We start from the raw sequence: 144,179 nt of genomic DNA, 5'->3' as shown, positions 1-144,179 counted from the left end.
GTTTGTGTTTAATAAACCCTGCAAAATACAAATTAAGCAGAACACAGAGTCAGATGCTGAAAATGCAATACGGATTTATACAGACGGCTCAAAAACAAAGAAGGCTCAGGATGTGGAGTGTACTCCAGATCACTTAGCCTACAAATTAGGTGGGGAATGGGAAGAAATACCAGCATGGTCCAAACAGAACTGGCTGGTATCTCAATCGCCACAAAAGAAATAACCAAGAAAGAAATTTCTGGCAAAAACATAACAATCTGCACTGATAGCAGACAAGCACTATTAGCCTTGAACAGTCAGCGTGTTACCTCAGAGGTAGTACTACAGTGTCACCAAGATTTAGCAAAAGACTCGGTCTACCGAGGCTATAATAACATTATCCTGAGGTGGGTTAAAGGGCACGACAGGAGTGAATGTAATCGCTTTGCCGACTCTTTTACCAAGGAAGCGGCTGGACTAAGAATTTTAGGACCCAGTGGCATCCACGGCCTGATGACTTCGATAATTGCGGAACTAGTCAAATGTTATACCCATGCTCAATCCATAAAGAGATGGGATGAAATCAAAGGATGTAATCTTGCCAGGATCACCGTGGGCGACCCTGGGAAGCTGGCGCCGGAGAAATATCTGGCGATGACCAGGAAAAATCTACGCCTTACAGTAGGATTTCTGACTGGCCACTGTCAACTAAGGAAACACTCCATAATATGGGGCTAGTATGCACACCTCTATGCAAGATGTGTGAACAGGAAGATGAAAACTGTCAGGTATGTCCTGTGCAAGTGCCCATGAAACTCTGAGTGATTATTATGAACAAAACTGATAAGGGAGAGAGAGGAAGACACTGCCCCAGCCTCGCAATGCCTCGTGTACACCAACCAAAAAGTGTGTACTCCGGTGTACTTCGTGGAAGGGAAGGAAAGAGTGGAAGAAAGGAGGAAACGATTACATATCGGCATTTGAATTGAGGACTCCATCATCAATCAGGATGGGGGATGGTGGACGACAATCTTCGATGAGGATTGTGGATGGTGGAGGTCTATCCTCGAATTCCTCGGACTCATCGTCAGCATCATCGTCATCACTATCTCCGGGCAGTAGGTCATTTTACTGCTGTTCATTTTTACTGTTTGTATCGAATGATATGTTTGAACAAAGCAATAAATTCTATTCAACATGTGATACATAGGTTACCTAGTCATTAAATGCATTTATATTTCATGAGTAAATTCGTTGCTAGTGATAGTTTCAATAATATAATTGAAAGGACTTGAATAATATAATGAAATGCATTATTCATCAGCAGAATGGAACAAATTCAGTCACAAATTTCAATAATTAGTTTTTGGAAAATCTGTCAATTAGAAATACCGAATATTTTAGGCTATTCATAGTTGAAAACTTCCTGAAAGTATTATCTCCAATCTGGAGTGTTTTCGATTGTTAATGAAAGTTAACTGATACCACTCAATGAAATTCACTTTTGGAACTACTTCGTTCTGTATCTCATTAAAAAATATGTGAATTATTCATATTCTTCAAATAGGCATGACGAAAATTCTCAAGTAACCAACTCTATGTAAGAAGACAGTACAGGTGTTGGAGAATGAGAATCATGCAAGAGCTCCCAAGAAAGCAATGAACTTTCAGGTGAATGACATGTGACATTCTGAAATAGAGTTTCCTTTACTCACAATTTTTTTACTGAAGGCTCCTGTGAAAGGAAAGGAGTTATTAATGTATGAGTATGACTCATCCATACTGTAAGTAACAGACTATTCTCCTCAAAAAGTGAAACTCGAACCTCTGCCGTAAAATGAATCAGAAAGAAGTACTTTTCGCAATCAACAAAAATGCAGTACTCTTCTCGACATGAGTTCTTCTAGCAGGGTATTTTTTCACTTTCAATTTTCGATACACATCAATCGTTTCGGGTAGCAATTTGTAGAAAATTTGCCCGCAAAAGTTCTGGCAAATTTCAACAGTGTGATTCAAAAAAAGGAATAGACTGAGCCGTATGGAATGGAACCTTTATCACTGTTAATAGTTCTCAAGCTACACTTCGCTATTCATAGAGTTTCAGACAGTTTTCATTTATTCTATGGCCGTTTTCCAAGGCCTGTTGAGCGACACTTGTCTTCGACATCGGATATGGGCTTCCTGTTTTTTGAAACGAACTTATTTCATTTATCCCCGACTTTTCGTTTTGAACATTTTGTCTTCAAAGTTACCTAACATCTGTTGAAGTGAGCAAGAAATTTTGAACGCTTCTTTCACATGAAATTTCTTGAAAATACGATTCAATACGTTAGTATATCTGGCTTCATAAAACTTTGTAGCTATATATTGTCGGAAAGTCGAAGATTCACGTTTTCTGTTTATCTCATCTATAATATTCAAAAATACCTGTTGCTTCCAGCTATGTCCCTGATAACATTTTTTCCAATACTTCACCTTCCTCTAATTTAGAAAGACCCAACAAGCCCATGGAAAAAAAGTTCAATAGAGTGTGAGCTATCAAGAATTCATCTGAAAGTACCGGTATTATCACTGTAGACATCAGATTCTAGACCTTGGTAACTTCTAATCAATAAGACATACAACTTGATGGTTCGTACTGAAACCCCTGGTGTAGAATAGATCTATTGAAAACACTTTCCCAACACCAGAACAAAATTACGGTTGCTCAACGCGCGTTCTGCTAATCAAGTTAGCGTCCTCAGGAGATCATTATGACTAAATTTCACTACCATGTTAGCGTTTTAGTATACTAGTGGTTCAACTACTATCTGGTAGTAGTACCTTACTACTAAACCTACTTGTTTTTTCAATACCTTTAATTTGTCATTTATTTTCTCCATGTTAGTAACTATCTGTTTTTCTATTTAGCATTGTCACGTATAGAACCAAGCAAATAGCTGTTTAAAATAGGACCTTTGTCGTTTTTTATAGAACTCATTCCATACTTTTCAATATCCAAGCTATCGAACGCAACCAGAAATCTATTGTCATGTACCGATTTTAACAATTCTGAACATTTCTCACTCATTCTATAGTCATTCTCTATGACATGTTGAGCAACACTAGATTTTTTCGGTCCATGAAACCAAATATGCGAAACATATTAGTAGTAGCAAGCGTATTTCTTGTCACAATCCTCGCAGCTTAATTCGTAAATCTCGGATTTTTTTCCATTGTCATGTCTTTTGGACTACCCAACACTTGTCGAATTGTACGTACAGTTTCTAAAGCCACACTTAAATTCAATTTTTTTATTGTACGGACCAAACCGTTGGTGTTTTTGTAAAAATAAAACAAATTGGAGGTATTGAAAAAACAGGTAGTTTAGCATAGAAACAATAACAGGTAGGGTTAAGGAATACTTACCGGTAGTATTTAGATACTACCAACAAGTAGTAGCATATAAAAACACTAACAAAGAAGTAACATTTTATCCTAATGATCTCGTTAGGACGTATTGGTTAGCGAAATTCATATCGAGAAGCCGTGATTTTGTTCTTGTGTTGGAAGTTTTTTCAAAACATCCAAAACGATATCCGAGAAAGAGCAGGGTCGTACTGAACTTGCCTGAGCTCGTGTAACCCGTGCTGAAAACCTTACGCTGTCAATACAACGATGGAATGAGAGTGAGGAATATTACTGGGGTACAGTAAGAGCAGCTCGCCTGAATCTGACTTCTACTTCCAGAGTGAACATTTCTTTTGATGGCATTGGTGCCTCTTCCAAAATAAGGCAATTCCATTTATCGTTATCTCTCAAACAGCGATAACGCCACCGCTAACACTGATAAGCTACTTCTGTTCTGGAATCCGCCTCGCTCATCTACTTCTGTCATCACTCTCAGATCGTTTAGTGAACCAAACTGCAAAGGTTCATGAGAACAGAGCTTCTCAAAATGTCGAGAATTATTCAAGAATTACTAATTTTTGTAATAATCATATAGGGTTAATCTTCAGCGACGGACAGAACGCAACGAGGGATTTCAACGTCGACACAAGATCACCTAGAGTCATTCAGTGAGACATTACTCTCGACTTTGGATTGAAGAGTTCAACGATGGAGCACTTCACCAAAAGTTTACACTACATCGGCGACGTTCAACAACACCAAGTGTCATCGAATAAATGCAGTGATAGTTAGAGAGACAGCTCAGCTGCACTTTTATACAGTTGAGGCGTGTGATGCATGACGAAGTGAAGCGAGGATTGTCACCACGAATATATAGCAGGGCGAGTGTCTACTGTACCAGGAAAATAACGGCGAAACCGATTCCGGATACCAAGTGCTCGATGCGCCCGGATGGATACCCTAAGAGGTCTCCAAGTGGGCACAAGAGGGCCTTCTGTTCACAGAAATGATTTAACTGGAGACCTAGTGGATAAACTAAGGGATGGTGGTGGGCTGAGGGAAAGTCTTGAAACCACTGAAGATTTTGAGACACCTTCATGGAAAATAACACAATGTTCACGACCATAAAGCCAAGCTGAAACAGCCGCAAATTACAACCAGAAGGAAGCTGTACACCAAAATCCAGATGTTCAGGCCTGGAAAGTCAGCAGGCTTCAGCAATCACAACGAGTTGTGAAATGGAGCAACATCTCAGTGCCAGTCAACCCACCGCAACCTTCGATGCGATATTATGATATGATATTGTCAGGTTTCAAAATGACTGCAGCTCAAATTTGCGAAACAGAAAGATTATCAACCGTGCCTCCATCATCATTATTTCAAGAATCATCATCTGTTAAAATGATCGATTCGTATGATTCAATATGAGAATCGACCTTTGCATCATCATTATAAACCGTTTCGAGGGATTCGTGCAGTGAAGAAAAAACACAAAGTATAAGTCAGATGCATTTTATGTTCATCTAGAAGCATATCGTTACCAAACAGTAATATTCACCAACATGTTCTCAGTGAGTCAAAATGTTATATTTTTACACATGTTATATTTTGTCGCTAGCAGGGAAAAATGAGGAATCAAAAAGTAGGCATTGACTCATAAATCAGAAATTAAAATCCAAAACAATAACTTACAATGGAAATGTATTCAATGACAGCCATCCAATGACTCACATCAGGTCCAGATGTATTCAATGTATTTGAAATAAGAAAGCTCAGCAGGAAACATTACATGACATAGTATACGTAAGATTGAGTTCCGGAAACATCATTATATTCTATGAGGTTTGTTCAACAATTTATTTTTTCCACCTGCAATGGTTTTTTCTAAAGCCCCTTGAAAAAAACGATAGATTCATTAACTCATTACTCAACTTAATTCAAAATCAGATATTCCATTTGTGAGAACTCAAGCTGAAATATTTTGTACAAATAGTTCAATGTGGATTATAAAATATTCAAATCCCGAATCCGTTAACAGAATAAAGCTATCACCGTTCAATCTGGAAATAAATTGTTATCGGATTCAAGGGCTGCCACTGACTATACCAAGAATAAGATGGAAATAGAGAAATGAGAGTTATCCAGCACAGAATGCTCTCAAACGATAAATTTCTGCCCTTACTTCAACTCCATCGAACAACGTTCATAAAAGTTCAGTAAACTTCTCCAGGAGATACGTTAGGTGCATATTTTATGTTTTTGAAAGCTCCCTAGATCAGGAAAACCACAAAGGTCGCTGGCCGCAGTCCGTTGAAATGTTTCCTCAGAGAAATATATGTTGCGGCATGAAGTTTATTTTTGGTGGAACATTTCTCTAAAATAACTGAGATTTCAGTGTGCAGATATTTGCTAAATGAAAATCAATAGCTTTGATGCGAAACCACAAATGGAAAATGTGGTGAAAAGTAGGGAATTGTGATTAACTATGAGAGTCCGGATAGTACTCCTTCACGTATATCTGAACTGAAAAATCAATTATTTATTTTTCTAAGGTCTGCAGGCATTAGTTTTTGATTATAACACAATAAAAAGTCATGAATTTGAAAGTAGTTCTCGATACATTGAAATAATTAAATCATCTCTTATGACCATAAAAATTATGGTTTGTAATATATTTTATGGAAATTTCCCGCTTGCACACATGATATTTCTGAAAACGTTCAAGGTGTAGTCCAATACAGTTTCACATACATTATTGCCACTGAAGTTTGAGTTACAATAAGTTGGGGGTTCAACGGCTTGAAATTATAGGACAGCAAATTGAGCTGAAGAAATAAGTCAGTTAGTTCAACTGTAAGCAATTAATTTGAAATTGGGTCAGTACTATCAAAAACACCAGTGTTTTATCAGCATTAACATCTATAGAGCACATATACACGTATGTGTATAGTCGATCTCTACGTCTCTTCCAGGAAGGTGGATCGAAGTAACTACGTTTTATGGAGGTGTACTAATAAGACGAGTCAGATATAGAAAGGTTTCTGTTTTTGCTGGTGATGATAATGTTAATTTATTGAACATGGGTGAAAAGCTACTACATCTGAGGAGACCGGAAAAAGTTTATAGAGTCTGAAGACATGTCAACTGATTAGAATCATACATATTGAATTCAGTTCAGTGGTGAAATATATCATTGATATTATTTGTACATACTATAAACTCACAGACGTTGACGTTACCTGTAGTGTATTAGGTAAAACTATAGAATATGCTCCTTCTCCGTCAGGTAAGAAAAGGCTCTCGAGTCCGAATGTATCGCAGACCGAACATATTTGCACAGAGTAATGAAAGAATAACAGCATCAAACACTTGTTTAATTATAACCTAAAATCATAACAATTGGCGACGGGAATTCGAAAAACCGAAGTAAAAAAAGAAAAATACTGACCAAGATTCACTATACAACATTGATAAATTCAATTACAAAGTGTCCAACTTTACAGATTGGGCATATTATGGATAGAAACGGGTTGAGAACCTCTGAAGAAAAGACGCAGGCCATAAAAAGGCAAACATTCCAATAAAGGTCACTGAGTTAAAATTGTTTTTGGAAATGGTTAATTTTTATTGTAAATTCATTCCGAATGCATCAGATGTGATGCATATGAATTATGAAAAAGAACTGGTCAAAAAAGTGTCAGAAAAGTTTTGAAAATATAAAGGAAATATTAGTGTCGCCCAGTGATCATTTTGATCCCGATAAAACAATAAAATTTTTGTTTGTGTAATTATAAAACAACGATAAAAATTGAAACAACAATAACAATGAATTGGCACTACGGGGCGACTTCACGAAATGGAATGTGACAGTGAGCCATCAATTCACCACCAATATGAGGAATGGACTTTATATCACTGATCAAAATTAATACTGTTTCAGTGAGGGCTTTATCTGTCATCGTCAGGAATCACGAGTGTTAGTATGAATGTCTTGGCTATCTGGACATTTGAAATTTTGTAAGTAATTCGCGACAATGCTTGATCTATTCGCGGGCAGATGGCGCTATACGTAACTTCCCTGATATAATTCGAACTCACTTTACATGTATTTCTTCATTCGAAAAAAGTGTAACCTTCCTTTGCGCGCCTGCTGCCTTGGGCTTGGTAGCTGATTTTCAGGCTCCCTCTCCGGAATCGGATATTATCAATGGTAATTTTTCCCAACAATATACGACTGATAGATCCCAAAGTTCAGATAAAATTAATATAGTTTTAAAAGACCAAAAAAACACGCTTTTATAGCATACGAAAATGAAAAATAAATATAGTTTAAGAAACTAAAAAACACGCTTTTAAAGAACATCGAACTGAAAAGTTGAAAATAATGTTTTTCAAATAAGCTTGAAATCATAACGAACGAAAAATACTAGTATCATTGTGAAAAAAGCGTGAACACCTTATTCCATATTTTTTGTAAATCAAGGCCCGTCGCTTTTTTCACAATAATACTAATATTTTTCGTTCGATATTGTTTTAAGTTTATTTTTTTTCATTTTCAACTTTTTAGTTCGATGTTCTTTGAAAGCGTGTTTTTTAGTTTTTCAAACTATATTTATGTTCACGAAATTAGTTCATTCCATTACAATTTTCAAAGACATTAGTATGAGCAGGAGTGTTAGATCTTCATGTATTTTCATGAGAGTCATTCCATATTTGAATGAAAATACTGTAGTTGAATGAAAATTCTGCAGTTCTGAAATTTTATTTATTTTTTTATTTCAAGTTTTATTAAAACAACGATAAAAATAAAAAAAAAACAACAATAAAATTAATTGGCGCTCCGGGGCGACTTCATTGATTCCAGTGGCGCATTTGCTTTTTCAGCTGCAGGAAAACCCGGAAAAACCTGCAGCACCACATCATCTGAAGATCTTGATCTAACAATGTCCTCTCTCTTATAAAACAAAATGTAGGGTGTCTCCAGAGGCTCCAATAAATTCAATGCATCGCCAGAACACTTCGTGACACGACTATCGTCAAACTTAAACCAGTCCATTTCTTCTTTGACCAAGGCGTAATAATGACCAAATTCAACGCCAGAACCACAGTGAACAATGACTGCATGAATATTATAACAGTGGTCTGCTAGGTTGAAATGTTCATCTATCGAACCTTCTAAAGAGTTTCTTGCTTCCGTTAGAGGTTGAGTCTTGTTTGAAAATCATCAGTGTTATTATTAGATTGACTGGTGCCTCAGCTATACTTGTTTCCTTATAACAGTCAGTTAGTTTGGCGCATGTTTGACAATACAGTCGATCATCACCTGTTAAAAATTTCATTTTCAGATGATTTAACAATAAGCTTTGCACGGACTGGTAATTTGTCGTATTAGGAAAAGCTAGATGAAGTTTCAGAAATTCACATAAGTTTTCAGTACTTCTTGAACATTCACCACAAAGTAAACAAGTGAGGATTTTTCCAGCAAAAGATTCACAAACACAAGACGAAGACACGAAGAGTATTCAACAAGAACCCCAAGAGTTGGAACGATCCTCTTGTTGTACTAACGAGTACCTAGTGGACTTCAAAGACTCCAGGAAATCGGTTGGAGGGAAAGATGGTACCTTCTTACGGAACTGCAGCTGCATGAACAGTTGTTTGAGTTTGATGAATAAGCAGGAAACATTCCCGTTCTCGTTCATCATTAAAACTTCGTTCTTGAAATTCTTCGTCACGAACAACACTTGTAAAATGCTATTCATGTAGCAAGTGATTCCTGAATTATTCAATCCAATTTTCTTCTCTAGATTTTCAGGACAACTCTCTACTTGTGTTTGCGGTAGTATAGTTGACGACAAAGGTACACATGGTTTGAGTTGCAGGAGAAGTGCAGGGCGTATATCTCGACATCACCAAGTGAACGACATATAGAAACGAGCTATGTTGTCAGCGTGTGTTCCTGCAATTCTGGAAACCTTAGGTACCAGTCGAGATGATGGTAAACGACCAGATAGCATGTCTCTCATACCATGAAAATACGGTAAACCTGTGGTATGGGACTTTACTTGCGTTGACACGGTCGCGGCTTCCCATCTAGCGGAAAGTTCCAAGTCTGCTGGAACTGCAGCATTGTCTGGCGAGAAATTGAAAAGAAAAAACACCAAAATCTTGGAAACAACTATCTGTTTCATCCAGTAGCGGTTGGAAATTTTGGTGTTTAAGGCCCGGAGTCTCTGTTATTCGCTCATGAACTCGGAAGGAGAATACGCCAAGCAACGAAAGATCACCGTTCCACCTCTTTTTTGATAGAAAGAATTAGTATTGCTATTCAACGTGGCAATGCTGCTTCAGTACTTGAAACTATTCCTCCTTCACATAATTTTGATGAGATCATACATTGCCCTAATTTCAGTACGGAACTGAAACCTCTTCGAAACAAGCCGAGATATGTGGATATTTATCAGTCTCCTATCAAGGTTAATTCACAAGTGATTGATCCACCTTCTTCTTTTTCAGTGCGGTCAGTGGACTCAGGTCATTCTTGGCCCCAAAAATTGAGTTGCAGTCCTCGTAGAACTGGTACCCTTTCAGTGGAAGAGCTTCTTGAAGCAAGAGCCGAATCGATCCCTCTACGAAACCCTTCTTAACTTGGAAGGATCGATCGCAGCTTGACAAATGGTTCTTATGGAGATTCTGTGAAACGTGTTCTTCCTTACGAATCTGAAAATTATATTTCTAGAAACATTTCATGTCTAGGTGTTTTATTATATTTCCACATAAAGTATTGTAACAAGTCGGTATATTGTTTTCTTCTGATTTTTTCCTGGAGTATCATCACAAAAAAATGGTCTATCATTTTTTTTGTGATACCAGAAATATTCTTCATTGATTTTCTTGTGATAGTGGTAATGTATTTCGAAATAGAAGAAATTCATTTCCGGTGTGGTTTTTTGGTTTATATTGTTGTATAATTTTCATTATTATTTTTAATTTGCTCTCGACAAATAATTTTCATTCAAAAAATAAATTAAAAAATGGTTACTTTCGTTCAATCATCATCCTTCTACTGAACTTACATAATTTTTTCAGATTTCCGCTCGTATTTAAATTTGATACGAACTCTGATTTTGTTCTTCACATTTCGAATTAATAGTTTAGGAATGGAAAACGATTACATTTACTGTCAATGATTTAATTTCAGGAATTTTTTGATTGGAGGGATGAGACATTCTCAAATTATTCCTTTTGTTGAAAAAAAAAAAAAAAAACACTAGTGAGATGAATACCAAGTCTTCGTCGTTAATGAACTGTGATATATCTAAAGACACCTGAATATATTGGCTGGCACCTATGACCAATAGTCAAAAGACAGTTTATATACAGGATGTCAATTTGAAAACTTCCCACTTCCAATATCTTTCTTTCAGTTAACAATATGAGTAATCAAAAAAACAGGTCTATTTTATTATCAATGGGGACACTTTCAAGGACTATTCGTAGCCCTCGCGGTTCAACCCGCTAGAAGGGATAGATATTACCCTTAGAATTTCACATGCAATGGAGGGTCGAGTGGCCCATCATTCTGATTAGCATTCAATTATGCTCCCAATGGTATCCTGACTTATCATTTTTTGATGAGCATTCTTCGAAAAATAGCTTTCTAAACTAACAGAAGTAATTATTAGTACCTACACTCATACTGAGATGCAAGGTTTAACCAGGTGGTACCGTTTCAACCCTTTATTGGAATAGAATAGAATAGAAATTCATTGATACTGTACAACAAACAGAATGGTTTTCACTTACATTATGCACATTTTTTTTTTGAGTTTATTACATAAAGTATGCATTGAGTACCATTGATACAGTTAAAATCTATATAAAATATAACAATATAAAACAATCAATAATAAAATGACCGTAGAAAAATTCAGACACATTTGAGCATTCAAAGGAGTTGTCCCTCTGTAATACTGAATATATCTAATTCACAGTTTCTCAGCATTTTGTTAACGGTTTCGAGACATTGTTGAAGAGGAGACAAATTGTTTGAAACACGAAATAGATTGTCTCTTCTTCTCAGTCTTACTTCAGATACAATAACATTAATAATATAGAGAATTTCAGTTACTCTCAGTTTTCCAAGAATGATAACAAAAATCACTTCCTAGGACTCACGGAAGTCTTTCAATGGTTGCATATTCAATTCTTGTAATTGGCTAGAATACGATATAAATGAAGGCCAGACATTGTGTTTTCTGAAAAAGATTGTTCTTAATAATCATTTCTGGACTTTTTCTACAGTATCAAAATATAAAAACAACCATATTCCAGCTAGAACGAACACTGGAGTTGAAGAGTGACAAACAAGTATCGCGATTAAATTCATGGCTCGATCTTAAGACAAGGCTCATTTTTCTATAACATTCAGATACTACGTATTCAACCGAGAGAAACTGAACACACCAGTAAAAATGATCCCGAGATCTTTCATCTCATCGATTCTCTGTAAATTGGTGTGATTGATGAAACAGTTCTTGACAGTGAGTGACTTCCTTCGTGTGAAACTCATTATTTTGCATTTAGCTCCGTTAAGAGATATGTCAGATACTGAAAAGTTAGTAGATAGAATATTGAGATCATCTTGAGGCATATCAGAATCTTTTTTGCTTTCCATTCTTCTAAAAAGCTTGAGATCATTGGCATATAGGAGAAATTGAGAATGCCCGATATACCGAGAAACGTCATTAACAAATGACACGAAAATGAGAGTTCCCAAAATCGAGCACTGCGGAACTCCCGAAGTAGCGGTGAATTCAAACGAAGATACGTTGTTGAACTGTGCGAACTGTATTCTGTTGGATAGATAGCAGTAAAAGATATCAAGTGTGTTGTTTGTGAAACCGAATGCTTTTAATTTCAGGATCAAAACCTCATGGTTAACTCTATCGAATGCCTTGGCCAAGTCAGTGTATATAACGTCTATTTGATAGCTATTTTTCATTCCATCCGTAACGAAGGTACTAAATGCGCATAAATTGGTAATGGTAGACTTCTGTTTGAAAAAAATCTGTTTTTCCGTTAATCAGAAGTTGAGAAACTTGTGTGAGCTAAGGACTAACGAGGTCTTACTTTTCAACGTGTGATTCCTAACACGAATAAAGCCATGCCGCTGGTCGATTATTACTGAGTCCATGTGATTGTATACTCAATTATATATTACTTGTACAAATATCTTCGACAAAGCTGATACGAGTGTTGTGGGTCTGTAGTTTCTTACATTGTTCTTATTGCCGCTTTTGTGTATGGGGGTAACTCTGCCAATTTCAGGAAAGCTTGGAGAACAGGATTGAATATCAATGTCAGTGGTTGCTTCAACAAGTCACAGTAAGCCTTGAAAAAGTAGAATTGAATGCCATCGATTTCAATTGCTGTAAGGGGTAACATTATCCATTAGCTCCAATAAATTCACATCAAAAAATAGTCTAATAAATAGTATAACGTAGATGGTAGTAATGAAGTTGTGTTTACTGAGCGGTGAATTTATAATTCTCATCGCGGGAAGTATACCGATTGATGTCTTTTTTTTGCAATCAAACGATTCAGATTGAAAAAAAATTATAAAATCAGTGTCTCAACAGAAACTTCTTAGTTTAATCAAAATATGATGCAGAGATGAACAAAATTTTTATGATATATCCAATCTTGTGAATCGCGATAGCTCGGTGAGTGTTTTTCATACAAATATTCAATGTATATCTAACAAAATTGAGACACTTCAAACGCTCTTGTTCGATTGTCAGTTTGATATAGTATGTATTTTGGAACATTGGCAGAGTCAGCAAAATCTCAAAAGTATAAACCTTGAGGGATATCTTCTCGCAAATTCCTCTTGCAGAAAACTATTACATAATAGAGGATGTGCTATTTTCATTAAAGAATCAATTAAAACGGAGCCTTCAGAAGTTCAACAATTCAATAGTGAATTAAATTCTGAATTTTGTGGCATAGAATTATTGAATACAAAATTTATTTTTATAGCTGTATACAGATCTGGAAGAGGGAATTTTAATACGTTTTTACAATATTTAGAGAACCTCTTAAATCATGTGGTTAATCCCAATAGTAAAGTGGTAATTACTGGCGAGTTTTTGAGCCTTGCTTGTCCTATCATAGTGCTTCGTATATTATAATTGAGGAACCACCAGTATGCACAAATGAAAAAACGATTTCTCGAAAACTAACCCAAGAGTTATTGATGACGCTGAAAGAAGCTCTACCAAATATAGAGTGGGGTTTCAACAAAACAATTATTGATGTTGAAATTATATCTCTCCACCTTATAAATACTTATAGTGATTTGATCAAAAAAATATTTCCGATGAAACATATATTACATTGAACGGATGTGCACCAGGTATGTGGTATGATGAATCCCTAAAAAGTATGAGGAATTCTTTGTCAAATTCGAAACTTGTAGCCGATATAACTGAAGAACAAGATTATATAACATACAGAACTTTGAAGAAAAATTATATTGCCCAGCTTAAACATTATAAGAAATTAGCTTATGACAATTATATTCATTCGGCGGGAAATAAACCGAAAGCATGTTGGCAAATAATTAATTTTGAGAGAAACAAAAACAACAATAATATAAATCATTCTGATATATCTCCTGACCATTTCAATGCCTTTTTTGTTAATACTGCTGACAATATCATTGAATCTCTACCAACGGTATGCACAGAGGGTTTACTAAATTTCAGAAATTTTCCAGCCCCTTGCAGCTCTTTTTTTCTGGACCCAGTGAACGGTGAAAACGTTCAAAGTACAATTAGCTCACTCAAAAATTCCAACTGCTTAGACGCCTATGAACTAAATAGTGATATCATTAATGAGACCTCCCAGATATTGTGGCAGCCTCTTTCTGAATTGATAAATGTGATATTCACAAGCGTTATTTTTTCTGATGCATTCAAGCTAACAAAAGTTATTCCTTTGTTCAAAAACGGAGACATTTCCCTTGTTAACAATTATTGTCCCATTTCAATAATATTCATTTTCAGCAAAATAATTGAGAAGATTATTAAACAACTTCTTCACGCATATTTTGTAAAATATAAATTTTTCAACGAATCTCAGTTTGGTTTTCGTAAGTACCGCTCTACAGCAGAGGCAGTTCTCAATTAGACCGTGCTTTTGGGCTCTGTAATACGAAGGAAGGTCTCGAGAATGAACTAAACATCATCAAAAATGATCTTGAACGGAATGGCTACTCCAAAGCGATGGTAGAAAAGACTTTGGCTATAAGACAGCAGGAGCCTCGCAAGGAAGAAAAGCCGTCACAACCAGTGCTTGCACTTCCCCACATCAGAGGATTATCGGAGAGGATAAGAAGAATTGGTACCAATTACAACATCAGAACCTATTTCAGATCCGGTGACACTATCCGTAGCAGCCTCACGAAAACCAGGCCACCAAACGCGGACTGCGATTCCAAGAATTGCTTTTACCGGATAACCCTGTGAGTGCGGGAAATCCTATATTGGTGAAACTAAGAGGCCATTGAATGTTCGCATTGCCGAACACAAGAAGAACACACAGCTAGGGGAAACCAGCAAATCAGAAATAGCAGACCATGTTTGCACCCATCGACACAACATCGAGTGTTCCCAAGCTGAGATCTTGCACAGAGAGGAACATTGGTTTAGGAGAAAATTCAAGGAAGCCGCATACATGTTGTCCAACAACGTATTCAGCCAGGCCAGCGTAGAAATACGCAACATATGGAAACCCATCATCAAGCGAAAAATGGCCAACTCCCACCAAAACGGTCATCTCCCACGGAACCAGTGAAGCGGAAATACTAACAATCGAAACCTCGTGAACTAACGTGACTTGGAATCTCTACACTTTTCATTTTTATTTTCTTTTTTCATTCCTTTATTTTTATTTTGTTTTTATTTATTCAATTGTTATATTTTTACTTGTAGTTCATTTTACTATTATTTCATTTCAGGTTTATTTTGCTTAATATAATTGTTATTTTCAGCAATTCATTTTTGATTATTCTTTTTCAGTTGTTACAGGGATTTCAAATCATTTTATATAGTAGACAATGGAAGTCCGAACTAGTGAAATTCATCACGAAACATTGTCAATCACCTTCATATAATAATAATTTACGTGAATGACATTAGTAACTTCATGCATCCATGTGAATCTGTTTTGTTTACCGATGACATTACGTTTATTTACTCTGACAAAAATTCTATTGAACTATCTAGAATATCAAAGGAAGTCGATGAGAAGGCAGAAAGTTGGTTCGTGACAAATCGACTCAAACTGAATACAGACAAAACGCAACAGTTACAGTTTTCAGCAAGCTCTGCCGCTACATCAAGTGCAAACAGTGTTAAATTACTTGGGTTAGTTGTCGATAGTACTCTCACTTGGACCTGTTATATTGACTAATGGAGTTAGAAATCATCTAGAATTTTTTTTATTGCTAGTTGAGAAATATAACTAGTTTCGATACACTGAGGCTAAAATATTTCTCCTTCTTCCATTCTCACATTAGCTATGGTATTATACTCTGGGGCAACTCAACTGGGGCTATAAAAATTTTTAAATTGCAGAAAAAAGCTCTCAGAATAATTACCAATTCTGGTAATCGGGATCATTGTCTACTTCTGTTTTTGAAATTGAGAATAATGCCATTACCACATTATTTTTGTTCCACGTTCTCATAGAAATTCATAAAAAATCAATTTCATCAATCAAGCAATCAGACCTTCATGACTATGATACCAGACATTGTAACAAATTTCGGACAAACCGCCATTGTTTGAGTTAATCACAAAAAAACACACTGAATTTCAACCTATACAACTATCTTCCCGATAGTTTGCTACTATTGTGTCGAAGAATACGTGAATGATTTTGAATATTTATAATGTCAACATACTTACTCAATTTTGTTCTTATATTTTGTATTTGTGTTTCTCGTTTGTTTCTATAATATTTTGATTGCTATCAAATTACTTTCAAATAATTTTTTGACTTTTGACTCAAGACTTGGTTAGTTGTACCTGTTGGGCTGTTCAGTGATTATTTCAATATGTGTCTGAAAGGGTAAAAACTGTTTACATTCTCCAAGACAGAATTGAAATGACAGTAATTTATGGAAAATGGCGGCTTGTCTTTTCAACGAAAGACATCCAAGTTGTAATGTAAGTCACCGGTAGGTGCCTCAGAGGTGGCTCAGAGTACTGAATGAAACAGCTCAAATTGAAGTTTTGGCAACATTTGCCGCAGAGCACACGAGCTCCTTACAATTGGTATCAGAACAGACGAGAATGTCACACGAGACTGTAAGGAAAGCATTGGAAATGCATAAATTCCGTTATTATGAAATACAGATTCTTCAAGAGTTCCGCGAGGATGATTATGATAAAAGAATAGAGTTTTGTGAAATCATGTCTCATCGAATCAATACTAATCCTTATCGTCTGTTAAACATCTGTTTCAGCGATGAGTGTTAATTTTTTCTGAATGGCAAGGTTAATAGACAAAATTGGAGAGACGATATTGGAGTGACGAAAACCCACATATTTTTTGGGAAGAACATACCCAACACTCACGAGAAGTTAATGTTTGAGCTGGTATTCTTGGAAATACCATTATTGATCCATTGCTTCTGGAAGAAAATTTGACTGTCAATCTGTACCTAAAATGTTCGAAAACATTATCGATCTCCTCACAACTCACGAGCTAAAAACTCGAATGGATTCAAAAGATAATACTCTGTTCTGTTACTTTTTAGCCCGACGGTGCTCCACCTCATTATTTTCTTTTCATCCTACAGTGGTTAAACGAGATATTTCCGAATAGATGGATCGGCAACATGAGAACAGTCGAATGACCTACGTGATCACCGGATTCAGAACCCTTAGACTCCTTCTCTTGGGGGCACCTTGAATCCGTTGTTTGTAAAACACAACCTTCTGATATTGAAGAACTGAAAAGACGATTTATAGCAGCATGCCAGTCAAATCCTAGTGAAGTTTTCCGTTATGTTAGAGAGGAGTTCGAAAACAGACTTCATTACTGTTTAGAGCAGAATGGACGACATTTCGAACAGTTTATAAGATAATGATTGAAATGTCTTTCTGGTAAATTGAATTTTATTTTATAAAAGGACAATAACCAACAAATAAAAAAATCTCACGCTTAATACCTTTATTCATGTCATTCAAGGGTTGGAACCTAACCATTTTTATTGAAATGAAACTGCTCATCAACAATTGAAACGTCAGGGTATCATAAGAAGCAAAACAGAACGCCATCACCAATCAAAATGATGTGCCACTTGACGCCCCTTTCCATTTGAGATTCTAAGACTGACATCTACCTTGGGGGTTGAACAACGAAGGCCACAAATATTCTTTGAACGTGTCTCCATCGACTATAAAATTGGCCTGTTTTTTTATTCCTCATATTATTTAGATGTTAAATGTGGGAAGTTCTCAAACTTACACCCTGTATGCAGCAATAGATGTTTTCGAAATACTTTCTTTTACTGAAAGTTCATATTTCAATACAAATTTTCATGTTCAAGATGAAAGGTCTTCAATTCATACGGTAGTTAGGAAGTCAGTCGATAGCATCGGAGAATCCACTTTCAAATTATGAAATCTTCGAGTCACATCAAGAATGCCAATAGATTAATCCATAACTTATCATACAATGAGATATTCTTTCCTATACAACTATTTGAAACATTCCGGGGTAGAAACTGAAATGGACCAGAATGAGGTTAATGTTCATGACACAAAAAATGATAATTGACAAAATGAACATCCTTGAAAATATTTTACCTTATAATGCATGAACTTTTTCTGAAAGTATGATAATTTATTTGAAAAAAAAACTGAAATCTCTGGCATATGATTCATCCGAATCCAATCAATTCATCAGGAAATGAACTATACTGATTTCTTAGTCTAGTGTCAATATGCAACAATCTCTGTAAGAAAGTCTAGAAATTGGTAGACTTCAGAACTCAGCTTGGTCCAACAGTTTCGAAATATGAATGAAAGGGAAGCGTGAAGACTGAAAATATGTGACTTATTTAGCTAAAAATGAATTCCTGAAAAATTTTGAAAATTAGGGTCCGATGTGTGAGCAATTCAGTTGATAAAAAATAGAGCATACAACGAGTATAATAAATTGAGGTATAAGTACGCTTATTAGTGAAGAAAATCAATCAGTGTGTCTCGAAATGAAAAAAATGAATAATTGGGGCTAGAAGAATAAGTGTAAACAACAGGTATAATGTCGATAATATACAAAACGGAATGGAAAATATGAAAATAAAGAAATCAAAGTATAGAAAAGAAGAAAGAAGAGTGGAAGATCTCAAACCAAAATCCATCACAATAAAAAATGAACCTTCAGGAAAATGAGACTTGAATTCAAAAAAGTTATCTTGTTTTTATATATTCAATAGAGATCACCTCAAAATATTATTCAATTGAAACTTTCTGTAACCTTCTGATTGAATTAGAATTGAAAAACTTGAGTTAGATTGGTGCAGGTCAGTCTCAAAATTTTTGCATATTACAAAAAAATATGGAAAATGGATAAGTTCTCAATCAATTTTTGGAAAAGAAAGTTTTTGGCTTTCTACTACTCCATCTTGATACAAAAAAAGAAGGATGAGGGAGTCTTCCAAAGAAAGGAAGGAAGTAACTCTATACATGGATGTGTAGATCATGCAAAGAAGTAACTTTCAGACACAAACTGAAAGAAAGTCCTCCTGAAACAGCTACTTTCATATAAACATTGAATGATACGAAAGAAATAATTCTTTCGAAACAAATACTTCTATATCAAAGAAAGAACAATTTCTGATGATACAACTACCAACGCAAATATACTTATTTCCCTGTTAAATACACAATGAAAATTATGAATTCATACTAGATAATGTTCGAAATGAGAGAAGAAGAACATGGGAGAATATGGAAATCGAATCATTTGGTGTTTGGTGTCAAGTTTTTTCCAGAGGCATTGCATTTCTTGGATGAAACATCACAAGATGAACAAGGAGTTGCATTTTTGTTCAATGGTATCTCTGTCATAAGAATACATTGTAATATAGATAATTGAAGCAACTGTGAAATTTCAAAGAATTTATTAGATTTATTTTTTTTTCAGAAATCACAAATCAGTTTTGATCGAATTTAGCATTCGAAGTTATATCCACTACATTGAGATACTCAGGAAGAACATGAATTCAATATGAACCATTCAAAAAATTTGTAAACATCCATTATTGCCAGTTCACTTACATTATAGAAAATATCAATGAACACGTACACTGTGTGTGATTAAGTGAATATTTTCGAATTTTACTTCATTATTGTGAGATTAGGCTCTGCTTGGCGAGAAATGGATTCTAAAAATATTTCTAGTTTTTTGAAAAAAAAAGTTTGTCTCGACAATGAAAAAAAAAACCGTTTTGGTATTTTTAATTTGATCACGGTATGTCAAATATTACTGGGAAAAAATTTTCAAAATGTGGAAATATGTTTTTATACAGATTCTTGATGTTTTTATTGTACGAAATCAATTACATTTACTTGGAAATAAAATTTACAGGACGTGATAATCTGCGAAGCATTTTATGTTTAAATTCGAAAAAATTTGTGGAAAATGAAAGTAGCTGAATCCTATTCAAATTTTGTATAGTGCCATAGTATCTCAGGCTGGAAAAGTTTTTTCAGTGAAATTTTGACTTATCAAGAACAAAAAAGTTACACAACTTGGAGAGAAAATAACTAACTTTATCGTCAAGGCTGATTTGTTTTTCAAAGACTTAATATTTTCTTAGGATCCATTTCTCACACAGCAGAGCTCAAATTCTTGATCCCAGTATGAAATGCAAAATGTTTGGTTTATCGCTGATCTTGTTAAATCAATTCAGGAACATACTCTTTTTTATATCACCCGACTACATTCAATTGGGAGGAATGAAACTTTTATCAAACCTGACCTGGACAAAATGAATCAAGATTATTTGAAAAAAAATTCTAATACTATTATTTCATATAATAACAAAAGCTTATCTTTTGAATGAAATTTTATGTAGAAAATATTTCAATCAACGAAGGATAAAATAGATATTCTTTTCACGAAGGTTTGTCGTACATGTAGAAAAAAATATTTTATTTCGTTTTTGTATCTGAAAGAAATATTTGCATGTGATCTTCCTTCTTCCAGAAGTTTTAATGTATTTATGATGACAGCTGATTAACGGAAAACAGATTTCAGATTTCAGATTTATGATGAAATGAAAAGGCTGATGATTAGGTCTTCTCAGAAATAATTTTGTGAGCAATTTCTCTTTTCAATGGGATTTGCAATGATCATTTATTATCAAAACGTTTTCCATCATTTCAGAAATCAATTCACCATAAAATCATTTCATACTTCCAACTATTGAGAATGAAATACATTCTATTCATTATTAGAATTTCTTCTTTGACAAAAAAGTACGCAGTCGTTAGTCTCAGTTTGTCGAGAGCAGGTAACTATGAGGATAAGTTGCTGGCACTTTACGTCTACTGAAAGAAAGGGGCTTCAAACGCCATTTGTCAAGGGTAAAACCCTCTTGGCTGATTCACACCTTCATGCATAACAACTTCAGAGTTGACCTACTTCCTGGTTTATTATAGAGAACTTCAAAAGTTCCTACACTTTGTTGTAGTTCGACGTTGAGCGAATCAAATTTATGTTGGAGTTATTATATGGAACATTATCAAATAATTTTGCTCAAAGTGGAAATTTCAAAAGAATATAAGAACATGCGTTTGTTTGAAGGTGGTTGACAATGTTTCGTGGTGCATTTATTAGTTCAGTTTTTTTGCTTAACATAATTGTTATTTTTTAGCTTATCTTCTTAATTTTTCACAGATTTTTCAAGGATATCAAATCAATTTAATGAAATAAGAAAATGAGCTTTCATGGTCGAAGAGAACTTGAATTTGGCAATACAGAAACTAATCAAGAAATAAATACGAATCAGTTCTCGTTCTCGTTTCTGCAATGAATAATGGATGAAAATAGTCATGAATCGATTTATGACTTGTTTTTGAAGTAACTGGTACCTCAAAACAGAATTAATTTTTTGAATTAACTTATTCGATATGAACCAACATAAAATTCGTAAGGAACTTTTGAAAATAAACATTGTTCTTATGACGACTTCATGAAAAAAAAAACAGATACTATTACTCAACTTGAAAGAGTAACAGTGATGATATTCGAAGATTTTTCAATTTTATCAATCAAGTTAGTCTTGAAGCAAAGTAAAGGTCATGAACATAAGTCATGTTGCATATGAAACTGGAAAGATGTGGATTCAGGCAAACCAGATCAAAGAAAACACTGAAATGTATTGAGTTTAATGAACGGCTCTGTAGAAGCTAGTGTTTTTGGAACTGAACATCTTCGACAGTCACCAAGAAAAGTCAATAGATTTAAAATAGAGCAGTAATGTTCAATATGCGGTCAACAAAAAAGAAATGAAAATTTCTGCGGCGGAAGATATTTTTAACACCGCTCGAAATAAAAGAGACGAATTTTATACAAGAATTAGAACACGCTAACAATCAGCTATGCTATGAATGTTGTTATCATGATTATCTTCCACTACCAAGAAGTTCAACAAATCCAGCAAGTAGACCTTCAAATAAAATACTGCATGACTTGCTCATAAAGGCATTTGGAAAGCTGATTTATGAAATCCTACATCTATTTAAAAGTCATCATTTCAGGGTATCTCAGATAATTTAGTCAAGGCCATTACTGTCATCTATTAAATAAACAAAAGACTCAATCCACGAATATCAAGAATGCAGGGGGTTTTCAATGTTGTATGTTACAAAGCCAAACAGTGACTTCCACCGCAAAATGTGATTTGTCATCTGTCTTTCACCAGAAGAAAACTAGATGAGCTCATTCAACATCAGGCAGCGTTGTTCCAAGCCAAACGGCTTGGACCTGTAGTGCTGCACTGAACTACTCAACTTCCTATCATAGGACAAGTCTGGAAGTGACGGCGATAGCGTTTCCTCTCACGAAGACTCCATCTATGGAATCAACAGAAAACTCAATCTATGAATATCTAGAGTAATTGAGGCTCCTAGAAGCGGTATGTTGCAAAACCAAGCTTGATTGTCGGACGAGATTCGGCCTTTGTTTCGTTACAGCTTTCACAAGGCAAATAGATGTGCAACGTTGTTTCGACTTGGCAAGGTATCATCAGTGGTGCTACATTAAACTAGTCAACTTTTCTATTGACAGACAACTCTGAAAGTGGAAACGATAATGTCTCGTGTCATGGAGATATCGTCTATGACATCGACAAGATAATCTTTCCAGGAATATCAAGGATGAGTGTAGACTGTTACGACGGTCAAGTTACGTATGCCTCGTATGGCAAGAGAACATCGTCTTCACTGTTGGCTTTGAAACGTTTCGCTTCAGGTACCCCCGTTCATCTTTGATATTCATCGAAAAATTCTTCTGCCTATCCCATAAATGAAGTCTTCGGAAGATGAGACGTCATCGCTTTCATATTCAGGCTTGTTTCCCAACAGAAATGTGTAATATTTCAGAGTAGTAACACCGATGAAACCTTTGTGTGTCGAAATAACGCAACATGAATCTTGTTCGTCGATCAATGTCGAAGCTTGGCTTTACAATATACCGCTCTGGTGGCCTCGTTCATTCTAGAGTAGATTGAATCTAATGTCCAGGCTATAGATGTCGTCTCAGTTATGGGAGATATAATTCCCTTCATTTTTTCTCCAATATGAAAGTTGAGTGTTTCAGCCTAGCAAAACCGATGGGTCCTTACTGTTTCGTCTCACCTGAGTGTTTTGCGATGACATACATAGAACAAATTTCTTTCTGAGATGGATGTAGCAGCTTTGTTTTGCTACAGACCGCATCGAGAGCCACGTGCATCTTTGACATCAATGGATTGTCCCTTCTGTCTATCTCATGAAAGGCGTCTATGTAAGGTAAGATGTCATCGCCATCTACTTTCAATTCGACCGCAAAATGACTTTTAACATTTCATTATATTCATTTCTTCATGCAATTTCTTCCATATGGCAATGAAAAAGAGATGTTTCAAACAAAACTTGTTTGTATCACAAAGTTTGATTTCGTTGCTATACTTGTTTGCACTATTCGGTATTTCAAATAGTATATTTAGGAATATGTGAAGTAATTTATTGAATATTCCTTTCTGGGCGAAGGAAATTTTTTGAAAATGAATGTAACCGAAAATGTCAAACTGGTTATTCATTTTAGAAATACCTGGTGAGAGATATTTGAATGTAATATTTCCTAGAGTAAATGGTTCAGCTGTTGATAAACTTGTGGTTTTACATACCAAAAAAATTACTCTTGTTAGATACGTCTTTGTTTCATTTCAAACGTTCCAATTATTTTGAAATCCATGATAACATTGGAATATTGAAATGAGTTTATCAGCTGCTTATAGTTATCACCATATTCTATCATTGATCAGTGCGAGAAATTGGAATCTATACACAAAAATTGCAATTATTGAAATTTTTTCTTTCGCTATCCCATTATTAGATACATTATTATTCGCATCATCCAAACTTATCATCAGCACCTGTAATTTGTGAAGTTTCATCAAGTTCTTCGACTTCTATATTAATACAGATTACTCTGATAGTTGTCTATCATCAGATATACAGACCACCTCATCTTCAGCGTTTTCCCAATATCTTAATGTTTCCATAACCAGCTTAGCGTTGTGAATATTGTCGAAAAGTAAAACGTGGTGGTAAATTGTGTTTGGTTTCGACGATTTACTATCTGCCTAATTTTCTGCTATTGAAGAACACTGTAGAAAATGGTATATAATGTTTTGGTGAATGCTCTAGACAGCCAATTCGTAAATCTTCATTTCAACATTGTTGTTTTGAGACCTATTGAATAGAGCATCTTTCCTGAACTGATTATATATTATATTATTTGAAAGAGTCGAAACATTTAGTTGACATATCATACCAAACTGACCACCAAAAGAAATCAAATTGAAATAGAGATATATATCTAACTGAAAATATCAAAAGAGACAAAATTAAGTTTCTATCGGATCATATTAAAGCTTCTGCGATTTTTTTGATGAATCTCCAAATATATATAACTCGAGGAGGGCTGACTGACCGACATAGTGATCTATCAACGCACAGCCCAAACCACTGGACGGATCGGGCTAAAATTTGACATGCAGGTAGATGTTATGACGTGAACATTCGCTAAAAAAAAATTTTGATCAATTCCACTCCCAAGGGGATAAAATAGGAGATGAAAATTTGTATGAAACTTTGTCAATTTTGAACCGATCGGGCTGATACCTTACATGCATAAAACTACTATGACGTAGGCATCCTTTAAGGAAGGATTTCGATAAATTCCACCCCTAAGGGGATAAAATAAGGGATGATGGAGGATGTAAATGTATTAGTTTGAACCTATCAGTACCTCATGGAACGAATAAATTGAAACGAACAAAATGATTTTCAGTTCTAAATGTTGACAATAGATGGCGTTAGTAATATTTTAAAACGCGCTACCGTTGTGTTTTCACTGAGTTACATATACCCGATGGTGAGTGGCCGCCGTATCTAATAGTACATACTATACCTAAATAATTCTAGAGGATTATATTTGACGATTTTGGCTGTTCTTTTCTTGACATATTTTGGATTGCATTTGCTTTGTTTCGGTTTAGTAGTTTTGGTTATAGACTCTGGTTTGTATTTGGCATTTGTTTTGTTTTCGTTTGGTTTAAGTAAAGGTTTTGTCGGTTAGACTTTTTCAAAATGACTGAAGAAAATCTGAACGTTAATGGAGAAGTTGAAGAATGTACTGTCTTCCCTATTGTTGGTGACGGTGTATGTTTGTTTCGTGCTCTCTCTTATTTAATGTACGGAACACAAGATAGAGCGATGAAGGTGCGTTTAGAAATTGTCAGATATGTGGTTAATGACTGGAGCAAATTTTCAATTATGACCCACGACAGGAATGGTGATAACTACGTAACACCTGACGAATATTCTGCTAATATGATGAAAAATACTACTTATGGCGGATTTTGTGAGTTGATAGCAGCACGATTAATATTCCCATTTAAGTTTGAAGTTCATAGAAACGATCTCATATATTCGGAATCTGGATCTAATGACTATCCAATAAGGCGATTGAGATTCAGCAAAGGTTTGTCCAGTGGGCATTTTGATACCATAGCAACACAGAAAATTACTCGGCGTCGTATGGAGGTAGCTGAGGAAGAACATGATTTTGGAATTGATACCCCTTCGCAAGATGTATCAATGAAGGGTTGTCAGGAGGTATCTATTTTAGAGCGTGAACATTCACCTATATTTTATCTTCAATAAATTATGATGAAAATTAAATTAGAAGTTTATTGTCCCTATCTGAGTCTGTGACATTAATAGAAAAAAAACGAACGTAGGTCAAAGTTAACTAATTACACACGGAAAAATCAAATGAAAAAGGCACAAAAAATATGGATAGACTCTACCTGAATCCCACCGTAAAGCTGTGTCTGAATATAAAAAAACCCTGATGTACAGAGGCAAACTGTCACCACTTACCAGACTGCACACCCTGAAAAACCCAGGCAAGCTGTCGCCACCTACCAGGCTGCACACCCTGAAAAACACAGGCAATCTGCCGCCACCTACCAGGCTGCAAACACTGAAAAACATAGGCAATCTGCTGCACTATATCAGGCCAGGAATACCGATGTGCATAGAGTGATTCAGTCACGGTATAAAGAAAATACATTTCAGCGTTTATGGAGAAGCAAGTTACTTTCGGGTTTGGCGTGTGACCCAGATATTCCTTATGGAACTGACACAGAGGTGTAACGCCTTGAAGTTGTAAGATAAGACATGTGGCATGTGTTGTAGCGTTGGTAAAGTACAACTTGAGCCGTTCAAACAACTGCCTGAACCACTTTACAGTTTGGTTAATGATTTACACCCAAATCATGAATACATCATGGATACTATCCGAAAATATAATGACTGTTTCCAAATGACTTCCTTTGGTGGAAAACAAATAAAATAAGGCGATTTATCACCAACTTTTAAAGTTCAAGGGGAAGTCTAACATTTAATTGGAAGGATATTACCGGAACCTGGACAGGATGCACAGTTTCTGTGAATTTATTCCGTCGGTAAAGATGATAGAGAATCTAATAATCAATGTTTTGAATTTTCTGATTTGAGACCAAATTCAATCAAATAATTGCAGCTTGCTTATGTTACATGGGGAGAACTCATACATAAAATATCTAAAAATAGCCATTAATAAAATATCGCCTACAGAGTCATTCAAGGTCGTAATGCATGCAGATAAAAAACCACAAAGAGAACACAGAGGCAGATTCAATGCACCAACGGAAAATTAAGTGGCTGTTATATTGGTAGATCAGCATTTTGACCGAATATACATCATCCTCGTGTCACCTCACAAACCACAAGAGGAGACTAAATCATCTGTCGGTAACAAATAAGACAGATGGGTATCCGCGGCTAAGCTAAACAGTGGAGACGGGAGTGGATTAAACAACTTAGCAAATTTCAAATAGATCTTAATGGGCGCCAGGTAAATTTAATCCTCCAGATACCCTAAGTAACTCACAATATCAATAACTTACCAATTAATATTGGAAATAAAAGATAAAGATCCCCAATATGATTTATTCAGTAATCCTAACTTACATGGATTAACCAACAACGCTTCTAAGACAACAATGCAATATTCACACTACTACGCGATGTTCAAATGTCAATACAAGAGTGCGGTGTATATACCACGAATTCAATCAGCCATAAATTACGGTAGTAACGACGCTCAAAAAACTACAATACGTCGAGTAAAACTACCACGAAAATTGAGTAGGTGAAACCGTAAATACTAGTATCGGATGGTAAGACAAACTCGTTTGCGTCGCGTGAGCTCAGGCGTAGGCGCATCGGTGTCAATCAGCAATCGTGAAAGGAAGAATGTACCTCAATTTCCGTTTCACAAATATCTATATCAATCAGGTATCAATAAACAACTCTTAATCAATAAACGATAAACAACACTATATCAACAGGTATCAATAAACATAAAGGCAAACAATTATTCAAATATCTCAGTATAGCACAAATTTTCAAATAAATCAATTATAACTTGCGTGCTCCTTTTGGGCCACCCGGTATATGGTGTTAGGCTACCCCGTAGTTCGACGGAAGTGGATCACCCTGTAGTACTGCTGAGATGGATCACCCCTGGCCAAGGGGTTTTCTATACGATTCTTCGTGTGCGGTGTTCTGCACGGAAGTCCTACTGGGACTTGATGAGTGACTGAGGGCCTTCTGTTTCTTATGAATCTAATTTCGGAAATCCTCCCACCTGGCACGAGTTCGGTAACCACCACAAATCCTCAAAAGAGCTTAAGTTTCAGACTGCAAATATCCACACCAAAATGACCAATCAGTCTTCCACTATACAATCCTGACTTGTAGAAATAATCCCCGTGAAGGATGGCACAAATACAACCAAATATATCCTACAATCAGTCTGATGGTACCCTTTGAACTCCGAACCAAGCTCACCGAAGGCTAACTTCCAAATACTAAGCGACTGCCACATCTGACAGCTAACCAGTTGTTGCCACAGTGCATCCAATCTACACTACAAGCACCAAGGGGGCGCTGTGCACAACATCATAAATCTAACAATTCCTCCACAGCCACTTGATACATCATCAACAAGTCCATGACCCATCAAAACTCCTTCTCAAAGCAATGCAACCCTAAAACAACCCTTGACAACTTGAGTAACCGATAAATCCTCCACCCGTGAACAACTGTAGAACTAGTTCGGTGTAAGTCGACGGAACGATACTACGAAAGTTCGGCAGATGTCAACCAACAGCTGTCTCTTAACCTTGTTTACGAATATTTACAAAATATATTGTTCCAACCTATTTTCAACTATTTACCAATCCTTATTCATGCGATGGAATAGAAACATATAAGGTAAGTCGCCATAACCTTCCCTTTCAGTACAAATATTAGAGCATTCATATTATGCAGAATATTTACCGAAAATATCGAACAGTATTCAGAAACCAGAGCTAACTAATATTGTTTTTCAGGCGATATGGCTCTAATATGTCAGTAATCCTTCTGGAAGTAATGAATAACGATCTATGCAAGAAATAATCTTGGAAAGATATAGGGAATAAGGCAGACAACGGCAAAAAAAATGATAGGTGAAGAAAACTGAGAAACAAACAATAACAACTATTTCAACCTAGCGAGGAATTTCGGATCTCCAACGTCGATTGGCAATAGGAGAATGCGTAAGTACTGGTCAAAGCAGTTAGTCAGGGAGCATACATTTATTCTTATACATTTCAGGTATGGTTTTCTATGGAACGGAAGATTCCCATTACTATGATGTTAAATGAATAAAATGAACTTGTAACTGAATTACATTGTTAATATCCTCTGAATAAAGATCTTAAAAGGTAAGGTAGTGTTTTGAAAGGTCACATAAGAGCAGTTTGATCTAGTGCTAAATTGAAACGTAACACTCGAAAGCCGAAGTTACTCACTTCAGCGTATCAGTGAGATACATTGAAATTATGACGCGCTGTAGTACCCGTTGATGTTTTGATGGGGGGATGATGACTATTCAATCAACATACCAGAATGCGATCCGACAACTAAGTTGCCCTTGAAAAAAAAGTCTCTGCTGTAAGTTTTTATTCATACAGAATAATGACCAAAGAAGGAAAAGATAACTTTTTAGTTGAATATCGCGCTCTATTCAGTCAATATTTGGTAGATGAATACACAAAAATAGAAACTGAAAGACTAAACTGAATAACAAAACACCAAGCCAAATTGTGCTCAGATAATTATATTCACTTGAAAGATGCAATTGGATGGCAAGATACTAAAGTAAATCAGCTGGAACAAATGGTAGTACTTCCATCATCTTTCACTGGTGGACCAAGATACATGCACGAAAAACCGCAACACGCCATGACCTATGTTAGACTGACACCTATCAGAAAACAACTACTCCCCTGGCTAATACCACGAAGGGCGTTGGACTATATCCGACCCATTAACCTACTGTGTAGGGTGTTGAGACTGGCCTGAACGAATTGTTCTTTTAGATGATTTGATTTATAGCCAGTCTTCAAGTATGCCCACTGACTATACGTGAAAGATTTCTTTCCTTTTACGAGGAATTGGGCAAATTTGGATATGCAGTTGGTTACCTCGTTCACAGGCAGATGGAGCAAAGACAAACCTGTTGTTTGTTGTAGTCTTCAGCTTAGTTCGAGGAATGATACTCTGACGGAATTCGATTTTCAATTATCGGAAATCATCGACTTCATGTTGATGATATACACTACCTTGCACTGACGAGTGGCCAAACAGCCCGAAACCGGTCTGCAAGTGTGTTCCAATAATTGAAAATCTATTGCGGCAGTTGTATCGCCAACAGCATATGCAGGAATAACTTCAGTGAAGAATCCTGCACTGACACCTGTCGGATATAATCCAACGCCCTTCGTGGTATTAGCCAGGGGAGTAGTTGTTTTCTGATAGGTGTCAGTCCATTAACCTACTGTGTAGGGTGTTGAGACTGGCCTGAACGAATTGTTCTTTTAGATGATTTGATTTATAGCCAGTCTTCAAGTATGCCCACTGACTATACGTGAAAAATGAAAGGAAAATTTGGTGAGGCGGTCTTGTTGGATTTGGGAGATAAAGTATCATTTCTACCCCACCGAGTGACGGAGGCGTATCGTCCTCACTTAGAAGAATTTTCATAAGGAAAATACGCTATTGTGTTCAAAGGGTTAATGGACATTGGGAAACCGAATCTTGTCGTTTCATTTGAGATTGTACAAAATTAAGGTTAGTATTGTTTCCAATTTTTTCTTTGTTTTATAGGCAAAGAGTGTTTGGGTGTATACAATATTTTTCATTCGGGTCAAAAATTCTTATTCACAGATATGATCCGCATAAAATAGTGTTTTCATACAATATATTTCCTTCACTTAGTACGTGCAGAATATGTGTTTTAAATTCATTATTTTGAATGACACTTGATTATTTAATTTTCATTATAAGTGTAGCAATTACTTCATGAAAGACATTACCCTCTCTTTTGCCAGAAAATTTTTTAGTGTATGTTTTTATTAAAAAATCGAATTTATTTCAGTGTATGTTTTTATTGAAAAATCGAATTTATTTCAGAATAATACATCAACGTGTGCAGTATCAGTCAGAATCATATCAAAAACATTCAGAACCGCCGCAGTAACCTTTCCAGAACGAGTTTAAATCTCATCAGTTTCCATTTTTTTCAGTCTATAGTTGAACATTATGAGGCTATAGTTCGTCGATATTCAGGGATTTGTTGGACAGACTGCGTCTATTCAATATATATTCAATATACACAACCGTAGTGAATTTGGAAGACTTTGAAGATTCATGGTGGCGTATTCCAAAATTCAAGAATAACACGCCGTTCTGTATGGGTCATTCCAAAGGAAATTTGTTCAGCTGCAGTTTCAATAACTTTGATATTTTATATAAATGGCTTCATAATATACTACCAAAATAAATAAAATACATATCACACATCTTTTTTTGAAAATGAAAACTTATACAGGGAAAGTTGTCAAAAATATGCAATAACATAAAATTATATACCAGATTTTATAGTGATGAATGAACATCATATTGAAAGATACAAGGTTGATAAAAACAGGACATTTTAGAAATAAAGAAAATAAGTTAGTCTGTCATTTCAAATTCTGATTCGTTGGGTCGATATAACAAAAAGTGGCATTTTATATCTTGAATTTTATTTAGGACATTATTATAGTCCGTCCGGTATCTATATCAAAGGATGCTATTTTGAATGGGAATTTCGAAAAAACTACAATACGAAATGAATTTCCAAATATCAAAATTGAAATTTAATGTCAAATGTCAATCATCTATGATAATGTCCTAAATAAAATTCAAGGTATAAAATGCCACTTTTTGTTATATCGACCCAACGAATCAGAATTTAAAATGACAGACAAACTTATTTTCTTTATTTCTAAAATGTCCTGTTTTTGTCAACCTTGTATCTTTCAATATGATGTTTATTCATCACTATAAAATCTGGTATATAATTTAATGTTATTGCATATTTTCGACAACACTCTTTGCCTATAAAACAAAGAAAAAATTGGAAACAATACTAACCTTAATTTTGTACAATCTCAAATGAAACGACAAGATTCGGTTTCCCAATGTCCATTAACCCTTTGAACACAATAGCGTATTTTCCTTATGAAAATCCTTCTAAGTGAGGACGATACGCCTCCGTCACTCGGTGGGGTAGAAATGATACTTTATCTCCCAAATCCAACAAGACCGCCTCTGCGGTATCTCCACAGGCAAATCTGCTACTTTGATACTTAGCTTTCTCTTCACGATCGAAGTTGCATTCAACTTTTGTAAATCCATCTGCGATAAATAAAAAATGAAAACTTTATGTTTTGATTCACAATATATGCGAATACTATCTCAAACAAACCACGACATGTGAAACATTCGACTGAAATCATTCAACATATATATATATATATATATATATATATATATATATATATATATATATATATATATATATCGAGAAAAATTTTGGAAATCAAAGGATTCAACAATTCTCAACAACTTTCAATTAAATTACATTTGAACAAATTCATCTGGGGTAAAAGTCAAACTCAAAACACTCACTTTCAAATAGAAATCGGTGCACTGGTATCACTTTCAACGGATGCAACTAACTCATTTCGCCATGCATAACGTATTTATAGTAGAATAAGTGATGACATATTTCAAAATGAAACAAAGAGCCTTTGTTTCGTCGCTTTTAGAACTGTATATCTCCGGATGCAGATTCGGCATTGGCAGTGATCAATGTCACCTTGGGTTTGAATATAAAAATTTGTGATGACATCTTTCACGTATAGTCAGTGGGCATACTTGAAGACTGGCTATAAATCAAATCATCTAAAAGAACAATTCGTTCAGGCCAGTCTCAACACCCTACACAGTAGGTTAATGGACTGACACCTATCAGAAAACAACTACTCCCCTGGCTAATACCACGAAGGGCGTTGGATTATATCCGACAGGTGTCAGTGCAGGATTCTTCACTGAAGTTATTCCTGCATATGCTGTTGGCGATACAACTGCCGCAATAGATTTTCAATTATTGGAACACACTTGCAGACCGGTTTCGGGCTGTTTGGCCACTCGTCAGTGCAAGGTAGTGTATATCATCAACATAAAGTCGATGATTTCCGATAATTGAAAATCGAATTCCGTCAGAGTATCATTCCTCGGACTAAGCTGAAGACTACAACAAACAACAGGTTTGTCGTCGCCCCCTCTGCCTGTGAACGAGGTAACCAACTGCATATCCAAATTTGCCCAATTCCTCGTAAAAGGAAAGAAATCTTTCACGTATAGTCAGTGGGCATACTTGAAGACTGGCTATAAATCAAATCATCTAAAAGAACAATTCGTTCAGGCCAGTCTCAACACCCTACACAGTAGGTTAATGGACTGACACCTATCAGAAAACAACTACTCCCCTGGCTAATACCACGAAGGGCGTTGGATTATATCCGACAGGTGTCAGTGCAGGATTCTTCACTGAAGTTATTCCTGCATATGCTGTTGGCGATACAACTGCCGCAATAGATTTTCAATTATTGGAACACACTTGCAGACCGGTTTCGGGCTGTTTGGCCACTCGTCAGTGCAAGGTAGTGTATATCATCAACATAAAGTCGATGATTTCCGATAATTGAAAATCGAATTCCGTCAGAGTATCATTCCTCGGACTAAGCTGAAGACTACAACAAACAACAGGTTTGTCGTCGCCCCCTCTGCCTGTGAACGAGGTAACCAACTGCATATCCAAATTTGCCCAATTCCTCGTAAAAGGAAAGAAATTTTTCACGTATAGTCAGTGGGCATACTTGAAGACTGGCTATAAATCAAATCATCTAAAAGAACAATTCGTTCAGGCCAGTCTCAACACCCTACACAGTAGGTTAATGGACTGACACCTATCAGAAAACAACTACTCCCCTGGCTAATACCACGAAGGGCGTTGGATTATATCCGACAGGTGTCAGTGCAGGATTCTTCACTGAAGTTATTCCTGCATATGCTGTTGGCGATACAACTTCAGTGAAGAATCCTGCACTGACACCTGTCGGATATAATCCAACGCCCTTCGTGGTATTAGCCAGGGGAGTAGTTGTTTTCTGATAGGTGTCAGTCCATTAACCTACTGTGTAGGGTGTTGAGACTGGCCTGAACGAATTGTTCTTTTAGATGATTTGATTTATAGCCAGTCTTCAAGTATGCCCACTGACTATACGTGAAAGATTTCTTTCCTTTTACGAGGAATTGGGCAAATTTGGATATGCAGTTGGTTACCTCGTTCACAGGCAGAGGGGGCGACGACAAACCTGTTGTTTGTTGTAGTCTTCAGCTTAGTCCGAGGAATGATACTCTGACGGAATTCGATTTTCAATTATCGGAAATCATCGACTTTATGTTGATGATATACACTACCTTGCACTGACGAGTGGCCAAACAACCCGAAACCGGTCTGCAAGTGTGTTCCAATAATTGAAAATCTATTGCGGCAGTTGTATCGCCAACAGCATATGCAGGAATAACTTCAGTGAAGAATCCTGCACTGACACCTGTCGGATATAATCCAACGCCCTTCGTGGTATTAGCCAGGGGAGTAGTTGTTTTCTGATAGGTGTCAGTCCATTAACCTACTGTGTAGGGTGTTGAGACTGGCCTGAACGAATTGTTCTTTTAGATGATTTGTGATGACATATTCTGAAATGAAACGAAAGAAAATCAAAGAGTATTTGTTAGATGCCTATTCAGCGTTAACATTGATGCATGTCACCTTGGATTTGAATAGCGCAACAAACACATGAATTCTGCTTTTTCTCCATTTTATTTGAAGTACTACATGTGATGATGCGATTATTATTAGTGAAAATACAACTTTGTGCCCTCTTGGCATCGTCTCCTTTTTATTTTCTCTGTCGATGAATTCTGCATTCGTTTTCCTTTCATTTGATGTGCTGCACGTTGAGATCCAACTATCATTAACAAAGATGTTGCTTAGTGTCATTCTGACACACTGCGCCATCTTTGTTTTTTTTCTGTCGATGAATTTTGCATTTCTTTTCCTTTCATTTGACGTGCTGTACGTGACGATTCGACAATTATTAACGAAAATGTGACTTTGTGTCCTTCTGACATGTTGCTTCAGATTTGATTTTTCTCTGTCGATTAATTCTGCATTCGTTTCCCTTTCATGTGATGTGCTGCACGTTGAGATTCAACAATCATCAATGAAGATGTAGGTTAGTGCCCTTCTGACATGTTGCACCATATTTGTTTTTTCTTCATAGATGAATTCTGCAATTCTTCTTCTTTCATTTGACATGATGTACGTAACGATCCAAAGTTTTTTCAATGATTCTCTTTGCAATTCTTCCTATGCTGTTTCACATTAGGCGCTCGATATTATATTTTTTATAGTCTACAAATTAAATCATTTTAAATGGGTACCCACACCGACCTGTTGCGACTAGTATAGCGAAAATAGATTATGAGGTCCTTTTGGCTTCGTGAAATGATCAACTATGTTTTTTGACATCTTAACGAATCCATTGATGTCAATATCATCGGAATCGGACGACCGGAAGTAAAAACCGGAAGTGACCTGTTTTTGACGGATTCGAAACCTTCTCACCCTAAGGAATCCAAAAATACCATATGTTTCAGTATTCGATGATTTTTCCATTTTTTTTATCAACAAATTATGTGTTTTGAATAAAACTTTTGCATTTACATTACACTCGTAGTTGTTCATAACCCAACAACTTTCAATTTCAAATATGTTCAATGATTCTCTATAAATGTGCAATTCTTACTATACTATTTCACATTGGGCGCTGTATTGTCGCAACTCAGTTCTCGCTTGGCTATTTACGAGAGGATTTTTATTCATTCATTCATTCATCCAAAATAATGAAAGAACTCATTTGAAACTCAATTAAATATTTATTGTAACAGAAACGAAAAATATATTTTGGATTGCCTCACACCCAAATGTTAATAAAAATAATACATTGAAACAATCAAAAAACTTACATTATACTGCCACCCAGCAGGATCGAAGAAAAGGAGATGTGCTGCATTGCTGATGTTTAATCGATACTTAAATGAATACTGAATACTGTCTGTTGTCTGTTAATGATCTTGACCTCCCTCAATATTTATAAAGAATTATACGCTGACATTGCGACTTTGACCCGGTCACTGTACTGAGGTAAAATGCACAGCATGCAATCTGTGTCAACTTTGCGTATTTGGAGATTGTTTTATATTCTATATCCTGTGATCGGATCAATTTCGATGTCTATGAACTTGAAATATCAAAAGATGGAATTCTGAATACTGAGTGTTCTTGTGTTGAAATATTGAAGTGAGGTTGGAATATCTTTCAATTCATGTATTTACTTAAATGAATCTGAATTATTTCATGATTATTTTCTATATTCGACAGTATATTATACTTTTCATAATCTACAAATGAAATCATTTGAAATGAGTACCCACATCGGTCTGTTGCTGCTAGTATAATGAAAATAGGTTGTAAGGCCCTTTTGGCTTCGACAAATGATTAATTATGTTTCATGACATCTGAACGAATCCATTGATGTTGAAATCATCGAAATCGGAGGACCGGAAGTGTCCTGTTTTTGACGGATTCGGAACTTTCTCACCCTGAAGAATCCAAATATATCAGATGTTTCAGTATCCAATGATGTTTTCATTTTCTTTGTCAATAAATTCTGCGTTTGGATCAAGCTTCTACAATTGGAATAAACTTATAGTTCTTCATAACCCAACATTTTTCAATTACAAATTTGTTGAATTTGCAATTCTTCCTATGTTATTTCACATTAGGCATTGGATATTATATTAATTACGCCATATTTGTTTTTTCTCTGTCGATGAATTCTGCATTTCTTATCTTTCCATTTGACGTGCTGTATGCTACGATCCGATCATTATTAGAGAATATACAACTCAGTGCCCTTCTGGGAGTTGCGCTATTATTTTTGTAATATCTCATTCATTTTCACAAATTCTCACACACGCCACGCTGACTACGTCACTTTCAAGCTTTTAATGTTTTATCACTATTATTATTATTATTATTCGACCCTCATTCTCCAGTTCAATTTCATCTAGCACAATCAATCGAGCGATATTTGATTTCTCCATTCTGATTGGCTGACCGACACTACTCTATAACAGAAGTTAGGTTGGGTGTTCCACAAGGTTCCGTTCAAGAGTCTGAAAATTCGTACAATGAATCTTCATATGACAAAGCATGGACGTTGGTTATTTCCTGATGATGCTAACTTGGTTTGCGAAACGCGTCAAATGATAAATGACTGTCATATTGAACATGAAAAACCGTTACGACAATAACGATGAAACGATAACGAATGAACGCACGAAAAACGGTCGAAAACGCACGAAAAACGATCGAAAACGCACGAAAAACGATCGTAAACGCACGAAAAACAATCATAAACGCACAAAAAACGATCGAAAACGCACGAAAAACGATCGTTAACGCACGAAAAACGATCGAAAACGCATGGAAAACAACGTATTTTGAAATGTCATTGTCGAATACTTCGCTCCCCCATTGCCCTCACTTTGAGTCCACAACGCTCAACCTCTCGACACTTTTGGATCTCCTCTTTCTCCTGATGATGCTAACTTGGTTAGCGGAACGCGTTAAATGATAAATGACTGTCATATTGAAACACGAAAAAACGATCAAAAGCGCACGAAAAACGACCGTAAACGCACGGAAAATGGTCGAAAACGCACGAAAAACGATCGAAAACGCACGATAAACGATCAAAAACGCACCGAAAACGGTCGCATGCACAACGGTGACACGCAAAACAGTCGAAACGTTTGTAAAACGGTCGCTTTTCCCATTTTCGAATGTTAACTCCACAATACGTAACTCCACGACACCTTTGGTGCCATCTCCTTCTCCTTCTCATGATGCTAACTTGGTCAACAAAGATACGAGACTTCCGACATGTTGGAACGCTAGACTTCTGTTGAATCAACATGTTTTTTTCCTAAATGATGTATTTTGAAACGCCCTGTATACACATTAATATCATATTTTGAACCGACATGTTTCTTTCCTTAAATGATATATTTTGACGCACTCTGTACACTTCGACGTCATATTTGTTTTTCAGTGATGTATTTTGAGATACCTTGTACACATTGAGGGATCGCACGTTGAAAACTTACAGCCTCGTGGAACTGTTATGTGTTTCCTCAAATGATGTATTTTGACGCACCCTGTACACTTCGACGCCATATTTGTTTTCAATGATGTATTTTGAGATACCTTGTAACATTGAGGGATCACACTTTGAAACGATACAGCCTCATTAATCTGTAATGTTTTTTTCTTAAATCTGATTCATTATTATCAATATATCACTTTTGCGCTTCCAATTTTCATCGAGTCGTTTACGATTAATTCCAAAACCGGCAACGCTACATTGCCCCATTAACAATGATTTATTGTACAACTGGCAACGTCGAACCTGCCATGCTGGCATGAATTGACATTTGACAGATGCAGTTTTATAAAACTAGTGTTTACAGTGTCCTTCTTCAACCAATAGATAGTTCAGCTAGTGACTCATAGATGACTCTGTGTGTTCTATAACTCAATTTTCAAACCGGCAACGCTACCTTACTCCATAAACATTGATTTATTGTACAACTTGCAACACCTGCTTGCACTAGCAACCGGTAAAACCTCGATCTCCATCTCGGTCCCGACAAAACTAACGCTATAAATACCCAACATTCGCAGTTAACTTCAATATCTTACGTTGGTGTAGAGGCTAAGGAAAATGTCTACCACGCGGACGATTCAGGTTCAAATCTCATAACTATGAACTTTTTTTAATTAAAATCATGTGACGGGAACGTGATAAGGGGGCCGAGGGTTTAGGTGGAGTACCAAGAAGGCCTGAGCGGTGATGTGGAGTACTAAGGGGGGCCGAGGGCAAGGATGTCCACGCTCAAATCGCTACGATACTCGTTCCACCCTGCGTCAATTTCGATGACGTTTCCCCCCACTCCCAAGTGGACCAGAATCCGCCTTGTTCATCTACTGGCATTGCCCTGGCTGAGGCGTCGTCCGGCATAGCTGCTACATTACTCGAAGGTGGTCGAATGCTCATGCTACTTTTAGGTTATTACTCAATTTCATCACAGCCGAGATTCCCATTTGCAACATCTCCAAAGTAATTTTGCTGAAGTTTTAAAGAGTACAAATATAATCGTGTGGGACGAAATAACGATGGCTCATGAAGGTGGTATTGAATCCTTAAACAGATCACTAAGGGATATAAGGGATAATACAAAATTACCATCCATGTGGCGTAACAGTTTTGCTAGCCGGAGACCTTCGGCAGACTCTACCGTGGTGCCAAAAGGAGCTAACGAAGTGAAGTCGTGTATTGAGAAGTCTAATTTTGGCCCCAGGTTAATCATCTTAAGCTCTCTAAAAATATGAGAGCACATTCGTGCAGGGATGAGTCTGCTTGTAGATTTTCAGATCTCCTTCACAAATTCGGTAATGGTGATGTTACATCGTTTGATGGAATGATAACCATCCCGGAAGAATTGTGCACAGTTGTTACTACGGTTCAAGAATTGCTGTGTAAAGTTTATCCAGACGTTATTCATATATATGACAAGCTTATTGAATGGTTATGTGAGCGTGTCATACTTACTCCAAAGAACGATCAAGCAGCAGTTATCAACGATATCCTGCTCATGTCGTTTGTGGGCGAAGAAAAGGTCTATACTTCAATTGACACTCTGGTTATTACAGACGACGCTACTAATCACCCTGTAGAATTTTCAAATTCATTGAAACCGCCAGGTTTGCCTTGTCATAAGCTCATTCGGAGTGTGGCCACTCCAATTATGTTGTTGCGAAATTTAAAACCACCATAACTTTGTAAGGGTATGAGACTGCAAATGGAAGCTTCGAATCGCAATATAGTGGAAGCCACTATATTACCTGGATGTGCGGAAGGGTAACCTGTATTTATACCACGAATCCCAATAATACCTAAGGATATCCCTTTCAAATTCAAAAGATTACAGTTTCGCCTGAAAGTCTGTTTTGCCATGACAATCAACAAGTTTCGGAGGAAAACTCTCAAATTTGCAGCCCTATCAGGCTAGCATGGCGAATCCTGCAGAATTACAAAAAAACATCAATTTGTAGCTAATTAGTTGCTAATTAGTTGCCAAAACAACAATTTTGTTGCTCGTGCCGATCCCTAGAAATCGCAAGTAATGCTATCGTGATATAAAGGTAGTAAGGTAACTCAATAAATTATATACTTCCCTTTTGATCTTCACAGCAGATTTGGTTGCTATTTAGTTGCTAAACTTTGGATATAGCGAAAAAATTTCAAATAATTTTTTTTTATAATTTTTCATGATCTTGCTATCTTAAATTTCCTGGAATTGAAGATGTTCTGAATTTGTTGCCCACCGAAATCAAATTTAAATACACCTTGATGAGTATCCGCAACAAAATAGTTGAAACCGATCGGCCGATTTTTAATTTTTTTTTTTTCATTTTCCTCCTTCTTGCTATCTTGAAACTAGTTTCAAGATAGGTTTCAACTATTTTATTGATGATACTCAATGTGTATTTGAGTATACTTCTGGTGAGCAACAAATTTGAAACGCTTTTCATTCTCAGGAAAACCAGTATCAAGATAGCAAGATTGAGGAAATAAAGAAAAAAATTAAAAATCCGCCGATCGGTTTCAAATATTCTGTTGCTGATACACAAGGTGTATTTGAGTACCCTCCTCATGAGTAACAAATTCAAAACACTTTCCATTCCAAAAAGTAGTTTCAAGTTAGCAAGAATGAGGAAAATGAAAAAAAAAAAAAAATTAGAAATCGGCCAACTATTTTGTTGCTGATACTCAAGGTGTATTTGAGTTTACTCTTTGTGAACAACAAATTTAAAACATCTTTAATTCCAGGAAAAACCTGTTTGAAGATAGCAAGATCATAAAAAATGAAAAAATAATTATCCAAAAATGTTTCGCTATATCCAAGGTTTAGCAACTAAATAGCAACTAAATCTTCCGAGAAGATCAAAGGGAAGGTATTCAATTTATTGAGTTACCTTGCTACCTTTATATCACGATAGCATAATTTGCGATTTCTATGGATCGGCACGTGCAACAAAATCGTTGTATTGGCAACTAATTAGCTACGAATCGATATATTCTTTTCGCAGTCTTGCTGGATTTGCCATGCTAGCCTGATAGGGCTCAAATTCGCGGGTATTGACTTGAGAAAACATTGCTTCTCTCATGGACAGTTTTACGTTGCTTGCTCACGAGTAAGTTCACCCAATAGCTTGATACTTTTAGCGCCTAATGACAGATTAGTTAAAAATATTGTGTACAAAGAAGTTCTGTCTACACCCGCTAGACAGAAGTAAAGCCGCAAAAACTATACTTGATTAATAACAATACTTCTTAACGCAAGCGAAACCGCGGGCAAAAAGTAGTTCTTTGTACAAAATTTGAATCCGAAAAAATTTGAGAAATTAAATTATTTCGGAAACAAATGATAAACATCATTTTGATTCAATAATCAAATGAAATTTTTTTATAAGTAAAGATATATTACTTTTGAATTCAGTGAGACTCACCTTGCTAAAATCAAAAATAGCATTGAAAAATGAATGGGCAAAAACAAGGAGACTTTTTAACACATTCATTCCATTCAGAATTTGTTGAAAGTTACACGATTACGGGACGAGGTAAATAACTTTTTCAAAAATTCTGTTTAAATAATATTTTCAAAATAAAACTTTGAAGGAACTGAATTAAAATATTGCATAGAACGCGGTATTGAAAATCCATCTTAGAACGTTTTCAAATTCAAAAATCAATATCCCTTTCAATTTATGAACATTTATCGAATAGCAAGCCATATTTCGTTAGTTTATTTCAGAAATCTCTCAAATGCACTCAACATCATTTACATCACACACTATGGTTGTGAGTATCTTGTTGTTGTATGGAGTTTCGAACTTCATTAACGAATCACAAGTTGTTTTTCTCACACTTTTGTCAGTTTACTATCCAAAAGATATACAAGTTTCGATAAATAAACTCATTTTTTTCGTGATACGTCAGATAACATTCTCAAATGTTGAGTTATTGATGTCAACTGTCAATAAGAGAAATTGTTTGCAATTGAATTGATTAATATTATCATGGTGATGTGTGTTTGCTGAAAAGTTTATGTTGCTTAATGATTTCATTCATTCCTTCTTTAAAATTTTCTGTAATGCTTTTGATATATATATATATATATATATATATATATATATATATATATATATATATTCAATTGGAGAAGGAGAATATACCTACCCACACAAATGTGTGCATGAGGAAATAGGTTCAGGAACCAGAGTTATTGAAAGAATTCGTATCAGTGCCTAACACACAAAGTCTGACTGAATATAATTAAAAACTTGATCGACTTACCGGAAAGAAATATAAGTAAAAATATTTCAAGCACTGACTTTCGTAAATAACTACTCTCGTAATATCGTAGTACCATTGACTTCGGTATATTTTCATCGTTCAGTATGATGGAGGCAATATTACCTACGATCTAAAAAATAATATTCATCTCGTTCCTGATGCAACTTCATATATTTTTTCAATATTCATTCCTGAACAAGAAACATACATCAGAGTACTCTTGTAAGGAACTAAACACAGAAAAAATAAATTATAAATCAGCTAAATTGAAACCATCCTTTACAAATTCTGAAAAAATTTTGGCTGTGAGTCTATTGTGACATTTCATGAAAACTTGAGGATTCCTTTTACGGTATTGTTTCAATATCCATACCCTGCTTCATGGCAGATGATATGGAGGCATGTATTGTAGAATAGCTAGTAAAATGGGTGATGCAACTGATTGCTTCGGGATGCTTCGTTTATCTTAGATATTTCATTATTGAATCTTCTACCAATCAGACAGATGGCGTAAGGGTGGATGTACACTTACTCTGGCTGGTCCTTTGAGGACATTTGGGCCCAGTGATATATTTTTGATTCAACCTAGCATCACTGATGAGTCAAAAACTATAGTGAGTCGAAATAGCGCTGCCTGTGATTAGAACATGAATAATTGTTTTTTTAGGCTCTTAATTCATCTAATTTCCACGGTTATGGTTTGGCTTTGAACTGACCCCAATGGGGAGCCTGAGATACACAGATCTGAGTAAGGTTGAACCAATTTTTCGAGAATTATTCTAGTTTTCTGTTCTGTGTTATGAAATTTTCAGCTAGATTGCTTGTCCGTCCCATCCTTGTCGTAATATCAGATACGAATATGTGAATTTCTCAAACGTATCAAAGAGACTACCTGAATTTCAAAACCCATGTGTTTGTTTCTCATCGCATACTGGCAACCCAGTCCATTAGGAATTGTCACTGTGTATTTCTTGTACTCATATTCAAAAAAAGAAATGAGTTCGAATAAAATGCACCCTAACGACTTTACGTAACTCCAGTTTTCAATTAAACTCTCAAAGAAAGCTGAAAAAATATTTTCTGATCTGACAGAGGTCTACTCACAATAAATATTTCCGACATGCTTTTTGACGGCATTACCAAACATAAATCATGCACATGATGAGGGTAATTTTCATTGATTTTTCCAATACACCAGAAAAATATTATGGTATATCAGTTCAGAAGACATTTTCTCAACTTTTGTGAGTTTCATCAAGAACATTCATGATTCATGAAACAATCAGGTAGAATATTTGCCTTGAGACTACTAAATACAAGAAGAGGTGAGTTGAAGAAGATATGGCCCATTTGTCAGTAACTGAGAAAATGGGATCGAACTGAATATCTCACCTTTTGTTTTTTTGAATGTATTGATGTTTTTTTATAGCTGTCGAGCTATTTTTGTGAATTATCACCCAATTACGCAGAATGCCATTTTACAATGTGAATCCCCGCTAAGTTCATAGTGATATTATATTTCGTGGATAGCTTGTTGAGAGTTTAATGAAATTTCTCGTTCATATTGTGCCGTGTAAAAAATATGTCTGGGAAAGTGTATGTTTCTTTCATATGAGGTTGAAGAGAAATTATGGTTGGCTTCATGTCCCGTTTTCTTGAAATATGGAAGTAATACGACTAATAGGTGTTCTTTCAATATATCAAGGTTAAAAAAGATGTATTAAGAGTAATGCTTTTATTTTCAGTAATGCTGGTATATTCTCAGTAAAGTAAAAAGTTGAAGAGAAGGTGAAACAGCCATTTCAGCATGATGTACGTCCTTTTTTAGGTCATTACGAAGCCGTTTCGGAGGACGGAAAAATTTGTCTAACTGCGAGACCGAAGATTCGAGGACTAGAATTGAGTACGAACAAGTGGAAAGAGGAAGGTGATACGAAAAACTATCACTTTTTTTTCTTGTTATTAATGAATAACTCAAGTCGTATTTGGATTAATTGCACATAGTCGTAAATTTTTCAGAGAGTGACTTTTCAAAGGAATCACATTTATACAGCAAAAGCCTGTGAATGCCAGATCTTCATTATTTTATGAACGCTGAAAATTTCACAGCTCACCCTAACATAGGTAGGAAAAGATGGGCTAGTATAAAGTTTGAATCATCGAGGTGTTGGTAGGTAACAGGTAGCAAAGTAGTGAAAACCTCTTGCTGACGTTGAACATTTGAGCAACTATAAAGATATATTTTCTAAGTAGCTGGATAGTTTCGACATATTTAAAGTTAGCTGTAGATACGAGCATGAGACAATATACAGGGCTATTCAAATTCGTTTCTTTACATGGGGATCTCGTAAACGATAAGAGATAGAGTGTCGGTTGAATTTTGACAAAGTTGCGTATTTTAGAGACCTATTCAACGATGAAAAAAAATCAAATATAGCTCTTTTGGTTCTCGAAATATTCAGGAAAAACCAAAAAATCCCAAATTATTTTCTTTATTCGCAGATATATTGGAAATATGTCCACATTTTGCTATTGGCACTTGATGTAGGCTATCAGAATATGTCCATGAATATTTTATACAGGGTGTCATCTGACTTGGGCCACCCACATCTTTGAATTTGTAAATACGGATCTGTATTTTTGTTGTAGTTTTTGTTTCATCGACATTCACTCCATACTGAGAAATTAAATTCAATTTTATATTTCAGGATGTTTCGATGATATTTGATTATAATTGAGTGAATTATCCCCTGGAAATTGGTTGACTGAGTTGAATAAAAACACAATAGCAACTTTCACGTCTCCCTATGTACCGTAGAGTTTTTAGAGAGTTTTTTTTTTCATTTTAGGTACCTATTCATATTTTTTCATATTTCCATTGCTCTAAACGTTTTCTACAATGAAATTCGAATAAGAAAGCCTTTTATGATTATCTGAAACATATCTACAACAAAAATATATTATATGTGTTTTGATGAACAGCAAAAGAAATGATAGCAATGATAACATCCGAAACGAACACTATAATTGTAATGAAAATTTGAATGAAGTAATGTATATACACAAAAAAATCAATGGCGCAATAATTGTTCAAATTGGAGTCCTTTCATTTCGAAACATATAATGGGCCAATAAGATGGCCTGCAAGATCACCAGATCTTGCTCAGAGCAATAGAAAAAATATGAACAGGTACCTAAAAATTAAAAAAAAACAACTCTCGAAAAACTCTACGGTACATAGGGAGACGTGGAAATTGCTATTGTGTTTTTATTCAACTCAGTCAACCAACTTCCAGGGGATAATTCCCACAATTATAATCAAATATTACCGAAACATCCAGGAATATGAAATTGAATTTAATTGCTCAGTATGAAGTGAATGTCGACGAAACAAAAACTACAACAAAAAATAGAGGTGCGTATTTAAAAATTCAAAGATGTGGGTGGCTCAAGTCAGATGACACATTAAGTGCCAATATCGAAACATGGACAAATTTCCAATATGCCTGCGAATAAAGAAGTTATAGGCAAAAAAATTATTTGGGATTTTTCGGTTTTTCTGTATATCTCCAAAACCAAAAGAGATATATTCGATTTTTTCACATCATTGAATAGATCTCTAAAATACGCAACTTTGCCACAATTCAACCGACATTATATCTCTTATCGTTTACGAGATCCCCATGTACAGAAACGAATTTGAATAGCCCTGTATATTCAGGAAGGTGCAAATGAAAAAACCTTTTGGACTTCATTTTTCATTTTTCTCGTTCATAATCCTATCTTTCTGTTTAATTTTCAACAACCCATCTTATCGAAAATTCACAAAATGTAGTCATGAATAATAAATTCATCAGAGACGTTGTTTTCCATCCCATGTATCAATAATGGTGAGTACCATCAGTAATTACCTGTTTATTTTCATCCTCATTTTGAATCAATAAAATCATCAACGCAGCATACGCCATCTCATAGTTAGAAGACGAGTTATATGCCTTGCTTGGGGACAGTTCTGAATATGAACATCATTATGAACAGGGTATACTTCTTGTTCTGTAACTATTGACATTCACTCCCAAATTTTATTCGAGTTCTCCTAATGAAGATTTATTAGCGTTAGATAAGTATCGGATGCTCAGTTATGTGATTATACTGTTTGTGATTATATTTGTAATTTTCATGAAACAATTTATATATCGACCTTTTTTTTGGTAATTGTTACCTTCCACAATCTGAAAAAATATAAAAATTATAATGGATAACTTTATACAAGTGTAGAAGGGCAAACTTTTTAGTTTACCCCGATAAGTTACTGCGAAAAATCAAAGTATTTTTCACAAAGAAAAATCTTCTATTTATCAGTAACTTGTATTTCACAATTTTGCCTATCAAAAAAATTATTAAGAAATTATACTTATCTTTTGGAGAGAATTGTATCTCGAATAGCTCCTTAGAAATAGACCGTACTTGGCTACCCATCTTGAAGAAAACTTGGATAGTGGCGAAATGACAACAAACTGATATCGGAGAGTACCTTGTATTACATCGAATATTTCAGTTGTCAATCAACAACATTGATATAATTTCATATTTCAAAACTTCTTTGACATCTGTCGAAGAAGTAAAGAAATAAGCTCTCAAAAAAAAAGGAATAACTGCGTATATATTCGAATTTTTATCCATTTCTGAAGACGGAGGCAGATTTTGGCCTCCGAAACGTAAAAGATAAGTATAATTTCTTAATAATTTTTTTGATAGGCAAAATTGTGAAATACGACAAGTTACTGATAAATAGAAGATTTTTTTTTGTGAAAAATACTTTGATTTTTCGCAGTAACTTATCGGGGTAAACTAAAAAGTTTGCCCTTCTACACTTGTATAAAGTTCTCCATTATAATTTTTATATTTCTTCAGATTGTGGAAGGTAACAATTACCCAAAAGAAGGTCGATAAAAAACTGATTTTTTCCTCCACAAAAAATGAATTTCGTTGAAAATTTATATATCTTTATGAAATATGTTTACCATCCTGGTAATTATCTTGGAATTGAGATTTGAATCTGTGTTCATCAGCATTATTCTGAACATTCGAATACTCATCTGAAACTTTTCATTAAATTCGGATATCTGCTGCAATACTGCAATTTTGTACAATGCATTTGAAGAATTTCTGTTTGAATATCGACCGCAGATATTTCAAAGGTTGAATTTGGTTGATATGGATTCGTGATTTACATAGTATTCACACATTGTTCATGAACTAAATTCCTGTACATTGGTATACAGTGTGAATTACTCAATTTCAAGTCTTAAGTTTTACAGGGCGATTGATGAGGTTATAACATGATATGTTTGCCCTTAACCCATTGTTACTATTTCATGAACCTGAATATACCGATTCCACAAGTTCAAGCATTTCTCACTCATTCTGCGGCCTTCTCTTATGTTGAGTGAAAGAAGACTTCTTTGTTTTGTGGAACGAAATATGTGGAACATATTCCTGGCTGCAAGCTTCATTAGTCCACCCAGTTTGGTCATTATTTGTTAAAGTGTAGGAGCAATTTTGAAAGACACGAATCTGTCAGTGTATTCTGGTTCGTATGAAAAACTTTTGATTTTTGAGACTTTGTGTTTTCTAAAAATCGATGATTCACGAAAATACTCTCTATTTTAATTGATTGAGTAAAACGAACCCCTCAGGCTAACCAACCGGTTCCAACTACAGACCCTGGAACAGGTGAAACTGAATGATATTTTGTAGAAATGAATGACATATTACACGTCGAAGAAAAATTAAAATATTTCCTCCAACATTGAGGTGAATGTGGTTTCCATCAGGTATTTATATGAGACTGTTCCATCACATTGTTACGTTTTCCCCATGAGTTTGATTGTAATTGAATACAATGTATTATTTTCTTCAGGGCATGATTCACAACAATATGTAGAATTAGGGTTATCTATATGACATACTTCAACACTGGTCATGATCAGATAATGAAATATTTGAATTTTTGTTTCCATGCTTTCATCAAAATCTTTTCTTGTTGAATTCTTGAATGAAACTAAATGAATAGGCAAAAATAATATATTCATTCATAGTAATAAATATGTTACAAACCACTTGATGAAGCAACAAGAGTAGACAACAACATTGTCAATGAATTTGGTATAATAAACATAAAATATATTCATTTTTGGTATAATAGCGACATCATTCGAACACCATCAGCACTTCCAACCAGAAACTTGGAAATGGTTCAATTTTGAAACAAAAAAAGCCAGAAATGTTAATTTCAGAAATCGTATGAATCTGATTCTCCCTTACGAACTTTGAAAAAGATCTTATATACGATTCCAGCAAATACAGCTCCCACAATTGGTCCAACCCAGTAAACCTGTAAGTGAAATATCATATTCATTATTCATCAATATAAACCATTCTCTCATTTCCATCTCGTGAATAAAAGAGACGCTTGAATAACTTTTGCCAGCCAAACGGCAGCATGATGTCTGGGGTGGAAATATTTTTAGAATTTTTCACATAGCGTTCGAGGGTTCTATCCATACAGGATATTGGATAGTTTTCAGGATATTTAAAAATTTTCCGCATCTCATATAGACATCTTTATGTATTTGACGATTGGTTTCTTTCACAATTTCACTATAGGTAAATTTGGTATAATTTATTTTTCACTCATTATGTCTCTCATATATCATTTGTCAGTGATAGATTTTCACATTGAATTGAGTTCATAAATTCAATTATTCTCAATTTGAGGAAAGATGAATCGGAATTTCTCCTAGATTGATAATTTTTGAAAAATATATCAAAAATATTTTATTGTTGAATCATTTTGAAAATCAGTACGGGTAGTCTTAATGTAATTGAAATGACCCTCTTATTCCAGTGAATTGAAATAAATCTATAGTTGATGAAAATTGTGTAACCAGAAGAAGTATGATCAAAATCATAACTCCAATGTATAGTCTTCGAATTTTTTGTTCGACATCGGAATCCTAAGTATGCTGAATTATCTGAAATATCATTGAAACCTTGATGAATGTGGGCAAATACAAACATATATGGTAACCTATACATAACTGATGATTCTTTTGTTAAAAACAGCAGAATTCTAGCGATAGCGATATCGTTATTTTCATACCATGTAAAGGTTTGTTAGAAATTGAAAAACAGCAGCTATTTCGTTTCATGACTTCAATTTCATGCAACGGTTTCATTAATACTCTTTTGTAGTTTGAAATGAGCATGTGATAGATTCATTCAATACTCTGAACACTCTGAAACAGTAATAAAGCTAGCTGCCTTTGCGAACGGATCAGATAAAATATTTGCAAAGCTAATTAAAGAGCGGTGGTGGTAATCTCAGAACAAAAACTTTTTCTTCGAATGCTTGTACAAAATACTTATTTAATTATATAGATACAATATTCACGTTATGATGTATACTGCGAATATCCTAAATGATTTTACGCCCAAAACTTCAGTATAAAGAACAGAGACATTCGCGATACTGGAAACCATGATGAATTCGAGGTGTACCTGGTAAAAAGAAATTCGAAGTAGACCTTAGTTATGCTATCCATGTCAAAATATAAATGGTACTGAGGCATTATCATATATCGTCAACCGAGTATCTGGCCAACATAGGTACCTACCTAAGAATTCTCATAGTCCATAGCTCAACCCCAAGTGCTAGATATTACCAATAAGGTTTATATGAGACGTAAAGAAATTATATATAAGTTCTACATTCGTGAGAAAGTTTTTCCAGAAATGAGTTGTGTTTCTTTTAAAGAAATATTATTCAGATAACTGTTGTATACAGGTTACAGCGCGATGACCGTCGACTAGCCGTATTTTACTAGGTATTCGGCTCTCGAGTGATTTTCCCATAAAATTCAAAGGTTTGATAAAAAATATGGATGGGCTTTTATTGACTCATCAAATTTTTCCATTATCTTTATATTATTTCCATAAAGTTATACAAGGTGTTCGGAATCGGCGACTGATTCTGAAGATATAAAAATGAGCCAAAGTACAGGCTTTTCATATAAAACACCTTAGAATCTACAATGGTTTTGAGATTCTGAGATTATTTTGACTTATTATCATGAAATATGGACTATATCAAAAATCATCCGTTCATTAGATATTTCAGTTTATCTTGAAGGAATGAAACATGCGCATGTCCACCACAAAACTAAGGGATATAACACCTTTATTTCGAAATGTTACAGAAAGTGTATGAGAGCTTTTACTTGTTATCATGGTTTTTATTGTAAACTGGATGTCAGGTGAATAAATTAAAAAATGTTTATTTCTGATGTTTCATAAAAAAGTAATAATTCAAAAATATTGCATTGTCTTTTCACAAAAAAATATATTTGAAAAATATATTCGAAGCCATTTCCGTTAATTTTCGGGCACTTATTATCTCTATGAAATTGTTATTATTACATCAGGACTGATTTCATCGACATTTCATCCAGACACTGCATGTTCCACAATAAGACGTAAGTTTCAGTGATTTTTGGGAAAGAAAGTTTTTGGCTTTCTACCACTCCATCTTGATACAAAAAACAAGGATGAGGGAATCTTTCCAAGGAAAGGAAGGAAGTAATCAATACAAGTAACTCTATACAAAAACAAAAACTTTCTTTCCCAAAAATTAATCACTCCTAAAAATATAACCCCTTCAATTCAAATGTTTCAGTAATGTTTAAAACAAACTTCTGAGGCTGAAAAATTCACTTCGAAATTCAAATACCGTTTTGTTGTTCCCACGTGTGAAGGTTCTGCTAACACCACCCGTTATCATACTTGACATAATACTTCAGTTATATAATATTTTTTCATTTTGGTCTTTGAATTCTATCAAATTAATAGAAAGAACTTCCGGCTCTTCATTAATCTTATTTAGAAAAGGTGGTAGATCGACTCATCCTACAAAATCATTATCATCATCAGAATCTTCAGTAACAGTCATCGCCGCGTTCTCATGTTTTCCATCTGTTGAGTCTTTATCGAATCCTTCTTTATTTTCACGATATTTTTCTTCTTTATACTTTTTTTCTTTCTCTCTCTATCTGTCTAGTTTCCACGGCGATCTTTTTGTGTCCGTGGCGATGAAATTTTCAGCTTTTTCTGTGTTCTCTCTCTGATTTTTTCGTTCTCCAGCTTTTGGGTATCTTTTGAATTCTTGCGGACTTACGAAAGTTTCTATGCTTCAATATCGTGTAGGAATTGTGTGTAAATCAACAGATGCTGAGAGTAAGGGGGGTGACAATATTTTCTTCAATGAAGCTTGATGTTGATGGTTGATTTGGATCTATAAGAGGTCGGTCTTCTTCATTGTTTCGATCCACATTCCTATCAGTTACGCTACTAATTGCAGAGTCGTCATATACAAATATGAATTCATCGAAAAGATGAATTCCAGCTTTTTGAAATCCAGATTTCATATTAGCTGGAGTCATCGATTTTTCAAATGCACAATCAAAACAACCCCAAGGATATCAAACATAGAAACGGGTATCCCAGGTTATTTTAAAAGCCATGAATGTAAGACAGTGATGTGGAATGATTTGAACGCATGATTTCAAAAGCTGCGACCATCTAATGGTTGCAGCTTGTTGGAATTATGCTGTGGTAAGGTCAAAATGATCACTTTATTTTTCTTCGCTAGATTTATTCCTTCTATCGTCAGGTGACTCTAGTGATTTTCAAACTGGAAAGGGTTTCCTTTTGTGCTGGACGTATGTTCAATGGAGTGCCTTACAACGCTCGGAAACAATTCACGAGTCATCCATCCAGAATCTGAGACCAATCCCAAAGTACGATACCAGATTGTTCTTGTACTACTAGATCCAAAAGGAAAATTAGGGATTATACTATCAAATCAAGGATAGTGAAACTCACCTAGGAAAGCACATTTTTATTGAGAAATGCACAAATCCAAAAAAAATAGCGTTTCAACTTTGTTTACCAAAACTGCGTGTGTAACCCTACTAACCGAACGAAAAACATCGAACTCGTGGTTGAAATTTCGAAATTACATGCTTTGTGTGATTGTGGAACATGTCTGATTGTGGAACATGTCTGATTGTGGAACATTTTATTGGAACATTATGATTCAGTGGGCAAAATGTTCCGGTTAGATTATGAGAACGGAGATTTCTTAAATTTGTTTATGGTCTATGGTTGATGTAATTGAAGTATCGACCAAACATGTAGCTTATTTATCGGAAGTCATCCGGAAAAACTAAAATCAATCACAATCTGGTAAATACATTGTTGAAAAATTGTTAGAATCATGCATCACTAATTCCGGTGTAAACGGAAGAGTTCGGAAAACGCCATCATTTCCATTCGATGAATAAAAATTTTCAGGATATGACTCCAACCGATCGTCATCGAGCTGTACTCTGTATACTCTATCATATCCTATTTAAAACCGATGAGAAACAAAATGAAAGACAACAAGGTCGAAAATTACAAACGGAACACCGAAGTCTTGTCAATGTTGAACCTCAATCAAAAGAATAATAATTGTAGTCTCGGTTCTCTGGATAAAACTGGAATAGGTACAAACTTGAATCAAACTAAGTACAATATGGTATGAAGTACCTAGTGAAATATTAAATGAAGATTATGAGGGAAACGTGTATACAAAACTGTGAAAATCATGGATCTATAGTAGAACGACAATTGTCTACCTACCCAATGATTTTCCCAAGAGTTCATCATCACAGCTGGTCCAAAAGTTCTGGCAGGATTGATACTGGATCCGGTAAATTGTATCTAAAACATATCAATTATATTAAAAGTGTATCTCATTTTATCGATTTCAAACCAAAATTGTATAATTCGAGTTTTCTTCCGAGCATGAATTGTTTTCAATATTTGGTATAATATGAAGAACCTACCCCACATAAATGAGCGGCGGTAATAGCTAATCCTATGGCAAGAGGCGCAGAACCTTTGATATCTTTTCTCATAGGGTCACATACAGCTTGAATCACGAAGAGTAAAAGGAAAGTTAGTATTATTTCCATAAGAAGACCTTGAGTAGGGCTTATCTGTTCGCTAACAACGGTGAGCCCTAGATTACCAACTTTATTTTCTGGAACAACAGTCTGAAAGAACATATTTCAAATAAGGTATAAGTTTGTAACTGTGATACGCCTTTCGTTGAAGGAAATTATCAAATACACTCATATTGATATAATGTTTGTTATTAATATGAAATAAAGATTACTTACACTAAGTAATGCCGAACCTCCTAAAGCTCCAATGCACTGAACCACTATGAAGAAGAGAGCTTTCAGGAACTTGATGTCTCCTGTTACAAAGAAACTAACTGTTACAGCTGGGTTGATGTGGCAACCACTAACATGTCCAATAGTCTGTAAAAAGTATTGTATTAGCTTTTTTAAAATACATTTTCTATTAAATGCGTTTATGATAAGTTTCAACCAATTTTTCGGCAAGTTTTTTTTTCGAATCTTTGAATTGAGAAAACTTTGCTAGAATGGAAAAAGTCAATTTCAAACATATCGAGAACCCATATTTTTTCGAACTTTAAATTCAAAATATTTCCTCATGAACAATCACAAGCACACGAAAATCTTTGAAGGGGTTTGAGAACTGTACCTGTGTGAAAGTGTAGATCGTCCTTAGAATGAGGTAGCTGTTGATTATATACATTCTAGAAAACATTTTGGGAAATTCATTTCACAGCTACTTTGTTTAACGAATCAAAACGTTCTCAAGAAGTGTTCGAAACAGTTGAGTTGTACTTCAAAGCAAAGTACAGCTGCATTTTGTCGCGTACTCCGTACATATTACTCTTTGGATGGAATGACAGGAAATCTCTCATTATCGGCATAGATAAGCATTTGTGGGTGTAATTCGGGCATTGAAATTGTAAAATGGGGCAAGTGTGCCCCCACCAGTATATGAAAATATTGTATTTGTTTTATGTTCCAAGAGAAAAGATGAAATAGATGCTTGGAATACATCAGATTAAATGGTGACAGTTCTCAACAGAAAACCGTCGATGACCACCTGTTAGGAAAAACAGCCTGCTCTTCCTTTGTATTTGATGGACTTTCTTTGGTACAATTACAGGTCTTGGTCGTTTCCAACAATTCATGTATAGATGCCATAGTTTTTCGCAGTTCGAACAACTTTGCGAAAAATCCTGTGTCTCAGACACAAGCTCAATCTAGAGACTGTTGATGAATTATCTATCGATCAGAATCAGTTATGACTCATCACTTTGTAATAGCGTTCAGCAATGGGAAGTACACAATGCGTCACATCTTCATAAATATCTCCAGGAAAACGTGCTTTCAACTTTGGAAATCTAGATTATAATAACATTACGTTAAATTTCTTGCCTCGAATGTTTCTACTACATTTTCAAGTGATTTTTCATTTCGCTCTTCTCTGTGGATGTTCTCATATCAAAGAAAGTTTAACTCTTCTTCCATTCTTGTCACTCTTCCGTCCTGCAGTTTATTGATATATTTATTCAATATATTATCAGCGATTCACACATTTTGTCAAATGAATTTGTCTTTCGAAATTATTTACAATCTCATTTGTTCTGTATTTCAACCGTTTCTCAGTACAACTATGTCAAAGCCAATTTCACTATATTTTGCGTTATTTGAATAGACAATAATGAAGTACGCCTGTAATGTACAAAATAAGAGAAATCAAAAACAATAATACGATAAAACAGACTCAGAAATTTCAATTCAACTAAGGATGAATGAAATGAATAGTTGGAAACAGGATCAATGTCACCGCTTCAATGAGTGAGAGTCCTTTGATATAGAGGCCTAATGAATAAGTTAAACAATTAATACAATACAAAAATGTAATTTCTTGGCTATTAGCCCATTTTGTTTTATATAAGTCAAATATTACAAATGTGCCATGTACTCATTTTGATACTTCCTGTTGCCTGAAAAGTGAGCACTGATGATGACGAGAGTCGAAAGCGCTTTGCAATAATTTTATAAGTATACACTTTCATACAAAAACCTCTTCGATTCATTCATTCAATAAGTGTAATCAGCTTCCCAAATCTATTCAATTCATACAATATCAATAATATATCGACAATGAAGAGAAATTAAAAAATGGAGAAGTCACGTCATGAACTTTTGAATGTGATTCAAAAATTCTGGGTAGTACTTTTTCATTAATTTTTCCTCCTCATAGATTTCAAATCTGTTGATACTTTTCCAAAGAATGGAAATTCAAATGATTATAATAGTAATATTATAAATTATAATAATAATAATGAAGTCCAAACCTTCAATGATCATCATTTGAGTCATTCTTCTGTTTTGAAATAGTCCTAAATTTCATTTGCGATATACAGTGCGGGAGTAAAATCTTCCATTTCTCCTAATTTTTGAACGAGACACGATACCAAGATCAGACAAAGTTAAGGTGTAAAGTTTCAGAAAATAGTTCATGTGCTTCGCGGCCCAAAGGGCTTCACAATTTTTTATTTCGAATAGATGGGGGGTCAGACAAAAGTCAGAGAGAAACACATCATTTTCAGTATTTTTCGTTGGGAAAGACAAAGAGTTCCACATCACTTGCAGCCAAGGGGACGCTCAATAGTTTTTCAACTGAGAAGGGGTTTTTTTGATACCTCGTTTGATAAGTATTTCAATTCTCGACAATGTTTCACGTTTAGAAATCACATCAGTCGTTCATAAATAATTATTTGTTTCGTATTCGTTCTAAGAATCTGCAAATAAACCATGAATATTATACGTAAAAAAAGTTTTGTCGTTGTAAGCAACTCTTTCTAATCGAAAAATTGTTTCAAATAAACTGCAGTAGCGTATCGCTAACGTTGATTCCATGTATCCCTTCAAATGCATTTGTAGGCGTCACATCAAGTGATCGAGCAGGCCATTCTGAAAGACGACATTCGCCAATCCACTGGATTGAACATTTCCAAATAAGTAATTTTTGAACCAGCTTATCGTATAAGGGTTTGTCAAATTCCAAACTGGCATATAGGCAAAATCAGTCTCTCAGAATGGCTTTCGAAATTACTTCTCATCACGCCTCTAGATATTTTTGAGGAATTCAAAATTTAAGTGAAAGATATAGAACATTTCATTTCAGAACTTGCATATTGAAAGAAAAGTGTTTGAAATCACCCAAACAACATTTCATAATGTGAATAATGAAGATGTCAACCATTTCATCTTTCTCGAGAAGTAACTAATGGATATTTTGTTCACTTACTGAAGTAAACTGGAGTAGGTTTCAAAACTTTTTTCAATCACGATATTTATTTTTTATTCGTAACATTCCAAAACGAGTATATAACTACTTATTCTTGAGAAAGTTGGATAGACATTCGAAATATATATTGAAGGTATCACAAGATTCCATTTCGTACTAAAAAGCGTTTAACACCCTTTCGGCGACAAGTGATTTCTCACGAAAAGTGCTGAAAACGAAGGATTTTCACACATGAGTAGTGAAAAGTTAATACATTTCCACTTTCGTAATTTATAGTACCATTTTTAAGTAATTTGACTGATGATAGTATTTTGAGTACATAAGCACTCTGTTGTTTCAGCCCACCTTATATTTCAGGGATACTACTTTTCTCTAGAAGGTAGAAACCTACAATCCTACATTTATCCCACCGAGACCGTCCGGTTGTTTGCATATTACATAATCATTCATTAATCGAGCAATCACGAGACAAAACGTTGAGACTTGCAATTGTATCAATGAGATAAAAGTTTTAGTAGTAATTGACCACTTATATCTGAATTACGTCCTACATGTTATATTCGTCTACACAGTAAAAAGTATTTCTTTTGAAGAAGATCAAAGGTTAATTTGAAATTTTTTTCTCTATTGGAGAAACTATTACTTCATGCCAACAGCGCCATGTTCTACAAGAGTATCACACTTTTTTAAACGAAGAAATCAAATTTCTTGGCCTTTCAACGACATCATTCGTTTGATTATATTATTGCGAAGATGAACTATTTTGAATCAAGAAAATATAATATCATCTCAAAATATACCACTTATTTAAAGAGAAAAATAAACTGTTTCGAATGGAGAGCCATATCAACTTGATCTAAAAACATATTGTTTGTTTGAATTCAAAACTGTGTGCTTTCAAATAACTCAATTCGTTTATAACAAGAGTTTTGTGAATCTGTATACAAAACTATATTATGATCGACTTATGATAACAGGAATTTTGCATAGAATGAACAGGATTTCTTTCAAAGAAGTAATTCATTCATTTCAGTTTGAAAAAAACTGATTTATTTCAACTTGAATATTATTCAAAAGAATTCAAATTTAGTATTATGCGCGTACGTGACAGTATGTGTTGGATAGTGACGTTGGTGTGATGTGATTTTGTGGAGGAAGTGTTTTGTGTGTCTGTAGATAGTGCAATTTTTTTCCGATTATTTTGTATCTACCATAAAGGAACAGATTTCACAAGACTGGTGTCTTACACAGTAGGAAGATATTTTCATGAATAGGTATTATAATTGGATAAAATTGAGGTGTTCAGGTTACTTGAGAAAGAAACTCCGCTATTCACTAAGTATTGCGGTGTATACCTAGTACCGAAGAGAAAGTGGTAAATTTTGACAACAACTCTTAATTTCCCCCTCATTTTGCGGAAATTATATCAATGCTTCGTAATTTTTCACACATGCATTATTACATTGGCCGAGCTCGGCAAGTGTATATTAATTTGAACTGAAAAATCCTCCATGTTGATTTAAATTCGCCAATCTCTCGTTTTGAACTTATATTTTATCTTGTTTCAAATTAATCCATTTTCTCTAAATGAAATTTGATCTTCTCTTGGACTGAATTAATTTTTTATTGAAAGAGAGAGGCACTTACGGTTTCGACAATAAATTATAATACAAAAAATACCAAAAGGGGCACCAGTAGGTGTGAAAAGCACCTACATATGACAGCTACTTTCTGATTTCAACATGTAAATGTTTGTTGAATTCCGAAATGACTCGGCTTTCTGTAATTACTTCAGAAATATTTTTATGTTATTCATTGGGAACAAATTGGTTATTCATTGGGAAGAAATAGGTAGAAATATTACCAAACTCACTAGAGGAGAAATCAGAATTTCCAAAAACGTGAAAACAGTGGATGTTTTTATTTAAATAGCGAATTGCATACCATTAAGTATGTTTGTATGATCATGAGTTAAATTTTTCAAATTAAACATTCTATATTCTCCATTGATCCTCTAATAATACTCACACAACACTTTGAATTCCTATAACGGTTCCAGAATGATTATTTTAAAAGGCAATTTTTCTATAAAGACTTCTACCCACTTCAAAGGGATTTGAGGTATTTTTTTATACGTCTTTTGAATTGATTATTTATTTCTAATCAAGGAATGTCTAATGCTAGGAATCGTGTGTTAAACAATAAGACCTCAGACAAGTTTGAAATTTTGAGGGTTGTCGTTCGTATGCGGAAAACAATTGGGATGGTTAACGGAATAAACCCACTCAAATAGTTTTTTATTGATTTTTTTTTTTATTAAGTGGCAGCTATTTTCATGGTTTTACGTTTCTAGATATTTGAAATAGTGGCTAACGATGATGTGCTGATTTTTTCTTTCGTTTCAGAATCCAAGTGATGTTCCGGCAATTGTGTATAAACAAAAGCAGAATGCAGAACTTGATAGACGATAGTAATTTTTTTAATGTTATTTACCAGCATGGTATCTAGTTTTAAAAACTTCATTTGTGTAAAATTACTGATGAATCAATTCATTTTGTTGTCTGAGTTGGTATGTTGGTTATAGGCTTCGATTTTATTTTATTTGTTAATTTGTAATTCGTCCAGAATATGTCACTTTTTTATATATGTTTTCGGGTTGAATATTTATTTCTGTTATTTGTATATAATCTGTATGATCTGTATAATCTGTATGATATCTCAATAATGTCTATTACGTTTTGTTTTTTATCAAATGCTTTTTCAGGATAATATTTATAATTTGCAATTGCTTCAAATAAACCAATCATGATAATATATAATGTATTATTTAATTTCTTTCCTTACTACTTATAGCTGTTCATATTACAGATAAGATACTTTGGATTCAAGTCTAAAGACATCCGTATGAGAGGGACAGTTTATAAACAGAAGCATAAGTTAATCTTTGATGAAGTAAATGAGTTTATTTCATTTATACAAATGAAAGCGTTTGAATGAAAAATGGTTCTCTTCAAAGGAAAACAATTAATTTCTCCTACGGAGATATTTAAATAGTGTTCCAAGTTAACATATAATTCTTTCAAAACCCAATAAAGTTTTGCTTCGAGATTAATTTTGCTCCCACTGAAAAATGCATACTTATTCTCTTGAGATAATGTGATGATTTCTATTGAAATGTATGCATAATCTTGGTGGAATATTCTTCTTTTACTTGAAAGAAGCGTTTATTCAGTCCATTTGAATTGATGATCAAATTTTTATGAGAGAATACATTTCTCAGTTTATAAAAATATTTCTTCATGAATATAGGAGAGCAAGATTTTTTTAAATCGAGATAATGTTCTTTACTTTGAGATTTCAATTTTTACTGTGTACTAGATCATCATGAGCGGAAACCATATGAGAATTGAATATTTTGAAACAAGTTATAAGCTTCTATTACTTTTATTCATGAAATTATTAACATCAATTGATTTGGTTGGGCTGGGTTATGGGTGTGTTCTATCGAAATTGATGACTGCTCTCAGAAATATTTTGGATATCAAATATATTAAATGCAGATATTTGGAAGAATATTGATAGTATCAGAAGAGCTGGTGAAGATAATACAGAACAATTAGTTGCTATGCAGAGAGAATCCTAATCCTGAAAGGAAAGAATAGACTAAATACAATAACAGTGAGACAAACTATTTATTTCGACAATATTCCGTTACCTAACTTAGAGCAAGCTTTTCGAAAATTGGAACCAAAAAGGTCATCCGGACCAGATAATATCCCGTGTTATATATTCAAGGCTTGTAGAGACTTCCTGACATACCATTTAATAGTAATTTTCAATAAATCTTTGAAGAATGGTAAATTTCCAGAAAAATTTAAGGATATTAGAGTCACCCCTATCTATAAAAATGGAGAAAAATAAAAACGAAATTAACAACTACCGTTCAATTGCATTGCTAATGACTAGGTACCTAAAAATGAAAAAAAAAACGAAAATCTCTACGGTACATAGGAAGACGTGAAAGTTGCTATTGTGTTTTAATTTAACTTAGTCAACCAATTTCCAGGGTCGTAATTTAAAAGGAAATCATTCACCCAATAATAATAAAATAACACCGAAATATCCCAAGATATAAAATTAAATTCAATTTCCCAGTATTATGTGAACGTCGACGATTCAAAAACTACAACAAAAAATACAGGCCCGTATTTTAAAATTCAAAGATGGGGGTGGCCCAAGTCAGATGACACATAGCCTATTCTGATAGCCCACATCAAGTGCCAATAGCAAAATGTGGACAGATATTCAATATTTCTGTGAATAAAGAAGATACAAGCAAAAAACTAATTTGGGATTTTTGGATTTTCCTGTATACCTCCAGAACCAAAAGATCTATATTCGATATTTTTACATCATTGAATAGGTCTCTGAAATACGCAACTTTGCCACAATTCAAACCGATATTCCATGTTTTTTCGGGGATACCGTCTGTTTAGAATAAAATATTACTTTTTTAGCTGCCCGGGCTTTCGCTAATGTTTATTAACTTTATCGAGGGCTGTAATATAAAAAAGAAAATAATAAATATCGATATTTACTTTGTAGATTTTAATTTTGAAAGAAGTCTTCAGCATGAAAATAACAACTTTTTCACATTGAATAATATGAAATACTATTTATCATTTCTTAATGTCGTTTATCATGGTAATTTATATTGTGTAAATATTACAGGAGGTATTAAGGTTTTTTTTTATTTTTTGTTAGTAAAAATGAATGAATTTTGCTGAGGTTGTCGATGTCTATCTTTTTGTTGATATTGTTTTCTTTAATTTCAATTTCAGTAATTTTCCGAAATTGCCTTTTATTTGAATCTTGTTCGAAATGGTGAATTTTGGTGATAGTATAATCGACTGAATAAATCATTATCTAGAACAGTGGTCGCCAACCTGTCGATCGCAAGCTACCGATTTCAATTTAAAAAATACAAACTGCAAAAATCAGAGAAGCTTTCGAAAACTCCACAAAAATATCTAATTGTCATAATATTAAACATAAACAGCGGCAACGCTGCGGTGGGCGACCTGCCGCTGACGCCATCAAGCTAGAATCGGATAGAACCGACCAGCCGAACCAGCGCGTTAGTGTTCGAGAACGATCTGGATTGCTTTGAATGGGATAAATACGCAAAGCGCGGATACATTGCGCTTAGTTTAAAACTGAACGCGTAACCGACGTCCAGCGGTTGGGTTAGTGGAGAATAACAAAAATAATATTATGGCAAGCAGTTGTAAGAAGGTGAAGACATACCACTTTCATTCGGAATGGGAAGAACAATACTTTTTTACGGAAGGTATAGATAAAAATGTGTGTTTGTTATGTAATACTTCGGTCTCCGTTGCTAAAAAAGGAAATATTGAGAGACATCATAAAACTGTACATTCTGATTTCAAAAAATCATTCCCACTACATTCTGCCGCCAGAAGGGAGAAACTGAAACAGTTAAAAAAGCAGTTTATTGGACAACAATCAATATTTTCAAGAACAGTCGACAAAAATAAGGCTGCAACTGAAGCATCGTACCGTGTGTCCCAGATAATTGCACAAAAAAAAGAAACCTTATGAAGATGGGGAAATGATAAAACAGTCGTTTTTAGAAGCTGCTGATTCGTTATTTGACAACTTCAGAAATAAAGACGAGATAGTTTCAGCTATAAAATCTATGCAACTTTCTGCTAATACAGTGATGAGACGTGTAGAAGTAATGAGCAATGATATTTTTTCACAGTTAAGAACTGACTTAGATAACTGTTTATTTTTCACGTCAACTGGAGGAATCAACAGATGTCGTTGACACTGCCCAGATGGCCGTGTTCGTCAGGATTGTTTTTAGTGATTTTACAATTAAAGATCTTTTGAAGTTCATTCCACTGAAAGGACACACTACTGGACATGAGTTGTTTTCTCATTTAATAAATATTATTTCTTCCGAAAAAATTCCAATATCGAAAATGGTAGGCTTGACAACCGATGGCGCTCCAGCTATGGTGGGTTGTGATAAGGGTCTGGTGGCGTTATGTCGTAAAGATGAAACTTTTCCGCAATTTCTCTGTTACCACTACACTGCATTATCCATCAGCAAGAATTATGTGGAAATTTCCTGAAACTAAACAACGTTATGAAACTTGTGGTAAAAAGTGTGAACAAGATTAGAGCTCAAGCGTTACAAAGAAGATTATTCAGAACGTTGGCCGATGAAGTTGACTGTCAATACGGGAACCTACTCCTTCACTCTGAAGTCCGATGGTTAAGTAGAGGACGGGTGCTGAAACGTTTTAATGATGTCCTATCAGTAGTTGTTTACAGCTGATTCTCGGCCTCCCCCCACCACTATGACGTATTAATTGCTTTTTTTATTGGTTGTTGTTTGGTGAAGTTTTTTTGTTGTGCAGTGAAGTCAAGGCGTTGTGACCTTGAAGTGTCTGGTGCATGGATCGTTCAGATTTTTTTTTCATATGAGATTTTGTGTGTTTATGTGTGTGTGTGTGTAGGAGAATGCACGGTACAGGGTTTCATCATGTGCTTGTTTGTCTATGTACAAACATACGTCTGCATACTTCGAAGATCCTCCAAGTAATAAATGCTCCATCGGTGTTAGGGCACCAAGTTAGTAGTGGAGTGACGTCACAGCAATAACCGTTCAACGGCTAGAGAGCGACATGTTCACTCCACGACGTGTGGCAGAGTAATGCGTATTCATCGGTCTGCCCTCACCTCTCCCGAAGCGATGAAGGTTCGCTCTAGCCCCGCTATCGATGGTGACACAACGGCAGCCGAGGACCGTTTGCCTAGCGTCTACCCTCTCCGAGACCGCAACGACCACTGCTTGCTCGTACCGGCAACTGTTATCGCATCAATTTGGGAGATGGGCTTGGCTGTGACGTCAGGCATCTCTAGTGGATAGCAACTAGCAATGTGAATCTTTCACGGTTTCATGGTGGGGGTGACTCACACTGTTTAATATAAAAGAAATGCCTGGCACACTATGAAATCAGTAGACGAATATATCTGCAGCAGATAGCAATTGGTAGAGTGTTATTCAGTTCGTAATAGAAGGAAGACGGTGAGTGTATTTGTCTGTTGGAAATTGTTTATATTTTCGTATATATTTTCATCATGTCCGTTTCAAAAGTAGACTTGAATAAAATTAATAATTTGATTGTACAGGAGGTTGAAATAGTAGAGCAAAAGGCCTTATCATCATTGCCAATTGATGAAGTGTTCATAATTAAAAATATGTCAACTTATTCTACACGATTTGGTAAATCAATTTTATTAACTTTGCAAGATGTGAGCAATGATAAATTATTTAAAACATGGCTACCAAAACGTATTTCGTTGCAATTCAGTGATGACGATATATCTTGTATCAACTCATCAGGTGGTAAATATACGATGATGTATTTAGGACAGAGCCAACAAAGTTTTGCTGGCATGAAAACGCGATCTCTAGTCAAATTCAATATAATTGAATAATAATAGTAATAATTTATAGTGAATTTCTTTAGGTCATAGCTTACGAAGTTTTTTTGGTGTGAAAACGCTAACTCTAGTCAAATTCAATATGATTGAATAATAATAGTAATTATAATGAATTTCTTATTGTTTTATAATATTCATATATTAGATGATAATAATTATATGGAAATATAAACATTACTAACTTAGTTGAATACACTCACTTTGTAACTACAAGTAAAATGGGAATGTGAGTATTATATCACTGAAAAATTGGAGGTTGCTTATTGTTTTTTTTTATTCAATTTCAGTTCCACCATTTAAAGATGTGGATGCAGTACGCAAGTCAAGATTGGGTCGATGTTGTAGATCTCAAATCATCGGTTCAACATTTGTCGTCTAAATTGAAGGTGTTGGGTGATGGAGCCGAACATGCAAGCAATTATGATATGAGTGTATGCTATGATGAAAAACAAATCGAATTATGCCTTCGTGATGCTGAGAACTATTGGAGTGGTGCAGAAGTTTGTAACAAATTTTTGGATAATGAATTGGAATTGTGGCAACTTTGTGATGTTATGATTGAACTGAACCTAAGAAGATTCCTGTATAGCCTCCAGCCATACTTGCCAGAATGGATTATTCATCACTTTGAATTGAATGATGAAAATCGAGAGGAAATTGAAGATGGTCACGAAAATGATGATTATGAGGAAGAAGTTATTTTAGATAGTCTGTATGTTCCTGTAAATCATAAATAATGTCAAATAAAAAACTTTGTATTATTTTCATGTTTTATTTATTTAAATCTCATGAAATACAATAGAAAATGATTACAAAACAATAAATATGATATAAAATACAATACATGATATAAGTCAGTTACAAATAAAAAAAAAGATCATGAAACAGTACATGATAGAGTGAAAAAAAAGTGTCAATATCTGCTATGAACTGAACCATCCAATGCATTGTATGTTAAAACTGTATCATGCAAAATTAATGCATATACTTTAGTGTTGTCTGGAAACTTGGTCTTCCTCGTCTCAAACTCAATCTTTATATCAATAGTTGATGATTTTGTTGCATTCGGTTGATGAGAACAATCGATGACGAATAGTGGATTCTCTCTAAATTGTCCAATGTCCATCAGAGGTTCACTCATATCTATATCATAATAACTTCGCTGGAAACTCTCAAAAGCATAATAAGCAGGAGCATCAAGTTTTTTATCGAAATTCAAATTCCAACGCTCATATGGATAAACTTCAGAATTCAAGTATACTCGAATACTATTGATATCAGCAGTTGTGAATTTTGTAATATCCTGTGTTCTATCTTCAGATGTGGTAGTACTTTGGAATGCGATGATGACAAAACGAGGAGTTTCCAATGCGTTAGTTGTTTTGATGGCCCATATGTCTGAAGAAGTCCCACGTAATGATGGTAGTTCATAGAGGTCCCACATACGATACGCCAACTTGATTTTGGCATTCAGACCGCTTTTGTTTATTCTACTCAAAAGTTTGAGCTTGTGTTTATCATCTGGTACAATATGTCTTATTTTCCATTCGATTTTATTTATTTCCAAATCAGCATCAACCTCACCTATATATGAGTTTTTGAATGATCGAGCGATAATCAAAATCAATTCCTGTTTGGCATTCAAGATACTTTTGTTGTAATCTTCAGCAAAACCTATCAAATATTTCAGTGGTAGTTTTCCACTAAAAACATGACTGTTTGTATCCAAGATATCTTGCTTCAATTGTGAAAGTCCCCAACCAGATGTCAATAATGTGTTAGCATGAGATTGTCCAAATGATATCATGGTTTTCATTGTAGATGTTATCCCAGGTTTTCTAACAACAGCCACTTGTTCACCACCCATTTCATAACGAATTTCGTCAAAGAGAAATGCAATTGCATTATTCGAGAGATAGCATGTTTTCGCTACATCTTTGGGGGTGAATTTACCTTCTATGTAAATGAAGCTCTCGGCAATATCTAGTATAACATCTTGATTATTGATTGCAATTCTGATTTCATCCGAATTCCTGAATAGCGGTGATCCATAGGGCTTATATGTGTGCTCATGTAAACTTATGAGAGAATGATCGAGCACTGGTTCATTGAATATATTCAACTTTTCATTGTTTGTTTCGAGCACCATTGTTATTTTCTCACTTTCAATCCAATCGATTTCAAAAATTTAAGATCACTCACAGACAGAGCGTTATGTGCTAACTGTTTAGCATACACTTGTGGAATGAGCTTCTTTTTATGCACACCTTTCTTTTTGATAGTGCAACTCGTTTGGGATTGTTCAATGCGATTTTGTCTATTATAAATGAAACCCATAACAACAGTTATTCGATTTTCTTCAATTCCAAAATAATGAAAATCTCTTCTTCACTTCCAAAATCGATAAGGTTATTTTTTTCATCCAAAATACGCACTGTAATGTTGTGAATCAATTGACGACCTTCTGGACTGACAGGTATATATATAATACTGTGTGGTTCTTTAGTGAGATTGTAGCCAGGTTCAACATCAATATCGAATGAGAAAAGAATGTGGGATTCTTCACCATTTATATATGAACCAGATATTATATTGCAATCTAAGCGGATAAGTCTCACAGTGGTAATGTTTATTGGTAATGATGATTCATGTATCTGATTTGGTGGAAATATTTCATGAGCGAACCCCATCATTTCTGCTACTGAATTTGGATGTGTCAGATCAATTTCATATTTGGATCGCATTTCACATTTGAATGTATTATTATTGGCGTGTAGATAGAAAATATCATCTGCAACGACATCATTTGGTTTTTTATCATGGAACAATCTGAACATGATATGTTTCTGTATGACGGCATTGATCTCTTCTATTTCATAAGCACCACATGGAATTTCAATTGTCAACTTTTGGGGTATCGATGAGTTGTCATTACTGATTCTAAAACTAACTAAGTTATTAGCTTCAGTTATATTATTGATTGTATTGCATCCACAGAATCCCAAAAGTCCTAATCCATAACGACTGTTCCTATCCAATTCAATTGGTGGAAAAAAATCCGCACTCAAGACACTTGTCCCGACAGCTTGTAGCTCGAACTTTCGTGACATGACTGATGAATATTTTGAAACACATTTCAATTTATTATTGTACACAGCAACAGCACATTTGAGACAATTTACACTTTTTGGAAGGTGTTGTATTGTAATAAGTATCATTTTTATTGATACCAATATTCACATCCTCTATATTACAAATACAACACATAGATTTCCGAGGTATAGGACCGTCATTAACATCCGATTCTGAATTTTGATCGTGGTGGTGGTGCTCATAACAATATCTATGTTTCATTATATCGATGTCATCTTGCAGATGCTTAGGCAACTTTTCCCAAACATATGCAATCTCATGTGCAACACATGCAAGTATCACTTCCTTAGGCATATTTGCAAGCATCACTTTATCCATTTTTTTCAAGGTACCATATTTTGAAAACATTCTAAGTGAAAACCCCATTCCCTTGATAGCCTCCCGATCCAGTTTTGGTGTTGAATCCATTTTTATTTGGAAAATTATTTAGAGAGAAACTGCAAGCACAAGTGACCACAGAGAACTGTATTAAATTTCTGTTGTCGATCATAGTTATATTTGATTTTTACATTCGAACATTTTCGAAAGAATCGAGTCAATTCCAATGGTGGGGGTAGATCTCCAAAACTATCGAAATATGTGACTTCTTTCCCACATTTTTTATATGCCACCCAATGTGTTCCTGGTCCACTTATTCCATCTAAATTAACAATAGCTGTCTCGTTTTGTTTTGGACCTGAAGATGGTAATCTATCACGCATAAAAACACCACGAAAATGTGGAATTTTCATTTTTTGTGCATAATAACTGAGATCGTGATCAGTAAGAGGCCTCTGAGGTAGGGGTTCAATTAGTTTTTTGTTTTGTTTGTGGCTTTGTATGGTTTTAAATATAGTCCTAAACCTTTACGGTATGGTTTGAGATATATTCCACTTCCGCGTTTGCCTAATGCTACAGCCTCCATGGTTTTATTGTGACGATTGGCTTCCATTAAAGCCGCTCTGCTGGCTTTTGCCGAATTCACGGCCTTGGTAATACCAGCAGCGGCTCCCGCCAAACTTCCTAGTGCGGATAGTCCAGCAAAAATTGGTATCAATGGTAAAAGTCCACCGATCTTGGGAACAGGAATTATGCGTGGTGTGCGGATTTTCTTCTTTCCACCGGCAGCTTTAAGGTATTTACGTGCCGCCTGCAATGCCACAGTAATAGCTTTTTTGCTATTATTCGTCACAAATTGATTCCCACCAGCTTTCTTCAATACATTTCGCACTTTATGGACTATCCCAGCACCAAATGCAACTTTTTTAATTTTATTTTTCTTCGTTTGTTTCCTCTTACATTTTTTCTTATTGGTACTACAACCCATGCCCATATGTCTTTTCGCTTTCATAATGTTGGTGACAAGTAATGCAGCTGCTCTTTCCCCAATACTCGCGTCCTTCGATTTAACCCTATCCCAAGCGCTGTATTCAAGTTCTTTGTCGGCTAAATGTCTTGCTGCAAGATCGGATGGATGCTTAGAATATTGAATATCGTGTTTTTTGCATTCAATATCTAATTTATTGATTCCAGGGTCGTTACGAACTAAACGTTGTTTCAATTTTGTACCCGGTCCACAGTATTGATAACCTCCGGGTAGATGTAATTCGAAAGGAAGTTTGTTTATTAAATCATTAACAAAACCACAACCTCTTTTAATTTTACGATCACTTTCAATACGTCCGTATCGTTTGATGGTACACATTGAAATGAATAAGCTAATAACATTTATATAGTCTCCAACCACGGCACGATGCGCATTGTAAAACAGAAAGAAAGTTTGCTGTAGATAATCTAGATGAGAAATTTGGTTGTGGATTGAATGGACAAAGGGTATTCAGACATGGTCCACTACTTCCATCATCAGTTCGAGGACTCATTATAGGACCTTCAAATTGTGGAAAGACGAATGCAATGATATCACTATTAACACATCCACAAGGACTGAGATTTAGAAATGTGTATCTCTATTCGAAATCACTCAATCAACCTAAATATCAGTACTTGCGAAGTGTTTTGGAACCTATGAAAGGATTAGGTTTTTATACATTCAGCAATAATGCAGAAATAGTGGAACCCTCCGACGCTAAGCCTAATTATGTTTTCATTTTCGATGATGTGATATGTGAAAAGCAAGATATTATTAGATCATATTTCTGTATGGGACGTCATAAGGATGTTGATTGTTTTTATCTAGCACAGACATATTCACGGGTACCCAAACAGTTAGTGCGTGACAATACCAATTTCATTTTAATGTTCAAACAAGATGAGACGAATTTACATCACATTTATTCAGATCATGTTTCACCCGATGTAACATTCAAACAATTCCAATTGATGTGTGTTAAATGCTGGGAGGACCAATATGGATTTCTAGTCATTGATAAGGATAGAAAAATAGATGAAGGTAGATATCGCAAAGGATTCGATGGTTTTATATACCCATGATCTTGTTTTTTACACTTATTCGATCACTGAATATTGTAGAGGTCACTTCATCAGCGAATTAGGCTATAATTTAAAAAAGGGCATTATGAATACAAAAAAAGATTCTGAAAATAAAAACAATGAAATGAATTTGAAACGTCAACTAGTAGAGACAACAGAAGCTGTCAGGCAAAAATTCAACTCTATCAAGAATGATAATATTGAAAATCGTACGACACTTGAAAGATTGTATGAGCCCATAATGAAACCATTGAATGTTTTATCATCAAACGCTACTTCTAAATCACCAGTGTTATCACCAAATCATGGAACTGTTCAATCTACTTCAAATTATCCCATGAGTACTCCAATAGGAAGAAAACAATCTTTTGCTAGTGTATCATCTGTGAATAGTGACACGAGCACACTTCAAGACGATATGAGAACAACTCTATTCGAAACACCATCATCGTCCCACATCGATTCCTCGGATCCTGACACCTCACCTGATATGAATGAAAGTGGTGAAGATGTTTTGATGAAACATTTGAATAATGTAAAATCTAGAAATCCAGCATATGATGGAACATTTGGCGTACGTATGGATCCTATTACACAAAAGCTGAAAATGGGAAGTCTAGTGGTGTATTTCAAAGATGGAAACATTTCATTTTGGGATGCTAATAAAGTGAAAAAATATGAATGCGCAGGTAGTCCAGAATTGTATGATATGATCTTTTTGAAGAATCCACGAGATGTTGATAATAAAGAAACTCGTCAAGTATATTCCAAAATATTGAAAATAACGAATGCTCCATATAAACAATATCATCAGAAGAATGGTTTTAAAAATACAAATTCTAAAAAATTTCGTGAAGTTATCAAACCTCTATTAGACTCACGACAATATCCAATAAGAAGTAGAAGTAAAATTGGTGGAGCACTCAAACGAGTGAAAATGGAGAAAATATATAATTCTAAACCTGTGAATTATGTGTACTGGAATTCACCGAAAGAGTTAGTTGCTCGCCTACGATTATTGGTAGCTTCAAAGTCAGCTGGACATACAGGACATGACAATGAAATAATTTCAATAATTGAAGAATTACGTGAAGAAGGTATAATATATTAACATATTCACATGTAATGATCACTGTCACATCATCATTCAATGCAGTAACATTATCACATTTTCTCTTTAATCATATTGAAATAGAATGACTAATGAAATAAGTGATGTCAAACGACAAGTTGTTAATGAATTACATAAACCTGCAAGACGTAATTTTCGTAGAAGAATAACCACCATCAAAGGTTTTGCAGATCTATGGCAAATAGATTTAGCTGAACTGCAACCTTATGCAAAAAGTAATGAAGGATACCGATATATACTTGTAGTGATATATTGTTACTCCAAATATCTGTGGACTGTAGCAGTTAAAGATAAAACAGGTAGTACAGTAACTAATGCAATGAAACATGTACTGAAAGAAGCCAAATACTCCCCCAAACACATACAAAGCGATCAAGGGAAAGAATTTTTCAATAAAAGCTTCTCATCTCTCATGCGAGAATATAATATCAATCATTATTCAACATTTAGCACAAAGAAGGCAGCTATAGCAGAAAGAGTGATTCGTACAATAAAGGGGTGGCTCTATAAGGAATTTTCGATGAGAGGTCACCACAAATGGCTTGATATTCTTCCAACTATAACTAGTAGATATAACAATAAAGTTCATCGTACAATAGGTATGGCACCCATTAATGTTGATCCATCAACAAGATTGATATTCAAAGGTATCAATGGAGTTGGAAAAAAACAAAGTAAACCCAAATTCCGATTGAATGATATTGTACGAATAAGCAAATACAAAAATATTTTTGAAAAGTCTTACACTGCGAACTTTACCACGGAACTCTTCAAGATTGTTAAAATCAATAAAACTTTTCCCACAACCTATAATCTTGAAGATATGAATGAACAACCTATTAGAGGATGTTTTTACGAAGAAGAGTTATTGCGAACCGAAAATCCTGATGTATATCTGATCGAGAAAGTGCTGAAGAAAAGGAAAAATAAAGTATATGTAAAGTGGTTAGGACTTCCTAGTGAACAGAATTCTTGGATTGATGAATCAAATATGCTTTAAATGTATCTAATAATGTATTCATGAATAAAGTAATGTTAAAGTTCATTATTGTTTTCATTTCAATTATATGTAAGTGAATTGAAAAAATATTGCAGCGGTAAACATTGCCCCAACCATTCGCAATGTTCTGTGTATACCAAACCAAATTAATTGTATACTCCATTCCCGCTTAAAATTTTTTTCAACTCACAATATTGAGAACACAATACCATTCCCAAAACTAATCGCTGTCACTTTGAAATGCTTTCTCCAACTCTTTTCGCCAATTATCTCTCACTGATAATGCCGTCTCATAAAGTCGAGTCGACTCCTCAAGCTCTGCCTGTGCTTGCATTCTCGAACGTTGATTGAATTTGTCATCTTTCATGATTTTTGAACGTAGTTCATCTGCTTCTTTGCTCATGTTAGCCAATTCAATTTTCGCTAATGCAATCTTAGCATCTAATGCTTGAAGAGTGTCCTTATTGACACTAATAGCTTGCTCACTCTTTTCATGTTCAGCAATAGCCTTTTGCGCCTTTACAAGACGGCATTTCGCTTTCTTTTTCATATCTCCAAACCGAAGTAATGGAGTGAAAGAAGATAGCGATTCAGTCATCAAATCACCCTTCATTTCTTTGGGTTCACATTTTGTCTTCCTCTTCGATCTGTCACTTTTCGTTGTGGGCTTTTTCTCCTGCAAACCACTTTTCGATTGTTTTTTTTCTTTCAACTCAGTGACAATCGATGAAGATGCATTATTAACCTTCCTTTTGATAGTTCTGGATTTTTTATCAACACCAAGAGGGGGGGTAGATGAAGGGTGTTTGGATGATGATGATTGTGAAATGATTGGAGTTTCAACGATAATTTGTTGAATTGGTTCCGGCACATCTGCGAAGTTAACGAAGTCGCTAATATCAAAATCACTTATCGAGTCTTGAGACTGTAAATGTAATACTGGAATATTTTCAAAATTAGTGTGATCGATATCAACAAGTGGTGAACCATCTTCAGCAATCAATAGTGGCATGGAGCTCATGATAATGATTATTTAGGTTTGGAGGAATGATATGTGATAGCAATAGAATGTGGATAGGAAAGGTGATGATGTTACTGATACTTCACCTTTTATAGAAGAAAATAAACTAGCGCATGCGCTCTTTCGTCAACTAGCCCACTCTTTCATCGACTAGAGATGCCATATCCTTCTCTCCCACTTAAAACGAGTCAAGTGATAGGTGGGAGTCGTACCACTTCCGTTTCCTATTCAATCGTATAAGTCGACTTGCGATCCTGAAGTTCATTCATTCACTCTCTACAACTGTGAGCAAACAACAACAAGATGAATTCTGCAAAAATAAATGCTGCATTAAATAGAATATCTGCTGTTGATGAAAACAATTGGATAGACGAATCAGATGATGATGATGTCAATGTTCCGCTAGAGGAAGTGATAGTTGAAGCAGAAGATGTTGGAGTCGATGAAGATGAGATAGACGAAGTTGAAAACGAGGCCAACCAAAGCGACGAAGATGATGACGTGATGGAGTTTGAGAGGGTCATGGATGAAGAAGGAGATGATGAAGGGATAGAAGCTGACACAACTGAAGGCGATGGTGCTTTGAGGATCGGTATGCGAACGCTCAATGTCAGTGAGACATTGGAAGATCCCTTGGATTTGTATTGTGCAATGGATGCATACGTATTGATCAGCACAATAGATGGAGAGAACAAAAAACTATGCTGGTGCTGCTTTCGGTTTTATTCGCATAGAAACAATAATGGAGGGTGGTATGCCCATGTCAACACCCACAACACTGTCTCAATTATGGAAATGGGACAAAATTGGTGTGAAGCTTGCGAGAGGCCACTAACAAACTTCACCCGAGTATCTACATGTATTATATGTAATAATGTCCAACCTGTGGCACAATAACCGTGGACCTACTGGTCAAAAAAAAAAAACAACAGCCCTTTTCAGGGCTACATTATTCACACAAACGGTAGTAGTAGAATTCACAGATTATGTGATAAATGACTACTTTGACTAAAAAGTCGAAGTTAGGATTTGGTTTATCATCGAATATCTGTGTATATGATGAGTACTACTTTGACTGAAAAGTCGAAGTTGATATTTTCTCAATCATTGAATATAATGATGAGTACTACAGAGTTGGATGATGATACTTTCACATAAGTTTTGACTATAGTGTTAACCTATTTCTGATTGAAAGTATAATGAGAGCTCTGAAAATAGTTGTTTATTGTCTTTAATTGTAGCCCTTAAAAGGGCTGTTTTTCCTATTAATCCATACAATGGTATGGACTAACGCTCTTCATCATCAGAAACAATCATGATGGTGTCATCATCTGAATCATCTGTATCTGATGATATACTGATGATGTCGTCCTCATATTCATCAGATTCATCTGAATCAGATGATATACTAATTATGTCGTCCGCATGATCATCTAGCTCGTTATCCTGTAGATCGTCTAACTCATCTACTTCCTCTTGCATACGTTCCGGGAAATCATCAGGAAGATCGTAGATGCGTTGCAGCATTTCTGCAAAGGTTGTACTGAAATGATCAAACGTAGAATCTATTTCATGTACCTGGATGGGTCCTGTACTCATCATAGAAGACTCTGGTACACTCATCGGTTCGGTGGTGGAATCAGCAATCGACATTGTGGAAGAATGATGTAGAACTGGGATTGATACTATATTTATATTGGAAGAAATAAAACGGAGGGGGTGAAGTGTAAATGTAGAACAGTGTTTGAGATTCGAAAACATTAAAAATGACGATCTTCATGAAACTCTGAGCGATTATTATGAGAAATTCTAAGTGATTATTATGAAAAACTAATAAGAGAGAGGGAGGAAGACACTGCCTCAGCCTCGCAGTGCCTCGTGTACACCAACCAAAAAAGTGTGTACTCCGTGGAAGGAAAGGAAAGGAAAGGAAAGGAAAGGGTGGGAGAAACAGGGAAACGATTACATATCGTCGTCGGAATTTAGGACATCATCGTCATCAATTAGGATAGGAGATGGCGGAGGACTGTCCTCGATAAGGATTGGGGATGGTGGAAGTCTGATGTCGCCAGCGTCATCGTCGTCGTCGTCGTCATCCTCATCTGTGATGTCTACAGGCGGTGGGTCACCCCATTCGTCATCCCATTGGTAGGGATCCGGATAATCCCCGTCCGATAAGTCAGCTTCATCACTCCCAGTGACATGCTGAACCTGCACCCTGTAGTCATTATTCATGAATTCGAAGGGAATGTCATGAGGTGCCGTTGTGGAGTCCACGAATCCTTCATGGATAGAAGCCCAGTAAGGATGTTGATGCGCTGGGTCACTGTACGGCTCAGTAGTTGAATCAGGTTCCATGTTGAAGGTGGCTGATCAACTGAATATTCCAACAGATAATTCCTACTTTTATACTTTTGAAAGGGAGTGGGGAGGAGTGGGGATGAAAGAACTTGGAATTGAAAATGGAAAAAAAGAAAAATAATGAAAAGACGAAGTGAAGAAAAATGCTCCAACCATCGCATTGTTCAATGTGTACCAAACCAAAACAATGTACACCCTTTATTTCACTTCTTTTTTCATTTTTTTTTTGTTTTTCATTCCTAAAATTATAATTACAAACCTAAAACTACCATGCTACCTAATTATCCTAAAACTATCCTAGTTGACCTAAAAACTATTTCCCTTTATTCAAAAATTTATTTATAAATATTTTTAGTTCATTATTGAGCTCTATCGAAGAGGTCTCTGCCTTCCGCCTTTCCTTCAGAGCTGCAGTCCTTCGATCTAGCTCGGCCATCCTCATTAACAACTCGCGCCGTTGGCTAGCAATTTCATTCTCCTCCCGGGAAATGCTAGCCAACGCGGCCTCACTATTTCGTGAAGCAAGTGCAACATCCCTACACCTCTGTAGGAAAGTTTCCATCTCCTGGGGGTTAACCTTTCCGAAAGGCTCCGGCACTGGTGGCACTTGTGGCGCGATCTCCCCGGCAGGCTTCGACACTGGTGGCACGACCTCCATGGCAGGATCAGGCACCGGTGTGAGTTCCATGGGTGTCAACATCGCTGATAATGCAAATTGGGTGAGGATTTCACCTGGAGATGGCACCCTCGGCACCGGCTTATATGCCCTCCGTCTTTCCACTGTCAATGCGAGCGGTGTGGGACGTCTCGGAGGATTCCTTTTGGCGGTCGACCAACTACCTGCATAAGGGTTAGTCCTATTGCATTTACTCCTATACCTTTGAATAGGACCAACCTTAGCTGCAGATTGCCGCTTGGCTTTGTTAACAACCCTGTCTTCCTGAAATGAGACAGGGCTGCGTGGCCGCTGCACACCACCCGAAGTTGAAGCCTTCACCTCTTAGACCATCGCCACCTCGTCTCCCTCGAACATGTCAGGGCTGCCTGGTCGCTCCACCTCAACATCCACAGGTATGATCGATGCCACAGCGTTGTCGATTTCCTGCGTGTAGTTTTCCATTCTGAAAATGTAATACAAAGTTAGTTGTTATGAAAAAGTAACATTGATAACTTACTCAAAATTCGCTTGTTGTAGACTGTAGAAGACTGCTGTATTAGACTGGTGTTGTAGTAGATTGCTGTAGCTGGACTGCACTCGATGAGAAGACTTGTCGTACTGAATGCCGAGAAGTGTGCTCCTCAGGGTGTAGGCAGAAGTGGGAGTGGTGGGAGTGAGGTGGGGGCGCGCATGCGCAATTGTGGGGTGAGGCGAGCAATGGTGGGAAGGGGGCGGGGCTAAAAGTGGAGGAGAGTGGGCGGGGACTACAGTGTGTTGTTAAATTTTTTTTAATGAAACATAAAATTAAAAATTTTTAGTCATTGAACCGGCATTGGTCATCCTCAGTCATAGAACCGGCATTGATCATCTACTTGAATTGTGACTGGAGAAAAAAATCTTTATTTTTTGTAAATCTATATTATTAAAATCAATAATGGGGGTATTTAATGTTCAGTGTGTATGTAGAATCGATATTTTTTGAGAAATGAGTGGTGGAATCTCATTATTATAATATTGAATTTATTACACTTATTTTCAATTTTACACGAAAAATAGTAATGACAAAAGTTGTAGAGAATTTAATTTTCAACAAATTTGGTCTCTATTATTTTTTTCGCAGGATTGATATTTTTCGAGAAAAGAACGGGTTGTAATCTCATTATGTAATATTGAATTTATTACACTTATTTTCAATTTAACACGAAAAATAGTAATGACAAAAGTTGTAGAGAATTTAATTTCCAACAAATTTGGTCTCTATCAATTTTTTCGCAGGATTGATATTTTTCGAGAAAAGAACGGGTTGTAATCTCATTATGTAATATTAAATTTATTACACTTATTTTCAGTTTTACACGAAAAATGGTAATGACAAAAGTTGTAGAGAATTCAATTTCCAACAAATTTGGTATTCATTAATTTTTTCGCAGGATTGATATTTTTCAAGAAAAGAACGGGTTGTAATCTCATTATGTAATATTGAATTTATTACACTTATTTTCAATTTAACACGAAAAATAGTGATGACAAAAGTTGTAGAGAATTTAATTTCCAACAAATTTGGTCTCCATTAATTTTTTCGCAGGATTGATATTTTTCGAGAAAAGAACGGGTTGTAATTTCATTATGTAATATTAAATTTATTACACTTATTTTCAATTTTACACGAAAAATGGTAATGACAAAAGTTGTAGAGAATTCAATTTCCAACAAATTTGGTCTCCATTAATTTTTTCGCAGGATTGATATTTTTCAAGAAAAGAACGGGTTGTAATCTCATTATGTAATATTGAATTTATTACACTCATTTTCAATTTTACACGAAAAATAGTAATGACAAAAGTTGTAGAGAATTCAATTTCCAACAAATTTGGTCTTCATTAATTTTTTCGCAGGATTGATATTTTTCAAGAAAAGAACGGGTTGTAATCTCATTATGTAATATTGAATTTATTACACTTATTTTCAATTTTACACGAAAAATAGTAATGACAAAAGTTGTAGAGAATTCAATTTCCAACAAATTTGGTCTCCATTAATTTTTTCGCAGGATCGATATTTTTCGAGAAAAGAATGGGTTGTAATCTTGAGAAAAATTCCGAATCTTGACGATCAAAATTTTTTTTTAATTATAAACCTTTAATAATTCATAGAAAAAGTAAAATATTGATATTAGTGGTTCAAATCCCGGTTTTTTCGCAGGATCGATATTTTTCGAGAAAAGAACGGGTTGTAATCTTGAGAAAGATTCCGAATCTTGACGATCAAATTTTTTTTTTAATTATAAACCTTTAATAATTCATAAAAAAAAGTAAAATATTGATATTAGTGGTTCAAATCCCGGTTTTTTCGCAGGATCGATATTTTTCGAGAAAAGAACGGGTTGTAATCTTGAGAAAGATTCCGAATCTCGACGATCAATTTTTTTTTTTTTTTTTAACCTTTATTAATTCATAAAAAAGTAAAATATTGATATTAGTGGTTCAAATCCCGGATTACCCATAAAAAAAATCAATAATTTTTATATAAATGAAGCTTTCATATCTTATATAGAATAATAAATGTTATTAACACCAATATGTAAGCCTGTGGCGTAATGGTTAAGACCCTAGCCTATGCAGACGTATGACATGAGTTCAAATCCCCGTGTGACCAAAAATTTTTTTCTTTATTTCTCACCATTATTCCTTGTGATTTAAATAGAATTGAAACTGTTAGTATAAGTGGGCCTGTGGCAGCGTAGATGTTAAGGTATCATCCTACCGCATAGACTATCCAAGTTCGAAACTTGGCAATGACAAAACTAGAAAAAAACTAGAAAAAATAATAAGAAGGAGGCGGGGGGGGCAAGAGGGTATAGGTTTGTGAAAAAATATTTTTTTTTTAATTTTAAAATTTATTTTCAAATTTCAAAAAATTTTTTTCAAATTTGCTTTTTTTTTCAAATAAAATTTTTTTTTTTCAAATTTTAACAGTTGGGAACATGTCAAGTCAGAATTCGAGTACATCACTAATGCCACTTCAGGAACATTGAAATATATATAATAATACTTGTTGATAACTTTCATTATTAATTTTTCAAATACACATTTTTTTTCCTAACCTAACTTAATCAGGCCCTGCCCAGGCAGGCTATTCCACTTCACTATTCACCATGTTGGTTCAATCAATACGTCATCTGTTGCTTTTGGTTTTGGTTCTATTATTCTAATATTTGGATCAATGTTCAGTCCTGGATATCCCACTCCACCTGATGGCCTGACTTTATGGCTTTTCTCCAAAACTTCAACTCTCTCTTCCAGTACATCATACTTTTTCATTGTAGTCGCTGTTATGTTTGACATAGCATCAAATTTTTTATTTGTAGACGCTGTTATGTCAGACATTTTTATGTCTACATCATTTGTAAGTTTGTCAAATTTACGAGTGAAAGTTATCCGAGCCTCTGCAATTTTATCGTCAAATGCTTGACGGGCATCGCGAGCAATATTGCCTATTGTGGATTGTATTGCAGCTTGTAGGGCTAGAAGTATAACCTCCTTTGTTCCGTTAATTTCCCCCTCAAGGTATGATACAGTTACACAATCACTCTTGTCAATTGGTTCGCTTGTATTTTTCAATATTTTTCTTTGCATGTCATAATGACCATCTTTTGTTAATTTAAATCCATTGCCGGGTGGACCTCGGATGACATTACCACCCCATTTTTTTTTCTGCCAAATTTATCGATTGTTTTAGACATTGTGCACCCACGATGATTCTTTTCAAACTGATATTCCTTTCTTTTACATTATACTATATACTGCAGTAATCGATTAGGGAAATAGAAATAATACAAATAAAATTTCAATCATTTTATATTCATTACAGTAATACATATACATACATACATAATACATTAATATCACAATACTTCTGTCATATTGAATTTTCCGGTTTTGAAGATATTGAATGATACTTCAATCATTGATCTCGGCAGATAATAAATTAATCAATTGATCCAATGGAGTCTCCTGAGATTGTGATTGTTGAATAATATTACTTATCCAACGAATGTTCTCATTTGGATCGTTTTCATAAAATTCAATATCATTATGACCCCAAGGAAGAGTGTGGGTAGTATTCGGAATGATAAATCGTTTATCGTCGTGGTATGATAATGCAACTTTATTTTTCAATTCAGTATACATATCATGCAACACGCTTCTAAATGAATTCATCTTTCTGAATATCATACCACCTTGTTCGACGATTTTTTGATAATCTTCGCATGTCAATTCATTCTTTATTACCGATCGTTTAACCCCTTTGGCTTTCTTAAATTCACCATCAACAGATTTCACATAATATGCTTTAGCACCTGTACCATAAAAACTCATGATTGGATCATTTGGAAATTCATCTTTGAAGTTACCCAAGACTGAACTTGTTACTGGAATATTGAATTGGTTAACTATACTGTAATTGGATGTATCAAATCTACTTATGTTAGTTTTTATGAATTCATAAAAATTTTCTGTGTTTACTTTAAGAATGAGCGAGTCGGTATCTGTGTAAAGTAAAGAGACATTTTCATCAAAGTGTTGTTTGATGCATCCATAGAAAAAGTCATACATGACTGTTTTAGATAATTCTAATATGGAAAATCCCAAATATAATGGTTTATCGTAATGAACCTTCACTCTACCCAATTGAATGGCAACGAAATTATCAGTGAAAATTGAACAATTTTTGAAATTTGGTTTGGCTATGAGAGTGCTGGCACCTATATTTTTCTTTATATTTTCCCAATGTGTAACGAGTCTAACATCAATTCGATTATCTACATTCTCCATTGTCTTTCCATACACCGCATTATTCATTAGTTTATAGAAATCTTTAACAGATTTGTTGTTAGACCTATTACGCATTTCAGTATTAAGATCTATATAGGGTTTCATCCAGCATGATTGTTTGAATTTCAATACTCTATGTGTATTCATTACAATCAATCCATTTTTGACAGCTTGCTGTAGATTCCTATAATGAACAATATATTTTCTTTTATCATTCAAATTTGGAATTAATTTGGGAATTTTCGATTGTGTACGAGGTGGTATTATTTATTCGACTAAAAATGGAAGGTCAGAATGTTTATCATGCAACTCTTGTGGATAATGAATGTCCACTTCAAATACATACCCATACGGACTATCAGTACTCACATCCATCACATCGAGATTAAGAATTTCATTTGGTGTCAACCATGTAAATTCACTTGTTGGTAGAGGTTGTGACATACTGTGACCGTATAGATTTGTTGCATCTAAATATGTAATGAATGTGGAAGGTTCATTGGGATTATAATTGGGTAAAAATCTATTATTTGCTATATGTTTCCTCTCGCTACATTGACTAATTCCACCTCGTATACCTTTTTGAAAAAAGTGAATCATATCAATGTCAGTTAGTAATTCCAATTCAACATTAGTGAACTTCAACATGGCATCCCATGATAATCCAGGTGCAGTATAATATTGTGCCGGATCTAAGTTATATATCTCTAAACTTGTGGTGCGGAAGTTTTCAAAAATATCACATAGTAGCAATACATCCGACTTCAAATACAAATCAGAGTATTCCCCCAAATTCTGACACTCGAATAAATTCCAAACATTTCTAGCCCTATCATAATCAGTTTCCGATATATGTTCACAATTGAGTGTGTCATAAAACTGATTTTTTGTCGGAAGTAATGGATAATTCAATTTGTCAATGTCATCAACAAAACTATATGGAAATACACCTTTCTGTCTCATCAAATTGAATTTCTCAATTTGTGGGAAATGTTTGTGCATCTCCAAACATTGATCGGAGGTCAAGTTTGCACCCAACTTCTTCAACGAATTAGTCATAAATTTATAACTATCGATAAATCTCATTTTGAGATAATTCTTCCTAACCACACCATCTTTATCGGTATAGCTGTGTGTGAAGAGATGCTTCGTGAAAGATATATATTTCTCTTTAGTTTGCGGGATAACATCAACTTTCTCTTTATTCCTATACAATTCTTTTATGAATAAATGACAATCATAACCACTTAAATTATGAAAAATGATAGGTATGAAGTTTGGTATTTTGAAATTTAAATTACATTTCGAGTGAGCGGCATGTGATCTTTTCTTTCCTGTGACATGACAATGATCTCTTACTTTGACTTCACCATCAGTAAATGCTTTATTACATATACCACAAGTTCTGGCTGCAGTAAACTGTTCTTCTTCTTCGTCAGTTTGTGTATCCATCGGTTTAGGGTTTCTGAGATGATTTTCATGTATCTCTTTCAAATCATCTTCAATGCTACTCACAAATTTCTGAGCTGCATCTACACCCCTATATGTAACAAATTTTGACAAATCATCATTATATGAACACTTTATCAAATAAGCAAATGAATATGGGGCATGTTTGAATGTTTTAATCGTGTATGAACTTTCAGGATTTGGCTCATTCACATGAATCGGTTTAAGCACTGATTCAAAATCAGCATACACTACAAATGGCACCCTCATTTGCCTCTCAAAGTTTTCAAACATTAGTTTATTTTCCGCAACCATTCTACCATATTTATTGATCTTTAAATTAGTAGTTGGTGTTGTGGTACTAATGTGATTACAATCATACATATTATGACGTAAAAGCAATCTCTCATCAGAAAAATATATCAAACATCCGTCACAAAAATATTTTTTCTGTCTATGAGCTGATAGTTGATTAGAAACTAATCTTGAAAGATCTTTGATCCAACAATAGTGACCATTACCGGAGTCATCAGTTATAAACAACAAATTGACATGTCTCCGGAGTCTTCTCTGTGAGTATCGCAATGGACCAATCACTTCATACTTCATTTTACCCTTCTCAAATGTACTCTCTAAACCGTAAACATTAATTGAAATATCATTCCTATCTTCGAATATTTCGATACTCTTATTATTAACTTCAACCGGAAAATCCATACCTGTGACATCTAAAACAGTGGAAAAATGTGGATATGACGTAAGTTCGGACACTCGACTATCTGCAGGATATAATGCTGATGTTATAGCCCAAGCAAAACAATATTGATCTTCATTACGAACATTCACAACAGCTTTCTTCCATTGAATACATTGAGGCAGCTTCACATATGAACGTCCTTCCAGTGGACTGTATTTATTAATGTTGACCTCGAGAAACAATATTTTTTCACAAGTCCAACCTGAATTATTAAAAAAAAAATTACTATTCAATCTTATTGAAATTTTTAAAAAATAAATACCTGAGTCACGATCCTGGAACTCAGTCGTTTGAGCCACAATTACATCACGGAATCCATCAAAAACAGCATTCAAATCTGAAGATTGGTCCACTATTTTATTTTGGGAATTAAATGACTTCGTGTCCCTCGAATCATCAGTCTGAAGAATATAATTCCCAAAAACTTCCATATTCACCTTGATGCTTTTATGGATCCTGATGGCTGATTCCAGTAATTCAATGACCTTCTGCCTAATCTCATTGAAAAATGACATGAAGTCACTGGTTACAATCGAACTCTCCACCCTGTATGTAGCAATGCGGCAATTGAATGCATTCGTTATAATTTGAACACCGTCAGACAATTGAACACATGCATTATTTTTATGACTCATGGTTCTTCGGTGAGAATTCACTTGGGTCATAGGAATTGTCACATTACAACAATTGCACATATACATAGGTGTTGCATTATCTACTCTCACCCGTTTCACTGCAGGCCCTCCTTGGCAACTCTGGAGCTGATGCCGACGAAGATTATCACTACGAGTGAAAGATTTACCACAGTCACAGGAATACATTTTATATAATAGTTCTCACTAACTCACTTGATGTAAACTGACATAGCCAACACTCGTACGCTTCTTAAATACACTCTGATAGGACCCGTCAAGACGTCATAGCCAACCCCACTTCTCAACTACATGCGCCAAGATTACCTCCCAACTGAATGCGATAACAGATGTCGATATACGAGCAAGCAGTGGTCGTTGCGGTCTCGGAGAGGGTAGACGCTAGGCAAACGGTCCTCGGCTGCCGTTGTGTCACCATCGATAGCGGGGCTAGAGCGAACCTTCATCGCTTCGGGAGAGGTGAGGGCAGACCGATGAATACGCATTACTCTGCCACACGTCGTGGAGTGAACATGTCGCTCTCTAGCCGTTGAACGGTTATTGCTGTGACGTCACTCCACTACTAACTTGGTGCCCTAACACCGATGGAGCATTTATTACTTGGAGGATCTTCGAAGTATGCAGACGTATGTTTGTACATAGACAAACAAGCACATGATGAAACCCTGTACCGTGCATTCTCCTACACACACACACACACACACACACACACACACACACATAAACACACAAAATCTCATATGAAAAAAAAATCTGAACGATCCATGCACCAGACACTTCAAGGTCACAACGCCTTGACTTCACTGCACAACAAAAAAACTTCACCAAACAACAACCAATAAAAAAAGCAATTAATACGTCATAGTGGTGGGGGGAGGCCGAGAATCAGCTGTAAACAACTACTCCTATCTGGCATAGTTCAATTTTTCAAACAACGCGATGAACCGACTCCGGAACTAGAAAATTCAATCTGGCTTAGAGATTTTGGTTTTCTCGTGGACATTACAGAGAAATTAAACGAACTTAATTTGCAGCTTCAGGGGAGAGACAAAGAACTAGCGAAAATGATTTCTGATATAAAAGCATTTATCAAAAAGCTGGAGTTTTGGGAACAAAACCTAATTAACAGCGATGCCAAGCATTTTCCTATTCTTTCAGAAAAAATATCTCAAAATCCATTAGAATCCTATGACAACAAATATCATGTAGAAATAATTTCTACCCTGAAGAATAACTTCAAAAATCGTTTTAAGAATCTCAATGAAATGGCTTCAGTAGCGCAGTTTGTTGTTTCACCCTTTATGGAAATTGATATCCCAACAGTTTGCAACTTGTGTTATGCAGAACTTTGGCGAAGACATCGCTGCAACAGAAATGGAAGTCATTGAGTTTCAAAATGATTTAGCCTTAAAATCGTTAGTCTCAAGTACTGAATGTATCTGGCCTATTGTAAGTAAAGACAAATATTCAGTTCTATGCCGTGTTGCCTTGAAAGTGAAAGCATTATTCAGTTCAACCTATTTGTGTGAATCTTATTTTTCCAATATGAAGTTTATTAAGAACAAATATCGCAATCGACTTACAGATGAACATTTGGATAATTGTATTCGAATGGCTGCATCAAACATTCAAAAAATTATCGATGAGTCTGAGTGTCAGCCTTCTCATTGAACGTGCTTTTTTATTTTTCAATGTTTATGTTCATGATAGTGCGGTACTTTTTTGTTGTTATTAACTATTATTAAATCATACGTGACATGCCGTTGTGGCTGGATAAAAGTTTGTGTTTATTTTTCAAACACCTTCGTTTGATAGGTAGGAATGTAGCTATGAACAAGTACGTACTGGTAATATTAGTTATTTTGTTATTAGTTTATTATTAGTACCTATGTATTATGTATTACCAGTTAAATAGTAAAATAAATACATATAATGATAAATTAACTGTGGATTATTTCATTTACGTTGCGTTACGTGGTTTCCGTGTGGATAGCTCGCTGTTTATTCCAAAATTAACAAAGTAGCTCAACACATTGAAGAGGTTGGCGACCACTGATCTAGAACGTGTTGTGTTAGAGCACAAGAATTTTGTTTTAAATTTTTACAATTACTTTTATGAAGAGCTATGCGGGTTTTTAAATCGTTTTCTGTTTGTCTTACATATATCTTATCACAATTGTAGAAGGGAATTTCGTAAACTATATGTGACTTTTCAAATAATGGATCTTCATCTTTCCATTTTGAATGTAGTTTGATTAAGGGTTCAACTTTCTTTTGTAAAATTTTCATATTCTGTTTTTGTTTAAATACGTTTATGATTTTGCTGCACACACAGAAAATCCCTCCACCTGCCATTTGTAAGACAAAAAAATAAACATCAAATACATAGGAAAACATGACCAGAAGCTTCACTAACAATCACTATCAAATGAGAAGAACAACAGCACTTCAACATCATTTACATTTTGAAAAGTAATCAATAATTTTGAGCAAGGTACGTACAAAACAAAAAATTATAAACACTCAACAAATGAATTAATTCAAAAGAAAAACAACAGTAATACAAAAAATTGTATTCTATTTCAGGAAACCAGTCCAATATCCAATGTGCTATAAATTTTTTTTTCAAATAAACAACATATACGCACGGAGTCAACAACAGAAGCCAACCGCACATTTGTGGTTCCAGTTAGAATATATAACATTGCAACAGAATTGTTGACCATATAGGTAAAAAAATGTACTTACTAACTTGAGGTTATAGTAGAAAGTCAGAAGTGGCAATGAGAAAAACAAAGTTAATACTTTTCATCATGTAGAAAAGTGTTACACATTCAGTTTAACATTACAGAGAAAAAGTATAAAAAATTATTTTATTCAAAATAAAAAAAAATCTATGTCACTGTACCATGCTTGCCACTTATTCGAATTTAATAATTGACAATGTGAAAAACAATTTTAAGTTTAACAATTTGACAGAGAAACAACAGAATTACCGAAAAACACACCAAATGGTTAACCCAATCAGAAGTTTCACATATAGTCAGTGGGCATACTTGAAGACTGGCTATAAATCAAATTATCTAAGAACAATTCGTTCAGGCCAGTCTCATCTTCCTACACAGTAGGTTAATGAGACTGGCCTGAACGAATTGTTCTTAGATAATTTGATTTATAGCCAGTCTTCAAGCATGCCCACTGACTATATGTGAAAGTTTTCTGTCCTTATACGAGGAATTGGGCAAATTTCGGATATGCAGTTGGTTACCTCGTTCACAGGCAGATGGGGCGACGACAAACCTGTTGTTTGTTGTATGCTTCAGCTTAGTTCGAAGAATGATACTCTGACGGAATTCGATTTTCAATTATCGGAAATCATCGACTTTATGTTGATGATATACACTACCTTGCACTGACGAGTGGCCAAACAGCCCGAAACCGGTCTGCAAGTGTGTTCCAATAATTAAAAATATATTGCGGCAGTTGTATCGCCAACAGCATATGCAGGAATAACTTCTGTGAAGAATCCTGCACTGACACCTGTCGGATATAATCTAACGCCCTTCGTGGTATTAGCCAGGGAAGTAGTTGTTTTCTGATGGGTGTCAGTCCATTAACCTACTGTGTAGGGAGATGAGACTGGCCTGAACGAATTGTTCTTAGATAATCCAATCAAAAGTATCTGTTTTACTCTGGGTGCAGTGCTGCCACTTCCAAATGACGTAAGTGGTTTTTGACAGAATCAGCACTGGTGTGCCTTTCGATAATCCTGTCGATTATCTGTCAAATTGTTGAACTTCCAATGTTTTTATTCACATTGTCAATTACCAAATTCGTATAAGTGCCAAGCATGAGCCAGTGTAATAGTTTTTCAAAATTTTTTTTCTGTGTAATGTTAAACTGAATGTGTGACAGATTCCTAGATGATGAAAACTATCAACTTTGTTGCTCTCATTGCCACGTCTGACTCTTCACTATAACCTCAAGTTAGTAAGTACATTTTTTACCTATCTGTTTCCGTAATAAACATTCTCGAGCATATGACAAAGATTATTCTTTAAAAAAACAGCCCGGTAATTTGATTCGACTTCTGATGGTTATTGTTTGTAAGGGGCGACAGCTGGTTAATGGAAAAACAGATTTCAATTTATATTTTCACAAAATCGGTGATTTCAAAAAAATGATACGTGCTTTAAAATTTTCCAAGTTCTACTCCAGACAAGACATAATCCAAAAGTTATGTTTTGAATTCACTATATCAATTTCATCATATTTCCAGAGGTGTACATCAAAAGTAATATTGAGAAGGGATTCGATTTGAATTTTTTTCCTTTGGTTTTTCGATGAGTCTATTCAAATCTTCTTTGGGAATTGAATATTCTTTCTCCAATATAACAATACATTATCAGGCAGATGCATAGCTGAACCTTATCAATACATTATACAGCGTGCTCTGTAAAAGCTGATGAAAATACATAAAACAATGTATTACCACCTACACTCATCCTATTAACTTACTTACCACCTACATTCATCCTATCGACTTACAAAATTACGCAGAGAAATGTATTCAATAACAATACTGAAATCGAAATAACTGCTTTTTGAACTCACTAATACAGTTAACTGTAAGGGTAAGGTAATCACCAAGAATTTTTTTTGGTGAATTTTCGTTATGTGGACACCCGACGATTTTGAAAAAAAATTTGACTGTACTTACGTATTTTGATGCGTAGATTACGAATCCGAAAGAAAAAAGCGGCGCTCTCCCTTATTTAAAAAGTTACGGCCCTTCAAAGTTCAGAAAAGGGCAACTTTTCAGCCTTCTTTTTCACTAAATAAACTATTTAAAAACACAAGCATTCATTCACTAGGTCACCTTTATACCTTATTCCTCCTTCTTTAACACTTTTCACTTCAATAATCAACGTTTTTCTTATAAAAAACTTAATTTAAAAACGAATGCTTCTCCTGGTGACATTATTCTATTTTAAGGTTAGTTATTAGTGACATTTCAGAAAAAAGCGGTTGGTATTTGCCGTCGCCTACTGTTTCAAATTCGTAATACACCACCAAAAACCAATTTACGATCTAAAGAATGAAGGTAAAAAACATTTGAATTACTTCAGGAATATGGACTGCATCAGTCGTACCAACCATTCATTAACCTTAAGAAAATAAAATACAGTGATATGTAACCAAAAAGCAGCTCCGTACATTTTTTAACATTTTTATAAGAAAAATGTTGATTATTGAAGTGAAAAGTGTTAAAGAAGGAAGAATAAGGTGTAAAGGTGACCTAGTGAATAGATGCTTGTGTTTTTAAATAGTTTATTTAGTGAAAAAGAAGGCTGAAAAGTTGCCCTTTTCTGAACTTTGAGGGGCCGTAACTTTTTAAATAAGGGAGAGCGCCGCTTTTTTCTTTCGGATTCGTAATCTACGCATCAAAATACGTAAGTACAGTCAAAAATTTTTTCAAAATCGTCGGGTGTCCACATAACGAAAATTTACCAGTTAATTATATCACGGAAAGAATAAGAAGATAATGACATGTGTATCATGATATAGATCTTTATCCAACTGGATGGGTTCATGATCAAATCTGAAAATGTATACGTGAATTTCTCAATACATAATTCAAATCGGACTTTTCATTCCAATGTTAAGACGAATACAAAAATCTGTAGATTTGATATATGTATCACGACTGAAAACCAACTTTAAGTTGTACAGGTAAATACTCGATGATTGAAACTCACCTGGGCTAGAGTTGCAACTGTTAAACCAAAGGTCAAAGCGATTTGAACATAGTTAGCAGGCGCGGACAATTCAATACAAGAACCACAACCAACGAATACCAGAACCAACGTTCCTAAGCATTCTGCTACCAACATTTTCCATATCGATTTGCCATCTGTAATGTCAGATATGCCCAAAATTCCGTCGACTCCTCCATCTGAAATACAATGAATGTTAATATAAATAACTGAAAACTTTTCAACATTTTGTTAAGTTATGTGATTTGATGTCGATATTATTTCCTCCCGAAAAAAAATCCTGATGAATATAATTTATCTTTGGGTATATCAACAACGTTAATCAATCAACCACAGATTCAGTTCGAAAAAGATATTGTTGAATTGGTCTACTTCTGACATTGAACTTTTGATATAGTTTCTTGTCCGCTTGATGTATACCCATCAACAGTATACGAAAGGATTGAATTAAATGATATTTCCAATTTAATAACCGAATTATACAATTCGATATTGTGAAAAACTTAACGGAAAAATGACGTTGTAACTTTCTTCTGCAGAAATAACATTGCTTTTGTGGAATACATCTTCAGGTTATATTATTTTAACGAATTATTCGATGTAACCAATTATTATAGCCAATGCGTAGGTTCTTGATGGAATAATGAATGAACTTGGTGACACGCTCCTTAACTTTTGAAAGATGATCTTGTATATATTACGTTGTATAGCGTTTCTCTGAATGATATCTTTTTCAATTCCATAAAGTGTATTTGAAGTACAAACTGGATGAGGAATTGTGATTTTTCAGTTTATATGCAGTTTATATTCAGTTTTTATGATAGTAGTTCCTTTGTTCCAGTTTGTATGTGAAATGAACATCTGTGCACATATTTTTGTGACGAGTTTCTTTTCCCTTTCTTCGTATGAAGACATGAAAGTAGAAAGCCTAAGTATTTTCACCAAAAAAACTTTCAACTTATTTTGAGTGTACGGGAGCCAGCAAAATGTCCGTTTTTATTTTTCATGAATTGGCATTGCGTCAAAAATAAGATAATGTTTCCAGTAGATTAGGATTACGGATTTTCACGCAGTCAGAAGTGATCACTAATTTTTTAAGTACATGAGAATACCACATTCAGTGTAAACAGAAGCAGCTGATGTTCATCAACTCATTGAATCTGATATTAAACATCCACTTTTATTGACATTGAGTGAGTGTTTTCAACAAAACTCTGGACTAATTTGTCGAGCAATAGTTAACTGTACATTTATCGTGAGACTGGAAAAAAATGATGGAAATTCCTAGTAATTTGTATATGTGTATTTTTGCGATTTTTTTTTTAGAATTTAATTACTTTTTCAAGCAGCTATTTAGCTTCAATTCATTCACTTTCCAAATTCAAAATTCAGGTTATTTGTTCTTGACTTTCCAAAATGCAAATTCAGGTTATTTGTTCTTGAACTTATATTCATTAACTACTGAACTAATTATGAATTATGCAACATCCATGGAACTTGAAAAAGTATTATCGTTGAAGTAATTACCTCGACCAAATATTTTCATTTCAATATTCCATGGTCAATTCATTGACATTTCATTGTAACCATAAACGAAATCTATGGACGTGATCAAAACAATTATCGAAGTAATTGCTTATGTGTCCGCATAAAGTCAATAACTTGCATAATAACTGGATTTATGAGCACTGGTGACTGAAGTATTCGATATTAGTTTTGAATATTCGAAATTTGATTACTTTATTGTATTCATACGAATATTTAGATTCCTGACCAATTGATATATATATATATATATATATATATATATATATATATATATATATATATATATATATATATATATAAATACATAGATATAGATTATTATCGAGTGTGTATGATATACATCAAAAGGGGGAAATTCGTGTACAGAACACTCAAGAAATATGGAGGCAAACCGCGGACACGTGTTTCTGGCTATTGGCCTCATCAGCGCTGGGTCTTCTAATTGAAATCACAAATGTGCGGTTAGCTCCTGTTGGTGACACCGTGCATATGTGATGTTTTTTCATTTTTGATAACCAGTTGTTGTACGTCTTTGCAATTGGCTGCACCGCGCTGATGAGGCCAATAGCCAGAAACACGTGCCTGTGGTTTGCCTCCATATTTTTTGAGTGTTTTGTCCACGAATTTCCCCCTTTTGATGTATATCATACACACTCGATAATAATCTATATCTATGTATTTATATCCTGGACCCGGAAGTCACGCAGGTAGCTATAGCTGCCTACGTGGTGATGTTAGATGATGCCTGGGAATGCTGGGTCTTCTAATTGAAACCACAAATGTGCGGTTAGCTCCTGTTGGTGACACCGTGCATATGTGATGTCTTTTCATTTTTGATAACCAGTTGTTGTACATCTTTGCAATTGGCTGCACCGCGCTGATGAGGCCAATAGCCAGAAACACGTGTCCGCGGTTTGCCTCCATATTTCTTGAGTGTTCTGTCCACGAATTTCCCCCTTTTGATGTATATATATATATATATATATATATATATATATATATATATATATATATATATATATATATATATATATATATATATATATATATATAGTAGAATCGAATAACGGGGTCTCTCAGTCAAAAAATCGAAAACTCTGCTTTACTTTGTCAAGCTTTCGCTTCTAGTGGGAAGCTTCTTCACTTCTTCAGGGCCTACAATTTATTGAGTCGTGGGTTTTTTTGCCAATGAATAAAATTACAAATCATACTTACAGTAAAAATGAACATATAAATCGACGAAAAAAGTTGAACATTAATGTTTCCATTAATCTCCATTAATCTCAAACCAAAAAACTCCATTCATGGAGTTTTTTGGTTTGACAAATGTCATACCTTCACATAAATGTCATTTTTCAATGGGCATGATGATTTGATAATCTTTGACTCTAAAGGGAAAGTTGATTGATACAATTTTCATTAATTTCAATGTGAGTTTTGGTATAGTTTCAGCAAGTTACTTTATATAATGCTGAGATTATCAATGTCAGTTCTCTTATTCATACAATTAGAAGACTTATTAATTTCAACCTTTTTTTTTCTGTATGTAAAACTGTGATCTGTTTAAATCTGTTTAAAATCTGTTTTTCTGTTAATCAGCTGTCGCCCCCATAGGAACGAAAACTCTCAGAAGTTGAGAAACTTGTGCGAGCTAAGGACTAACGAGATCTTACCTTTTAACGTGTGATTCCTAACACTGATATTAGAGTAATTTGTTTTATGTCCTGTTTCTATAGAATGTTGCGCTAATGCACATGATTTCTTATTAAGCTTTATATCACTTTCATGTGAAGTTATTCTATCTTTAAGAATTCCAGATGTTGTTCCAATATAATCCAAATTACAATTGTTACAAGGAATGTTATAAATCACATTTGACTTTTTGGTAGCACCCGTTTTATCTTTTAATTTGATATTCAAATTCTTTTTAGTTTCAATATTTTTTTGGCATATTTTGATATTTTGTTCATTATGAAAAAGTTTTATGATATTTGAAGATAAATTTCCAAGATTAGGTATAGATTTATAAGAAAAATTGATAGGTGAACTATTATTATTACATACGTTTCTGCTGATTACATTGGAATTTGTATTACTGCCAGTATTGAAAATTATTTTATTGAGAAGTTTTCTGGGATAAGAATTTTCGATCAATATGTCTCTAAGAAGTTTGAGATTTTTTTGCTTGAGGGAAGGGTGTACTAATTTTTCTATTCTTTTTTTCAAACAGAGTATTGAATTGATTTTATCTGATTTCTTGGCCTGATGCATACCCAAATATTGTTTCACTTATTTTCTGACTAGTCGCAAAAAGAGTAATTTTTTCTATATATATATATATATATATATATATATATATATATATATATATATATATATATATATATATATATATAAATACGAAGGTTATCGAGTGTCTTGATGATGGGCCAAAAGCCCGAAACACGTGTCTATGGTTTGCCACTTCCTTGAGTGCTATGTCCGATTTAAAAACTTCTTCATATATATGAAGGAAGTGGCAAACCATAGACACGTGTTTCGGGCTTTTGGCCCATCATCAAGACACTCGATAACCTTCGTATTTATATATATATATATATATATATATATATATATATATATATATATATATATATATATATATATATATAATGTGGTGTCCCACATTTTATGTGACAGGCAATATCTGTTTGTTTCAATATACATATATATATATATATATATATATGAAAATCATATATATATATATATATATATATATATACTTGACTTTCATGAAAATCAAGAATACATCGTATCCTTGATCATGTATCAGTATCATGTGAAATTGCTTTCCAATATCTGAGGGATCTTCTGGAGAACAATTAACGTGGTGCAGATGAAATACAATACTACGAACGATTAATAGAAATCTGCATGAAACAGAGCTTCATTCAGTTCACCAACCATTTCTATAAGTAGCACGAGGACACGACAGTAGGAAACTCGCTGCCCCACTTCATAGCTAATATTTTCTTGAGTAATTTTTAATGGAAAGCAAAGGAGAAGTATTTGCCATTTTTTATACGGAGAAATTTAGGGTGAAAAACTTTGTTTCGACTGCTAACAACAGATAACCGAATATCAAGTTCTCATATGACAAGTCTAAACTACTTTCCCCATTAGCTAGTTACGTTCTTTTGAGTGAAGGAAACCACGTCATTGAGAAAATTATTTTCAGGTCATAGATTGATAATTTTTTCAATATAATGGACAATTTTATTAGGAAACGTAAATTCATCAATTATATTCGTGAATCTTCGACATTTCAAAAATAAATATAAATATTACTGAAGTTTTATCACAACCACAAACCGTTATTTTCAACATCTCGACACGTGTTTCAATCACCAAGTGATCATTTTCAAGAGGAACATTAATCTTTCTTCCTTCCTTCAAGAGAAAGAATAATCTTCTTCCTGAAGATGACCACTTGGTAATTGAAACACGTGTGGATGTGTTGAAAATAATGGTTTGGTGTTGGGATTAAACTCTAGTAATATTTATTTCTACACCAAGCATTTCGAACAGTCCATCTCAAATTTCAAGAATACACTGAATCAAAGTTCATTGTTCTTCCATATGAACCAAGTCACACAAACGGTTCAAATTGCATATTTTAAATTTGAACGTCAAAATACCAAATGGTGCTTTTTACATAAATGAATTATTGTAATTCAGGATCACTTCTTTCTGAGTATTTTCAAGTGGAATACAGTATAAACAAGGACACATGAGAATAATTCACACTCTGGGCTTCCAGAACATCCAGGGTCTGACTACCTGACTTTTCGGAAATATAGGTAATTCCTGAAGGAAGTATGAAAAAGTCTTCAAATCAAAGAGATAACGCAAAATTTCTCATCCTCAATTCCGTTTTCATTATATGGAGATATGTTAATGGATGAGCCTTCTGTGTGAAATAAATAACAATGGACAAGATGAAATCAAATATGATTGAACATCTATACTGGATCTTAATAAAACTATTCGATTCAACTTTGTCGCCTCTTTTCTCTAGCTTAGAATAAAAAATCAATTTTTGCAAAAAATAATATTATTTTTGTACTAATGAGTCATAATAACAATAAAGATGATAACTAATCATTCCTTACCCTGAATGAGGTAAATTTCGTCCGAAAAGAGGACAAGAAACCCATTATATATCAAGATTTTTCCAAATTCCGCAGATTCCATTCAAAAAACTCTGATTGAATGGTCGTTTTGATTGTCCTTGTTTGATTTATGCTTTCTCTACTCTCAAAACTCATGGTTATACCGGCTTGCCGTGATACGTCTTGGTCGGAAGAATGCCTAAACCATCCTTGACTCATTGTATTTACTCAGAGCACATGACTCTCGAACATTATTATCCTCACCTCACGGTGTGGAAAATGATTATTGGTTGATGACGCCGGTGCGCTCTTTGAATGTGTTCAAGTTTCGCGTAACGTGCCGACCGGTATAGCCGTTTTGGTAGGAATAATAGTGATAATCAAGAAAATTATAGTAATTTCCGTTACTAGAAATAACTATATTACTTGAAATTATTCGGTAGCGGATTTTTCCTCACGTTGAATGTAATAACACTTTTAATACAACATTTAAGTTTTGAAGGTATTCCTATCATTTAGTGGAACTTGAGTTGATTATTGAAAAAACAGGTATATTTTATGGAATAACTTGATAGATGAAATGAAAAATAATGGAATACTCACCTTCTTCATTAGCAGGTTGGTATTTTGACATTAGGACAAAATATCTACTTGCACTGATACAATTCTGTGATTTACTGATTCACATCTATATTATATCAATGAATAATGCGAAACTTGTGATGTCAAATTTGATTATCTGAGCTCCGTTGTTATCCACTTATAAATACAATAAATTCTATGATGAAATAATACATTTTTATCACACATATCTCCTGTTTTTTGAAGGAAGGGGGTTCTATTTTGATCAGGCGATCAGACTGACCTTGTGATGAAAATTTTTCACAATTTCTATTATCGTTCACTCATTGGAATTTGATTGTCTGAATGCCTTCTTTCCATTCTAGTTTTTAAAATAGAAATTGCCGGGTTTGCACAAGAAATGCAATTGGCTATAAACGCATTCAATATCCAATCATTGTTAATTAATGAATTATATTCATTCTCCATAATCTCAACGTAACAACAAGTGGATCTTCAAATTTCAAGGGAGACGGAAATAACTGAAGAAATTCAAATGCTTGATGAGACGTTAGATTGTGCTTTAGTGCGAGTGGTTATTCCTATTCACTAAATCTTTGGTTATGTGAATTTGAAATCGATCCTAACTTTGAGACTGCACATTTCTTCATCCATGATTGAAATCTCACATCAAAAGACGGCTTTAAATTACGGATGGGCGCGTTGCATTCAAACCAGAACTGTGTTGAAACTGTCATCACAAATGAATATTAACAATGAATTTTCAGTAATACACACATACAGTGCATTCAATTTAAACCGATCCACCCTGAATAACTTTTGGTGCAATGATTTTCAGGAAAAATAAAAAACACGTCAACCATAGTATACAAGGAAGCAAATTTTGACATATGTTACTTCCCCTATCGCGTCCCAGAGCATGTCACCATTTTTAAAATGGATCACCCTATATTGTTTCGCATTAAAAGATTCTCCATGATGATCAGATTTCAACAAATTATAAAACATATGGTCTGAAGCTTATGGTTCGAGAGCTACAAATTATGTGAGTTGAAAACGAGACACCCTGAATAACTTTTGAAATAATGATTCGCAGGAAAAATTCAAAAAACAGGTCAACAATTATACAGGATGCCACAATTTCAAATATTCATTCTAGAGACAAATATGGAAGCAATAAATAAGTAAATGAGATTTTTTATTAATTATTGAATCAAAATCTGATGACTGGACAATGAAAAGAAAAAAATGTCCTATTCTAAATGCTCAAAAACGTTGTAACCATCTTTCATACAATAGTACACATGATTGAGAATCTCGGGAGTTATTTCTCAGCAATGCGTCATGATAATCTCTCTTAAATCTTCCAATGTTGTTGATTCCAACTCATACACTTTAGACTTCAAATAACCCCATAGAAAGAGATCTATAGGAGTGAGAGCTGGAGACCTTGGTGGCCATTCTGTAGGACATCTTCTGTCAATTCAGCTACCAGGAAAATGATCATCCAAAAATTGTCGCACTGGAGCTGCATAATGAGGAGGTGCACCATCCTGCTGAAAAACCATTTCGTTTTTGGTTCAATCAGGCTAATTTAGTTTTTTATTGGAAATTATATATTATAAAAGTAAATCATCTCCCACGTATCGCACAAAATTTCCCGGTTTATATCTCAATTAACAACTGAGCAAGAGCAATTGAAAATTTGAGACCGCACGCAGTACATCGTGACGTCACACCAGGCAATCGAGCTTCTAGCGGTGGCAACCGGGTCTGTAGTTGGAGATCATGAATCGCTGCTATCGTCAATTCAATTCAATTTTCTTCGAAGTAATGTATATATCAATTCTCGGTAACTGGCATTTTTGACACAAAAGTTCTATAATAAATAAAGAGTACCTTGGTATTCCAAGACATAATTTCAGATTTTTCTTTATGACGTAAATAGATCTTCGCTCAATATTGTTTTTCGAATTCCAGTTTTCAACTAATATTCTATTTCAATAGAACGATTTCTTTTTCGGTGGTATATAATATTTACGGTCTGTTTAGCTTTTAATCTTCGAAAAACCTGTTTATTAACTTGAATTCCAATATCAAAGGTCTTTTCCTGTGTACCTGCTTCATCAGACATGATTTGATTTTCAGAGATATCTTTGTTACAAGTATTCAACAAAATTTGTTTTTCTTTTTTTTGAACAAACGGTGGAGCTTTAGATGTATGGGCCATCGGTCTGTCAATCTAGCAATCAAATATATGAGGAATTACGCCTGGTTTCATAGTTTTGATATACATGTGATTTCCTAAGTCTGTTTCAACCTAAAATTCAAAGTAGTGCTCAGAGTAAAGTACTTTTTTTTATTAATCATTATCGTTCATACTTCCATTGAAATGATCTTCACAACAAAAATGGGTCCCCTTGGCAGATACAAAGTCGGCCCTTCGCATAGCGCGCTGCCATAACTTTCGTAACAGTGAAATAAAAATGTTGTCTGGTGCAGTTACCGAATAATTCTTGCATTTAGGAACGATGCAATACTTGTAATGTTATTTTTCATCATTATACATATTCACGCAGTTGACACACTGCAGTAAACAACACACAACTTGCTTTCTACAGCTTTAGCACACGTATTTTGCTTATCTGCCAGCACTCCCTTGTCGCCGAGTCGACTGATGTGACGTCAAGCTTGACCACGCCCCGTTTCGGTGAACACCACATTCAACAATTAATTTGAGGGGGAGATGAAGAGTGAAAATTCAGATTTTTTGCAGATGTACTATTTGAAACATAAACTTTCAAATTATGAAATAAAACAAAAATGATAAATGAGCCCAGTGCCCTATTGATGCACGGTATTATTCGATTCTCCAACATATTCAAATATTTATCACTCGTCAAATTATTATCGAGAAAAAAGATCCTATGATACAGTAACTTGAATTTCTGCCCAAACATTCAGTTTTTGAGGTCATTGGCTATGAACTTGACGGTATAAATGAGGATTCTCATCACTCCAATATCGACAGTTTTGCCAATTCACATCTTCATTCAAACTGAACGTACATTCATCCGAAAAAAACTTTTATACAAGAAATTCTGATGCAAGTTGATCCGTCCAGTGAGACTTTCACAAAACTCGATACGTGTATCGAAATCATCTTATATGGATGAAGATGAGGGATCCTGAAAACATTTGTATGACTGATTCCTGATTCTCGAGATAACTTAGTGCCCTAAAACTGCAGTATAAATAGCTTCATCGTTGACAACTCCTGAACGGTTATGCTTTTTATTGTTAACAGATCCAGTTTTCATGAATTTTTTCAATAATTCCGAAACGTATTTGTGTCGTTCATTTTTTCCTTGATGATTATCATTGAGAATACTGGCAGCAGCTCTAGCACCTTTTCCATTCTGGTAGTACAAACTCACTATTTCAATCCGTTCTCGAAGCGTATAAACAATTACTTCTCAATAATTCACAAAAAATAATACGAATTGTAACTCCACCTGGTAGGCAATCGTTACTGTAGAATGAGACAAATACAAAAAAAAACAGTTTTTTCCGTTAACCAGCTGGAGAGAATATTAAATTCAAACCTAACTAGGCAAAATAAGAATTTTTTGAAGTATACTTCACTAAAACACCTATGAAACCCAGATAACAGATTGTACAGAAGTTCATTTACGGTGGCTCGTTCTCAAATCAAATGATTTTTAGCTTCCAAACTATGAGCTACAGACCATAATGTATTCTATATTGTTAAAATTTGTTCATCATGGAACATCTGATAATGCAAAACAATTAATTCATTTAAAAAAGAATGGTGACATGCTCTGGGGCTGCAATAGGAAAAGTAACATCAAATGTGAATATGTCAAAATGTGCCCCTCTGTATACTATGTTTGACTCGTTTTTTTATTTTTCCTGCAAATCATTGTACCAAAAGTTATTCAGGGCGGCTTGTTTCAAATGGAATGCACTGTATTTGAAGTGCTATTTTCATCAAAACTTTTTTCCGATTTATTTCCATCGTCCACATTCAGTTTACCTGATTTTGTCTATCGGTACTAATAAATGTGAAGATCACTCACTTAACACTCACACAGCAGACGTGCCCAGGCCAGAGAACGGCATTAATAAGCTGGCTCTCTATGCAGACGACACGGCCCTGCTGGCTAGATCCAACAGCGCAACTCACGTTACCAGGTACCTACAGCAACAAGTAGATAGACTAGAGAAATGGGCAAACCGATGGAAGATCGCAATTAACCCTGACAAGAGCCAGGCGATACTGTTCACCCGAAGGCGACGCATGCAACCGGAAGGACACGTCCTCTACAACGGACAAGAGATTCCCTGGAAGGAAAAGGCCAAATACCTGGGGGTCACCCTGGACAAAAGACTGACATTCCGGGCTCACGTAAGGGAGAGAATAGGGATGGCGAGATCAGCCAGACACAAGCTAAAGCCAATTATAGGCCCCAAATCCAACATGGGGCTGAAAGTTAAGCTGCTAATGATCAGAACAATAATCCTCCCAATGATACTGTACGCCAGCGCAGCATGGGGACACTGCGCGCAGACATACAGAAACAACATACAAACGTTTTTGAACGCGTGCATAAGGGCCGCTCTAAACGCACCCAGATACATGCCCAACAGATATATCAACAGGGACTTGGACCAGGACCCCTATTACGTGGACACATACCTGAGGAAACACGCAGAAAGCGTGTTTGAAAGACTCAGAGTGCACGACAACCCGGCGTTTCGAGACCTGCACGAAGCGCTGAACATGGACGACCCCAGGTTCAGAGAACGGGACAAATACAGAAGACCTATAGACCAAAACAGCAGACCTCCCCCGCGAGTCGCCGTCAGGCGGCTCCGGTAAGTATAATATTCCAGTGTATATTAACATATATTCTCTTTCAGCAAAAACCGCGAGTCAATTTCAAAATCACATTTCTCAGCTTCACTGGGAAAAAGCCCGACTATCACAACTCTGGCCGCCGTTAGCTTTGGGGGCCCCCATGCAAAAATTCAGTCAGGAATACCGCGACAAACAAGAGCCAAAAATTTTCAAAACGCGAATAGATAGGGAAATAAAAGCACCTAAAGGCTGGTTTCCAACCAAAAGAGGTTAGATATCAATCTTGCTGAAGTGCCAGCAGCTGGATTGAGGACCGTTTCCTTAAGAAACGGGGGTGGAAGGAAAGGGTCGCCAGGTCCAAACCTGCGGAAGCATTTCCGTAAGGAGGGAGCTTGCGACCTGGGCACACAACCCGGGAGGGGCATGGGGGGGCACTTAACACTCACTCAACACTCACTCATCTCTGTTTCTCCGTACTGATGTGTCCTAGGAAGCTGAAATTTGGTATATACGTGCTTCTTAGGTCTCAGATGCGCACTAGTAGAGAATTTTCAAATATTCCAACTGGGGCGCACCATCTGGGGCTGAAAGGAGCACGTTAACATATAAAAATTTTTCATCACTGTTTTTTCGTACCGTTACATTTTCGCTGAAATTTTGCTGCTGGTTTGTTTCATTTTGTAGATGTGCAATGAGGAGAAATTTTTAATATTCCATCTGAGGTGCCTCCCTTGGGGATAAAAGAGAAGTGTTTGCATATGAAAATTACCTTTTCATCCCTGTTTCTCCGTGCCGCTATATTTTCATGGACTGAAGTTTTGTATAAAGGTTCGTTTCATGTAGTAGATGTGCAATAAGGAAGAATTTTTCAATATTCCAACTGGAGATTCTCCAATTGGGATAAAAGTGTCGTATTTACAAATAAAAATTACCTTTTGTACGTTGGTTTTTTTCCATCTTGTAGATGTGCAATTAAATAGGATTTTTAAATATTTCAACTGGGGCGCCCCCCGGGGATATAAGGTGTACGTTTACATATAGAAATTACTTTTTCATCACTGTTCCTCCATACCGCTTCACTTTCGAAAGCTGAAATGTTGTATGTAGGTTCATTTTATGTTATACATGTGTAATAAAAAATATTTTCAAATTTTTCAACTGGGGTGCCAGACGCAGGGAAATAGGATGTGTTCATGAAATAAACTTGCCTTTTCACTTTTTATATACTGTAGATATACAATAGGAAAAATTCTTCAAATATTTTAACTAAGTGCCAGATGTGTGGAAAACAGGCACGTTCATAAAATAAAGTAACCTTTTCATCACTGTTTCTACATACCCTCCGGTGGGTTAATGTATATTTAGTATCAGCATAGCACCCTTGTGGAGCCTGGGCGGCTACCTAGTTCCTTTCATTCCAAATATTGATCAGAACTTCACAGAATCCAACAATTCCACCACTAACACAAGCAGATGGTTCAATTACAAAAATAGCCATATGAAAAGCAAATGTACTAGCTGAAAAATTTGCGTTCTACTCCACAGTAGATTTTCAGGGAAAGGCATCACCCACTATTCCCAAACTAAAATTCAAAATGCCGGAAATTACTATTCGACAGCGTCTAGTCGGGCCAATTTTTAAAACAGCTCAATATCAACATGGCGTCTGACTCTGATGAAGTACCCGTTATCGTACTTAAAATGTGCACAAATGAACTCGTACCAGTATTGTGCAGTCTTTTCAACGTATTGTAATGAATTTGAAGCCGGCCCTGACCGATGTCCAGTCAGCAAACGCATGTCCGATCGCGAACCAGCGGGAAAGGTGTGGATGGGTCCCGAATTCCGCAGAGAAATCCAGAACGTTCGTTGACGATATAAAAAGGTCGCTCTCCGTCCTGAGGAGTAGTCTGTACTTAGAAAGCGAATCGTGCGTTTACGGAAAGGAATCTAATTGTGAAGATAAATTAAGCGTTAGTTACTAAGTGTTGTATATGAATTAGTTGTGATAGTGAAATATTGTTAAAAATAAATTTGATTAAGACAATTAATTCTTTAATTCGTTACAATTGGTGATCAGGATCAAAATAAATTTGTGAGCGCTTGGTGGACAATTTTTGTATCACAGTGAAATTGACTATAACACTTCCGCACTTTCGCGCAGATAGACTGGTGATTCATTGTGTTTCGTGAAGCGGACAGTACCGGACGACGGAAATATAAACTGATAGACCTTTCTCGCGAAAAATAGACTTGTGAAAATAAATAAGTGTTTCGGACTCCAATAAATGAGTGGACATATTCAGTTTTGAGTAAAATAGACAGTAAGAGATAAAATGTGTTCAAGGAAAGTGCACCTAGTGGACTTGAAAGTTGCCGAATTGAAGCAAGAATTGGAGGAGAGAGAACTAGATTCTTCCGGAAAAAATCAGTACTCCAGAAGAGACTATGGGACAACTTGATTGAATCAGGAGAAGATCCCGAAACATATTTATTCGAAGTTTCTGGGGGTGACTGGAGTTCAATAATGAGCAAACTCGATGGACTTCAACAAAATTCGGTAAGTCTGGAGGAGAAGCTTCTGGAAAATTCGAAGAGTTTCAAAGATGAACTTCAACAAAATTCGGTAAGTCTGGAGGAGAAGCTTCTGGAAAATTCGAAGTGCCTAGAGGAGAAGCTCCTGGAAAATTCGAAGAGTTTGGTAGATAAATTTCTAGAGAATTCGAATAGCTTGAAGAAAGAACTTCTAGAAAATGCAGAAGGCTTGAAGAAAGAGCTTTGTAGTGTGGCAAGCCTACTCGAAGAAAGGATAGGAACCATCGAGACAGAGATAGCCAAAATCAGAGAGGAAATCAAAGGGGAGATCAAAGATGAAATCGGAGCAGAATTGAAGAAAATGGGAAAAAAGTTAGGCAATGAAATCAAAGAGGAATTCGAGGCAGAAATCAGAAATATGAAAAAAACAATTAGCAAGTTGCAAAACCAAATTGTTAATTCTGCCCACCCCACAGAAACGGTTACTGAAAACTCAATTCCGGAACTGAAAGATGTCAAACTCAGTTCTGAACCAGGAAAGCTTTCATGAAGCCGCCCCAGTTCGACGGAAAAACTGCTTGGGCAAATTACCGCCGACAATTTGAAGCTGCAGCCAGAGCGAATGGATGGAATGCAGGAGAAAAGGCGGTAGCATTAACATTGGCGTTGCGTGGAGAAGCAACGAATATCCTGCAAACCCTCACGGCCCCGGAACAGGAAGACTATGACCAACTTGTGAAACATCTTGAACTGCGGTATGGACAGGCCCACCTAGAGCACGTTTACCATTCACAGCTAAACAACCGCTGTCAGAAATCAGGAGAATCCCTACAGGAGGTTGAAGCCGACATAGCTCGATTGGTCCGTCTGGCGTATCCTGCTACACCCGAAAATGTAATGGAGCGGTTAGCAGTTCAGGCATTCTTGGATGGACTTCGCGACCAAGAAATGAGGCAGGCCTTGATGCTAGCTCATCCCAAACATCTCGTGGACGCACTGGCAAGCGCTCTGGAGTTCGAGGCTGCAAAACAATCCTGCAAGAGGCAGAGCAAAGTTCGAGCTATCGAGGAAGATGGACAAGTGCCTGCAGATATTGAGGCCACCATCAGAAAAGTAATGAAAGAAGTTTTGCCTGAGAGAAAAAATATAAGATGCTGGAACTGTGGGAAAATTGGACATGTGCGTAGCAAATGTCCAGCTTTCAAAGAATCGACACCAAATCAGGAGGGGGTCGATGAGAAGGGGCATTCGTCGACCTGTACCCAGCAAGCCCCCGTAAAAAACGCATATGTTGCCGTTCTCCAACGACAAGACAAAGGTGTTTTCGTAGACGGCCTCATCAACAACGAGCCTTGCACCATGCTGCTAGATACAGGTGTGACGAGAACCATTCTTGGACCAACCTTTGCCAAAACACCAGCAAGAATTGAACCGTCAACCTGGAAGTTACGCACTGCAACAGGGGAGTCAGCCAATGTACTTGGAGAACTACCAATTGAATTGATGTTGGGCAGTATAAAATTGAAACATCGTGCATTGGTGGCGGACATCGAGGACGATGCGATCATTGGAATGAACATAATGAATTCCAGAAGGTTCGAGCTGAATTTTCAAGACGGCGTCTTACGTGTCGGCGGAGAAGAGCTGGTGCTTCATGGAAGAAGCGAAGAGATGATTAGAGTCCTTTTGGCCGAAGACGTGTGCGTACCTGAGAGGGCTGAAACCATACTAGAGGCTCGCTTGGACGATGGTGCGAGCAGCGGAAATGTGATAATGTTTGAGCCCAAGATACATGACGAGAAAATTGGTAGAGGAATCGCACTGGGGAAGACCCTCTTGCGTGTTGATGAAGTTGTGCCGGTCAGGGTCATGAATGTCAACTACTTTCCCGTGACCTTGAAGAAGGGAACAATGCTGAGGCACTGTTCGTCCATTTCCTCTGTCATACGGAGTGTAAGCAGTTAGTTAGCCAAGCCAACAACTTGCCTAAAGAGTTGGAGAAGTTAATTGAAATTTCCTCCAAAGACATACCATTAACTCACCGATCTAAATTGAGGGAGTTGGTCAAGAGGTACCAGGAAATCTTCGATATTGGAGACGGAAAAGGCGGCAAAACGAATGTGGTTCAGCATAGAATCGACACTGGGAATGCCCGAGCAATCCGGCAATCGGCTAGAAGACTCCCTCTTGCCAAGAGAGAAGAGGTAGACAAGATAGTCAGCGATATGGGAAAAGAAGAAGTCATCGAACCTTCTGACAGCCCCTGGTCTTCCCCAGTCGTGTTAGTGAAGAAGAAGGATGGCTCGACAAAGTTCTGCGTGGATCATCGCCAACTAAATCACGTGACCAAGAAAGACAGCTACCCTCTTCCAAGATTCGACGACACTCTAGACACGTTAGCCGGTTTCCACAATTTTCTCGAAATCGAATTTGAAGAGTGGATATTGGCAAGTTGAATTGGCCCCAGAAGATCGAGAAAAGACAGCTTTCATCATCGGCTCAGGATTGTGGCAGTTCACGGTTATGCCATTCGGGCTTTTTAACGCTCCAGCGACCTTCGAGAGATTGATGGAGATGGTTCTCAAAGGGCTCTCATGGAAGACGTGTCTAGTGTATCTCAACGATATAATCGTGGTCGGAAAATCGTTCGACGATTACCTGAAGAATCTGGAGGAGGTGTTCATGCGTCTGAGGAGTTCTAGATTAAAACTGAGTCTCAGGAAATGCCATCTGTTCCAGATAGAAGTTCGTTACCTTGGCCACGTTGTCTCTGGGGAAGGAGTGGCGGTAGACGAACAAAAGATCAAAGCAGTTAAGGATTGGCCCATTCCAAAAGACATACATTAGCTTCGGAGCTTCCTTGGTTTATGCACCTACTACCGCCGATATGTGCTGGGGTTTGCCAACATCGCCAAACCATTGACCTGCCTCACAGAAGGGCAGATCCAGTTCCAGTATCCTGAGGAATGTCAAGACTCATTCAAGAAGTTGAAAAGAGCTTTGATCAACGCGCCTGTTTTGAGCTATCCCCTACCTGATGGAAAGTTCATTTTGGATACGGATGCCAGCAACGTGGGACTTGAAGCAGTCCTTTCTCAAATCCAGGATGGACAGGAGAAAGTTATTGGCTACTTCAGCAAAACGCTCAGTAAACCAGAGCGTAATTACTGTGTCACCAGGCGAGAGCTGTTGGCCGTATGGCGAACTTCACAGTGCAAATACGGAGAGTTCTGCAGGTATCGAACGCCAAGGATGACATTTCGGGGCGAAACGTCTTTAAGAAGGGGGCAATGTAATGAATCTGAAGCCGGCCCTGACCGATGTCCCAGTCAGCAAACGCATGTCCGATCGCGAACCAGCGGGAAAGGTGTGGATGGGTCCCGAATTCCGCAGAGAAATCCGGAACGTTCGTTGACGATATAAAAAGGTCGCTCTCCGTCCCGAGGAGTAGTCTGTACTTAGAAAGCGAATCGTGCGTTTAAGGAAAGGATTCTAATTGTGAAGATAAATTAAGCGTTAGTTGTTGTATATGAATTAGTTGCGATAATGAAATATTGTTAAAAATAAATTTGATTAAGACAGTTAATTCTTCAATTCGTTACAGTATCTTACAAAGAAGGATTTTCCTTCTTGTTGGAAGATTGCTCGTGTTCAGCCTATTACCACAAAAGGCAAGAAAAATCTTCCAAATTACGATAGAACAGTCGCTTTGCTATCAGTGATATCAAAAATCATGGATAAAGTCGTGAACCACCATATCCTCAAATATTCGGAAGGCTTCAACATCTTGAGCGATCTTCAATATGGTTTTCGGAAACAAAGATCAACAGGCGACCTTCTATCGTATTTCACTTGGAATAACGCAATCGCATGTTGCGCTTGATAATTCTTAGGCCTTTGGCCGTATGTGGCTTGGAAGTTTGCTGGCCAAACTATGATGCTATGGCTAGTCGGATCACTTTTATGTATGGCTCCTCAGCTTCCTGGAAGAACGTTTCCTGCAAGTGGCCCTCAATGGATATATCTCGAATACCTTCATCATTAACGCTGGTGTTATCCAGGTTTTCTCCAACCTTCTTTCATTGTATATCAGCTACCCATTGGGAAGAACCAAGAATCCAATATATTGCTTTGCTGACGAGAGCACACTTGTCTCGTCATTCCATTTAGATTCCAGAACATCGACTACGGAGGCACATCTTCACTGGCAGCAGGATGTTGCATATCCCAATGAAGATCTAGAAATGATTTTGAATTGGTGTGAAAATAACCAGGTTCGATTCAATGCCACAAAACCCACTCATCGGTTTTCTCCAAGGAGATAAATTACTCCGAACCGGACATAAAATGTCAGGTCAGACAATTTCGATTTCTGCTTCATTAAGTTTGTTAGGGGTTGAAATAGACCCCAATATATCTTGGCATAATCATGTCGCTTGAATTGCAAAGGCTTTTTCTCAAAATCTTGGATTACTGTAGCAAACCAGAAAACTGTACACACCTCAGCAACTTTCGATGTTTTATAAAGCTCAGATCAAACCTTTTTGGAGTATTGTCCAAGAGAATTGACACATTTGATTCCACCAAGAGCGGTACATATCAGAAATACGCAACGGACTGTGGCTGCTCATCGTTTTGAGATTCAACTCAGTACACCTAGAAGTTCATCGTTTGAGAACTCTTTCGTCTGGAGAATTATATTTATTCGGAATAAACTTTCTTAGCACATTTTTCCAAGTGAATTCAATCTTCAGCGACTCAAATCCAATGTGGATCGCTACTTTCGCACAGGCACCGCTCTGAGAGCGCCTTAAGGGCTTAGCTGTAGTACTTGTATTCTGTCTTTCAAGAAAAAATCTTATTGTGCAGAGAATTTTACGCAACGAACATCTGGTGTCAACTGGTTCACGGTCTATCAGCTCACTATACCAAGGAAACAGATAGATGTATGTTTCGACCCCAGATTGGATCGGCATACAAAAATTACCCCAAGGAGGCAGATGTGAGTTTCAGCTTCCATTGAACGAAGAAAAATTGGCATTTGCGGGCTTTTGCTTTTTTAACTCCAATTTGAATTGGAATTCAACAAATGGCCATTCGAGTTTATGTTACAGTATTTATAAAACAACGAATATTTGGCCTTTGCTGTAATAGCTTCAGTGTGAATTGGGCTGCAACAAATAACCACAAGAATATCTGGCATTCACAAGCTTTTGCTCTATAGACCGCAGTTTTGATCAACCATACCAAAGGGACATAATATGCAAATTTCAGCTTCTATACAATGAAGAAGGTCTAGCATTCACTAGCTCTATCTCAGTTCGAATTGAAATGAAACAGTTGATTATATTATGGAGACAGGTGTGAGTTTCTCAACACATGGCCACATCATAGGTAGGAAGGCCCAAAAACAGGTTAGAACAATGGATTTTTATCGATTTTGGATCATTCAATAAACTTCAACTCTACCTTCATTTCAGTATGAAAGCTAGATTTTATATATGCTTTTCAGATGAATATGAGAATATGTTTCCCAAAAATTCGATTTTGCTGTTCATCATTCTCCCGTGATACGAACTAGTTTGCCTGTTTTTTATCAACAACATATCTAACAGAAACTCTCTCTATAAAGAATGTAAGTCGAATCTTGCTGGAGAAAGTTATTGTATAGCGAAACACGTGTAGCTATTTCATAAACTTCCTTCAATTTATTCATTGTTACTACATTTTACATCCTAAAGAAGTTACTGTGAAAAACGGTCCGATCAGATAATAATTTCTAAAATTATTTCAAGTAGCCGTATAGAGTGGATACAATCATTTCATCAACTACTAAAAGCAGGTGAATACAGGTGAAAACTTAATAAATTGTTAAATAATGCACATCAATTATTCAAGAGTGACAGAAAAAAGTTAACTGATAAGAACATAGTGAGTAATGAGAGCTATTCACCTCCATTTGATCATTCGAATTCAATATTGGGAATGTTTATTGCGTGCTTCATAATAGATTTTGAACGCTCCATTTGAATATTTTATATTCAGAAAATTAGAAATTTCCGAACTAGGATAGGATAGCTGATATTGGGTGAATTTCCTTCATGGCTTGACTGTATAATTTTTGGATAGTGGAGAATCAATTAGATTGTTATCATAAACGCTGTTGATCAGGATCTATTCTACAAGATTCAGTTCTTCTCTGGAATTCACATCCGACTAAGAAACATTCTTCGGAAAAACTTGCATGAATGCCTGTCGTGATATACACATCTGTTCTCCGACAGACATTCCATATATCTTATTATCTAGGAACGTTGTGAGATTCAATTCAGTACAGAGAAATCACTATAAGTATATTTTTAATATTTCCTTGGTGAATATTAATGTTCATAATAGATAACATCCTTCAAACTATTCATCATAAAATTATATACGAGACGTCTGTGTTGAATTATGAGCTTGTATACTAATGTTTGACTAGCTCAAAAAGATTGGGAGTTGATATATTACGTTCAATTAATAATAAATCAAGTAAGACCTCAAAACCGTTGAGGGTTCCCAACTAATATTCAAGGATATATGATTTTCCATCAATGATCATCCTCATTTTCACCAAACTTGAGCAGTATGAAGAATATTGCAGTACCTCAATGGAGTTAACATTCAAAATCGCTAAAACTATTGAATTGAAAATGATTACATCCAAATATAATTTTTTTTCGATATACAAAATATATATTTTTCATAAGTTTAATTGAAACCAAATCTGTGTTCAAATTGTTAATTTTTAGTTAAAATATGAAACAGATTATCAAATTATCTAAAAGTAAATTGGTTAAGGCTTTCGCGACCAAGATTCTCTGATACTCTGATGAACCATCAAGATAAATAAACCTCAGAAGAAGCCAGCCACTCGTGCTGGCGAAACGTTCGGATGCAGTTCCAAACTACGACATCCTTCATTAAAGATAGTAACACTCTTTTCATGTAGCAATACTTTTCCATTGAATGTGTAACCATGATCGTAAAGTAATCACATAGTGAGGTTCCCCATTGAAAAATAAAACAGTGCGGTGTACAATGAGAACTGAAAAATCGTTAATAAACGAACATGTATTTCAGTTGGAGCAACACTTGTACTTTGGGATCATTAAATTTTTAAAATTTCATTTCATTGTGTAATATTGAGCAATATTGAGCTAGTCTCAAAACGATATTTCACTCTCAAATATGTTACAAAAAAAAAATTATGTTTTTTCGTTAAAGTCGTGACGTAACTTGGTTTGGAATCTTTCAATTTTTGTTTTTCATTTTTTGTTAATTTTTTTAAAATTTTTTAATTTTCAGTTTTTATTAATATTTCAATGTTTGTTTTGGTTGTTGATTGCATGTTATTTCTGTAGTAGAATGGACGAGGTTACGGAATCATACGCGTATTCACAGTATAACGATATATTAACGACTTTTCTACTTCAAGTCACAACCGGTAATGAATCAATACTACATTTCCTATCCTATAACATAATGTAGTCGGCACTGTCACAGTCATCCCAGTGACTAATGCTTAGATAATATATAGACGGGTACTGCACGGCCATCCTGACTCGTTGTTGTCCCCAACAACCCAACGCTATGGACACCTGTAAAAAGAAGGGGCAAATATTTAATTACTGATATACCATCCACATTTGATTTCGCCGTCAAAGGCTGATTTTACCATCAAGGGCTCGTATTTCCATCCAGGGCTCATTCTGCCATCAAGGGTTCGTTTTGCCATCAAGTGCTCGTTTTGCCATCAAGGGCTCGTTTTGCCATCAAGGGCTCGTTTTGCCATCAAGGGCTCGTTTTGCCATCAAGTTCTCGTTTTGCCATCAAGGGTTCGTTTTGCCATCAAGGGCTCGTTTTGCTATCAAGGGCTCGTTTTGCCATCAAGAACTTGTTTTTTGCCATCAAGGGCTCGATTTGCCATCACACCTTCGTATGGGCGGTTAGCTCTGCTCGTGTGTAAATCCTCCTTCACCTTATAAAGGTCATTTGGAACTCCATCACTTTGAATCAACCTCTAAATTCAGGTAATAGCTTTTTACTTTCACCAGTTGCAGGTGGTTTATGACTTTGGTCAAGACCAAGTCACCAATATCGAAAACTTTTGGTGGATTCCATTTTTTATTAAAGGAGGCATTTTGTTTGCCTCTATTCGCTCTTATCGCAGTGACGTCCACCTTCCTCTCTTTGGCGTTGTCGTGGATATCACCATCCATTTTCAGTGGGAATCCAAATAGAAGCTCGGCTGGCGTATTTTGTGTAATGCGGTGTTTCCTGCTATTAATGCCTTGATATCTTTACGTTCGAGATATTGTTTGGATTCATTACAAACAAATCATTTTCCCACATCTGTTATTAATCTTTTCGGATTTCCGAAAATTGTACATATCTCGCTCAATGTCACTAGGACACATTTGAGGACCGCATTCAAAAATGTGAATTTTGAAAATCCGTCCACAATTACAAGTATATACTTATTTCCCTTTGTAGTTTGGACTCATTTCCAAGGAGGTAAAACCTATACTTTTCTAGGATTTTCACAATTGCAAGTAACTCTAGTTCGAATGAATGATAGTTTTTCTCCCCCTCAGTTGTTTGCTTGCTGAAATACTCAACAGCATTTTCTTTGTTTTCAGATTTTTGAACTAATATTTCTGCGAAGCCTTCCCGACTCGCATCTGTATAAACTATTATTGGTAGTTTAGGATTGAAAATACATAATACAGGATTTGAACAAATTTTTCTCTTGAGATCTTGAACAATTTTTGTCAATGAATCTGGCCATACCAAAACGACATTTTTTTAAATAATTTTGTGAGAGGAGCTGATATTCGAGCAAAATCTTTTATAAATTTTCGAAAAAATCCGATCAGACCCAAAAACTGTCTCAACTGATGTTGATTTTTTGATATTGGAAATTTATCAACCGCCTCGGTTTTGATGGAGATGAAGATACGAAATGGGTTACGAAATTTCGTAACCCAAATATGTTATTTTCTCTATCAAAAATACAGATTTTGACAATTTTAGCGTTAGGCCATAATTTTCCAAAATTTTCAGAACTTCGTTTAGCAGAACTAACCCCTCAGTTTTGGATTTAGATGGTATCAAAATGTCATTAAGATATCGTCTTATGTGGAACTGTCTTAAGGGTTGGAAAATTTCATTCATAAATTGTTGAAAAACTGAGGGACCATTACATAACCCAAATGGAGTCCTAAGGAATTCATAGTGACCTCGTGGCGTTATAAATGTCGTACACGAAATTTATTTGTTATCTAATGGTATCTGATGATACCCTGAAGCTAGATCGATATTTGTGGAATATCTGTATTCTCCCAAAACTATCAATAATTTCTTCTATTAGAGGCATCGGAAAACTATTTTTCACTGTGATTCTATTGAGTTTACGATAATCAATGACCATTCTTTTCTGACCATCTCTTTCATTTACTAGTAAAGCTGGACGTGAATAAGGTGACTCACTTTCCCGTATTATTTTTGCATCCAACAACTCCCTTACTGTTTCCCTGAAAATGTGTTTGTCTTTCTCTGAAAAGCGATATGGTCGATAAGTGACAGGCCTATCTGTAGTTAATCGATAGACAGAAAAAGTGAATGTGCTTTCCCCAGGTGCTTCATATCGGAAAACATACTTTTTTCATGTTCCATCAAAATTTTGTCAAATTTCGATTTTTCCTGCACCGACAAAGTATCACATTCAATTTGTTCCGATCAGAATATCATTTTCGATATTGTTGTCGTCGATTACGTAATACACTATTTTTAACGCAACTTCATCAATTTGTGTTAAATTCTCTGCATAATGGGTCACTGTTGTTCCAGTTCCCAAAAATCCAGACAATTCAACCATTTGTTCGAGTGGCTTGTTGACCCTCAGCTTTAGTTTTTGTGCTACTTTCGATTTCATAATTGAACAGTCACTCCCAAAATCTACAAATGCCGTACACTGATTGCCATCAATGAAAATTTTTTGTAGAACTTTGAAGAGATATGGTTATTTCGAATTGATTTAACTTTTTCGACTTTAGTGTCTTTTATGTCTTTCCGTTTAAACTGTTTATTAGACGTAGATTTTGATTTCTGTTTTTCGAAACAACCATTCTCAATGTGCCCTTTTTTTGAACAGAAACTACAAATTTTATTTTTGTGTCTACAATTATGATAATAATAATAATAATAATCGTCTTCATTGTTACCCAGCTGTAGTTACATATAAATATTTAAATAAATTAGAGAGCTAGTTGCTGACATAACAAAAGGCGAAGTTCAAGTTAGTTAGCACAAGTGCTACTGAGTTGTTCTTCCACTCAACCCTTTGATGTCCGGCTCTCCCATCACAAGAGCAGATTATTTCATTATTTTCCCTGGGACTTCTATTGAAACATTTTGAATTACTACTACTTGATATCGGCTGTTGCGAACGGCTCTTGCAGATTTCAGTTGCTCCCTGTCTGTATGTTTTATTTTTGAGGTACACCCCCAACATGTTAGGATTCTGAATATTTGACGCTTCCACTGCCAATTTCAAATTATGATCATTTATTGCACTCATTATCAGAGAAACTTTGTCGGAGTCAGAAAAGTTCAATTGTAATTTATTGATTTTTGCCAAATGATTGAAATGGAACTCATATAATGAGCATCCTTCTGTTAGCTTATGATTAGCCACCACCATAAATAGCTCGTTAGCATTTCTTGTACATTGAAATGTAGAACTTAGTAATTGTTTCCATTCCGTACACGTATTCTGAGACCACCCTAATTCACACTGTATGTAACTTTCATACCATGTTTAAGCTGTTCCCTTCAATTTAGTTACTACTTGATAAACTATGAAACTATCGGACCAACCATATATACTTGCATAAAGTTGGATAATATCGATCCAATCGGACACTTCCATATCCAGTGGATCAAACTCAGGCACTGCACTCGAACGAACAATACTAGAGCTTGGCTGTACATTGCATATTTGCGGCATAGTATTTGAACTGGCCACACTTACAGTTTGACTCCTGCGATTTTTCGACTCTTTCCGATGTCGACTCGATTCCTTTGGAATCTTGCTCTTAGTGACATCCTCTTTCGTTTTCGGTTACGATCCTCTTCACTGGAGCTGGAAGAGGATCTGGATGGACTGCTGTTGATTAGGGACAAACGCCTCTTTGATTTCTTTCCATGTTTTGACAAGACACCACACTATTCACACTTTTCACCACTTCTGATGTAGTAGAATGGACGAGGTTACGGAATCATACGCGTATTCACATTATAACGATTAATGACTCTTCTACTTCAACTCAACTCGGTAATGAATCAATACTACATTTCCTATTCTATAACATATTGTAATCGACACTGTCACAGTCATCCCAGTGACTAATGCTTAGATAATATATAAGTCACGCTGCTCTGTCACTATTTCCATATGCGAGTACTGCATTTCTTTGTAATTTCAGTTTTTTGTTCAATGAAATTGTTATTTTCAGTTAATCTTTTGAATTTTTCTCAGGGATTTCAAATCAATTTATTAGACAATGGCAGTCCGAACTGATGAAATACAATATATGTATAATTCCTAGTTTAAGTCAACACAATGTTTTGTGTCTGAAAAAAAATCAATTGAAATATTCGACCTTTGAGAATTCAGTGGAATGAAACAAATCCTCATTTCACAAGATTTTGTTATTATATTGATATCTCCAACCCGAACGGTTATTGGCAAAATACATTCATTATAATATTTCATTTGAAAATTTCCTAGTCACAAGAGATATTATATCTTCTTGAGGACTATATAGTACTGCGTTCATTTTTGGTGAAATGTGACAATCTCCTTCCATGAATGGACTACGGACAATCTATGAAAAATTTTTCCAAGGTTAGTTCAAAGTCCCACTGAGAATTTAACGATTTTGATGATGAGATACTCCAGCCAGACAACACATCACTTGATGATAAGTTTGTTACATTCACTGAATCTGTGGCGTCAAAGGCTGCACGGGTAAGTTTGTCAACTTTCCCATTGTCTATTTCCATAAGAGAGGAGAATCAAATGGATCAATCTTTATATTTTCTGCTGGATATACTTATCCAGCAGAAAATATAATTATCCGTTGTTGTACGTTATTGATATGTTGTAAGGCTCAAAATGCATATATTTCCGTTATGTAGATACTACTTTAAAGTGTGCGGTTGTATTTTTGTGAAGAGTTTTGTGTTTTCAAAGATGATCCGACACCTTCTGCCGTATTTGAACCGACTGTAAATCGTTCAATGAATTCTACGTATCAGTTTCAGTTCTTGAATGATTTCACAATCTCATAACCTTCACATTTGAATGAATATTTCAAAAATCTTTCTTTCCAGATGCCGTCATTCAATTCAATAATATCAGGCAATTGTAATGAAATCGTGAATGAGTGTTTCCGAAATCTTTATTTATCATCATGAAAATTATTCCAGAACGGAAAATAGAAATGGAAGTGAATATAGAGGAAAAAAACAATATATAACTCTCTCTTGCTCTTAGTAATGGCTCTATAGTATTTGGCACAACTTACTGTTCCAATTTTAAAGTGGGAAATGACAGATTTGCGCTAAATCAGTTGATGACGTCTACACAAATTAATATCCAACAAGACCATTACGTGTTGTGTTACTTTTTTCATGAATTCCACCTGACAAGTTCGTTAGTGGTTCAATTCAGTCTTAGAAATGTCTTCCTTTTTATTTTATGTATGCATTCTATGCATTCATCGATTAATTGTTTGAAAAAATTGTGTAAAAATCAACTTTTCAACTTTTACTTGCGGGAATAATTTCCATGGTAGCATTTGAAGCATCCTATATAATTAGGAACATGGTAATGTATATCCTTGTCGTACAAGTACACAACGGATGAACACCCGGAAGAACAACACATCATATATATATATATATATATATATATATATATATATATATATATATATATATGTATATATATATATATATATATATATATATATATATATATATATATATATATATATATATGTATATATATATATATATATATATATATATATATATATATATATATATATATATGAATCAAAAATTAAACAATTTGTGGAGACAACACTCAAAAAAGGGGGGCAAACCGCGGACACGTGTTTCTGGCTATTGGCCTCATCAGCGCGGTGCAGCCAAGTGTAAAGATGGGAAACACTTGTTTGCCGAAATCAGGAAACAACACAAACGCACGGAGTCAACAACAGGAGCCAACCGCACATTTGTGGTTCCAGTTAGAAGACCTAGAATTCCCAGGCTACATCTAACATGACCACGGAGGCAGCTATAGCTACCTGCGTGACATCCGGGTCCAGGATAAATACACACTCGATAAAATCTCTATTTGTATTTATCCTGGAACCGGATGTCACGCAGGTAGCTAGTAACGCATCTGATATGTTCACAGAATGATAGAATAACGTTTTTTGACAAGATATCAGAAATTCATATTGGGGCTGAAAGTGTTACAGTGTTATTGTGTGGAAAAATATATTGTTTGATCCATCCATCGGAGTTTCCATCTCATTTTTCAGTTTCTAATTCTTAGTGATTCAATCCATTCATAATGGTAGATTTTTCGACGATTCTGTATCCATACAAATCATACTAGTTGAACTATTTTAAATCAATGATCGTCAATCACGACCATCAGAGAACCTCATTCGATATGTTACGAATAACAATTTCTTCTCAGTAACCAATCTAATAAAAAATGTATCAATTATCAGCACTGTTGATATTTTTACCAGTCATGTGAAAATTAGACTGAATGAACTTGAAGTAGAGCAGGTTCACGTGCATCTCGGCATTTGAAAGTTCAACTTTTTATATGGCATTCACTTCGCCTACAATTACCTACCTTATATGATTTCCAAAATGAACTTTCATTGCTACCTGTCTCAAGAATTGATAAAGGAATGAATTATCCCTTTTGATTCAAATAAACTGATGTTCATTTGCTGTACTTCAATGCCATCAAATATTATTGCTGAAAAGTGTGAACATTTTCTTGTGTGTCATCGTATCTTATATTGGATTTCTATGAATAATCGAAGTGGAAATCATTCAAAATAACAAACAAAACAAGATCGAGTTAATGATGAAAATTGTTTCTTATACAGCATTCTACAACTGAAATGAATAATTGATTCGTCCAATAAACAATTTGGCGTAATTATATTTGAATTTGTTCCAAAAACTGAATTTCATTCAATTATAGTATTGTAAAAACCATGTAGTTTCAAGATTTAGAATTTTCAATTTTCATGACTCGGAGAGTTCACGAAACTGCAACATGTAATTCATCAGGTAGAAATAGTTGAGTATTTTCACGGTACTTTCAAAAACATTTATTCATATAGTTGATGAATGCATATCTGACCTTCTCTAGTAGATCCATCTATTGAAAAGTAGGCATTGAAGTAGATAATATGTTAAAGTATATAAATAGAAGTAACTTTTAGTTTACGCTTGAGAAAGCTATTGTATAGCGAAACACGTGTCGCGGTTTTTGTAAAACCCTTCATAGTGAAAATCATACAATGAACTGTATCAATTAGAATAAATCACAGATAAATTCCATTTCCATTTCATAAGTGAAAATTGACAGTGACATGTCTTCCATGCGTCCAACAAGATGTGCTTTCATTCACTAACCATTTTTCTCAATTTTTATATAATTAAAAAATGTCCTTCAATTATATAACGTGAGGATTCAAATGTTTTGCGACTCCTCATGTGTACCAATTTCAACTGTTTATTTTTGCAAATGTTCATCTTCATACCACCTGTTCATTCAAAACTAACCGGGCATTTCGTTATTTTCCCAATCTTTCCAACCTTCCGCAATGTAAAAATTTAATGAATATGTAAGTGTTCCAGCAATGTTTCTTCAACATATAGTACTGTTCAATTGAGTAAATGGATAAAAACGTAATATAAATCGCGTCGAACATTTCTTGAAAAAGAAAACAATAAAAACACTGCTCAGTTGATTTTCTAAAACTTTGGTTAATTGTATCTCTATTTCAGTGTCACTATTTTTCGGGTTTGGAAACGCCAACGCGGTTGGTGAAATGTGCGTCGAGAAGAGGTACAAATACTTTTCACACTCACCAGAAATGCAATACTCTTCTCGACACACGTTTCACCAACGAAATTTGCGTCTTCAGGGGATGTAGATGTTTTTTTCATCCATTGAAGATGTTTTTTCCACCTCATAGAGACGTTTTCTTCATATACTGAAGACGCCAACTTGGTTGGTGAAACGTGCGTCGAGAAGAGTATTGCATTACTACTGATCAAGAAAAAGTTAGTTTTGGATTTATTTTTCGGCAGAGGCTCCAGTTTCATCTTCTACCTGAGATATTTGTTTTCACCAAATCTGGAAAAATGGCGCGCAAGTTCTCTACATGGATAGTATTGAAATTGTTTTACTTGGATTCAGTGCTTCTAAACTGGATACGAGGAATTGAATGATGGTAGTAGTGATGATATAGTATGAATTCTTGAAATTATCTATCAAAATAATGATTTGAAATTCTCTAACTCTAAAATTGAAAAATGTTTTTTTCGATGATTATTTCCACATGGATTAGCCATTTATTCTAATGTTTGGTGTTTGATATTCTAGAGTATGGTGGGTGTTTCACTGAATATTTCTCATTCGATTCATGAATACGAAAGTTACATTGCACAATCACATCAAACATTCGTTGGAGAAAATACAATGAAAAACTGGTGTTTTGTTTGCTGAAACTTTGGGTACTACTATTGTAAAGCGATAAATCAAAGAATAAAACATACTCCTTAAAAGATATTATTTTGTGAAGAATTTATTATTTTTCAAAATTTTTTTGGATTTATATCCCTCCACAATCTGAAAAAATGAAAGCTGAATCGATACAAAATCTGTTGCAGTGTAGTAAAAGGCAAACTGAAAAGTTTACTTCGAAACGTTACTGCGTTATATAAACTAATATTTATAAATTTTGCCAACGAATCGAAAAATATCGATTCAACACATTTAATATTGCTACTAATCTTTTTTATTTGACTAACGTTTCGAAAAACAATCCTTTACCGTTTCCGAAAACTGCATTCACCATAAAAATCTTGTCTCAAACTGTGATAGCTCTAATTTTCTTTGACACGAGTCAAAAATGAAATGTCCAGATGTCACACGCGACAGTCTACATGAAAACACACACTGGATGTTTTTTGAAGAATACAGTTTAGTCAAGGTTTATATTTACGTTTTCAGCCTTTCGTCTCAGTAATGACAACCAAGTAGGTTGGACTTTTGTAGCTTGGACTTTTGTTTTTTTTTTCTGATTGATTCTGTCGTTATTTGATGAACATACATATTAATTTGATCCCCACAAACTTCATTTGAAAAATATATCACGACATGTGGATCCTGCCCTGGCGACTGAACACTGTGACGTGAATTATAACGCTCCTAAAACAAACCCAAATCTTGGGACTTTCGAGCACTTTTGATTTCATAAGTGATATACTAGAGAAGGAAATAAGTGAGTGAAATTGATTGGAAATAAGTTTGAAAGAACAGAGTGAGTAGAAAGACTATAATAAAATAAACATTGTACTGAGAAGTCGATTCGGGAAATCTTCTTATCGCGGTACATAAAGACAATACAGAGTCGGATTTAGGAAACATCAAAATAAGTAGCGACGAAGAATCGATGACAGATGGAGGGAAAAAGAAAAAAGATACTGGAAAGTTACCAGATATATTCTCTAAAAGCAGAAAAATTGACAGAACACCTTAAAGAAAGAAAAAAGAAAAAGACGACAAATTAGAAACTATCATCACAATGATTCAAGAAATGGAAACGGACAATGACATACTGAAAAATGAAAATAAAAAACGGAAAGGAGAAATTAAAACAATCAATAGCAAACTTGACAAAATAGGTAGAGAAACGAGAAGAAATAATGTGGTTATACAAGGACTACCAATCACAACAAATGATGAAGAGGAGTTGAAAGAAGGAATGACTTCATTCCTTCTTTCTTTCATTCAACAGTGATTTGAATATTCAAATCACTGTTGATAAAGCTACTGTGTCGTAATATATTTTTCAAATATAGCTTGTGGAGATCAATTCGTGAAGTCTAGTTTATATATTCCACAGAACTATTCGAAATACACTTATTGCCTACTAAATCAATATATGCAAATTTTTTAGTTCTGTAATTTTTCCATTAGTTTATTTGGTGTTTTTGTTTCACTTCATTCTATAGCATGAATCTGTTCCATTAACTTCGATCCTGCCATCTGGCTCCACCTAATATATTCAGGAAGTTCAATTTATCTCACATTAAGGGGTCTTGAAGGTCTTTTTCCACAAGAACAAGGTATATTGTGAATATACTTCGTTCTTTCAACCGTATTTTCGGGTTCAGTTTGTATCATGAGAGATCTCAATGTGTTGGTGATATCAAATGTTGTTTTTTCTTCAAGACAAAACAGAAGCACAACAGGAAAATCCTCGAAGAAATCGAAGAGCAATGCCTGTGCGAAAGTAGTGATTCACAATGAATTTGAATCGCCAAAATTTGTAAAAAATTTCTTAGGAAGTTTATACCACATGAACGCAGTTCTCCAAATGAAAGACTTTTCAAACAGTAAAGTTCGAGGTGTACTGAGTTGAACCTCAAAACGATGTGCAGCCACAGTCACTTGAACACTTTCCGTGAAAATATCTATAAAAGAGAAACAAATCTCCAATTTATATTCGATGTTCCAGACCATCAAGGTTGCAAGTGATGTTGGCGTCTCCAATCAGGCGACTTTGCTCTTTTCTGGATAGAATTAAGCAGCCTCAAGGTATGCTTAGAAACGGAGCTCCATATATCAGGACAATACTACAAAAAAGGTCTGATCTGAGCATTATAAAGCATTAAAAGTTGTTGAGGTGTGTACAGTTTTCTGGTTCGGAATAGTGTTCCAAGCCTTAGCAATTCCAACGACATGATTGTGCCAAGGTTTATTGTTGTCCATTTCAACCCCCATCAAACTTATTGGGGCAGAAAGTTTGTTTTGACATTATCATGTCCGGTTCGGAAAAATTGATCTTCCTGGAGAAAACCAATGACTGGGTTTTTGTGGCATTGAGATATGCAACCTCCTGCTGCCGGTGAAGATGTGCATCAGCAGCTGAAGTTCTGGAATCCAAATGGAATGACGAGACGAGTGTGAAGTCGTCAGGAAAGCAATATATTGGATTATTCTTTTTCTCCAATAAGTTGTTGATATAGGTACATTATACTCATAACCGATGCGTCTCAATTTCTCAGACAAACTGTAAACAGGTATGATGTTATTGTGAGGTTTTTGGTGTTAGTTATTTCCTCTTCAATACTTATTTCTTTCGACGTGTGTCAAAAAAAAATAGAACTATCACAGTCTAAGTATAGGTTTCGAAAACGGAAAATAATTGTTTTTTGAAACATCAACCACTTAAGAAGGCTAAGTATCAATATTTGATTTTTTTTTGTTCAATTGTTTTCAATTCGTAGCCAAACTTTATGAAAATGACAAGTTTCTGACTAATTGGACTTCCCAGTAGTTCATATAACGCAGCAACTTTTTAGGGTGTTCTTTTCAGTTTGCTCCTTACTACACTTCAGCAGATTCCCTATTGATTCAAATTTTTGGAAGTTAAAACAGCAGATTCTTTATTGATTTGGCTTTTATTTTTACAGATTGTGGAAGGTTATAAACTTCAAAAACAGTAAAAAATTAAAAAATACCTGAGAAATTATTGCTATTAGAGAATCTGGGAAAACACAAAAGTTGAAGATCGGGCAACAACTAGTATCAACATATATTTTACGGGAATTGTTGATGTTAGCACCTAATATGACAAATAAGTCAATTACCCTTCATCCTAAAATATTATTAACGCAACAAGAACAATAATTGTTTCTATTCTTCAATTATTGATTGTGATACATACCTCTTTCACTGTTGAACATAAATTTCATCAAGCCTCTACACATGATCCCGATGAACACTTGAACGTTGCCCATGAACAACCATTGTCCATATGTACGTTCACGTAACTATTATCCATCAATTAGCATACAAACAATTCATACTTATTATATACTACTATCTCAATGATTGATATGTATGCATGCCTTGTTAAAGTAGGATATCAACAAAGTATTCATAGTTTTCGTAGTAATTAATGTTGAATATTTTGACGCAGATATTTACTTTCAAACCATAGTTTGCAGTATTGTCTCCTAGAATGTATGAATTATTCGTATCGCGTATCAAGTAGGAAAACATATAATCAGTAATGCTCGAAGGTGAGACATCTTAAATATGGATGAAAGTAGAATCATTAAAATACCTACTGTGTTTCACAAGTATTTTGTGAATATCCAAAAAAAAAATTTTTCGAAAAATCCAAATTCCAAATATTAATTGCGATGAAAAGAGATACGTATGATCATTATCAAATGATTGTGTTCATCATTTTCATCAATGATTCAGCGTCAACTCTGATACTAGTGTTAATCTTTCCAAAACGGTCCAAATAGTTCGAAACCGTGATTATCTGAATAAAATATTAATCACATCCTAAATTGATATCCAAGGTATAGATTATATTTTATTCGATGAAAATGTTCATCTCAATAATTCAACGTATTCATATCTTATTATGGAATGGAGGGTGTGTTTCTAGTGATTGAAATAGAAAGCAAATATATTGGATCGAGATATAAAATACAATTTTTATTTGTGAGGCACATAAGAGACATGGTGAAATCTGCTAATTAAATAATGATTTTTGTATTTTTGTGTAGAATCGTTTTAGCAGTATCAAACTAATGTTGAAAGGAAAAAAATCTAGGTCAGGGTAATATAGAAGGAACATTTAGAGATGATACAAGAACAAATTGCCCAAAGCCGTGAAAACTCAACAACTTGTGTGAATTCAGAAATATTGATAACAAACTACGTTTGACAGTTTCAAAGAGTTTTAGATGATTTACAAAAATTCACGGGGTTCCCCAAATACCGCACGATCACATCCGTTTACCATTTACTATTCGTTCGTAACACAGCTAAATTAACATTGCTCTCCATATTGGAGATTAAGAACACGAAAGAGTTATAGCTGACCGCTGAACATGCTTTGTATAGAAAAGAAATGATTAACTATCATAGAAAGGTAGGTAGTTTTGAGGTGAGGTATATGAACATATTGAAGTTTATAAGATTGAAGTGTTAAATATTTTTAAACAAATGATTCGTAACCAGTACATTGCAGACTGAACTAGATTCATTTCATCACAAAACAGCTGTAACCTCGTTGGCTGTATTCAATTCAACAAAGCCTGATAACCTGGCGACTTTTAATCCTCAATGGATTTGTTTAGGAATCAATTAGTTGGTTCAATGGTGTTTCTATTGGCATTTAGAAATGTTTTGTCAGGGATCCCTTAAACTTTTATGATGACATTGAAAATTAACGTCTATAACCTCACTGATAGTTGACCGTATCAGGCTTGTGAAAATTTTGAAGGGGCTTTATCACTTTTGTTGCAACTAAACAACTTTTCTGAAGTTATTAAGGTTCTTTGATTAAAAAATGACTCCAGCACTCACGACAGATTTCGCTTTATATATTTCTACTAATAAGTAGCCCCATTCACGCAAACAAGACTTCAAAAGGTCCATAATGTTCCAGTATCTGAATGTTTCCCAAGGTTTCAGACTATTCTCGCGATATTCTAGAATATTCCTGGATCTCATGTTTCGTTCAAAGAAATATTGATGAATACATAAGAAGCTTTCTCGATCTTGTTACGGATGTTTTTCTTCAATCAATCTATTGAGAATAATCTCATTTCACGAGTTTCCTCATATTTGTGTTCGAACACCTGGTGAAACTGGCATAGTAAAAACAGAAATCCACTGTTATCCACTTTTCAGTTCAAAACCAATTCAGTAACAGTTTTGCTCCCATTTTTGAAAACTAATTATCAATGGTGGAGAATGCATATTGATGTTCGGTTCATCTAGAGCAATATAAATGAAGATTTTCAATTTTCGAATCATTTTCAGGTAGTTCCGTCTTTTAGCTGTTAATTGAACGGTTATCCGCTTGATAATAGTACAGAAAGATTGTTTATTTTCTCAAAAATTTCATATCCAATATCTGTAATTCATTTAATTTCGCAGGCATAAGAAAAAACGCGTATGTCTTAACAGTAAAAAAACACTTTTGAAAATGAGCTCTTGATCGAAAGTTCTGAAGAGAATGAAACAAACATCGAATTGAAAAACATATATTTTTTCAATCACTTACATCGTGATCGCCCTACATATTACATTCTTGTTCATACACGCAGGAAAATCTCGCGACGAAATTTTATATCATGTAAATGGCGTAATGTTAAAAAGTTATCGGTTCGATTCAATTCAAAGTTCATTTATAAGCAATGTAATTTCACCATCGATTATTTTTTCAGTTATCATCGTACTTGTTTTGCAGTCTGTTCAATAATTGAATGATAACCTTCATCAATAATTACTATGCAATTGTGTCACATAAAATGAAATTTTAATTTTTGAGTCATTTTTTTTCAGTTCCAGCAATAAATCAATGAAGATATCAATGTTGCTTGACGTTTCGATCTTTCTCTACTCTCTTGGAGTAGCCATGTGGAAAGGGGCTGTTCCAATTTGAAGTGAAAACTTGAAAATTCATCTTAGGATTTTGCATCCTGAATTATTTGTTTCACACTTATACATTTTCTGACAACTGGGAGACCGTGGACTTTAAAGTTGGTATCATTTCCTCTGCATGTTCTGCGATCATGGAAAAGCATGGGTCGGAGCATTTTTCTTCCAGGAATCTGCCTGAGAGGCGGATAAACTTGGTATAGTTTTCGACACTGGAGAGAGGTGACCACAACTCTGTCACCAAGTTGAAACCCATTCAGAAAAGGCTCACATCAAAGCCGCAGATATCAGTTTACTTCTGTGGCTACACATGGATGAGCGGGCTCATGATTTCTCCTTCGAAAATTTTGAAAATTTCAGTCCATGAGGGCAACTGAATTTTCGTTTCCTCAGGCCAAGGGATAGACTCATGCATTACTACAAGAATGGTGAGCCTGGGCGAATCAGACTCATGGCGAAAATGCATGTTCTGTGGTGTGGAACACTTCTGGAGCATGCTGTATCGTTTTCGTAAAAACTCTAAAGATTGCGTATTTTATTTTCGGGAGCAGGACTATGAAGGTCCTTCCCAGCCTGCTGGAAGTGATGAAATACTTTTACCACCTGCAAAGACTGGCATCATGCCACCAATAGAGCCAATTAGAACATATTGATCGGGCCACAGAATTAGGCCCCTGAAGCTACAAGAACTGCTTCCTTTATATGTTGAGGTCCATAGTGTACTTAGACAAGAGGCTGTAAAACTAACATCACCGTGTAGAAAGCCGTTTCGCGAAAACGAAATATCGGCCTTGCCTTTCGAAAGATTGAATTGCGAGTGTAGGATGTAGGCTGGAATCACGTTCATAATGCATCATGGATATGAGACGCATATATCCAATTCATGATGGAATAAAGGACGGCTAAAATGCGATTCACGCCTACAGTGCGGCGAATAGCCGCCAAATTAGGACGTATTCATCACATTTCAAATCGAGGCGTGCTGCTGACTACCAAACCACGAATGCTGGTGGTTGCCAAGATAATCACTAGAGAAGTGAAGTGATGAAGTATCGCGTGAAACCTTATGTAACGCGAGAAAACTTGTACCTTATTTCAAGAGCCTCTCAGTTCAGCAGAGAATTTCGACAATCTGAGCTCAATAAACTGCGCAACTCGATAATCCTGGATGAAGTTAGAAGAGACCCTATGGGTGAAAAACTATGAAGCAACACCGTCCTATGGACAGAATTTTCAACTAATGGCTGAACAGAAAAAATCAGATTTCAGATTATTTAGTCGAGAAGTGGGCCGGTCCCATGCCTAACAGTGGAAATTTGTCGATTCCTAAGGGAAAAAGACCGTCACCATTCTTAAATTTGTAGTATCAGTATTCGACCGGATACATTAACAGAAAATGCCCCTAAAAGAAGTCGGTGGATGTAAAAATAACCTGCCCATCGATATACGTGTGAAAGAGAACTCCTTACAGTATAAGTGTAACCTCTTTATGGACTGAATCGATTACCGCATAACATTTGATACAACATCGCATGAGATCATCTTAAATTTGCTCAGATGCCTTGCGGTACCTGAGAAAATAGTGAGATGACTGATATCCCTCTGACAGAGATTGGCTGCACCATAATACCTGGTCAGGCTAGAGTCAGAACTGTGTGGGTCATTTTCAGACGAAGTATATAATTCAGAACGATTTCCTTATTCCTATTATTTTATGCATATCACTAATGCCATTGACCGTTGTGCTAAAAAATATTCGAGAATATAGCTGTAGCACCCCAAAAATCCCATATATTTTATATGGATGAGAGTTACGGAAGAGTACACGAATGCTATCGGTATGAAATTCTGGTTAGATAAATGTACAACAATTCATCTCAAAAGAGGACTATGCAGGGACTACGGAAAGGGTGTGTAGTTTATAGAGGAAATCATCCTGCACCATCTGGATGGTGGACACGTATATACCCACCTCGTGTTGAAACAACCCCATTCACAAGAGGTAACAACAGTGAAGAACTCTCTCCGCGGAGAGTACCATCTCGAACTCCGACATATCTCGTCATCGTGGTTAAAATAGTTACTGCTACCAATATACTCGTCATTTCAATCGGGCTCTAATCAGTCCAATTAGTGGAATAGACCCAAGAAGAGATGTATCAACTTCCAGAAAATGATACATCTCCATTGGAATTTGCATCTCAAATCGTTCAATCCACAGTTTTTCTTTCTTCAACAACAGGAAGGCCATGCACTTGAAATGTTTACATGACAGAATGGTACTGGATATATCCTATAAAGTAATCGGGAGTTCAGAATGCTTTCTATGCAAGATCCCTGACCATAATCGAACAGGATTCAAAGCATTTTCATTTGGGACAGCCGGCCAAGCAACTGATGAACTCGATTTAGTTTTCGACACGGAACGTGGTGATCATAACTTTGTCATCGCAAAAGGTCCATATGAAAGCCACAAATATCACTTCATTCCTACAGCAACACAAGAATATGCCAATGCATGGGGTTGTCTTCAACAATACCAAAAGTCTCGGCCTGTCAAAGCGCCTGATATTTGCTTTCCTCAGATCGAGTGAGCTGCAGTCGGGAACTGAAGGGACAATCATGCCCTGCCTGTCTTTAACACCCTCATCTAACGCAATCGCGTTATTGGTACTATTTATTTCTCACCCTCAGGCTCATACAAGCTAATGAACCTGAAGTAGTTTTCATCGACTATCAAATCAAGACGATATCTGTCGTGGAGTTGTCAGCTCATTTTCAGAAGACTTTAATCAAAAATGAGAAAAAAAAACGAATAAAATATCGAGATTTCCTCTCAGGATTCCATGAATTCTATCCAAAACTCTCTATTGAGTTCATTATTTTGTATATTGGGGCTCTTGCTGGAATGGTACCTTCTCTACTCTTGAATCTGAAAATCAATCCGGTCTGCCCCACTGAGACTGGAATCTTAGCCAGACAAATGCAAGAAGATGTTACTCACATGCTTCTAGAACACAGTGATCACTAACTCCACGATGTGCGAGTGGTCATTGGTTGATAATGGTTGATAATTCGGGCCGCTCCGAATGTATAAGAGCGTCGGGTATAGGGCCCGACCAGCGCAACCTCATGGAACAAAATAATAATTATTATATTATGAAAGATACTATACGTGAGTGATTGAAAATAGAAAAAGGAATTCCAAATACAGTTAATAAATGATTAATGAATAATGAGCATCCAAACTTGAAGTGTATGCAAAAATTCACTTCAAAATTAATGTGCAAGATTTGACCCGAACCAATATAACATACATTTCAATTTGAATGAAACTTTCACATGTTCAAATTTTTCCAGCATGTGCTTCTATTCAAACTATAGGAATACTTTCTCTGTGAAATTATATTTTTACGCTATGAATGTGTATCATTCACTATAAATCACGAGTTTCATGACCTCGGGGGCTCGCCCAATGAATGAGTTTGCAGTGCGATAGTTAATAATTATTATTCAATATGTGCTCCATGAAAAAACTGCTTCGAATTGTATACTTTTGAATGAACGTGAAGTTTATTAACCTAAACTCTAATAGAATGTATCATGGTGAGGCCCACTGCTCTACCCTAGGCTATTACCTTTCTCACCTTGCCTGAACACTGTCCCTGACCTAGTATAACCGAGTAGTAATTTCATTCTGTTATGTCATGCACTTTATACTTTGGCGTAGAGACGAGGTTGAGAAGAGCTGTACTTTCTGCATTGAAATACGGGGTATACGGAAATCTAATAGTTTCCTTTTATATTATTTTGAGAAATAACTGATTTGATTTCAGTAACAATATGTTTAATGAGGTGATTAGCAGTTGATTAGGATCATTCCATATATATTTTACGAAATTCAATTTGGATCATCCAAAACTGATGAATATCACAAAGTTTCATTCATAGGCATAATGGAATTTCTCATAAAGGTCAGGTGTCGAGATTACTTTTAGTGCTTTCGATTTTTGATAATGTGAACTCACCGAAATGTTAACAAAACTGACTAACAAAATTGTGATTTTTATTATATTCAATGTGTGTATGAAAGTAGTATTCTTTTCCTAAAAGCCGTGGTCATGTGAAAGTAGTTGTACCGAGGGTTATTTTCACTTGTATCTAAAAGTAACTCCTATGTATGAGTTCATTCATTATGAATTCGAATAATTTTTGGAAAAAAAATGTTTTCTTTCGAATTGAATTGAACTCACGTGGATGATGTTTTAGATATAATACTATATATTTTCTTCTTAGTGAATTCAACATCAACATCAACATTCATCATAAATTTATTCAAAAGTAATCAAGTATATCACCGAATAAAACTTTGAATGATCCTCATAAAAAATCTCCACCGACGATCTCATCAGTCAATCAATCAGTGATTCGTACGAACATTTTTAGCAAGTATCTATCATAGTACTCAACAAAAAGTAATGAAAAAACATATTTCAAAAATAGTAACACCTGCTTTCTAGTGGTTAATTTTTGTTATATGTTCATAACAACCATGAACTAACTAAAAGTAAAGAATGACCGATAGTGATTTTTTTAAAATTTATTCCGAAAATTCAGCAATGTCTGAGAACAGTTTGATCTTCCTCTTAAAGATGATCACTTGGTGATCGAAACACGTATGGAGGTGTTGAAATAACAGTTTGGCGTTGGGAAAAAACTCCAGTAATATTCAATTCAGAAACGAGTGGATTATTTCGATTGATATTCATGTAGAGCATTAGCAGTGTTATAATATTATGAAATAATATAAATTCGACTTATCAGATACACAAATACAAATACATATTTGAATATAACTACCAAATATATTAATTCAGGAGCATGAATTGAACTTTCCCTCACTTATCTTGAAGGTGCGATTTTTTTCCATCCCTTTCATAAAAGAGAACTTATGCTTCTCCTCCCACAAATTGATGATACGTGTAAACTCACAATTCGACAATTTTCATTTTTTTCAATTGATGACATTTTGAATCATCTCGACATATGTTGTATGGTTATTTTCCAGCAAATACTATTCTATTAGTGTTAGGAATCACACGTTAAAAGGTAAGACCTCGTTAGTCCTCAGCTCGCACAGGTTTCTCAACTTCTGAGAGTTGTCGTTCGTATGAGGGCGACATCTGATTAACGGAAAAACAGATTTTAAACAGATTAGTATATTATTTCCTCACTATAATGTGTACAGTCTATTGAGAAGGCAAGAATTGTGATTTGTTTTATTCACGAAAGGATCATAATTTGAATATCGCCAAACACAAAACTCCATACCATATTAAATGCATTTAAAATGGTTTTGAGCCAAGTAGCAGACAGGTCACAGCATGAAATATTGAGTTTTGAGTTTTTTCAATCATAAAGGATACTCAATGAAGCCATGGCCTCCAAATGGAATTTTATGATATTCTGAAAGATGAATTTTTCAGGAGGTATACTGATTTGATCATATACAAAATATGTGAAATATGTGTATTTCGGCATTTTTATCATCTGAAGTGAACTGAAGTTTGTATCTTGAATATATTCATCAAGTCACTGGAATTCTTCATTTCTTTCCTTCAAAGTATTCATTCATTATTATTTCAATCATTATGAATACCCTCCCCATTCGAAATCATTTTGTTCAGAGAAGGTCAACAATTCAACTCCATCAACCCATTATTATACGCAGTTTATGAATTGAAATTGATTGAATCCAAATTGATCCAATGATTGCTTTAAGAAACTAACGGGGATACTCATCATTTCCAAACGTAACAAAATCAAAAATATCATGAATCGATGTTTGTTTCATAAGACAACTTCGAATAATTTCATTTTGCGAGAGTATCAATCATTTTATGGCACAACTACTTTTCTCTTAGTTCAATTCAGATTTTCCTCAACGTTAATTTGTAAATATAGTCTGCCTTATCTGTTCAAGATTCTTTCACATTCTTGCTATACTCCATTTATGAATCAGTTCCACTTCAGTTCCATGTGGAACCAATATATCTGACCCAATTTTTTTTGTTTCCTAATCTTTTGAATCAGCAGAGGTGTAGAACTTCATACTCTATGAATATGTATAATGTTTTAGGTGTTTGTAACTAACTGATCCACTCATCGGTTAATTATTTTATTGACTATCTGACATTTATGAATAGACTGACCCGTTACTTGATGAAGATTAATAACACTATCCATGGTTATAATGAAACATTTTTCACAAGCATTTTTTATTTATGGGATTCAAATATCCAACAATCATTTTCCAAAATATTCCTGCTGAGCAATTCTTACATGAACTGTGGACAACTTCATTTATCTTCTCTATGTGTTCCCATAGGTATGATATTTTGAGCTTCATGAAATGATTTAAAGCTATTGGAATTTTATTTGGAAATTTGAGAAATATTTTTCTCATTCAGGTTTCTAGCGGTATCTGAAAATCCACACAATAACTTTGTTGAATCGTGAAGTACGGAAAATAAAATTCTAATAATCATGTGAAATATTTTTGAGAAAATTAGTTTGTGACCTACATACTCCTTGAATTCAGTTAGGAAATCAGAGTATTCATGAGAACAATAAGAAACTACAGTTATTTTATCTTTCATGTTTCAAATGGCAGTGATAAGTGATATACAAAACAAACAGTTTTGCGTGATGAGACTGACTACTGATTAGCAAGAGTGCTCACGTTTCATACCCGACCTGAATCAATTACTACGTCAATAATTACTTGTAATAAAGTTAAAAATTAAATCTGGGAATCATCTTTCATGAAAAAAAACACAATTTCTGATTTGATGAAAGACATAAAATTGGGAAATGTGCAAAATTACTGAAATATAATAATTCAAATGAGATAACTGAATGAAAACTATTTTTGATTCTACTTCTATATCATTTAAAATTTCAGAGCAACGAAATACTCACTGGAAGAAAATACTACAGAATAGTATTTCTATATCTGTGATAGAAGTCCATTATATCTCGAAGTGGAGAGTAATAGATTCACGATGCAGAAAAACTCAACGTTTATTATCACTCACAGATGTTGAAACGGTAAAACCACCAATCAGTACATGTTCAGAACCTATATAGGTTCATCATCATCTGATTATCTAAAAATTCTACAATAAAAGGAAAACAACTTAACAATAGTTAATACAATGAAGTATAAAAATACCTACATGAAGAAGAAAATTGTATAATGAAGAAAAAAAATTATTTCGACATGTTACCAATGAATACTTGGTCACAATGACATGTTGATGGTAATGAAAATTTCATATCCAGTAATATGAAGGAAATTTATAGGATCCTAGCTATAAATGACTGAAGTATGGGAGGCTTAGAGCCTTTATGTTAATTAGTGGGAATAAAGGCTCTAATCCTCCCATACTTCAATCATTTATAGCTAAGATGTTATAAACTCTTTTATTATTACTGAATTTCAAATTTTCATTACCATTAACATGTCATTGTGACCAATTATTCACTAATAACATGTGATAATTTTCTTTTCTCCATTATACATTTTTTGTTTCATGCAGGTATTTCTATAATTCATTGTACTTATTAACTATTCTCATGTTTTTATTCTTTTATTGTAGAACTTTGAGATGGATATTGAAAATCAAATAATGTCTCTCTTCACCATTGTTGAATCATCATGAAATCAACATCCTTTTCACAAAAAACAAACGTACGGAAACAGCACTTTATTAGTTCGATGAGCATGTGGTAAATGTAGTTGAATGAATATTACTGGAGTTTTTCCCAACACCAAACCGTTATTTCAACACATCGATTGTTCATAGACTTCTCCAGAGCTTTCGAATGTGTTGATAATGACCTGCTATTATGAAAAATAAAAATATATAATGTAAGAGGAGTTCCTTCAGATTTGATGAATTTCTATCTGGAAAATAAATAGAAGTCAGCGTCTCAGTGTTGGAAACACGCTAAGTCAGTTGACAACAATTAGGCAGGGTGTCACATAGGGATCAATACTGGGACCTATACTATTTTTGATATACCCAAATGACGTGATGACATATTTTCAAGGATTATCAACTATTCACACAGTGGCATATGCAGATGAATTAAATTTCATAGTGGAAGAAATTGATGTAACGAACCTATAGGAAAAAACAAAGGAGGTATATAAACAAGTGAACATATGGGCACGAAAATAACTTAACACTCAATACATCTAAACTATGATGATGAAGTTCACAATCAGTAACTCGCCCGATTATTATGTTATTCATGAAAACGAGGATCTGCTAATTGAATCTTCTACTTTCACCAAAATGTTAGGCTCCACCTTGGACTACTAACTCACATGGACTCTTCATATTGGGACACTCTGTTGTGAATTGAGGAAAAACTGCTATGCTCTGTAATTCATGGCTGATTTTTGTAGTGAAGAGATTTTAATGAGCTTGTACTTTGCGACCATAAATTGTCATTTGAAATATGGAAATTCGAATTGACGTACCGGATCTGCTGCTGAAAGAATATGTATATTGCAAAAAAATTCAATAAGAATCATTGCCGTTATACTAACTCTTGCTGGTCTCTATATTTATGAATTATATATACACGTTGATAAAAACAAATATAATATACCACCCCATCAATATAATTATCCAACTCGTTCTACAGATGAACTGATGCCCAATATTCATAGAACAACTCTTTATCAGATTAGTTTCCTTTATCTTGAATCTAAAATGTTCATTAAGTTGAAAAAAAAACAATTAAAATATCACCAAATCTAAAATTTTTTCAATCAAGACTAAAAAAGGTATATATATATATATATATATATATATATATATATATATATATATATATATATATATATATATATATATATATATATATATATATATAAATTTAGCCGCCCGGGCTCGGGCGGCTAAAAAGAGTAAATATTTAGTGTAATCAGACCGAATCCCCGAAAAACTACTATTCTATACATACATACGGTCGTTACACTATCAATTATATATATATATATATATATATATATATATAATATATATAATATATATATATATATATATATATATATATACAGAGTGACCCATTTGAAAGCGGGCCACCTCTCTAAAACTGTTATTTATTATCCGATTCAGAAGTTTTTTTTTTCAATAGATAGAGCGTCAATAGTTCTATTAGAGTGCTGTGAAGTCGAAATATAAATAAAATTTTCAAGGCCTACTTCGAATTTTTTTCAAGGTCAAAAATCCAAAAAACATACTAGCGATTTTTTTATATGAAATTTGACGACGCCACTGGATTTGTGATGCTTTCAAATGGTTGTGACTGAAATTTCAAGATGAAATATGTTTTTTTAACAGAAATATAGCATAAGTAAAATTTTTATCACTTTATCTAAATATTTCGAATTGTCGTCATATTAAATCACAATATTATTAATAATATCGTTTAAAATGCTCTTTCACGTCGTTAGCAGTCGAGCTTGTAAACAGCAGTTATTCAAAATGGTGTCAAATTATGTTTCTTTCAAACAGAACTCCATAAAGTATAGAAGATAGTTATGTCCATCAAAACACTGCAGTTTTTTTGTCATCAGAGAAATGAAATATACATCTTTACATCAAATAGTAATCAATATTCAATAATCAATAATAACCAATACTGATGAAATAAATGAACTACAACAAAAAAATGGATTGAGATGAGAGTGCCCAGACATTAATTTCCGTACTTTGTAACTAATTTCCGATTTAATTCGATACGTTTATTCTACCATTTTCTAATGCTAACTAATCATAAGATTCGATCAAAATTCGATCATTGGTTTGGGGTAACATTTATGCAAGCCTGGTCTTATTCTTTCACGCAGTTCCTCTTTGGTGGTTGTCAGTTATTCCGAATATCTACATATCTTGGTTTCATTCAAACATGTTTGGGATGCCACATTTCGAAAATATTATTTTTATTAGAAGGCTTTGAAAGTTAAGTTGCCGTGGAGATGACAAGTCATTAAAATAAAAGACGAAAAGACACAAATTTGTCAGTATTAATAGTGAAGTTTATAACTCTTCAAGTACCTACACTAATAAAGAAGTATGGCAGATAATTTGACTTTGCAGGAGAAAATTGAAATAGTAAAACTTCGTGGTAACAACGACAGATCCGAAAGGGAAGTATGTAGAATTTTCAATAACATGCATCCGGAGCGTCGAAATATTAGCAGAGCTACAGTTGGAAGAGTAAACAAAATTTTCAATCAGTATGGAGCTGTTAGTAAACATATCCTGAAGAATATTAATACTGTACAAAGGCAGAGACGAAATAATTCTGAACGAATTCGAAATTATTTTAATAATAATCCGAAAACAAGTGTGAGAATTGCAAGTTTGGACATCAACTTACCGCGTGAAACAATAAGGAGAAATCTTAGGAAATATAATAATATGAAGCCCTTTAAACCAAAGTTTCTTCACACCTTAGAAGAAGGCGATAATGAAAAGAGGATGGAGTATAGTTTATGGGCTCAAGGAGAATATCTAAATAACAGGAATTTTCTGAAAAAAATTTTGTTCAGTGACGAGGCAACATTCATAACCAATGGAACAGTTAATTCTCAAAATTCAAGGTACTGGACGGAAGAAAATCCACATTGGATAATAAATTGCAGAAGACAGTACTCCCAAAAAATAAATGTTTGGTGCGGAATATTACATACCAGAATAATTGGCCCCTTTTTTTTTGAAAACAATTTGAATGGTCAAATTTTTTTGAATTTTTTGAAAAACGAGTTTTCCAACGCTATGGATGAACTTCCACTAGCAGAAGAGGCCCATATTCTATTTCAATTAGATGGCTGTTCCATCCACAATAGCAGGATTGTTAGAGATTGGCTGGAAGAAAATTTTCCTAATCGGTGGATAGGGCGAAATAGTTCACTGATTGAGTTTCCCCCCAGATCCCCGGACTTGACTCCACTTGATTTTTTTTTATGGGGCACCGTTAAGGAAAAAGTATACAAAACTCGCCCAACGAGCAAAGAGGAACTGCGTGAAAGAATAAGACAGGCTTGCAGAGATATCACCCCAAATCAATTATTGAATGTTTTGGTTAACATTAGAAAACGATATGATAAATGTATCGAATTGAATGGAGATTTGGTGGAACAGTCCAAAATTTAATGTGTGGGCATTGTCATGTTAATACATTCTTTTGTAGTGGTTCATTTATGGTTTTAATATTGATAATTATATTATGATATAAAGATGTGTATTTCTATTCTTTGACAACAAACTGCAGTGTGCTAATAAAGATAACTATATCGCACATAAAGTTGTTATGTTCTGAAGAAGTATTTCAAACCATATTATTTACAAAATTGTTATTTAATATACAACTATTTGAATTATTTTGACAGTGATTGGTATATTTTACTTATGCCATATTTCTGTTAAAAAACATTATTTTATCTTGAAATTTCAGTCACAACCATTTGAAAGCATCACAAATCCAGTGGCGTCGTCAAATTTCATATAAAAAAATCGCTAGTATGTTTTTTGGATTTTTGACCTTGAAAAAAATTCGAAGTAGGCCTTGAAAATTTTATTTATATTTCGACTTCACAGCACTCTAATAGAACTATTGACGCTCTATCTATTGAAAAAAAAAACTTCTGAATCGGATAATAAATAACAGTTTTAGAGAGGTGGCCCGCTTTCAAATGGGTCACTCTGTATATATATATATATATATATAGAAGGTGAATAAATGAGTACCATTCTGATCATTCCCATATTGATTTCAATTTAAGAGCCACCGGTAGACAGCTGTTTCAGCCTCGTCAGCATCGTCAGTACCGGGCAGGCGGTCCTCGATTGAAGACAAAATGTGCATATGTATATATGTGCATTATATATATATATATATATATATATATATATATATATATATATATATATATATATATATATATATATAACCCTTGGGTTGGTCGTGACTGGCCAGTTGAAGAAAGAACTTCGAAACCACTATGTGACTTCTGTTTGTGAGGTTGCAGTCAATTCTGAAGATGTCAGGGAGTAAGAAAAACTTTTTGGTATTATGTCAAGCTTTCGGAAATGTTCATTTCCTTCTTCAGAACTCACTAAAAAATTGTTAACAAATAAACAACACTGTTACAATTTCATAGATTGGATGAGACTACTTACTATCGTGAGTTTGAGAGAAGCTAGTTCCTTCATAACAATCAAAACCTGTCGGTCATCTTATGCAGAACAAACGGTATAAATGTAGATTTTATTTAGATTTCAATCTACATTTAATTGTAGATTGAAATCTCAATTGTGCACCAGCATGGTTAAATTGAGGATATTTGTTTTAGGTTAGTCACGAAAAAACGTGATCACATAGATGTGTGACCAGTGTCTATTTATAACTCTCCAATGTTTTTTATTAATCCATAAAACTGACAGTTCACAAAAATCACATGATCACAAGATCACAACTCATCATGTTGTATGACTCCCACAGCAGAGTACGTGATCTTTGTGAAGTGTCAGTTTCATGGATTGATAAAAAACATAGACACTGGTCACACATCTTTGTGATCACGTTTAATCGTGACTAATCTAAAACAAATATCCTCAATTATATATATATATATATATATATATATATATATATATATATATATATATATATATATATATATAATTCAAAATTATTAGTACTTACACCCTCAAATTGTAGCATCCCTGATGATGGAAACAATTTATTAAATTTCCGAGAGCTTGGACAAACTTTAAAGAGTACTCTTCCATTTGCTGCTAAGCCCCATAATTTGTTGGTTCCATATATATATATATATATATATATATATATATATATATATATATATATATATATATATATATATATATATATATATATATATATATATATATATATAAATATATATATATATATATAAATATTGAAAATAAATTCATACTAATTATTATTTTTATTATTTTTTGGGATGTAAATTTTGATTGGCTAGACTCGTATATATTGAGTTCAAATCCTATACCTCAGTGTATAGAGATTTTTCTCAATACCTCAGGTGGATTCAGGCACAAACACAACATTACCCAAATTTGATTTTACTTGCAGATGTTCCTCTGAAGAAATTTGAAAAAGACACAACTGATTTTAGAAAATGTAGAACAATTTCCAACAATGAATGTTAAAATGTTGAAGTCAAAAATATATATAAATTAGCAAAAGAGAGTGTCAGTTTATTATTCGAAGTCACTTTGATTCTTCGCAGACTTCATTTTGATTGTCCTATTATCTTCTTGGACAATTTCATTAATATATGCATATATTGTGATGAGAAATTGAATCGGTAAATACTTTGTTTTTCCTCCACATCCTGGTGTGTGGTTATATCACTGGAACGGGCTGGACAGGCAGGTAAATACTGGATTCACTTCAATTTCACAGTATAAAATACAATCACTGTTGAATTGTTAAGTTTTCATATAATATTTTTCAAATATCAGGAGAGAAAATTTTGTGTGGCGTTCACCGTCGTCGCCTTGAGAAGAATCCTCCTTGTTTACAAAAAATTGAAAATCTATTTGTCCCCTAGTTACCACCTCTCGATTTTCATAAATACAAATTTTCAACTTCAATATCATAAAATTTATCTATTCTACGATTTTTACATTGGTAAATTCAGATACATTTTCATTTAACAATTTTGTACAAAAATAACTAACCTAAGACTAATAAGGGTATTGTCAATTAATTAATATTAAATTGGACATATTTGATTTTTGGGTTTTCTCATTGAGTTACTTATAGAGCAGCACAATAACAGTTCTCCTTTGTTCCATAATTTCATCATCTACAAACAATCACACTTTTCCAAACTGAATCACATGACAGCTGTCATTGGCAATTGTTTGTTGTCTCTCTCTTTGTTCTTCAACTACGTCGTTTACCGGTATTCCATAATTTTAAAACAAATAACGATTTTTAGTAAATTCTAATTCAATAATTTCCTTTTTATCCAGTGAGGAGTCAATTAATGTAGTGATTTGTTTTATTGTATTGACATGTTTCAATTGTTTGAATATAACATTATTTTCGACACTTCCGTTCTGCTGATCACCCAAAGATATTTTCCAGGTTTTGTTCCTAACTAATCAGCAAAGACTGTCCTTCATAATATATATATATATATATATATATATATATATATATATATATATATATATATATATATATATATATATATATATATATATTTAATCGCCTGTATTTATTTGCTCATTTTTTATTCCAATTATGAGTTATAGGTAATTTTCATTATCAGTTTCATTCATTGAATTGATTTGATGTTGTGATTAGAAATTATTACTTTCGAATATATATTTTCTTGGCTTGATGACAATTCATTCATCATGCTAATGGATTTTCAATTCCATTCAATTAGGCTTTCAACTGCTCCATTGAAACCAAATAATCGAAAAGAAAAAGGCTTCAGCTGACAGTGAACTGTTAAAATCTAAAATCATTTCAGAAATTCAGGGCGTGAAATAAAAATATAACCAGCACCACTTCAAAGATCAATAATATTTATGAAAATATAAACTCTATTCTTCATCGAAACGGTATTTTCAATACAGTTACGCTTCCATATAATCGAAAGCATATACTTTTCCATTATCAACTTGATATCAGCATTATTCAAAAACCTAAACATTTTGAAGAACCATTCAAAAATAATTCGAAGGATAAATTAACATTTTCTGCTCACCTGTCTGCTTAACCATTTTTTATAACGAATAAACTCTCGAAACTTCACCAGCAGAAAAAATAGTTCTATACCGATGAAAAATCACATTCAGTGCAATGAATCGAACAGAAACCCCGATCTCGTCAAACCCAGTTCTTTAATCACAGGTGTTCAAGATATGGATGTCGGTCAAATCAGAAATGAGCGCTACAAGTTCGAGATTATGTTCGCGAAACAGTTATATGAAGGTGAGTCTCGAATCTAAGCCACCAAGATATTAGATAATAATTGTGCGTCTCAATTCAAGTGCAATGCTATTTTATAAATGAAGCTGGCGCGGTTGTAGGATGTAGAATGATGTCACTAGCATCTTCTGTTAACTGATGTCGGTCCATTTCGGAAAGGTAATTTGAATCTCGAAGCCGTGATGCGAATGAAAATAGTGACAACTTGCCAAAGAAAATTACTGATATATATTTACTAATAATGTACGAGCAGAACTCATTCGTAATAATCACTTATTACCAACATTGAAAGTAATAGAAACAGTTCATGAAGTGGTGAATTGTAGCAAATGACTAACAATCCAATGATTGTGAGTTCGAAACCCCTTTGACTAGTTATTTTCACCGCGAGAAAGCATTGATGTCGATGCCAAAAATATTACAAAAAATAGTTCCATCAAATTCACAACTGTTTCAAGTGAAGAATTGGAGCTGAATGTTAAATAATTGTAAAAATACAACATGAATTCCTGATATGATTTCGAGGTACTCATCGAAGGTGATAATGACCACCTTTGGAAATTTTCAAAATTTGATCCGTTTATTGGCTATGTTTCGCTTCATTTGAATTTTCATTGTAAAGCTGTTATATTATCAATTGCACTTCATTAGTTCGGACTTCCATTGTCTAATATGAAATAAATTTATTTGAAATACCTGAAACAATCTGAACACGAGATGTTCATTTATTTTATTTTTTCGTTGTTGCTTGTATTTTATTTCATTGTAATTTCAATTATTTTGCCTGATATAGTTGTTTTTTTTTTCAGCTAATCTTTTTTTAATTTCTATAGATTCTTTCAGGTATGTCAAATCAATTTATATCATATTGGACAATGGATGTTTGAACTAATTAAATGCACCTCGAAACATTGTCAACTACCTTCAAACGAATATTCTCAATTGATTGGCAAAAAACAAATAGATGGCAGGTACTTCAATCTTCATTTGAATAAAAGCACTATTCATAACAGTCATACACTTCTCATATCTACGATATTTTTCATCGAAATAGGACTGGAAGTCTAAAATAGTATTTGTTGTTAATTTCATAATGCGCAGCCACCTTGAAAATGTTTCAATTTTCCCCTTCAGCATGTGAAATATAGAATTCTCCATCGCACCGATGGAATAAATGTATATTAATATTCATAAATTTCATCAAGAGTTCAGGAGCTCCATAGTGAAACCCCATCCCGCATTTTCGATTTTGAAATCACTGTCGACATAGCGCACCCTTAGAATGAAAGTGACTGAATTCAAAAAATGCAGTTTGTGGTAAATGAGCAAGAAAGTTTTCAAAAAAGTATAGTATTGAATACATCTCAATATAACTCTTTTGTGTTCCGACGCATTAGATCGATTTTTAGCAGATTTATGGATTAGCCTTTTGAGTACACCGTGGCCAAGTAATTTTGTATTTATAATATTTTTAATATATATTTTGACATTAAATATAAAGTAGTTACAAATTGAGTCACTATTGCAAAATTATTTTTGAACTTTTTGAGATTTTTTATGAGTTAGGTCTGTTTATGACGCATATTGGAGAGCGTTCTGTTGACATAATAATTAATAAGTCATTGTTGTACTGAGAGTTCTGTGAATACAACGTAGTAAATTGAAATGCAAATTTTTTAAAATCAAATGTATCTATTTATTTTAGGTCTTTACAACAGTCTTAATAACTTTTCATTTAAGTCTTATCATTAATGAGGTTGTAGTAACTAATTGCCTCTTTTGACTAGCAAATAACACATTATTTTAGAAACATAGTCTTAGATTACCCGTAATTTACATTACGCTTACAAACTAAAAAATCTTATGTTTAATCAGTTTAGCAAACAGTACCTAACTGAAAATCACATAAAAGAGTTACTTTTGCAAATTATAAATTAAAATTCACATACTTTGATAACAAAACAAAATATATCTTTAAATTATTAATGAAAAATAACATTCAAAGTCAAAACTCTTAATAACTGAGAATCACATGAAAGAGTTACTATTTCAAACAGAAAATAAAAATTACATCCTTATATAGCAGAATAAAAAACATCTTTTCAATTAGTCATTAATAACGACGAGTAAGATTTGTAGTAAAAACTTTGTTTTAATAGGGTTTTTTTACTCATTGTTAAATAAAGATTGATAAAAAGCAGCGTAAACATTTGGTATCAAGTTTTTTTTAAGTAACTCACGGAGATCCTTTTTTTTGTTAGTACTTAACTCAATCCTTTCCGAATACAGTTTTCTAAGTTCCAATTGTTCTAGTGTCGGCATTTTCTTCCTTTTGTTTCTGACGTTAAGTATTTTAAAATCATCTTTGTAAGAAGTCTTGTAATAGATCAGAAATGGATCTTGTTTCGTAACTTCAGCAATTTAATATTATTCCAGTTACATGTTTCTCTATCTTCATTTTCTGAGAAGTTGTAGCCCCATTGAACTTCTAGATCTTTTAAATCAAAAAAATAATGAAAATCAAGTTCGTGAACAAGAATTGGGGATCCATTCTTCTTAGCACTTCTCATCAAGGTGACGTATTGTTGAGGAATGTATATGGGACCAGACTTAAGACTCTTTTTCACTTCTTTCTCTATTAAGCTATGCACGCTGTCCCCTTCATTTTCTGTATGGCCTTGTATCAAAAATTTATGAGTTATGGAATTGATGTTTTCAAAATACACAACCGCAAATGAAAAGAAACTCGCTATAAATTTATTTTTATTCTGGCCACCACAGTTGTCAGAATATAAAATGACATCTATTTTTTTTCCTCCGGATCGTGCATCAATAGATTGAAGGTAGTTGAATAAGCAAGATCCTAATTCGTTTGAGCCTCTCTTACCTTGAGTTTCGTCCCAAAAATAGCAATTTACGCTTTTATAACAACAATACTTAGAATCAGATTTTACTTCCTTCGGTTTATCCAACTCTACTATGGTAAAATTGAAACTGTTGAGCCTTGATTTATAGTAAAAGGCAGAAATATCGCCCGTTGGACATTGCATCACAGCCTGAAGATCAAAAATTGCGCAAACAGTCGTATCACTGACGTTTTCGCGATCTGTTCGCTTTTCCTCTCTGGATAAAATTTTCTCTTTCAAATGGGTGTCATATTTTCCTTGAATATTTAGTCTGTTAGCTTCTGGACATAGTAAGTATTGATTACATAAGTCGCATTGATCTTTTTTTGGCTTGAAAAAGCCAATATTGAACTCAGTAGTAAATATCTCGTAGAACTTGTTGAACTTTCCGTAGGTCTTATCATTTTGCTTTTGATTATCAACATAATCTCTGTATATTTCTGTGATCGTTCTTGAACCATCGATGTACTCTCGTGTTGTCTGTGCTCTTAAATAATGAGACTCTATCCGGGGAATAGAATTAATGTGGTCTCTCATATCTTGAATAATATTTGCGTCAACTTTAATATGTCTGTAATGCTTACCTCTTAAGTCTTTCTGCACGAAACCTTCAGTGTCTCTCTTGCTTTTAACGGTGCGAATCATGCGATCAGAAATGTCTTAAGTTTTCAAAAAAAATGTTTTGCACACTCGCCGTTTCTCATTATTTAGAGTGAAATAGAATGCGTGGTTAAATTTTCTTGGATTTTCAGCATTAGAGTAACGATATTTTGGAGATATTTCGGCCATACTTGAATTGATAAAGGAACGCTGAAGATCAATTTCATTCAAATCCCAGAATTTTTTGAAAAGACTTGATCTCTGCTCTTCGCTGATATTGTCTCGACATTTCAACCTACACCTTTGAGAACACGGTGGTTTTACGGAGCGTGCTTTGATTTGACGTTTTGATTTAGAGATAGAAGTGTATGCTTGCCCACTATTCCTTGCAATTTTAGCGGACGTCTGTTTCCATTTCGTGGTATTCCGTCTCCTTTTTCTGCTGTTGGAAAAATAATTGTTATCTTGATTGGTGTTTTTGTCACATTGTGCACTACTGCTACTTGATGACGAACTGCTGCTAGATGAAGAACTGCTGCTAGATGAAGAACTGCTACTGGATGAACTTATAGAAGATGAACTACGACGGGAAGATTTTTTTTTTGACAACAAACTACGGGCAGGTGAATTGTTAGGAGGAGACG

At 34.8% G+C, this 144,179-nt stretch overlaps 1 protein-coding gene across 3 annotated transcripts; it reads right to left on the bottom strand.

Annotated features, from left to right (window-relative positions):
* Positions 1–48,392: 48,392 nt before the first annotated feature.
* On the bottom strand, positions 48,393–140,108 carry Drip (aquaporin homolog protein drip). Of its 3 annotated transcripts, none has more exons than XM_074179139.1 (6): positions 139,806–140,108; positions 89,374–89,570; positions 53,605–53,748; positions 53,269–53,478; positions 53,063–53,143; positions 48,393–48,716 (listed from the first exon to the last, which is right to left on the bottom strand). In XM_074179139.1, exons 1-6 carry the CDS (start codon positions 139,819–139,821, stop codon positions 48,615–48,617), a joined length of 750 nt encoding a protein of 249 aa, XP_074035240.1. In that variant the 5' UTR covers positions 139,822–140,108; the 3' UTR covers positions 48,393–48,614. The 3 variants fall into 3 exon arrangements, with proteins under 3 accessions (XP_074035240.1, XP_074035238.1, XP_074035239.1); XM_074179137.1 differs by lacking the exon at positions 139,806–140,108 and adding an exon at positions 122,202–122,354; XM_074179138.1 differs by lacking the exon at positions 139,806–140,108 and adding an exon at positions 95,697–95,854.
* Between the last annotated feature and the right edge of the window lie 4,071 nt (positions 140,109–144,179).

The sequence above is a fragment of the Leptinotarsa decemlineata genome, unplaced genomic scaffold, assembly GCF_025532065.1.
Source record: "Leptinotarsa decemlineata unplaced genomic scaffold, Ldec_3_MD MMD2_tig00004307_RagTag_RagTag, whole genome shotgun sequence".
Classification (NCBI taxonomy): domain Eukaryota; kingdom Metazoa; phylum Arthropoda; class Insecta; order Coleoptera; family Chrysomelidae; genus Leptinotarsa; species Leptinotarsa decemlineata.
Note: the sequence above shows the minus strand (reverse complement) of the source record. Positions and strands in the feature narration are given on the sequence as shown.

Bases quoted from the DNA above. Each gene is read 5' to 3' on its own strand.
- Drip (XM_074179137.1), bottom strand. From the start codon at position 122,274: ATGGGCAACGTTCAAGTGTTCATCGGGATCATGTGTAGAGGCTTGATG. The intron at 89,571-122,201 runs GTATGTATCACA...ATTGTATTTCAG, and splicing joins TATGTTCAACAGTGAAAGAG to ATGGAGGAGTCGACGGAATT. The intron at 53,749-89,373 runs GTGAGTTTCAAT...TACTTTTTACAG, and splicing joins CAGTTGCAACTCTAGCCCAG to ACTATTGGACATGTTAGTGG.